Source organism: Syngnathoides biaculeatus, chromosome 1 (genome assembly GCF_019802595.1).
Source record: "Syngnathoides biaculeatus isolate LvHL_M chromosome 1, ASM1980259v1, whole genome shotgun sequence".
Taxonomy (NCBI): domain Eukaryota; kingdom Metazoa; phylum Chordata; class Actinopteri; order Syngnathiformes; family Syngnathidae; genus Syngnathoides; species Syngnathoides biaculeatus.
In genome coordinates, this window is record NC_084640.1 from 13,322,796 (window position 1) to 13,456,638 (window position 133,843).

Below are 133,843 nucleotides of genomic sequence, written 5' to 3' on the forward strand. Positions count from 1 at the left end.
TTGCACATTTGGTGGGAACAAAGGAGGTGTGGTAAGAGGCAGGTCCGTTGCGTTCAGTTCTTGACGGTACACTTCTTGACAATCTGATTTACGGAGACGGAAAGTTGAAGTCACCCATTCATTTGTCAGAGCTTGGACCGGATCCCTTCGTTCTCCCGTAAATCTTCTGTCGTTGTCTTGGTTCAAGACGTTTTTTGGACACTTCCATGCTTCCGACTTCACCGCAGCGATTTGTTTTTAAGTTCTTATGGCGGCAAAGGAGATTTGAGCCGCTGAGAACAAATCAAAACAGGAATGTTTGTCAAGTGTTCATGTGAAGAAATATAGCAATTTATTGTATTGTAATTTACAAAAAGAAAAAAAAAACCATACATACCCTTCATACTTCATATTTGGCCGCTTGGCGTAGTATTATACAGATATGCAAAGATACATGGAAAGCAGAGTACCAACAAAATATGCCTGCGAATAATCTTATATTATCTGTCTCCATGTGTTGCTCCACCATTTGTGCTCAAATATCTGTTGATTAAGTGGTTATAAAACCACAACTCAGGTGCTAATTATATATTTTTTTAAATTGTTGGGAAAATATTATGACGGGAATATTTCTAAAATAGGGTACAAAATAATTGACACAACACCCAATCTTAGATGATAAAACAAAAATAATAGATAATTAAAGAAATATTACTGGGAGACGTAAGTAGTATTGGGGAGGATTAAAATATTGAGAAAAAAATTGTAAGTGGTGTATGAACAATTACAAAATTTTGAAACAAAACCCCTAAAAAAAGTAAAGTTTGGAAGTATGGAAAAAAAAAGGTCGCTACCACATTATAACGTGAAACATGTCACGTTATAATGTGGTTAATTTCACATTATAACATGAATCATTTCATGTTAAAATATAATTCATTTCACATTATAACACGTTTCATGTTATAACATAGATTCCAATATAATTAACCACATTATAACGTCAAACATATCACGTTATAACGTGGTAGCGACCTTTTTTTGGGGGGGTGTGGCAGCAATACGCTTCCGTAGTAAAGTCATCCAAAATGATTTATAATAAAACAATACATCAGGCATCCCACCACCTCCCCAGCGCTCATTTTTTCCTCATCCCCCCTCCATACTGAGGCCCATAAACAGAAGACCCCTGGCAGGGATCTCCACGGCATTTCCATCAGGAACGCAAAACGCCGACACACGTGACGCAGCCATCAAAAGCAGATGGTCCGCATGTTCGGCTTGGCGCGCGCAAACAAGTGACATTCCACAAGCGTTATTGTTTTATTACTCGGAATAGCCCGCGAGGTTTTCATCAAAAGTCCGTTGTTTTGAACTCAAGTTTGCCAACATGTGGCGCCGTGCCCGTAAGACACCCCCCCCCCCCCCATAACTTCAATCATCCCATTTTGCTCATAGTTATTGTCATGTGTTTCAAATCCTGGGACAAAACGGCAGTATCGTACCGCCGATTAAGGAAAAACATAAAACAAATTCTCAAGCCAGAAAAATGCTCTGCACATTTTCTAAAAAAAAAAAAAAAGAAAATGCTCACCTGATTTTCATACATCCCCCCCCCCCACGCCCAATAATATAGACTAAAATTTAAAAAAAAAAGTAAACTCGCCCAGGGACAAGCAATTCAGAATATTCCACGATAAATATGTATGAAGGTGGGTGATCCATTCCAACTTCAAATTTGTCAACGGCACGTTGCCAAATGTGCAACAATTTATTAAATCGCTGTTTGTACAACAAATGGCTTCCATCTGTTAGGACTCGACGTCAGCTGCAGTGTCGTAGAGGTGCTTTGCCGCCCTCTAGCGGTCAACTCACACCACATGCAGGATTTATATGGCTTCCTCTAGTGCCACTGTATAGTTCCAAAATTGTTTCTTAAATTCAAGTAGAAATGATGACAAAAGAACCATTTTTTTCCCCCATTCTGTGTTTACTTCTTATGTTTAAAGGACACTCGCTAATGGTGCAATCAAGCGAGTTAAAAAAAATAACAAAAAACAAAGATAGGCATGTTTTAAAATCATGTTTGTAACATGTTGTTTGCTTGGCGCGCACACGGTGTAAATGGCGCGGGGGCTCATCGGGCGTTTAAATCACAGAACGTACAAACACCAGCGTCGGAAAACTAGCGATTAGCTTGCGCCGGAGGTATCATTGCAGCTTCTAATGACAGTCTAGTGCATCGCCGTTAATTAGCCACATTAAAACAAGAACTTGGCATCGGCGCGCCGTCCTAAACGCCAAAGCTCTACACTTACTCACGAAAAGCACACAAATTCGAGACTTGAGGGTGTGAAATGGTCGGTTAGCTTTCTAAATAAATGCGCGGGCAACAAATGCGCAGTACCGTGCTTGACGCGTCGATCGAAACGGTATAAAAGGGACTAACGTGGCCGCTTCGAACCAAAACTGGCAGACTTCCCGTGTGTTTTTTGAGCATGTCTTGAGAGGCTGTCAACCAAATTTCATGCTCCAAAAGTTGAGTTAGTAGAATTTCTCGCTTGACGGCGGCAGGTCGACGCCCAAGATGGCCGCTTCAAAGCAAAATGGGTTTACTCACGACGGACATGTCCACCCAAATTTCACGTTAGTCAAGTGAAACTGGCGCCCTGGTGGTCCAATACATCTCTTAAGCAGTGTATATAATTCCAGCTGGCGTCAGGTATAGCAAATATGACAAAAAAGCGATGATTTTTGCAAATAAAAACATAAGAAACTTAATTACATTGCATATTTGTTGCCGTAGAAATGCTCTAAACGCAAATCACTTCACATCCTAAGCAGCAATCAGTTGTTGTTTAAATTGGAGCCACCGCGGGGTTGGATGGTCACCCTCCTGACGGGCGTCTGGTCGGCCCCCCGGTTGGCCACCAGCTCCTGGAGCTGCAGGGCCCCCCCTCCGATGAAGCAGAAGGCCGGGCACACGGGGCCCGAGCAGTCCACGTGACCCTCCCACAGGGGGCGCAGGGAGTGGGCGTCGTAGAAGGCCACGCGGCCCTTCTCGAAGTCGAGGCACACGCCCAGCCGGGGGGGAAGCGGGTAGGTCAGGCCCACCGGCGGCGAGGGGCCGTTGCCGTTGGGGTCCGAGCGTTGGCCGTTGTGGTGGTGGTGGTGGTAGCTGTGCTGCGGCAGGTAGAGCTTCCCCATGCCCATGGTGAGGAAGCAGAATGGCGGGGCGGAGTCCACGCCGTCCTCGGCGCCGCTGTCGTGACCGCTGTCCGGGTCGTACCTGCGGGCAAATACCCGTCGGGGTCAGGATCACCCAGACATTATTGTTCCGATCGTTTGGAGGGTTCGCCGTGAAAAGGATCACAACCTCGAGATCGGAATTTCTGATACATCTATCAACGGTTCTGGCTATTTACCGGGGACTGGCCATGTCTTCCGGTAGATGAAACCACTCCTGCAGTTTGGACTCCAGACCAACACCCACCTAAAAATGAAAGACGTCGGAATTAGTCCGTCCATTCAAGCGTCTCCGGAATCTGTGGAATCCCGCGATCGTCGTGCCGTACCTTGACGAGGTACGAGCCGGGCTCCACCGAGCACGCCCAGTAGTGCCTCCCCTGCGTGATGGCAACGTCTCCCACCAGGAGGTCCGAGGTCAGGTGACAGGAAGTGAGCGCGTGGTCGGCGGCCTGCAGCAGGGAGAGGCCCGGGACGCTGCGGGCCGCCCGTTGCTCCTTGCTGACCACCAGCCGGTCGGCGTGGAGACCCCAGCGGGAGTCCAGGTAGAAGTTTAGCACTGGAAGGGGGACGAGGACAGGAAGTCAGGAAGCGAGGGATGGGGGACGGGGGTCAACTAAAGGGAAGGTGGTACTGAAGTCGACGAGAGGTTAGGGCTATTCAGACAGTGGTGCCTTCAAGTTTAAGTTTTATTTTGGTAGGTGTCCACTTCCTTACTTTCAATGGCTCTTGCTTGATCAAATTCTCTATGCCTAAAATTGAAAAGCAAGTCAGACATCTTCATTTGAAGCAGCCATTGTGAGGGAATTCCAGCGTAACTGACCACCAAATTGCTAAAAAAAAAGATGAATTTTTTTGCTTATGCCATCTTTTCATGCGGGTGGTGCATTACGTTGATGTCTGGTGATCATTTGGAGGTATCACTGACTACTAGTACTTTAGTGAACTCCATTCATCCATTATCTGCCGCCATTCCGGGCTGGGTGGCGGAGGAAGTGGCTTCAGCAGGGATACCCAGACTTCCCTTTCCCGACCAACTTCTACCAGCTCTTCCGGAGGGATCCCGAGGCGTTCCCAAAGCAAGTCGAGAGCCGTAGTCTCTCCAGCGTGTCTTGGGTCGTCCTCGGGGTCTCTTTCCGGTGGGAGGCATCCGAACCAGATCCCCCAGCCACCTCATCCGGCTCCTCTCAATGCGGTTAGGAGCAGCGGCTCGACACTGAGCCCCTCCCTGATGACCGAGCTTTTCACCCGTTCTCTAAGGGAGAGCCCGGACACCCTAATTTCGCTCCCTTGTATCCGGGATCTCGTTCTTCCGGTCACGACCCGCAGCTCGTGCCCACAGGTGAGGGTAGGAACGTAGATCGCCTGGTAAATTGAGAGCTTCGCCTTGCGACTTAGCTCCCTCTTTACCACAACGGACTGATACAAAGTCTGAACTGCGGTTTGGTGCACAAGCAAACTCCTACTAGGGAAATAGCCCAAAATGAGCTCCAATCGGAATCGGTAGTCCTTTACTTGAACTTGAAGGGATCACTGAATCGACACTGCAGGGGTGTCCATCTTTACACCGACCACTCGAGGAGAAGAATACTGACGATATCACGTGACATGGTACATTTTTTTTTTCAAAAGCAAAAACACTTGACAGAGGGATCGTCTCAATAGCAGGAAGGGGAAAAACAACAGCCTGCAGGGAGTCACTCAACCGACCCCCCTCTGGTTTTGAAAAGCTCCGGATCGGAATCCGATCTGATTAAGCCTCGGGTCTTAAACAATCCGCAAACCTCATCGCCGGCGAGACGGATCTCGTCAGGGTGCGAAAGATGGGGTGGGGGGAAAGAGGCAGATGCGTGGAATGAACACATGGGGGGCACCGAGATATGAATTCTTACGTTCCTCAGGAGGCGTTTGGGCGGGTCGGCGGCATGGAAGGAGCGCTGAAGAGGATGACAGGCTGTGAAATGGCAATAAAACGTGGCGGAGAGAGATGAGGAAGTACAGGAAGTGAACAGTGGATGGGAAAAAGGATGTGAAAAGCAGAAAAGAGAGAGAGAGAGAAAGAGAATGAATTACAAACTTGAAAAGCGTGATCGTAGACAATACAAGCCACCAGATGGTTTCACGTCGGTGAAAGGACGATAGTCGAATTAAAAAACTTTGAAAAGTAATGATTGGAGACAAATTTTTGAAAAGAAATTAAAAGCCACAACAGAAGTGAACATCGCAATTGTACGTCATGGAGAGGTTGAGGATTTATAGGGTGATTCTTTGGCGTACCACTAGAGGGAGCCCACATACAACTAGTGGTATATCTTTCATATTTTGAAAATCACGCTACTGATATACCCAATAAAAATACAAAATTCCAGTGTAAGATTTCAAAACTATATGAACAAAAAGCCTCGGATTTAAGACCAAAATCGAATGTGTATGATGGCACTTGGCACCCACTTAATGCAAATCATCGCCACCCGCAGGATTGGAGTGGTACTGAACAAAGTGACCTTTCATGATTTTTGTTGGGACATGTTTAGCATTTTTTTGGTCCATTTTAGTTGCCCTACCAAGTTGGTACATTTGCAGTTTCCTAAGATTTGGGTCCAAATGTCACCCTCACCTGGCGCCGGCGGGGTGTGCAGGTAAACCTCCTCGCTGTACTCGCCGTAGCCCGCCTTGTTGCAGCCCCTCACCCGCAGCACGTACACGCTGTCCATCTCCAGCCTGTCGATGACGGCGCTGGTCGCACTCACCTCGTCCAGGCGCTGCCAGCCCCAGCGGGCGGCGGCCAGGCCGCCCCTGTGGCCGCCCCGCGACGCCCCGCCGGGCACCACGCCCCGGCGGCGGTACTCCACCGAGTAGTGCCAGGCGGGCGCCGATTCCGGGGGCAGACGCCAGCTCAGGTAGAGCCGGTCGTAGGCCAGGGAGTGTTGGGTGTCCAGGACGGGGGCTAAAGGAGCTGGGGTCACCCAAAACAAACAACAACAACAACAACAAAAAAAATATATATATATGTATATATATATATACATACATATATGTGTATATATGTGTGTGTGTATATATGTTGGAAAAAAAATGAAATATAGGCCCAAAAAAATCACATTTTGAAGACAAAAAATACAGTACTTTTTTTTTTTAAAACAAATTTGTAATGTTCTGGTATTTAGGAAGAAATTATGTGCATGCTAAAATATAAAATATTAATTTAAAAATATGGTGACAAATACAACATAATTAAATAAAAATAGCTTTTTTTTTTTTTTTTTTTACATTTAGTGTAACTTGGGACCAATTTGTATGTTGACATTTGTGATGGATTTTATTTGCTCCATAATTTAGGATTACATTTATAATAAATAATAACTTAAGCACTGAAAATGCACATTTAAAGCACAAATTTTGAAAAAAAAAGTGGTGTAGTATTTGCAGGACAATTTAATTGAACCCAATTGTTTTTGTTTGTCGGAAAATCAAAACCGAAAGGCAAATATGAAAGGGGGAAAAAAATTAAAGTGACAAATGCACATTCGTCAGAACGCAGTTTGTCAATTTTTTTTTTTTCTCACACTTACCTTGAATAAAATTCAGCTCGGTGAGCAGTTTGAGTTCTTTGGAGACATCCAGCTGGAAATGCCTGAAGGACGGATCAGCGGCCAGAGCAAAGTGCTGAAGGTTCTCAATGGCTTTGCTGAACCTGCAAACCGAAACGGGTCCGATCAGAAAACTTCGCCGCCAAGCTCCGCCCATTTCTAATGGACCCAAAAATGGCCTCTTCAACCTAAAAATGGCAGACTTTTTTTCATTTTTAAAAAAAAAATTGACATTCCTAAGCGAGTCTGGCTTCCCGGGCCAAGATTTTAAAACATTCCACGCCTGTGCTTTTTTTTTCAGGCGTGCATTCTTGAGACGTTTGCGTCTACTCGTGTTGCGAAGTGAAAGTGGCTCCGGGTGGGGGTTGGGGGGGAGGGGGGGGCAAATTCCAGCTCTTAAAATGTCTCCGCCGCCGACGCAAAATAGCAGACTTCCCACGTCGTGTAGCGCGTGCTCACTCGGCTCGGTAATCATGTTTCTTTTGTTGTGGCCCCAGCGTCTAAAACCCGGCCCAAAACCAGGAACAGTTCCCGGACGACAACAACAACCTGTTCCCTTTTTCCCGGGCGACTTTGACGGCGCACCTGTTATGCGTCTGGCGGGCGGCCTGCACGAAGCAGGGCTGGTCGGTCTCCTTGAGCAGCTCCTGCGTGAACGCCACGAGGCCGGCGTGCTCCATCAGGCTCCGGCGCTCCGCCACCTGGGCGGCCAGCGCCTCGCCGCGCTTGTGCCGCGCCGCCTCCAGGGCCTGGGTCAGCGAGGAGTGGCGCTCGGCCAGCGCCGCCGTCAGGTCCCGGATGCTCTGGGCCAGCTGCTCGCGGGCCGACACGCTGTTCACCTGCGCGGTTTCGCAATCACTTTGCCGTGCGTTGGAAGTAGAACGCGGTTATTGCAGCGTGTTCTTTGCTCGCCAGGACTCTGGGACTGACGGCGGTCCAACTGAGCTTAGGTTCTGCTTGTGATTTCTTCCATAGAATCAGTTTTTCCCCTGCCCATGTGGCCAAATTTCACACCCGTGATCCCCCCCCCCCCCCCCCACCCCTTCCCACAATCCCACATTCTGCGTTTGAAATGATTTCCTGTTCTACGTGCTTTCTAATCACCTCGGTCTGCGTGATGGCGCTCTCCAGCTGCGTAATCTGAGCCAGGACCGTGTCCTGGTTGGACAGTATGTAGTTCATCTCCTTTGTAATCTTCTCCTATCGCCCCCCCCACCCGGGGGGAGGAAAAAACAACAACACATCAATCGAGTAAGAAATAAGACAGTTGCAGGGTTTTGTGTCAAATTGTCGATTGAAAAGACGACAAAATTTGAAGGGGTCGCTGTACCTTGAGGGCTTGGTAGGCTTGAGCCACGGGCAGGATTTTGTGCCCCGCGTGCGTGCGGCGCAGCTTGCAGAGCGGACAAAGCAGCCGCTGGCAGGACCTGCAGTAGAACTGCAGCTTCTCCTGCTCGTGCTCCGTGCAAGTCAAAACCTGCGGGGCGAGACGGATTCAGACGCGCGGACCGCAAAAGACGGCCGAGGCGAGATGGCGGCGGGTGGCGGGCTGCCTTGGGTCTGAAGTTGAGCGTGGGCGGGATGTGCTCGTGCTGCGCCCGCGGCGTCCCCCACGGGTGGTAGAGCTTGAAGCACTCGTTACAGAAGTTGGCCCGGCAGTCGCCGCAGCCCTTGCTGGCCTCCAGGGCCTGCGGGGCCTTGCAGAACTGGCACATGATGGCCACGCTGCCCAGGCTCACCGTGTGCCGGTACCTGCCGAAGTACGTCGAGATTACGCAAAAACAAATTGCGTGAAAGTTTGTGGCGTGAAGATGTCGGTGGAGTCGGTCGGTTTGCCGGGGGAATGCCGCGCTTGATGTCTTTGCGGTTTGGCATCTGTACCGTAATTTCCGGCCTATAAGCCTCGACGCTCAGGTCTGGCCCTGTTAGCGCTGCGCTTGCGTGTTACTGTCGTGCCTGTGATTTTTACCAGTATGTTTTTTTTTTTTTTTTGTTATCGCAGTGCTAGCATTAGTGTAGTAGCACTAGCGTGAGTGTTACCTCCCACAGCGATGCTAGCGTTAGCGTTAGCACAGCGGCGCTAGCGTTAAACTCTCAGGTCTGGCCCTGTTAGCGCTGCACTTCCATGTTACTGTCGTGCCTGTGATTTTTACCAGTATGGGGTTTTTTTTTGTTATCGCAGTGCTAGCGTTAGTGCAGTGGCGCTAGCATTAGCTTTAGTGTAGCAGCACTAGCGTGACTCTTACCTCGCGCAGTGGGGCTGGCGTTAAACTCTCAAGTCTGGGCCTCTTAGCGCTGCGCTTGCGTGTTACTGTCGTGCCTGTGATTTTTACCAGTATGGGGTTTTTTTTTGTTATCGCTGTGCTAGCGTTAGTGCAGTGGCGGTAGCGTTAGCTTTAGTGTAGCAGCACTAGCGTGAGTGTTACCTCGCGCAGTGGCGGTAGCGTTAGCTTTAGTGTAGCAGCACTAGCGTGAGTGTTACCTCGCGCAGTGGCGCTAGCGTTAGCGCAACGGCGCTAGCATTAAACTCTCTGTGTCCCGTCTTTCTTTGAGAATATCTCGTATTTCAATGTGGGCACTTGCGGTTTTTACACAGCTGCAGCGTATGCATGTACCAAATGGTATTTCCTTGGGGTGAGGCTTATAAGGAGGTGAGCTCTGTGGGCCGGGAATTACAGTAAATGTCCGTTTTCGGCACGATTGTGCGCATCGCACTGACCTCTCCACGATGCGCTCCAAGGTGAGGTTCCTCAAACAGTCGGTGAGGCCTTTCTCGCCCAGCTCCACGTCGCGGCCGCAAGGAACGCAGGGGAACAGCATTGAAAGGGGCGGGCCCTCCTTGCGACGCCGCCCCGGGTACCCCGGCGAGCGGGGCGTGGACGGAGAAGGCGGGTGGGGACCTCGAAAACCAGAAGCAGATGCAAGGCGTGATACGTTGACGGTTATGCAACGGCGGGTCCGCCTCACGAATGGTCGCCATCCCAAAAATGAAAGGAGCACTCACCCACCCGGAGCACCCTGTCGATGGGCCGCTGCTCGGATTTGGGCGCGGGCCTCCGCAGCTGTCGGGGGGAGCGCGTGGTGGGCGTGGAGGCCGGGGAGTTGGGCTCGGCGGGGAGGTCCGGATGCGGGTAGCCGCTGGCCACCAGGACCTCGCAGGCGCACATGAGGCACACGCTGTGGAGGCACGGCAGCACCACGGGCTGCTTGACGATGTCCTTGCACACGGGGCAGTGCAGCTCCTGTTCCAGGCTCTTCATGTTGGACTGCGCGGGGGGGTGACAAACCAATGTCATCGATTCGAACGAGGAGAACAGTTTTTTCCAATCCAGAGGGAACAAAGGAGCAAAAAGGGAGATTAGCAGTATCCAGATTTATCTTTTGTTATGTTTAGGGAATTCAACTCGGGACCTTCCACCATGTGAACAACACGAGAAAGTAGAGGGCATAGCAGATATGAATTATTGACAGTAATGGCCGGCCCTGCATCGGGAGCAGCGAGCGTGTACTTGCTGCTCGTGGAAATTTTTCTATTTTAGCCCTGCCAGGCAAGTCCCCCTTTTAACACCTGACAGCAGATTTTAAAAAATAATCAAAAAGTATATTTAAAAAAAAAATCATAACAAATCAAACCATTTTTTTTTCTGCTCTCGAACGCTGTTGGCGTGTCCGGTGGAGGTGCCGCGCAGTCACGGCAAACAACGAGGCACTCTAAAGGGAAGATCTCATTTCAGGGCATAGTCATAGCCGGCTAGCTAACTGCACAAGCGCGGATGCCGACGAAAGCGCTCAAGTTATCATTGCACTACATTGGTTTGTGAAATTATCATTTATGGTTAAAATATTTTGACGTGGTGGTGTGCTGTGGGATGTTCCTTCTGTAAAATTTTACTCGCAGGGTTCTGCCGTTTTGGGAAATGCTCAAGGGTCAGAAAATGATGGAAAAGGGGCAAACGGGACCACCAAGGAAGGCCTCGCTTCGCGCTAAAACCTCGGCAAGACGGCGGCGGCTGGTGACGTCGCGGGTTTAAATCACGACCTGACATCCGGGAACGCTTACGCCGGCGCTCCGTTCCGCACAGTCGGCACTTTTCTACCAATAAAACGGCACGCCGGACATCCACCCAAATGTGATCTACGTGTGGCTAATAGATGCAAAGAACCGATCGGCCGCTACGAGTAATCAAAGCAACCTGCATCATCATAACCTCATTTCTCCGTTCACTTCCGTCTTCAATGTCATTCTGTCTTTTTAAAAAATTATTTTTATTCTGATTAATTCCACCAATTCTGCATCACGCGTCGTAGCCCGAAAAAGCCGGTGCCGGTTCTTTGGCGCGTCCTTACCTTCACCTGCAGGAACCTTGGCGCCATGACACTTTTACGGGCACGCGCGCGTGTTCGACGCAACGGCTTCACGGGAGGGAGGGGGGAGGTCGGAGCTAGGGAGGGGGAGGGGCGAGTACTGTCTTGTTCATATTAATATATGTGGTAATAATATCTCAGACCGCACATATCTGATAATGTTATGTTTATCCGAAAAGGCGTGGTGAGATTTATTATGATTTTTACCCCCCCCCCTCCCCTCCCGCCCCCTTCAAACGTGCATTGACGCAGCATCCAGCTCTGCCGTCTCCAAGGCAACGAGCATCCCTTGGAGACGGTACATTCTCGAGCCGTACTGGCTGCAGCCATTTTGCTTTACAAAAAAAAAAAAAAAAGTGATTTATTATCACGTCAGGATTCCTGCCACATATTCAGATGTTAAATCAAAATTTTTAATCCAGAAAAAAATTCATAAATAGTGTTGCTTAGGCAATATGTAGATGTGTGTGTGTGTTGCCATCCTGGCAAATGAGTTACCCTTTAATGTACATATATTTTTTTCATATTTCGATAGAAATTGAACAAAATGGCGTGCATCAGCTAAAAATAGCCCCCAAAAAACAGATATGGGGCGAAAATGTCCATATTTACTCACGCTGATGCGCACCAGAGCGTCCATGTTCGACGCGGCCGCCTTCAAATCCATCACGTCCATATTTCAGCAGCTTGTTGATAACATCTGCAAAAAAAGCCGCGGGTCATCTGCCATATGCTTCCGCTGTTGAAATGACGTTATGGTTCCGTAAAATTGTTAGTTTTACAAACGGACTGTTTTTTTTTTCCCCCCCAACCTTTAAATGGAATCGGGATGGTGGGGGGGGAGGCGATTCGGTCTGGACGTAAAATCTACCTTCCACGGTAAGCCACGCCCACTCCGTGTAGTAACCAATCGTTTTCTAGGCTGATTAATTTCCAGTATTTTATTTTAAAAATTATTATAGATTTTACTACCTCCGCTGGAATTCAAAGCACGCCTTTCGCCAATATATATATATATATATATATATATATATATATATATATATATATATATATTTTTTTTTTTTTTTTTTTAAAATCAAAATCGCCAAATTTGTTCTCAGTTGCTGTTTCGCTTGTTAACCACAAGGTGGCCCCAAACTCCCACATTTCCACCTCCAGCCAAGTCCAGGGAGACAACGTTTTGTTTTTTTACATGATTTTTTTAAGAATGTGTCCGCTATTTTTGCAATTTATGTTCAAAATGAGGTTGTCGTCAGTCTACACGAAACATGGACGATATATATATATATATTTTTTTTTTTTAAATGTACACATTTGAATGGATTTTCCCGAGGATTCGGCGAGTCGGGGAATCGATCTTCCGGCACATTGCCGAATCACCCTGGCCGCACCGCTGAGTCCAGTCCGAGTCACTGCCACTCCCTCGGTGTCAACGTTTTTATTTGCAGCTCCGAAGCGTTCCGCGGTGCGTGGCTTTCCTGGTCGGGGTTCGCTCACTTTGAACGCACGCGCAGCGCCGCAGGGCGGAGCCTGCCTATAAAAGCCCGAGCTGCACTTTGGGCCAACTTCTGAGCACATCGTATCCCGATCTCGGCTGACTCCGAACCCTTCTTACACGGTAAGAACTGTCGCCTTTATCCGTGCGTGCTAATCATCAACCTTCCATTGATTTAGCCTATTGTTTTAAAAAAAAATATTGCTTATTTTATCATTTTTCCACGCGTGTGACGACAATTGTTTCCTTGATTGTGTAGTAGAGTGAGTACATTATGTTCGTTTTTAGTTTATTTAGACCCAACGTGGTCCATAAATATGAAAGGTGGGGCCCGACTAAGCAAAGTCAGTTTTGTTGTTTGAATTCAATATTTTTCAGCATTAAAAGCGGGGGAAAAACAATATTTTCCACGCATAACTACTGTGAGTTCCAGACAGAGTCGTCATCTGTGGGCAGGCTTCTTTTTTTTTTTAACCCTTTACTGGGACACAGCCCCTTTTTTTTTTTTTTTTTTTTTTTAATTCTTTGCATGATGATGATGTGTCACCGCATTCCAGCACGGAAAATTACTGCAAAAACTGTTTAAAAAGCCTCGACGCCCGCATTAAAAAGCAAATTTGTGCATGTGAAAAGCAAATAAAGCGTCAAATAGCCCCGAGTGTTGACATTTAGTCGCAAAATTAATTTTAAAAATATGAAAAGACGAATAGCTTGTGACTACTTTTCCTCTCCCTGTTCATTTCATCAGGCGCGTCCCCCCCCCGAACCCAACCCGAGCAAGCATGCCTTCGGAACTGGAGACCGCCATGGAGTCCCTCATCGTGGTGTTCCACCGCTACGCCTCGCGGGAAGGCAAGACCGGCACCCTCAACCGGCGGGAGCTGCGGGAGCTGATGGAGAACGAGCTGTCCAACTTTTTAAAGGTACGCCATCGACGCGTGGATGGCAAACCCCCCCCCCCTTTCCCCGTCGATCAGATCCCCCTGGGATAGCTGGAAAATCTGCAATATAGAGACAATACTTTAAAAAAAGCAGTTTTATGGATGGAATATTGTTTTCTTGTCTGTCTACAATGGTTGCTGCACCATTTGCGGTCGAATAGCTGTTGTTTAATGGGTTGCAACACCGATGCTAGTTTCATTAGCCGGTCTACGGCGTTTTAAATTGTGCGTTTTCTTTCAGCTAGAGGACTATTTGCTCAAGCAAAGTTATGTGGTCGCTTTAAACGCGTAAAATTATTTTTGTTTGATGTTTACTTTGACAGTAAACTTTTTTTTTTTTTTTTCCTGAAGAATTTTCACTCGCTTCCAAAGTGCGCTCGTATCTCAAATTTTTGCTCTCAAGTTGAAGCAAATAGTTGGGCAAGCGGCTCGTATACCAAATGTTTCATAATTCCGCTCAATTGTTAGTTGAGGTACGACGGTGTGACATATTTGACCAAAACGTATTGTTTTGTCAAACAAAAATCGGCTAGCTTTATGCTAACATACAATGCGAAATGCCATAGACAGCCTAATGGAATTTAGCGTACAGCAATACTGACAAACATATTCTCTCTGTTCTGTGGGAAGAACGAGTTTATTTGGCCAGAATCTTCAAACCTGTCCATGTATGAAAATAATAATAATAGTAACTGTTAGCATGTCCAAAATGTTTGCAAATAGTCCAAAAAAGTCTACGCCAAGGCAGAACGTGTACCTGAGTGGAACGTTTTTGCGTTTTCAGTGCCAGAAGGACCCGGCCGCCGTGGACAAGATCATGAAGGATCTCGACACCAACGGGGACGGCCAGGTGGATTTTGAGGAGTTTGTGTCCCTGGTGGTGGGCCTGTCCATCGCGTGTGAGCAGTGCTATCAGATGCGCATGAAGAACGTGACCCAGAAGAAGTAGAAGAACCGTTTTTCCCGCAAGAGAACAACATTCCGTGAAGCATTTCATTGTCTTTCTTTTGGTTTTGTTTTGTTTTTTTTTCCAAGTTCAATGTCCATTAAAAATGTCCCAAAGGATTTCAAACAGACTACAAATGTTGTTTTATTGATTTTCATCTGTATCACGCGACAATATCGTCACGCCTTGCCGACAATTATGACAAGAATTGATCAATTGTAAGAAATCAACATATGTGAGCGAGGAGAAAACAAGCTTAAGATCGCAAGGTCATCATAAATATCGATTCCGTGTATCGATACCGTATCGTAAGCCCTAACAATAGATTGCAATGTTGATATTTGATGTATCATCTACTGCATACTGACTTGATGTGCTGATATTGCATGTTGGTGTATCGACAGTGTATCATGAGTTATGACATCATACGTCGATAATGCTAGTGTATAGGTACTGTATCGTAATCCTAACGATACAGTACATTGCAATTTTGATATTTTATGTCAACGTATCAACACCGTATCATCTCCTGCATACTGACCTGATATGCTGATATTTGGTGTTGGTGTATCGACAGTGTATCATGAGTGATAATGATATGCTATGTCGACACTTAACTCTAGTGTATTGATACTGTATCATGAGCTGGAATGTTCCGATATATTATGCTGATAGTGTATCATTAGGTGTAGGTCGCAACGCATTGCAATATCAAAATTCAGTGCATTTGATGCGCTTTAGTGATATTTCAATACTTGATGCGGGTGTATTGATACAGCATTGCTTTAATAATACAACGTGCCCTATATCGAACGCAGTAGTATCCACACTGAATTGTGATTATACGAACTGCCACCGAGTTGAAGCTACGTGCGAGTCAAAGTGCAGGCCGGCCACTCCCCGTCTTTGTTGATAAGTTATCGCGACGATGGGGAATCGCCGGAATGTTGTTCCACGCACACTCCCTTTCCATTATCGGACACTTTTAAGTCTCACGGAGGACCCCCTCCAACCCGTGACTGTGAGGATAGACGGCCCGTGACTCAACGGCTGTTTTTGTGCTTCATGTCGTCTGAACGTTTGGTTGTTTAAGGCCATGGTGGGCTTCCAGTCCCACTTGCATATTTGCTCAAATCCACTTTTTAAATGTTGTACTCTGCGATGGCTTTGATCGGAAACGTGTGTGGCGAGAATTTTTGAAGGGGGACAAAAAAGGGCCTGGGAGTCACAAATCGGGGTAAAAAGTCATAAGCAGTCATGCGCTTCACTCACGCCCTTTTGCCTGTTGTTATGGTAACAGTGCAAACATAGGCACGTTGCTAGGTTACGGTGCAAGTGTTGTGTGCGTGTTGCAACCTTTGGTTTTACTTAGAGCGCAGTTCTCTATTTTGACCACTAGATGGCAGTATGTTTTACTTTGGACCACTAGATGGCTGTTTAATGTGTTTTTCCGGGGCCATCGGGGTCATAATTTGGTATTACGCTGCTGATTTCGGTGCGGCTTTGGGATCGATTCCCGCTCAGCGGTGATGTCGATGTGCATCCCGCAACTGACCGGCGACCAGTTCGAGGGTGGATTCCGCCTAGCTGGGATAGGATTCGGTGTGACGGTCTGAGGGCTCTCCCCCCCCCCCCCCGTGCTGAAAAGTCTCCTTGCGATGAATGCGCATGCGTTACGAACAGGGGGAACTCTGGGTACGGGAAGACGCTTACTGGGAAATCTCCCGGTCTCATCGTTCCCCTTCTTCTCCATAGAGGTGGCTAACATACGTTATGTCCTAACGTTGAAGCAAAAATTGATAAAAAGATGAACACACATGAATATGAACACTCGGCGACAAGTTGCCGATTGGCGCATGTCTCAGCGCGGATGGGGATGTTTCAGACTGGCCGGAAGTTTTGCAAAATATAATCACGAGGAGACTTTTCAGCACCGGGAGCGCTCAGACCGTCGCACCGGCACTCCCGCGACCCCGTTTGAAGATAAGCGGCTCGGATAAAATGGACGCTCACGCCCAGTCGTAGAATTTCGTCACTCTGGCGCACCCCAGCGAAAATAATCACACTCGTCGTGCTGAGACGTGCTCAGATGACAGCCTGAAACGTTCTCATACATACTGAAAGAAACGTGCCGAAATTTGTCTTTCAGTCGTGTGTGAGAGCTTGTTGTTGAGGTTGTGCGGAAAATCAAATTGATATCAAATCGATTGATTGGTCGTCTGTTTTTTTTTTTTTTTTTTTACGAAGCCGATCGGAAGGGGTAAAAATAGCTCGAGAGCAAAGCTATAAATGCCCTTAAAAATGTCTCGGATATGTTGGGAAACGCCGCCCGTTTCCTCATTCCGCAAACGCCGTGCGGCGTAACTTGTGACCGATGTCGAAAGTAGGAATGTGTTTCCTTTTTACGACGACGAGTGAAAGTAGTGAGGTGGGACGAATTTGAGTAGGCTTGTTTTGTTCAAATCGATCAGTCTAATGCTTTGTTGCGGAAAGGAAGATTCATTTCTGCACGATACTCGCCTGGAGTCAGCTCATTGTTGTGTTTATTGCGTCACTCGTGGGCGCTTAGTCCTTTGAAAAGGAGTTTGGGAAGATGGCGGACCGCAGGCAAGAAAAGGGGAATTCCAGTGGTCCCCAGCCACTTCTTCCAGTTCTTCCGAAAGGGTCCCGAGGCGTTCCCAAGCCAGCCGAGAGACGAAGTCTCTCCAGCGTGTCCTGGGTCGTCCTCGGGATCTCTTTCCAGTGGGACATACCCGGAACACCTCACCAGGGAGGCGTCCGGAAGGCATCCGGATGCCCCAGCCACCTCATCCGGCTCCTCTCAATGCGGAGGAGCAGCGGCCCGACACTGAGCCCCTCCCTGATGACCGAGCTCCTCACCCGTACTCTAAGGGAGAGCCCGTTAGTATCTTTCGGTCACGACTCACAGCTCATGTTTATTAGGTGGGCGATGGAACATAGATCGAGAGACTGAGAGATTGAAGACTCAGTGACGATATATCAAATATGACTAAATACTTTACACTTCGTAGTATACTTGTGTCTCCATTTCTGTTGGCGGCGTATCGATTTTGGGGCGTTTCCCAGGGCAGTTACTTGTTTACCGAACGAAATGATTGTCGTCCGTGAAACTGTTGGCCCTCTGGATGAGTAGACGTGAATGAAATACATTTTTTGTTAGTCACAAAGCAGGCTGACAAAAATATTGTGTTGCCACAGCAGTGAGTTGCGTGTGTGCGCAGTGAGCTTTGGGGTTAGTGACTGTGAGTCACAGCAGCCCCCACCACGAAAAAATGCTCGCGAGGGGGGGGGGGAACAAATGTACACAGTGACTCGGACCGGATGGTTTGATAAACTTTTCAGAACCTTAGTAAAGTTTAGCAAGACGGGGGAAAGTGAAACAATATGTGGGTGTAATGAAGAAAAAGTTCTTTTTTTCGGGTTACACAACGGAACGCCGTTTGAAAAGCGGAAGTGGCGTCAAAGTGAAAAAGGAACCCGGGAGGAAGGAGGAGTGACGGATGAAAGGAGCATCGGCGAGGGAGGGATGACGGAGGGTGTGGTGGAAGTATAAAGCCGTCCGCGCGGCCGCTTCCTCATCACTCCATCCCTGCAACTCTCGAACTCCGCCGTACGTTCAGACACTCCGACTCAGGTGAGTGGAAAATCCCGCTGACGGGAAAAGTCGCCTGACCCGTCAACGGAGTTTGCAAAAGGGGCGTTTGCCTTTTTTTTTTTTTTTAATGTTATTGTCGGCTTTGCGGGGGGCTTGCCGTGATTACATAACTTGCATCGCCTAGTTTTTGCACAGATGACCACACCCGACGAAAGGCAGCAGGAATGCGAAACACCAAATCGCCCGAGACTCGTTTTTTGTTTTTTTTTTTCCTTCCGCCTTTTTTGTTCTGAGCACATGCAGCTTTTAACCCTGCGTTTGCTCCCCTCCCGATTCCAATTCCATCAGGTCAAGTCTCGACGGCTACGACTGAAACTGAGCGAGGATTCTCCTGCGGACCGCTACAGTCGTCAGGGTCCTACCGGGGGTTAAAAAGCGGGTTCGATCTTGAAAAGTAAAACGAGCACCCCTTCCAAAAGAATAATTAAAAAAAAAAAAAAAAGACCGAGTAGTGTTTTAGACAAAAGCGTTGTTGTTTGACGCTCTTTTTGCCACGCCAAGCCACGCCCCTCAATTTGAGGATATAATAAACAAAAGCTCTTTTTGGTAACGCGCCAACGTGTTTCCGCACCACAAGGCCTCTCTCGTGGTCCCAGCGGGGAGGGAACATGCACAGGCGGCGCTTGGCAAACTAGGCGGAGCCATCGCGTTCAAAGACAGGATTGGACTGTACCAACTTCTTAATCCGGTGCTGCGGCGCCAAAGGGGGAGGAGATTGCGAGCGTCACCGAGGGATAAGCGGCGGCACGTTTGGGGTGCAACGACTTTCACGCTACCTGGAGAGAATCAATATAAGCATTGACATAACCGTGCCAGCAAATTCATTTCTGCAACGGGCAGAAAAAAATAGATAAAATGATGAAGTATATTCTCAAAAATGTGCATTTTTAAACGTTGCGTAGCAACCACCATGGGTGAGGTCCAGGGCGCCATCTTTTTGCTCATCAATGCCTTCGAAAAGTACGCCGGCACGGACGGCGACAAGAGCACGATGAGCAAAGGGGAGGTGAAGGAAATGTTCAAAAAGGAATTCGGGATGGAGCTGGAGGTGAGCGACCGACGCGGCACTCCGGCGAATCGATAACAAACGCGCCCGTTTTAAATCGTTCCCGCTTGTGCGTCGAGCAGAAGGCCAAGGGCCAGGAGGGCATCGACAAAATCTTCAAGGATCTGGACTCCAACAGCGACAACAAGGTGGACTTCCAGGAGTTCGTCTGCCTCGTGGCTTCCATCGCGATGGTCTTGCATGAATGTGTGGCCCATTAATAGAGTTGAGAACTCCAAAACACCAACAAAGACATCCATCGTGTTTTACAATAAACCCCATTAAAGTACTCAACCTGTGTTATGTGTGTTTTATGGAATCGCCGCACAAGCATAATTCATCTTTTACTTGAGTCGTTGATAAAAAAAAAAAAAAAAAATTGGGGTACTTGGCTGAAACTAGCCCGGGCACTCTTGATCCAATCAGTATGCGAGCCAGAGAAGAACAGTGTATCAATACCGTATCGTGAGCTGTTTTGGCTTTTCCGTCTGCGCACTGTGTGTGTTTGTTTAATAACTGTCCCAATTCTCTACATAGACAAAAGTGCAGCATAGATGAAGTGGAAAGGATGAATGGCCTGAAGCCACAACGATGAATGGGAGTAGATACAGTCGATGTCGGCCAGCGCTAACCTTGAGACAAAGCTACACTGTGTCGCCACCCACCCAATTTCAGAGTCGCTTATCCTCACGAGGGTCGCGGGGGGTGCTGGAGGCACCCCGAACCGGTCCGCCAGTGAGTCGCAGGGAACATAGACGCCCTCGCTGAGTGGGAACTGAACACACAGTGTACCGCTCCACTGTCAGTGGCTCACCCTGTGTTGTAAAAAAATATATATTTCTCACAATCTTATAAAAATGTGCATAATAAACATTGATTTTTTTTTTTTTTTTGCACTTAAGGACAGGAGTTGAATCAAATGTTGCGAAAGTAAACTGATACCTTGACTTATGAGTGACCCGATTTAGGCATTTTTGAGACACAAGTAGTCACTTTGCTGATTTTCCAGTATTTTTATTTTTTGGTCTTGAGTGTCGACCAAAAACAGTTTCAGTTTCAGAGGGAAGCAGCGAACCTCACAACAAGAAGTAACGTCCGCAGAGTCCAAGCGGAAGTACGGTTTGCTTCCGCTCCCAGTTGAAGTTTACAGTAAAACCAAACATAAACGAGAGTATTACATGTTGGGTTTTTGCCACATGACTAAAGTCTGCTACCTTAATGCTAACACAAGAAATGCCACAGATAGGATAAGAAGCCAAGCATTACTTCTACACAGGCGTAGTTACGGGCGGCACGGTGGTTTCAGCTGGTAAAGCGTTGGCTTCACAGTTCTGAGGACCCGGGTTGGATCCCGGCCCCGCCTGTGTGGAGTTTGCATGTTCTCCCCGTGCCTGCGTGGGTGTTCTCCGGGTGGGCACTCCGGTTTCCACCCACATCCCAAAAACGTGCAACATGAATTGGACACTCGAAATTGCCCCTAGGTGTGATTGTGAGTGCGGCTGTTTGTCTCTATGCGCCCTGCGATTGGCTGGCGCCAGCACTCCCCGCGACCCTTGTGAGGATAAGTGACAAAGAAAATGGATGAATGCTTGGTTACGAGACCTCAATTACAGATTACATTGGATCATTGTAAAGGCATATAGAGTGGGTTTTTTTTTATTCTTATTAAATAAAACGTTATCCCCTTGAAAAAAAATCATGTTTTTTTCCCCCACTCATTAAATAACGTTACCCCCTAAAAAATCATGTTTTTTTTCATTATTATATAGTACGTTACCCCTAAAAAAAATTATATATTTTTTCATTATTATTAAATAGCATGTTACCCCTAAAAAAAATCATGTTTTTTTCATTATTATATAGTACGTTACCCCTAAAAAAATTATATATTTTTTCATTATTATTAAATAGCATGTTACCCCTAAAAAAAAATCATGTTTTTTTCATTATTATATAGTACGTTACCCCTAAAAAATGTATATATTTTTTCATTATTATTAAATAACACATTACCCCTAAAAAAAAAAAAATCACGTTTTTTCCCCCCATTCTTATTAAATAACACGTTTCCCCCTAAAAAAATATATATATATTTTTTTCATTATTATTAAATACCACGTTACCCCCGAAAAAATATCCCGTTTTTTTTCCATTATTATTAAATAGCACGTTACCCCCCCCCCAAAAAAAATGTGTTTTTCCCCATTCTTATTAAAAACCACGTCACCCCCTAAAAAAAAATCACGTTTTTTCCCTTCTTATTAAATAACACGTTACCCCCTTAAAAAAAGAACGTTTTTTTTTTCATTATTATTAAATAACACGTTCATGTTTTTTTTTTTTTTTTAGGGGGGGGTGTGTAACAATTTCAGTGGGGAACGATGATTTGAGACGGACGAACGTCGCTCCACACTTGCACGAAGAGTCCAAGGACCGCCGGCGACGCCCCCCCAGTGAGGTCACGTCGCGTGGCCGCGTCCCGTGACGTTCCCGATGGGCGGCTCGTCAACAACAGCCGCTCTGTGTGTGCGTGTGGCGGGAGGAACGCCGCAGCGGGGACGGAGCCGGTGCGTGTTGTTTTGGGTTGTAACCCCGCAGACAGCCAGCGCCGACCGGAGGGCAGCAGTCAGCAGGGGCCTGTGGAAAAGATGGCGGACGTAGGGAGCGACGAGACGCGGGCCGCTCTCCCTTCGGCATCCCACCACAACGGCCCGGCGGCGGCGTCCGCACCGACGGCGGGCACCGCGGGCCTCAGCCCGGCTACCGTGACGTCGGGTCCGCGGATGGTGCGGATCGTCAAGTCCGAGTCCGGCTACGGCTTCAACGTCCGCGGGCAGGTCAGCGAAGGCGGCCAGCTGCGGAGCATCAACGGGGAACTGTACGCTCCTCTCCAGCACGTCAGCGCCGTGCTGCCCGGCGGTGCTGCGGACCGGGCGGGCATCGCCAAGGGTGACCGCATTCTGGAAGTGTAAGTCGGCTACGGCACCCCGCTAGCCCAGCGCCGCTAGCTCCGCGGTTAAACTGTTGCTTCCGTCACCCCCGAAGCGTTTTATTAGCCACCCGTCGTGGCGTCCGTCGCCACCTGCGTTTCCCCAAACACCACCCGAGTCTTTAAAAATCACAAATCAAAGCGCGTTTCGGGCCATTTTGAACAACTAGCCGCTTATATAAGTTGCACTACGGGCTGTGCATGTTGATTAGCTCCAGCCGAGATGCTAGCCCAGGTAGCTAACATCTCGTCGAGACACCCCCGGGGCAGCGCGGCGGGGGGTGGAGGGTTCTGCTATTCCTCGGCAAGGGCCGCCCCAACCGACGGGGTCACGCATTTTCCCGACATATTGACAAGTTCGAACCGGCGGTTCGTCTTGCGGACAATGGACCGCAGTGTTGCCGCTCCGATTCGTCATCGCGTCGTGTGTGTCGGTGACATCGCCTTGACAGGCGAGCTAAACGCTCGGCGATTATTTTCCGCTGACCCCATTTTTCGTAATTTAGTCACATTTGCACCCGTATAAACATTGATAAGCACTGCTAATCAAGATAGCGCCGTGTGAGGTTTTACGAGTACCTCCGCCCCCGGTGTGTGCGTTTGGTGGACATCGGTTCCAAACATTATGTAAAAGCTCCCAACGACACCGAAGCGCTTTCAAAGACAGCGATGCTTGGTTTGGGGGCTCATGTTGGAATGAATCAAATTAGCAACAAGAGTTCGTCGTCGGATCACAGCGAAAGCTCTTTGTCATATTTTGTTGATGCAAGACACGCTAAAATATTGCAATCAAACGAGATGAGTGAATGCTGTTATCTTGTGTTTTGTCCTGCGAGTGCAATAATAGCAAAACTGTCAAACAGAGTAATTATCATTACGTATGTTTTAGCACAAACGACTACACCCCTTTTTATGATTTACTCATTGAACACTGCAAAAAAATTATTTTACCGATGATAAATGTAAAAACTTTATTCTGAAAGTTCAAACTGAGAAAATAAAACAATGGATTCTGGTTTGGTCACCAAACTGCCAACCGACGTTTGTCTCAGAGATTTAAGATGAGTTTTAGATTGGTGCGTGGCGCACGCATCAGTTCGACAACGTCGCCGCGCGACATCAAGTCAGTGTAGTCTGGTCGTCCGGTATAAAGTGGAGGATCTTCACCCAGCCTAGCTTCTAAGACATGGACGGAGAAACGGCATTATTGTGTAAATTAGCGCCACAGATTTTCATAAATAGGCCTTTTTTTTTTCCTTACTTGATTGGTGTGCAGGCACTCTGGGGAACCAACTATGTATATACAAGCAATTGAAAAGTCAATTTTCCATAATATGTCCCGTTAAAAGTCTGAAAGTCGAGGGACACGCGTACGAAACCTCGGGGATTTGAAAGGCTAAAATTAGACGGGGGGTTGAAGGGGGGGGGGGAGTGAAACAAGCGTCATCCTTATTTGCCTAGCCATCAAAAACGACATAATTTTGAAGTATTGAAATGTATGTTTTGGTCACAGAACCACTAAAGGAAGTTGACGTCATGTGAGAATCCACCCGCTTTGGAGTGTTGCAAAAGAAAAATTAATAGTTTTTTTCCCCCCTGAATCAGCAGTTTAGTCATCTCGTCATACTTTGAGGGAAATGTGACGCAACAGTCCAGAAGCGGCTCTTGTTTGTTTTGTTATTCGACTTTTTTCGATTAGTTCACGGCAACGTATTGGCTCGAAATGACGGCAAAATTACATTTCGAGCGGCGGATGGTTTAATTCCGTCTCCGGCGGTGGTCTCGTTAAAACCGCACTTAATTCTTTTATAGACGATCGGAAGTCGTGATAACTGCGTACTTTCCATCAACCCTCACGTCTTGCTTTTATCCGTACAAGGCTGCTGTCACGTGTTAGTTGTATGACCCGTTGCCTGTTTAGTTGGAAAAAACAAAAAATACATTCTATATTATTTGGAATTTCAAAACAGAAAAAAAAAAATCATTACAACAACTCGCTTTCCTGTAGAGAACGTAAAATCCCTCGTTTAAGCTGATTTGTCCCGAAGGTCACGTGTCCAAGCGAGGGCGTCTTTGTAAATCGTTAGCCTAATAGCATAATTGCATAAGTCAGACGAGAATAAACAGCAAATTTAACAAAACGAGTCCACTTTTGTGGATTATTGGGACCTGGTTTGTCTGAGAATTTACACGACATAAAAAAAAAATAGATGCATAATCAATTACACTCTTTGGTTAGCATTATTTTTAATGTAGACCTATTGTTTATTATTATAACTGTGATGAAATTTTGTACATGGCTAGAAGCATAATTGCATGAGTTAGTTTTGACTTCCTGCCACCATGCCAATAAAAATACAATTGTTCTTGCAAAAAAATGTTTTTTTTTTGTTTTTGTTCAAATCTTAAACATGACTTTAGAAATTTTGCTATAAAGCTAACAGATAGCATCGTAATATCATAAAAACAATGCAAGGACAAAAATCACAGCAGTAGCAAAAGTTTTATCCCAATTTTCTGTTACATTTATGAAAATATTTGTAAACTTAAAACAGCTGGTATAGCAAATTTATCCTCCCTTTTTGAACTCGTTTTATCCGTTGCATTATCAAATTAATAACGTTTAAAGCGGACCTTTCTCAATCTGTAAAGGGAGACTCGCTGCGTTTCATAGATAGCCAAACAATCGGCACGTCGCTTGCTCGCCGGCCGACCCGCTGTTCCCCGATTTCCCGGGACACCCGGCGACGCTGCCATCTGGCCGGGCAGGCGCGTGCCGGCGATGAGTTTAGGTGTTCAGCGGACGACGGTGATACACAGTCGTCATTGTGGAGCCATTGGAAAAACTGTTTTGCAGTAGAATATTTCGTTTGAAGAAATACACAACAACCAATTGCAGCCGAGTGATGAAGGAAAATATACATTTTGGGGGGGGGGGTCTTCTTATCTAGACAACATAAAGCCTTTATATGAGTTAACATCGTGTCGTCCCCCCAGCAACGGCGTGAGCGTGGAAGGCGCCACCCACAAGCAGGTGGTGGACCTGATCCGCGCCGGCGAGAAAGAGCTGGTCCTGGCCGTGCTGTCGGTCCCGTCGCAGGACGCCGACGGCCTGGAGGGCGCCGACGACGTGCAGCCCAACTACGACTACGGCGACAAGCAGGCCGTGCCCATCTCCATCCCCACCTACAAGCACGTGGAGCAGCACTCCGAGAGGTTTGTGGTGAGTACCCGGTTTTTCCTGGTTTTTCTCCCGCGGAGGCGGCTCACGTAGCGGGTTTTTCATTGCGGTGCTTGCGGGGAAAGCGGTTGATTTTTGAGAAATGTTTCAAATAATTCAGGGCGGCTGAGACCTTCAACCGTTGGGTCGGCATCGAAAATTGGGTCACGGACAGCTTGTTTATACTCCTAATTTTTACGTCAATTAATCGAGCAATCGGATTAAAATTACTCAATAAAATAAAATAGTCCGAGTCATTTTTGTTAACGTTTTTCGAAAACAATTTTCAACAAGCGTCCGGCTGCCTCTGTTCATCAGATATATAAAAAAATAAACCACATTGCTACATTGCTATTTTTAATTGATATTTTGAGTTTCTGACACTAAACTAAAAGATAATATTAATAAATATAGAATATTTTTGCCCAGTTTGGGTCACGATTTTACATCACCTTTTTTTTTTTTTTAATCATTCAAGTTATTCACTTAATTGTTACAGCCTGTCAGATTTTTTTTGTTTCGAATGAATATTTTGAAAGGCAGAGAAAAAGTAAAATATATTTTTAGTATATTAAATACTTTAGATTTTTCCCAATTTATATTTAAAATTTTAGTTTTTTTAATGTCCTTTTATCCCAACCTCCTCATTTCTAAAAAAAAAATAATAATAAAATAAAATGAAAATATATTTGGGTATTTTATATATTCTGGTCCGTAGAAATTTTGGCAAGTTTTTTAAAAAATATATATTTTTAATTGAATTTTAAAACATGCAATTATCCTGTTCCTTATCAGTTAACTAATATATTCGCTGAAATAAATGTGGGATGATTTTTACATTTTTTTTTTAAAGAGGATAATATTCTTGCGTTCAGAGTCTTTTAATAAAAGTGGGTCATGACTTCACGATTTCTGGGAAAGTGCGGGGGTCCCTCTTGAGAACCTGTGGCCAAGCGTGACGGAAATATGGAACGACACGGGTTGGCTATTTTTGGACGCTTGCAGTGAAGTTCTGCATGTGTTCAGCAGACGCGTACCGCTTTGTTGTAACCGAGGGCGGATTGCGCCGTGTTTGACTCCCACGTTCACCTCTTCAGGTATACAACGTGTACATGTCGGGGCGGCAGCTGTGCTCCAAGCGCTACCGGGAGTTCGCCATCCTCCACCAGAACCTCAAGCGCGAGTTCTCCAACTTCAGCTTCCCAAAGCTGCCCGGCAAGTGGCCCTTCTCGCTGTCCGAGCAGCAGCTGGATGCCCGGCGCCGAGGCCTGGAGGAATACCTGGAGCGAGGTACGCAGGGGGGGGGGTTTTAAACAGCCCCCGGATGCTCTTTTGATGACCTTCCGACCTCCTCTTTCCCGCTCTCTCAATACCTCCAGTTTGTTCTGTACGGGTGATCGGGGAGAGCGACATCATGCAGGAGTTCCTCTCGGAATCAGACGAGGTAAACGACCCGTTCCGCTTCTACCGAGTCGCGCGTGACCAAAACGAAATCCCACCTGCGGGGGTCGCTAAATCCCACATAAACACGAAGATTAGCGCTCCCGGTCGGCCTTCTTATGGCGCGTTTGTTTGGATCATCTGTCACGTCTCCTCGATAACCCGCCACGCAAAAAGTCCAAATCTTCGGCATTTGACGGGGGGCTGAAAAAATGGTTGGAATCAAGTACCGCAATTAGATTTTTTTTTTTAATTATTATTTAAATGGTCAGACAGGCCACATCGCTCATAGAAATACTAACTGTGACTGTAGTAAAATATGTAAGAAAAATGGATTTAGTTGAATTGAAAAATATTGAATGCGACAGGTATTGGGCAGGCAGGCCTAATTTAGTCGTAACTGCCTTTTGGCACCGCAGAACTACAACGGCGTGACAGACGTGGAGCTGCGAGTGGCGCTGCCCGACAAGACCGCCATCTCCGTAAGGGTGCGCAAGAACAGCACCACGGACCAAGTCTACCAGGTTTGGCCGCCCTGCCGCCGCCGCCGCCGCTTCCGGCCCAGACGTATTTTTGGGACTGGCGATTTGTGATTATGCGCTAACGCTCCTGTCGCAGGCGTTGGTGGTGAAGGTCGGCATGGACAGCATCATGGCCAGCTACTTTGCCCTCTTTGAAGTCATCAATCACACGTTTGGTAAGAGCTTCGTCGGTGATTGTTTTTAAAAAAAAAAATATATATATATATAGCATAGCAACAACACTGTTTAAAAAAAAAAAAAACAACAGCCGTGGCAGCGACAGAGTAGCACAGCACTAACAGGCCCGGTTAAAAAAAACAACATACCTAAATCACTGAGACACGGCAGTAACACAGCAGAAACGCACTCAAGCTAGCACGGCGCTAACATGGCCGGTTATGAAAAACGTACTGGTAAAAATCACTCAGACACGGCAGTAACGCAGCAGCAACACGCTAGCACAGCGCTAACAGGGCCGGATAAAAAAAAAAAAAAAAAAACATACCGGTAGAAATCACTTAGACGCGGCAGTAACACAGCAGAAGCACGCTAACACTAGCATGGCGCTAAAAGGGACGGTTAAAAAAAACCTACCGGTAAAAATCACTGTGACGAGGCGGTAACACGGCATCAACATGCTAGCTAGCACAGTGCCAACAGGACTGGTTAAAAAAAAAAAAAACATACTGGTAAAAAATCACTGAAACCCGGCAGTAACACAGCATCAACATGCTAGCACAGCGCTAACAGGGCCCTGTGAAAAAACAAAACCCAAAAAAAACATACCTGTAAAAGTCACTTCCTCGGCACATATATTCCACCGGTCTCACTCTGACCTTTTCCGCTCGAGTGCCCCCTCACGGCCGTTGGAAAAAATGCACAAATTAGCCGCATCACCGCGTAAACCGCAAGGTTGAAAGCGTGTGTGTGTGTGTGTGTGTGTGTGTGTGTGTGTGTGGGGGGGGGTGTTCACGTTTTATAGGCCGGGAATTACGGTATATATGATCATTTTTGGGGCAGGGGGTGTGAGTAACGAGCAGGGTTTGCCTGAAGGAAGCCATCATTTCTTTTGTTCTCATATTATGTGTTTTTACACATTTGGCTGATTCCTTCCAGTGCGAAAGCTGGCGCCCAACGAGTTCCCGCACAAGCTTTACGTGCAGAACTACACATCGGCGGTGCCGGGCACTTGCTTGTCGCTGCGCAAGTGGCTCTTCAGCTTCCAGGAGGAGGAGCTGCTCCGGGACAACCCGCTGGCGCTGCACTACTGCTTTCACCAGGTAACGGTCGGAGAGGGCGGGGGTCCACGTCCAGCCGGTTTTCGCCAGCCGAGGCAGGCGGGGAGCCCCTGAAACGATCTTTTATCTCTCCTCTCCGTCGTCGTGTAGGCACTGGATGATGTGAAGAAGGGATTCATAAAAACAGAGGACAAATCCTACCAGCTGCAGAAGCTGGCAGAGCAGCGCAAGATGGCCACGGTCAGTCCCACAAACGGGTCTTTGTCCTGGGGGAGGGGGTGCTAGTATACATACTAGAGCCTTTACTGGAAGTTCTAAAAAGCATTTCGGATAAAACCCCTTTGCGTGTTCGGGATAGCGATGAAACCGGCTCGGGTCAGAGCAGGCGAGTGTTGCACATGATTGGTTCATTTTGATGCGGCGCTTCTCAAACCGCGGTCCGCGGCTCGAGAAGCGGGCCGATTGAAAAAGAAAAAAAAAAACCGGGACTGGTCCCGACCTTTAAAATTGGATCATTCGAAAGCTCTGACCCGGCGTCCTTGGGGGGGGGAGAACGGACGGCTTGACGGCGTTTGCGTGTCGCCCGTCAGTACCTGAGCCAGCTGCGCTCGTGCGAGGGCTACAACGAGGTGGTTTTCCCGCACTGCTCCTGCGACTCCCGGAGGAAGGGCCACGTCGTCACGGCCATTAGCATCCACCACTTCAAGCTGCACGCCTGCACCGAGGACGGCACGCTGGAGGTCAGCGGTCCGATTCGCGGTGCCGCTTTATTTAAAAAAAAAAACAATCAATGTAATCGGATTGGGGGGGGGGGGGGGGGTATTTTAAGGCTTGAACTATAAAACAACTTTTGAATTCCACGATGGCGTATTTTGTCCGTCTCTCTCAGAACCAGGTGATCGCGTTTGAGTGGGCCGAGATGCAGCGCTGGGACACGGACGAGGAGGGCATGGCCTTCTGCTTCGAGTACGCCCGAGGGGAGAAGAAGCCCCGCTGGGTCAAGATCTTCACTCCATACGTGAGCTAAAAGAACCACGCGTGCGATTGATCGTTAATAAGCAAATTTTTTTTTGGTTTTGTTTTGTTTTTTTTAATCAGAACATAAATATTTGTTTTGTTTTTGTGTGCGTCGGGCAGTTCAACTACATGCACGAGTGCTTCGAGCGGGTCTTTTGTGAGCTCAAGTGGAGGAAGCAGGTAGGGGACCACTCCTTTCCTCTTCAGTTCTGGGGAAAGGGAAGCACGTGACTCCCGCGAGTTCAAATATCTAAATATGGCTCATTATTAGGCTTATCTTCGCAAACACGCTCAGCCAGAAAATTATTTTTGAAATAGGGAAAATTTCTTTGCCCTCAGGTCGAGGAAGAGGCTTCCGACAAAGACAACAAAAACTGCAGCAACAACGGTAGGCGCGCTAAACACTAAAGGACGACATTGTCGCTAACTTGCGGGCGGCACCAGTCGTGAATTTGAATGCTCGGCGGAGCGGGTTAAAGCAGGCAGGTACTCGTATGACCCGGGATCCCTTGCTTGGCGCAATGCTTGATATTTGATATTATTTCACATTCTATATTCAAACTCATTCCCTCCACTTTTGTTTAAGGCTTTGGTTACAGATGGGGGGGACGTCGTACGATATGATGCTGCCAGCAAAATTATTGGGGAAAATGCAGCATGGTCCAATTAATCCAAGGTAGAACTTTTTGGCCACAAATCCAAAATACATATTTGGTGCAAAACAACCGCGATTGTCATACGCCGAGTGAAGAACGACGCTGGCGGTGTCTGGTTTTCCTCAGGTTGGAACCAGGACCTCAGACAAGGTGGAAGAGATCAATATTTTTTTACTTCTGCTCTTAAAGGTCAAGTGTCATCCCTATAAACTTTCTAAAATACATATTGTAATGAAAAATACATATGACATTATTCACTTTGTTTACATTTTTCATTCCGAGGTGGCTTATCACAGCGCTGAGCCCGGCCGCTATACGGCAAAATCATGTTTTGTGGTGGGAAAAAATGGATGGGTCCAAACCGGCTGCCGTTTTTTTTCATAATAACATACTAAAAATCATCCATTTCATGACACTTGACCTTTAAATAGATACATTCCTTTTAAAAATCTAGAGATAATAAGTTATAGATCACAATAAAAACACGCTCACTGCCATTGACGGCTTTAGATGTCAAATATGTATCTTAAGTGGGAGGGCTGGCGGTAAATCATTTTCAATGGTGCAAAAAAGATTTTTGTCGGGGCTTCTCATCTAAATTCATCGGAATGCTCCCGTGGGGGGGTGGGGGGGGTTGTCCGGGCCCCGCGGCAAGGATGACATGTTCTGTGGTCCGTGGCTCTGTGTTGCAGAGTTTCTGCCGCCTCTGGAGACGCAGCAGAAGGCCTGGCGCCACCTAGGGGGGGAGATCGCCACGTCCTAAACGAACGGCAAAACCGCCAACCATACCCCCCACCCCACCCACCAACGCCCTCCCCCCGCTCCGCACTGAACTCTCCCACTCGCATCGTCACACTCACCCCTTCCCCGAGAGCGCGCCCATCGATCAGATCACACCAGGACTTGCGGGACGGCCGGGAGGCAGTCGGCACCCCCCGCCCCCCTCCCCTGGAGAAAGATCAAACTGGGATTTTTTTTTTTTTTGCAGGAGGGGGCAGGACTATAGGAACACGTCACACAATTAATCAAGGGATACGTACAAAGACGAGCGATGAAGGGAAGTCCGCTTTCATTTCATTCCATCCGATCTCCATCCCGTGTGTCTGTGAGATGCCCCCCAACCCCCTCCCCCCACACGCCACGAGCCGCCGCACGCGTCGGTCGGCGTGCGACGGACGGGAACGTGAGCCGGAAACGGGACTTTGGGGGGGTGAGGCAGGTGATCCGATACGCTCGGCGCGGAGCGAGCCCGCGGCCGCCTTAGCGAAAAGGGACGGTGTAAAAAAAAAAAAAAAAAATGGCGTGCTATCGCTAGCGAAAGATGCAAAGTCTGATGCTGGATATGAACAAAAATGTTTTCTATTAGTGGGGTCTGTTTTTGTTTTTTTGTTTTTTTTTGCTGTTGTTGTTTGTCGTTTTTGTCCGAAAACGCACATGACAAAAAAAATGTAACTGTTCTAATCGTGTGTACGTTTAACAAGCATATTTTTTCCCCCTGATCAAATATAGATTAATATAAGAGCTATAACAATTGATTTATTGGTTCCGGCATTCATTGTATGGAAAGTCACATGGGCATTTTATTCAATATATTTGGTAGTAATCCTCACGTTCCATGTAGTAGTACCTTATTTGTCCTCACAGTAGATTGACTGTCATACTAGTAGTGGGTTTTTTTTTCCAGTGACAAGTGCCGCCTTTGGTATACTAGTACACATTAAACCTTCATGGTGAACTACTGTCCTGCACTACTGGGCTCAACGGCGGTAAAATGGCTTCCACTTGTAAACTTTAAGGTACTCAAAAGTGCTTTAAACTTAGTTATCTCTCGTGCACTAGTAGCCTCCGGGATTCTACTAGCGCCAAAATGCTCCCTCAATAGTTTTGCCTCAGTTGTAACACACATAGTTACAGTTGCTAGTGTGCAGAAATGCCATACAGTAGTGGGGAAAGCGTCAAGTCACTCGTCGTACTAGTACAGTTGCTCGTCTTACTAGCGAGGACAAATAGCTTACTAGTACATGGTTGTTAAGATGTATATAAAAGCGCGTTAAAGAAATGCTCCATTGGCTTTCCGTGCAATATAATTGGACGGGTCTCCGTTTGTTTTTTTCGGGCAAAATTAAGTAATGTTATGTGATGCAGTTCTCCAAATGGACAATAGAGGGCAACATTTGTGCGTATGTGAGCCATTGCGGCGTGCAGCCCAGCAAAGTGCCCCCCCCCCAACCCCACCCTCCCTCATGCAAATGGTGGCTCCATCAAGCAGGTGTGTGTGTAAACTAACTGACTTGCCGCAGTATTTTTTATTTTGTTCATTTTTTAAGTACATCTTGCACTAACCTGACTAGTCGAGGTTGTCGTTTTTCAGCCAACTTTGCGAGCGCGTCTTTGAGCAATTTGTACATTTGTTGGACGAGTGGAGACAAAAGAGGTGTTGTCATGTTGATTTGCGGGGGGGGGGGGGGAGCATTTGTCTCGGTTTGATGTAGTTTGACAACATTGCCGCGGGTGTGTGGGCGTCGGGATTGTTGGGGTTTTTTTTTTGTTTTTTTTTTTTTTGCAGCCCGCGAGCGAGCACTTGCCACTCGGCGGCCGTCTAATTGTTTGTTTACCGCCGCATTATTTCCACGTCAAAAGCGGCCGTCGCGTACTCAACCGCAGAGGGCGAGGCGTGCGTCGGGGAGGGAGGCAGTTCCATCGCGAATGTCAGCTGTACAGATGCCGTTTCGGCTGTCGCGGGTGGCCGGTGACGACGTCCGCCGGAGGGGGGAATAGGGAAGCGAGTCGGGCGGAGGCCTACGTTGGAAGAAATATGATTCCTTAATCAGTGTTATTTGCGCATGCGGTGACCCGAGATGTACTCGAGTCACGCTGCGAGTGTGAACGTCGGCTTTACAGATGCCGCGTCCACCCTGCAGGCGCGCACGGCTGGGATCGCCGAAGGGCAAACAAGGTGGCGTTCGTTTGCGAGAGAGCGGAGGCCTCTGTTTGAGGATATACGTTCATTTAGAAGATGGATGAACACCCCCCCCCCTTTTTTTTTTTTTTTTTAAATCTCCTGCCGAGAGACCGAGCGCGCTTGCTCGTCTGGGCCCTCCTCATCAGGTTGCGATGCGGTTGCCACGGCAGCACCGTCGCCGACTCCGCACGCCTCCTGTTTTCTCTTTCGGTCCTGGCAAATTGGCTCAATCTACCCCCCCCCCCCCCACCACCACCACCAGCCCCCACCCCCACGTGTGACGGGAACCTGGCTTTGTGTGCGTGCGCATTCTCCGCCATCAGGAGGTGAATGTCGCCGTGTTCGGTCGCTTGGAAGCGGGGGGAGATGACGGGAATGTTAAAGAGCACGCCTGCTGTCGCGTGCCGAGATGGCGAACGAGCATCGCGCAATTCCTTGAGAAAAAACAAACCCCCCCCAAAAAAACAAACAAAAAAAAAGAAGTAGAAACCGCAACTCAATTAGTCGCTTGAGTTCTCCCGTCTGAAAAGTAAATATAGGAAGTCGGAGCGTGGTGGAAATGTGTTTAGCACATCTGCCTCACAGTTTTGAAGCTCGGGGGTCGAATCTCGAAATTTTTATTTTTTTTCTTTGCTTCCTCTTTCCAAAAATACGCTAATGGGTGTTTGTCTCCCTTGTAAACGAGTTCCCGCGTTACCAAAAAAAAAAAAAAAAAAACTTAATTTCAATTTCAATCCCGGGCCGTTAATTTCCGTCATAGATGCAAATTTTACATTTTTGTCGCGCTTGCTCGTCGCTAAGCACTAATATAAGTGTAACGGTGAACAAACTCTGCTGCTAACCAGAACAGCAGCACCCGCCGAGATCAATTCAGTCGTTTGCTGGATTTCCAATGTTGTGAACGTGCGCAGTATTAAAAAAGAATATTAAATATTGTTATGCAGGGGGGGGGGTCAGCGTTTTATCTGTGGCGCCACAATATTGTGGGGGCTTGTTTTTATTTTTTTCCTCCACTTTAGTCGATTTCATTTTGTGTTGGACTCGGCATGGAATGCATATCATATATTATTGACAAAATGGCCTCTCTCCATCCCCCCCACCCCCGGCTCAGTAAACAAACTCAACCGGGGGGGGGGGGGGCGTTTTGCGGCTATTTTTGAGTCTGTATTTGGTCACGGAGCGCGCGGCTTTGTTTGCGTTATGACTCATAATCATTTCGCCGTTTGTTTGTTTGAATTCCCGTGTGCAAACTCAGCAGTTCTGTGTGTATTCTGCCATCAGGCCGTGACTGTAAGAAAGTAAGGAACAAACAAAAAAAAAAAAAAGGAAAAACAGAAAAGAAAATAAATTTTTTTAACGAGGAGAAGGCGACGTGTCCAGCCGTGACGTCATCTGCGAATGTAAGTGCAGGTTTTTTTTTGTGTCTGTGTTATCTTTGTCATCAACCTGTAAATAATCATTTTGGCGGAGAGAAAGAGACAGAGAGAGAGGAAAAAAAAAAACAATGCACTCACACATGTCCGCGGGTTTTATTTATTGACGACAAAATATTGTGAACGATGCTTTTTAGAAGCACACGCCGACGACTAAGGACCTCAGTTCACACCTCGTAGGCTGTAAAATGAAGTTTGTTTTTATCTATGAAAAGAATGAGAAAAAAAATATGGTTTGCCCATCGGCGACGTGTCAGGATGGACTATTGTAGAGTAATAAATTGTAACAGCATTTTAAATAAAATTATATATTGGGGAACGTGCTGATGACGGGTGTGTGGTGTCTTTGCGGGTTTTGGCGGAATATTAATTATTTCACGAGGCAAAATTTGGGATTATGTTCTCTTCAGGCGGCACCACGGGTCAGCTGGTAAAGCGTTGGCCTCACGGTTCTGAGGACCCGGGTTTGATCCCAGCCCCGCCGCCTCTCCCGAATGTTCCATTGAGGCCCTAGCTGCATTTCATATCTCATTGATGGGCCCCGCCTCTTGAAAAGACAAAATCACCGGGCAAAAACAAAGCCAACACAAGAGATGCTAGATAAGGTCAAAACGTTTTTTGATTTTTTTTTGTTAGCTCTTGAATGTAGCAGAAGAGTTTGGAATGTACCATTCGTGAATTAAACCCCCAATGCAAAATATATAGAACATAAATGGAAACGTTTAAGGAATCAAGCAGTGTGGTATTTTCAGTTTGTTTAGCCGTCCGTTTTGCTAGCTAGCAAGCTACTTCCTGGTTGGCAGAGGAAGTTGTAAGACACAGGTGTCAAACTCAATGCCCGGGGGCCAGATATGGCCATATTTTATGTGGCCCGTGAAAGCAAATTCTATGTTTCGACTTCCATGATTTTTGTTCAAATCTGTACCAAAATTTCAAATTGTCATATCATAAATGATAACGTTGAGATATTACAAGCATTTTTGTCCAAAAAAATCAACAATACCGTAATTTCCGGCCTAAACGCCTTGACTTTTTTCACACGGTTTCAACCCCGCGGTTTATGCGGCGATGCGGCTAATTTGTGCTTTTTTTTTTTTTTCCCCCCAACGTCTGCAAGGGGGCACTCAAGCGGGAAAGGTAAGAGTGAAACCACTGGAATATATGTGTCGAGGGAGTGACTTTTACCGGGCCGGCCCTGCTAACGCTCCGCCAGCGTGTTACTGCCGGTTTTTTTTTTTTTTTTTTTTTTTTTTTTTTTACTGGTATGTTTTTTTTTTTTGTTGTTTTTAACCGGCCCTGTTAGCACGGCGCTAGCGTTAGTGTTACACTCTCTTTGTACCGTCTTTGTAAATATCTCTTGTTTCAATGTGGGCACTTGCGGCTTTTACACAGCCACGGCGTACGTTGCTCTAGATTTGTCATTCCAAAACGAGTTCAAAATTTTCACACGTAAATATGTTGAGGCGGTTAAAGATTTTTATGGTTTCACGGTCATTACGGTCCTCCGAGGGGAACCCGTAAGTAAAATGTGGCCTGCGAAAAAACTCATTGGCAGATTTTTCTTTTTTGGGCCGTGGAAGGTGCAAAATTCATCAAAACAAATGCGGAAAGTTTCACAAAAGTCGTGTTTTTGTTCATTTATTAGCTAGGAGGTTACTACCTGGCTTGTAAGAGGACATTTTTATTTTTTTGTATGTTCCGTTGTGACACAAATTCCCCTGACAAAACGTGAAAGACTGGAGCTAGTGAAGCTACTTCCTGTTTCACGTAGAGTAAGATCCAGAATCATTGGACTGTACCATTTGCTAAATTAAATTGCCAATTCAAATATCAAATGGTGGTCGTATAGAAATGATGAGCGTTTTAAGACTCGCATTGAATAAAAGGTGCCGATTGATTGCGGGGACCTTTCCTGCTGGTCTGCGATCAACCATTGAAACCATTTTGGGGAGGCGTTATTAGCCGCGGGGCTAATGCGGCCCTCGGAAAAGTAAAAGGTCCCGGGTCGGCTTTTCAAAGCCGATTAGTCACGCTCAAAAGACGACGGGGGGACTTTTTAATGTGGCGGTCGTTACACGTCGAGGGTTGAAGCGCTACCTTCGTTAAGTGTTTTCTCCGCTGCTCTTCAAAAAAAATAAAATCTGCATGTCCTTCTCTTTGTTCTCCAAGGAGTTTTTCTTATCACCGGAGCTTTTATTTTTCCACAAAGATTGTGAAAAATAGGCGTATTGGCGCTGTAACGGGCCGAGGTTTAGCTGCTTTTGCCTTTCACACAGAACTAACCTGTGTCAGTCTAATGAGCTTGAAACCTCTTTCACGCAGAGACCCTGCCAAGTTGTTGCAGCCGAGTCATCAAAGTAAATTAACGGGGCCTTTTCTACCCCTTTTGCTTTTTCACACAGATCCGAGCAAAGCGTACATATTTCGGTCCGACCGCTGTCGACTTAACCTCATTTCACACAGAGATTCTGCAAAAGAGCCGGGAATCGGCTTTTACACGGAACACAGCAAAGGCAGGTCAGGTTTCTTTTTCCATTCCCCCATTCCACGTCGGTGCTGGTTTTTAGAGAACAGTGACTGAAGGAATAAAGGTGGTGCAGCAGGAGTAGCAGGCTTTACACGGAGCACAGCTAATTCTTTTTTTGTCCCCTCATCCCATGTCAGAGCTGTTTATACAAAAAAAAAAAAAAACTGACCGAAGGATTAGAGGTGGAAAATATCCCCGTGTGTGATCCTTAACAGCTTTCACCCACTTTTTGCACAGAACTCAGCAGCTAAGGCAGGCACGGCTTGCCGCTGTGGCCTTTCACAACCTCATCCTGGTTTCTCGCAGTTCCATTTCACACAGACGGCGTCACGCCTCTGTCGGAGTGTTGATCTTTCATAACAACCCGGAAAGCTTTGTCTCCAAGTTCAGACAGTGTCGGGCAAAGAAATCCACACATTTTCCGGCTGGATACCTTAATTGCCCCTCATCCGCTTCGTTCCCCCGCGCGGCTTTTCAGACAAAGTCCTTCGAGATTGCGTCGGCGAAGTTGGGCGCCGACATGAGGATGGATATGGTGCAGATGATGTTGAAGACGCTGAACGCCACCAGGCACAGGCGATCGATGACGGCGCCCGCGAACTTCCACTGGTCGGCAACGCGCTCCGCCTCGTCCTGCTCGCGGAATCGGTCCGCCACGTAGCGCACCTCCTCCAGGATGGCCTGAAGCAGCGGGTCCCCGTGGGTCGGGCCGGCGCCCCCGCCAGCTCCGAAGCCGCTGGAGATCGCGCTGGGGCAGCCCGCGCCGTCCAGGTTTGGCGGGGAGCCGCAGAGGTGGGGCGGCAGGGGCGGGGGCGGGCTGCGGGACCCCGCGGGGATGTTGTTGCACCTCTGGGTGGCGTCGGACAGCAACGACGGGTCCTCCATCCCCTGCAAGTAGAGCAGGTTCCCGTTGTTGTTGGCGCTGGACTTGGCGTGGAGGTGGGCTTGGTGCAGGGGGGCCAGGTTCTGCGGGTGCAGGGGGTGCAGGGCCGGATCGCCGTGGGTGGGGATGCTCCCGCTGTGGGAGCCTGAGGAGCAGCGGCGCAGGTGGGGGGCGCAGGGGGACCTCCCGGGCTTCTCCGGCTCCCCGGGGCGCTTCATCCGCAGGAACCACGCCACCCACTGGAGGAGGACCAGCTTCACCTGGGCACAGATTGAGAGGTCGGTGATTTATGACCCTCCATTGATGTCTGGCATGGATGTCTAGAATATTAGTACATAATAAAACGTACGTCTCGGTGGTTTGTGATCGTTAAAAACGAGAAAGCCGCTGGGCCGTCGTAAGACTCGCGGATTCCTCAGCTGGGAGGTGTCAAATGTGTGTCGTGGATTTTACGACAAGATGTATAATAACACCTGGGAAACAATAAAATCAACAGCTGGGGTTTGATGACCTCCCGCGGAGGCCGGGCGATCAATCAAACTCCTCGGCGGGAATCGAGACACGTCTGCGTTGCTTCCGCGTGCGCAGGCAAATCGGGAAAACGGCTTTTTTTTTTAAAAAAAAAAAAAAACGAGACAGTTCTGACTTTTTGGTTCTGTTCCAATCCCCCCTCAGCAGCACGAAGACGACGGTGAGCCGGAGTTCCCCCGCGAGGCCGACAACATCCGACGTGGTGGGCGGATGCCCGCATTACTGCGCTGAATCCGTTTCCAGCACAGGTAAGAGACAGTCCAAAGAATTTGGTCAGAGTTGGTCATTTGCTGTTAAGATGACGGACGGAAGGTCGACCTGTGACGCGAACCCGAGGAATGTAAAACCAAGACGGCGGGTACTGAAGTCGAAAAAGGGATCCTAGCGCGGCCAGAAGAAAATGAGGTAGAACCTAAATATGCAGGGGAGGGACTGGGTGCGTGAGTCTCACCCATTTAGGCATGTTCCCTCCGTTGGGGTCATGGTGGTGGTACTGCAGGACCACCACGGTGGCGATGACGGACATTCCCACGATGATCATTATACTAGCAAAGTACTGACCTGGAAGTATACAACACCATTACTTCACATTTCATTCTGTAGGAGTAGCACTTTGGTTTCTGGACCGTTTCAGTCCCCAGATCCGAATGTACGCAGAACCCAAATGTAACTGAACTTCGAGTGGAATGATTAGTTTTAGGTTTTGTCGCATTTTAGGCCCCAGAAACCGAACATAACGTTGAAATTTTGTTGCGTCTGTCTCACTTTGATGCGCACTCCATACAGTCCGGGTCGCAAAAGGCTCGTTAATGAAGTCTCACATTCGTGTTCCGGTGCCCGTAAAAAGTGCGATTAAATGTGAAGCCGTGCCAGCGGCGCTATAAACTGTGATTTTTATGAGACTTCGGACCGGCGGTGTAACACAGTCAATTCGTCAGCTGACAAGCAGGACGCGCTTGCGAGAAGGGGCAGAAAACGCGAGCTAACGGGCGTCGTTAAATCGCAGCGACGAGCTCCAGATAAATGAACAAAGTGCTAAAACGGCAGATGAAAGTTTAACGCACTAGTTAGCGCTGCGGTTGTCTGGCTAGCTGCGGTTCAGCTCAAAACATGCTAGCTCAGAATGATAAGTGTACTGCGCAGTGTAACTTTACTCTGTCTGGTTTGCTAACATTAGCCATTAGTAATAGCTAATAGATACCTAGTACGTTATTACGTGGCATCGAGCAGTATGTCAATTGGTTGAAGCCAGTTGGCCGCCATCTTGCTCCTCCCAAAATGTGTGGAGGACGTGGTTTACAGGTTGCATTATGGTGGTGTTTTTCCCCAAAGTTTGGCACGTAGAATCAAAAGTGGTCGTGTGAGCTTGACATTTTTTTCATTTCTGGTAACACGAAGGATTTTTAATTCAACTTGGTAAGTAAATGGCTCAGTGTAAAGGAAAGACAAAGAACGCCGTGGCTAGCAAGAAACCTTGCATATTACCTAGGCCCCGATTTCCCTAACCCTAACTTTTCCCAAAATAGGCTGTGAACCACTATCATCATAACATAGCAAAAATGTAAGCATAAAAATATTCAGTTTCAAGTCAATCAGTTACATATATTTTGGAAATAAGGACTCGCACTGGGAAAATACATGTCATTTGTTGTCTCTGCGACGTCCTATTTCAGACGGAAAATGTGAACTTGTTTCCTCGCATTTGAAAATCAGATTCAATTTGCAGAGTTCTGTATAATGAAATTAATCAAAAATGTCAAAGAAAATGTGTTTTCTTGCTTATCCACTCATGATGTTTGGGAAAATATGGACATCGATTTTTATTTTTTTGCAAAAAAACGTCTATAAAGGGTTAAGCAGAGAGTGAACAACAACCGGAAACAAAGCTTTGTTCAGGTGAATTAAGCTAAGAAGAACATTTTAAAAATACCTTTACAAACAAACTTTAACAGTGTCAAAGTAAATCTTTTTTTAACTTACCCGTGGAATGTTTTTTCACATCCACGAAACTGGCGATTAACGCACAGGTCGGCACGGTTGTTTTGGGAGTATCAACATGGCGGATGGCGACTTCAGTTTTGGTGGCCACTGAGCCATCCAGGCTTTTTTTTTTTTTTTTTGGTTATTTTTTTTTTATTATTTTTAGATCAGTGGCCGTTCCAAGGACTAAAAGTCTTCTGGAAGCAAAATTAATTGTATCTTTAGCCGCATTGTCACCTAAAGTTATTCAGACCTCTGGTTCGGTGTACTTTCGGTTCAGGGAACCTTCTGCTACCTAGAACCATTTCAAAGTTTGAAACTGTGATACTTTTGGCTGCTGATTTCCACCTTAAATTCTGGGGACCCAAAAGGCTCCAAGAACCAAAAGTTCCTTTTTTCCCACAATGCATCTCCACCGTTAAAAGATACAAATCGAACGTACCTATAAGTGGGACCGAGTCGGACGTAGCCGGCATGATCTCGGCCACCAGCAACATGAACACAGTCAGCGACAGCAAGACGGTAATCCCTTAAAAAAAAAAAAAAAAAAATGAAATCATAACTCAATTTCACGCAGAAAGTCAGCACGGGTTCTCCCGGCTGGGCGAGCAGCCAAAAAAATATTTGACGAACCGCCGCGGGGGCTCATCCGCCAAATTGCTTTTCGACGTAAGCGGAATACTCGGCGGCCATTTCTTTTACGGGCTCCCCGGCGGCCTCTGCGTCCAACAACGGCGCTGTCGTAATTCACCTTCTCTCAACACAAAAACAACGACCCCCCCCCCCCAGCCCCCACAACAAAATGCTTGTCTGGCGCGAATGTCCCGATGTAAAAGTAAAAAAAAAAAAGGAAAGAAAGAAAGAAAGTCCGTAGCATGTTGACGGAGGAGGGGGGCGCTAACGAGTGTGCTAGCCTGAATGATGACAATAACTTTGTTGGTTGTGTACATCCATAACATTTGTCAAATAAATACATATATATATGTATGTGTGTGTGTGTGTGTATATATGTACATGTGTGTATGTATTTATATATGTATATGTGCGTATATATATATATATCTATGTGTGTGTGTATATATGTGTATGTATATATGTGTATATATATATATATATGTGTGTGTGTGTATATATATATATATATATATATATATATATATATATATATATATATATATATGTATGTATGTGTGTGTGTGTGTGTGTGCGTATATGTACGTGTATATATGTATGTGTGTGTGTATATATGTATGTGTGTATATGTATATATATGTACACACTTCCATTTGAAGTACAAAATTGTAAATCATATTGTTGCTTTTTTAATCATTTAAAATGTATACGTAGGATGTATTACTTTTTGGGGGAAATGAAAAAAATGTAAAATAAAAAAATATAGTTATTAATCTAAATAATAGATAAATACATATGGTTTATAGAGATGTTTGGATTTAAAAAAATAAGCTATTTCATTTTAATAATTGAGTTACTAACTTATATTTGGCTAATGTAGATTGTAAATCTATCGGGGGGGAAAAAAAGGGTAAGTCAGAGAAAGCCTACTCGAACATCTGAGCTCAATTAGAGTCGCTGTAAATGCGGCATCTCCATTTTTACACAGGTTGAAATATGATTAGCATTCTGACCGCAGCCGCACATCCAAAATGGAACAAAGTACTGCACGGTAGCTAGCGGCTGGAACGCGGCGGCGCCGCCACCTGCGCCGAAGTCCCTTGGCCGCGTCGTTCAGTGCAGATGAGGATTTGTTAAAACATTTTTTTTTAAAAAAAGTCGTTTGCACTTCAAAAGAATATGGAAATAAATCACTCAAAGATTCATGTAAATACTCGTGCAAATTCGTCTGTAAGTGTGCGAAAAGTCACGCCGGCGTCGTTTTGTAAGCGTTCCACTTTTTCTACCTCGTCCTCCACCTTCTTCCGTCTCCATTTCCTTTCCCTCCTTCATCCTGTAATCTCCTCTCCCGCTTTCATACCCCCCCACCATCCCCCCCCCTTTTTTTTTTGCGCATTCAACGTGAGCACATTAGGATCATCCTCCCCCCCCCCCCCCCGCATATTCACAGCAAAGAGGTGGGTGAAGCGTCCCAGTTGGAAACTTTTACGGCGCACATCAAAAAGATGGATCCCCCTTGCACCCCTCCCACCCCAAAATAATATCTTGCTGACTCTTAAGTTATCCGAATTTATGCGCGTGTATTTGGAGGGAGCTAAAATCGTCTCGCACGAACATGTGCTGCGCTTTTTGCCAGCCAGCTGAAGGTCAAATGCCAGAAATGTAAAAAAAAGTACGTGATCGTTAAAACGCAATTAATCAATATTAATAATTGATCAAAAATATATTAATATCTATTGCTTTTTAAAAGCAATAATAGGGCAGCGCGGTAGCTCAGAGAGACAGCCTTGCCCTCACGGTTCTGAGGATTGATCAAAAATATATTATCTATTGTTTTTTAAAAGTATTATTTAATAATAGGGCGGGACGGTAACTCAGCTAGCCCTGAGGACCCGGGTTCGATCCCGTCCCCACCTGTGTGGAGTTTGCGTGTCCTCCCCCGTGCCTGCGTGGGTTTTCTCCGGGCACTCCGGTTTCCTCCCACATCCCAAAAACACGCAACATGAACAGGACACTCTAAATAGCCCCTAGGTGTGATTGTGCCCTGCGATTGGCCGGCGACCAGTTCAGGGTGTACCCCGCCTCCTGCCCTTTGACAGCTGGGATAGGCTCCGGCACTCCCTGCGACCCTTGTAAGGATAAGCGGATAAGAAAATGGAAGGAATAATGGATATTTAAACTAAACACCAGGGGGCCTTGCATATAGCCCTGTGGGATTCCTTACTTGTTCAATTTTAATTCATATAGACCCGCTCCCCTCCCCTCTCACCCAATGAGATCTTCTCTCCGGAGTCTGCAGGCAGCACGAAGATGAGGAGCGTCATGGAGGACAGGAGCATGCAGGGGATGAGCAGGTTGAGGGCGTAGTAGAGCGTCCGGCGCCGAATGGTCACCACGAAGGTCACGTCCGGGTACGGCTCCTTGCAGCAGTCGTAGAAAACCTCGTTGCGGGCGCCGGGCACGCCTACGAGGGGGCACGCGGCAGGTCAGGCGAAGGGTCGAAGTGGGGTAAAGCGAACGCGTGTTTTTGGGCGCGGGGGGCCGACCGATGAGGTCCCACTCGCCGTTGGGCATGTAGCCCGAGACGTCGGCGTCGGTCATCTGGAGGTCCAGCAGCCAGCCGTCGTGCGTCCACGAGCCGAACTTCAGGAGGCACTTCTGGACGTCGAAAGGGAACCAGCGCACGTCCACGTTGCACGTGCTCATGAAGATGCCTGCGGATGGGGGGGGTCAGTCGCCGCGCTCGCTACTAAAAAAAAAAAAAAAATATGTGATAATAGTGCCGGAGAAACTCAAATTGGAATATCGGAAGGTAATAAAACAAAATGGGGGGGGGGATATATTTGGAAGAAAAATGTAAAATTAAGGGAATAGTTTATTACAAGAAAGAAAGGGGATCAAGGGGAAATCAAAAAGTTGTCGTTTTAGGTTAAAAAAAAAAAAAGCATAATATTACTTGTTCAAAAAAGTTTGAATATTGTAAATTATTGGAAAAAAGATATTGGGAGGAAATAAAAGTCAAATTAGCCTTGCTGCGATTAGCAAAAACCTGTCAATAATTTGCCGCCTCTGCTAAAAAAAAGAAAAAAAAAAACGACAATACTGTACCTGTAATTGCATGTATATGCCACAGGATGGCGGCAAAGGACTACTTTCGTCCAAACGGAGCTCCTCAACTCACTCGAGCGCGGCAGGACGTCAGCACATGGCAGAACACGGAAAACGGGTTCTGGGTTTTGCTGGTGTCGCTACTGTTGCGTCCGACGGGGATTCATATTTTGTGCGCTAGTGCCTTGTTGGCAGCGAGCCTCTTCCTCTCCTCCTCCTCCTCCTCTCTTCTCCTCTCTCCTCCTTTCTTTTCTTTTGTCATCTCTCGCAGATATCCATCTCGTCACCTTCAGGCGACACCCCGCCCCCGCCCCGCCAAAACACGACTCGGGCTTCGGCTCAGACCCAAAAATAAAAGCCTGTCATTTGAAAGCGTTCACGCACGCGACATTTCGAGGCCCGCGCTGGCAAATGTCGCTGCATTTCCATATTTTTTTTTTTTTTATTTCCCTGTCATCATTTGTGAGATCTTTGACTGCTAACTTGCGTAACGCTTATTAACTCGGCTGCAGATTGGGCCCCGGGTCTTATTTGCTTATTTAAAATAACCAAAAATATTGCTATACGTGGTTTATGTATTTTTTTTCTAGAATAATTCTAATTAAAATACATAATTGTGACTCGACTATTGTACGATTCTAATTTTTTTCCCCCTGTTAATCATGCATGGAGAAAAAAATGAGAAGTAATCTGTTTTTGTAAAATTGCAATTAAATCCAAATTAGGTTGATACATTTTTTTTTTTTTTTGCATAATCCAATGATGTTGTCTGAATGCGTGCCGTCAACCGTGGCTAATTTATCGAAGCCGTGCAAATCCAGAGCCCGATTTCCCCCTCCCCGCCCCAAATTGTTCCCGATCCCAATCTCGCCGGTGAGTTATTTACACGCCGCAGCGCGCTATTAATAAACATGGCGGCGTTCGCCGGCTGACTGCCAGCCCGGCTGTCGTCGTGCGCAATGCACTCTGGGATTCGACAGGGAAGCGCAGGCGGTTTCACGCCTGTGAAATATTAACCTTGCCTGGGCGGGCGCGCATGGAATGGCCGACGACGGGGGGGGGGGGGGCTAGTCCTTTCATTGGCTCCCAGTCAGCTTGAGAATGGACTTCAAAGTTCTGCTGCTGGTCTATCGATCACGAAATGGTTTAGGTCCTAAATACGTGATGGAAACGCAAACGTAAACCCAATTCGGATTTGAGGGTCTCGCAGGCTCGGATCAGATGAGAAAGAGTCCGAAGCAAATGTGGCGAAGCAGCATTGAGTTTGTTATTGGGAGTCAATTCCTAATCATCTGTCGTGATATTTTCACGAGAGCGAATTGAGTTTGAGTTGTGTGACGTGCTGCATTTTGTGGTTCTTCTCTCGAAGGTGACCCACCTGGGGGCAAGTATTCCGCAAAGCCGCTGGAGTTGACCAGGACGTTGGTCTTGAAGGTGGAGTCGAAGTCGTCGTCTGCACTGAGGAAGCGCGACGGCGGGCCGGTGAGAATGCGAACGCCAGCGCGTGGCGGCGTGCGTGCGTCCGGCGCTTACCTGTTGTACAGCAGAATGTCGGGCGTCCAGATCTGCTCGGTGGTGAAGCGGAGGTTTCTCACGCCCGGGTGTTCGCTCTGGTTCCACTGGAGGTAGTGGTCGAACCAGCTCTTCGTCACACGCACACACACACACACACACATCCTGCGTTTTGAATTCTGTGTGCTTAACAAAAAAAAATGTTTATGATGTTACTGATAAATAAATGATCATTAGAGATTAAAAAAATCATATTTAAAAATATTTTTGAATTTTAAAATGTATCAAAAATATATTTTTAAAGTGGCATTTTAATCACAAAAACAGATAATTCAAATTCTTTTTTTTTAAATGCATTTTAATTTTTAATGTAAAAATCAAGTGATTATTGTATTATTTTTGTTTTAAATCAAGGATGTGCAGTTGGTATATTATTTTTTTTCTTTTTGTTTTATTCCCCCACAGCGAGACACATGTGGTCAATGTTTAGTTGCAAATAAATAAAGGCATAAATATCAACAATAAATTCTAATTTTAAAAATATTATTACCAGTAAAAGAAATATTTAGAATAAACTAGTAAAAATACATTTTACGATAGTATTTAAAGTATTAAAAAAATCAATTGCATTCATTTTAGATTCAAATCTAATTATAATACAATACATAATAATGAATATAAAATAGCGTAATTAATTGTTTTGAATCCATATAAAACATTTTCTATAAATGTTAAAAAAATCTAAATGCTAAATTAATGAACTATTATTATTTAGTGTATTTGAAGAATCATCTTCAAAGTATGTTCAGTTTTCTTTCAAAGTTAGACAAGCTTGTTCAATTTAAAAAATATGGATTACCATTTAGTGCTCACATAAAAAAAATGAATTAGAATTCAGGAGTTATTGTAAAATTAATCGATTGAATAAAACAAATAAAAATTTAATTATTAAAGTTATTGTGTTAAACTATAAATTGTGATTTAGTACGATTAAATAGTAATACCGGCCACAACATTAGGTACACCATGCATAGAAAATTCCGGAGTCCTGTCCCTAAAGTTGTGTCCGGTGAGTGAACCCATCAAGTCCGTACCATCCGCAGCCACATGTTGGAGGTCAGCACCTGGTTCTTCTCGTCCTAGCCAGCCCAAAAAAAAAAAAAACAAATCCACTTTACATCTATGAGTCCCCCAAAATGGTCCCGGGGGGTGGGGTGGGGGGGCGACACCCACCACGTCCATGATCTGGATCAAACTGAGCGAGAAGGTGACGGTCAGCGGGTGCGAGTCGTTGCCCACGGGGCGCTCCATGCGGTTGTAGTCCTTCAGCAGGTTCTTGAGCAGGTTTCTCTGGTGAGGACCGCCTGAAGACACTGCAAAGGAGATTTGGGTGGTGGGGGGTGTGGGGGGGGGGTCAGGAAAAAAAATCATTTTGGGGGAGTTTGCACGCAACGAGAACGAGGGCGGAAGACTCGCGGGGAACTTGGCAGATGGGTAAACAAAGCCTAATTAGTGGCAGCAGAAAACTTCATCGGGCTTTTATTGACGCTAATGATTAGCCTGTAATGAACTTATTCTCAAATGAGCATCACTCTCAAATAGATTAAAAAAAAAAAAAAGGGGGGGGGGGGGGGGGGGGGTAACAGCACAATGGACTAGTGGATGGCACGTGTGCCTCGCAGTTCCGAGATTCTGGATAGGAATTTCGAGTATGCTTGTTCGACAAGAAAACGAACGGCTTCCGGTGTGCACGGCTCGGCCACCGGGGGCAGCATTGTGCAATAATAAGACAAAAATGACGAGGACATACACGACTAATGTAAGAGAACGCGCTATTAATCAACTATCGATGAGCTTCGTTAGCCAGTCTATGGCATTTTGCATTATGTGTTAGTGTTAAGCTAGCAGAATGCAAAGACACAACCTGTACTTCTGTTTTCTTTTTCTTCTTTCTTTTTTCCGGCTGAACGACGCGGCTCGAAAAACTCAAAAGTCAAAGTAGCGGCGTATTTAGAGCTTAGAAGTCGCACAAACGCTTCGATATTTCATTTTATGTTTGGCGCCAGTTACAGGGGCAACAACAAACGCACAAGTTTGCGCCTCGCGTCCGCCGCCAAACGCGCAAAGAAGAGCGAGGCAGGCAAGATGGAAGCGTGGCCATCCCTACGTGCGATCGCCTTGATCCGTGCCCCCCCCCCCCCACCCCCAAAACCCCTTCTGAGTCACACAAGGAGGCGACACGCATCCCTGCGTCGGTCGGAGTGGCGCAAACAGGTGATACTTTGCCCCCCCCCCTCCCCCACCCTCCTTCCCCCCCGTTCTGCGATTTCTGCAGTCCGAATAGCAAACGCCGCCGAGAGCTCACCTTGGATCAACGCCGAGATTCCCGAGAGGAGCAGCGCGGCCGAACGCCACATCCCGGTCGACGGAGAGCTGGAGGAGGAAGGAGGAGGAGAAGAAGAAGCGTGGCAGCAGACAGACAGGAAGGCAGGAATGAGGAGGAGGAAGCTGCGAGGGAAGGAAGGAGCAGATGCTGGAGGAAAGAGAGAGAGAGAGAGAGGAAGAGGTGGGACTAAAATGAAGAGACGGGAGGGAAAAAAGGCGATCGGCAGCGAGGGCGAAGGGCTTGAAGACGGAGGGAGGGCGATGTTGAACGGCTTCGTCGCCGGGGGGGCTGACCTCATTCATCTCGACGCAGTGCCGACAGAACGAGACTGAAGGTCAGGGTGTACATAAAAAAAAAAAAAAAATACCATAAAATAAAATAAAAACGGGCTGCGACAGAAGCGGGTAAAGTGGAAAGTGGCAGCGGAATAACTAGTACGACGGAGAACAAACTGGAAAAATAGTTGGATACAAATGGACGGTAGTAGTGGCAAGAATGGCCGCTTCAAAACAAATTGGAAGGTCCCGTGTCCAATTTCGAGCACGGGTCCTTGAGACTTTTTAATACAAAATGCCACGATAGACATGTCTGCCAAATTTTAGGCCAATCGGCTGAACTGGTGTCTTTTTCATGACTAAGCCATGTCGAATTCAAACCAAGATGGCTGACTTCCTGTCCAATTTCAAGCATGAGTCCTTGAGACTTTTTAATACAAAATGCCACGATAGACATGTCTGCCAAATTTTAGGCCAATCGGCTGAACTGGTGTCTTTTTCATGACTAAGCCATGTCGAATTCAAACCAAGATGGCTGACTTCCTGTCCAATTTCAAGCATGAGTCCTTGAGACTTATTGATGCAACTTCCCATGATAGACCAGTCCGCCAAATTTCATGCCAATTGGCTGAACTGATGTCTTTTTCATGACTAAGCCATGTCGAATTCAAACCAAGATGGCTGACTTCCTGTCCAATTTCAAGCATGAGTCCTTGAGACTTATTGATGCAACTTCCCATGATAGACCAGTCCGCCAAATTTCATGCCAATTGGCTGAACTGATGTCTTTTTCATGACTAAGCCATGTTGGAGTCGAATCAAGATGGCTGACTTCCTGTGTCCTGAAGACTTTTTCCTACGTTCTGTGACGATGGACATCTCCGACGAATTGCATGTCGACCTACGAAACTGCTCTTTTTCATGACTATGCCTCCAAATGATCATTTTGACGCATACTCTGCCCACTTTTGATTTCATGCGCAAAAACATCTTTAATCTTTCCAATCATAAACATGTCCACCCACTCTCATGTCGTTTTCATGATGAATCCTCCAAAACATTTTTTTTTTTTAAATGGCTACTTTAAAAAAGTAAAATGAACGACTTTCTGTTCGATTCCAGGGATGAATCCTTGAGACTTTTTCTATCCGTCCTGTTATGCGAAATATATCTTGCCCAATTTTTGCGTCTTTTTCATGTGCGAGCCATGCCTCGCTTTCAACCAAAATGGCCGACTTCCTCTTCCGTTTCAAGCGCGGGTCCTTGAGACATTTTTCTTCGTCCTCTTACGAGCCACCTGTCTGCCATATTTCATTTCATTCTGGCAAACTAATTATTTTTTTAATTTCATGACTAAGCCTCCAAACGATCGTCAAAGTTTGACGGCGCGCCGCTAGGCTTCGGTAACCGTCTGCATTTTTAAACCCGATTGCCCTCGTTTGTCCTCCACGGAGTGCTGACGCAAGGGCAGAGCCAGCGAGAAACTGATCGTCTCGGGGGGGGGGGGGGGGGACGACTACCATGGTGAAAGGTACAGTAAGGAAGAGAAAAAGTTGAGGTGTGCAATATTACTTGGGGTCTGCCCTTTTTTTTATGGGGGGGGGGGGTTCCCCCCAGTTTTCGCACAAAACACCGAACCTGGAAGGTGGGGGGCAAAACTGTCCATCAGGGACGTGCCACCCGGGTACAGTTTTTCAAAGTGGGAGGGGGGCGAATGACGGGTTTGCTCATTCCGGAAGACTCCATTCATCTTTCTGCAGGGCACAATTGAAGCGTGAGCGCCGCCCGGTGGTTTGTTTTAGTGACTGCGCGCTGGCCCACTTGCAAACTCCCATTCCCACGTCGTGACAGCTAACAAAATATTTGACTCTCTTGCATGTCTCAAACAAAAACTCATTTAGGACGTGTTCAGAACTGCATTCCCCAAAGTTCCCCATTTTCCCAGTGTTTTTCCATGACTAGCGTAATGACAGGGCGCACCGGATTATGAACCTAACCCGGTACAAAGGAAATACCATTTGGTACGTACATAAGACGCACCTGTGTAAAAGCTGCAAGTGCCCACATTGAAATACGAGATATTTACAAACAAAGACGGTGAACAGAAAGCGTTTTAATGCATTAGTTTAGCTTAACGTAGCAACAACACGGTAGCGCAAACAAGGCTGGTAAGAAAAAAAATAAAAATACAACCGCGGCAGCTACACAGTAGCGACACGGTAGCACACCACGAACAGGGCCGGTTAAAAAAAGATAGCTAAATCACCGAGATGCAGCAGTACCGCTAGCGAGGCGCTAACACAGCTGGTTAAAAAAAAAAAACATACCGGCAAATGTCACTTCCTCGACAAATATATTCCACTGGTCTCACTCTTACATTTTAGCAGTAGCACTAGCGCGGCGCTAACCTTTAGCGCGGCGCTAATAGGGCCGGTGAAAAAGATAGCTAAATCACCGAGATGCAGCAGTACCGCTAGCGAGGCGCTAACACGGCTGGTTAAAAAAAAAAAACATACCGGCAAATGTCACTTCCTCGACAAATATATTCCACTGGTCTCACTCTTACATTTTAGCAGTACACTAGCGCGGCGCTAACCGTTAGCGCGGCGCTAATAGGGCCGGTGAAAAAGATAGCTAAATCACCGAGATGCAGCAGTACCGCTAGCGAGGCGCTAACACGGCTGGTTAAAAAAAAAAAACATACCGGCAAATGTCACTTCCTCGACAAATATATTCCACTGGTCTCACTCTTACATTTTAGCAGTAGCACTAGCGCGGCGCTAACCGTTAGCGCGGCGCTAATAGGGCCGGTGAAAAAGATAGCTAAATCACCTAAATCACCGAGATGCACAGTACCGCTAGCGAGGCGCTAACACGGCTGGTTAAAAAAAAAAAACATACCGGCAAATGTCACTTCCTCGACAAATATATTCCACTGGTCTCACTCTTACATTTTAGCAGTAGCACTAGCGCGGCGCTAACCGTTAGCGCGGCGCTAATAGGGCCGGTAAAAAGATAGCTAAATCACCGAGATGCAGCAGTACCCTAGCGAGGCGCTAACACGGCTGGTTAAAAAAAAAAAACATACCGGCAAATGTCACTTCCTCGACAAATATATTCCACTGGTCTCACTCTTACATTTTAGCAGTAGCACTAGCGCGGCGCTAACCGTTAGCGCGGCGCTAATAGGGCCGGTTAAAAAAAAACATACCGGCAAAAGTCACTTCCTCGACTCATATATTCCACCGGTCTCACTTTTACCTTTTCCGCTCGAGTGCCCACTTGCATCCCCTCCCCCCCCCAAAAAAAAGGCCCAAATTAGCTGATTAGAAGATGAAAATATATATAAAATAATATATAAAGTGTAAAAAAGAAAAGGTTGATGGATGTTGTGAGGGAGGACATGAGGACAGCGGGTGTTCGAGAGAAGGATTCACGAGATAGGCTTAAATGGAAAAAGATGGCACGCTGTGGCGACCCCTAACAGGACAAGCCGAAAGAAAAAGAAGATGATGAAAATATAAAATTAGAAAAATCATAGTTGAAAATGATGGGAAAATACCGTATAGCGTCATCGCCGGCCTACAGACCGCACCTGGTTAGAAGCCTCGGTACACAGAAAGAGTTTAACGCCGCGCTAGCGTTGAACTCTTCCTGTGTACAGTAGCTTATAACCAGGTGCGCTAACGTTAGCGCTGCATTAGGTTCAAACTCTTTAAACTCTTCCTGTGTACCATAGCTTATAACCAGGTGCGGTAACATTAGCGGAGTGTTAGCATTAAACCCTTTCTGTGTACAGTGGCTTATAACCAGGTGTGCTAATGTTTGAGTGGCGCTCGCGTTAAACTCTTTCTGCGTACAGTAGCTAATAACCAGGTGCGCTATCGTTAGCCCGGCGCTAGCCTTAAACTCTTTCTGTGTACCGTGGCTTATAACCAGGTGCGCTAACGCTAGCGCCGCATCACCGCATAAACCGCAGGCTTGAAAGCGTGTGAACAAAGTTGCGGTTTATAGGCCGGAAATTAAGCTAATTTCACAGATAAATGCCAATATTTAGAGCTTTGTCGCCCCGTTCAACTATTCCGCTTGTTCTGCACGCAAGGAACAAATTACCACATTTTCAGGGTGAAATTCAGAACTCAGGAGAGATTTGACACATTTGCCTGCACCGTTTTCGGCTCGGCTTCATTGACGCCGAATCGCATTGCGCGGCTAACGCGATTACGCCGTTTTCGCCGCCCCGCGATAACGGAAAAACGAACTTGGCAATCGGCTTTTTCGCCGCCTCGCTCGGGGGGGGGGCGCGAATCCTCCCCGTTTAGCGGCCGTAGCAATTAGCGAGCTCGCCAGCATCTGGGCTTAATTCCACTTATCGGAGATGCCAACGGGGGGGGGGGGGGGGGGGATGATGTAATGAAAACTAAATGAAGACGACGAGCCGGTCGAGATGCTAAGTCTTTTTTTTTTTTCCCCCTTTTAATTTTGGCACCATTCTTGAATTAATTCACGAGCCGGCAGATGTGAGATGCTTCATTAGATCCCCCCCCCCCCCCATTTGTTACCAAAAAAAAAAAAAAACTAAACTCCAACACGCCGCTCGGTATTAATCATGTCGCCAATGTGTCAATCACGTCGTCGCCCCGGGAGCTTTTTTCCGATTCATATTTTCACCCGCTAATGTCGCGACGCGAGCTAACGAAAGCATTTTTTTTTTTCTTTTCCTTTTTTATTTAATTAGGTCAAACTTCCGACGCGGAAGACGTGGGAATATCCGTTCCGCTCCATTTTTAGTCCTTGTTTTGTTCGGTTCCGCCACCCCAAAGCGGGGGACCCTCGTGTGTGCCCCCCCCCCTCCCCTTCTGATTACAAAATCCGGTTCTTTATCCTGCTACTTGTCGGATCCGGCCCCCCCCCCCTTGCCCCCACTTCCCCCCTATTATCTGTAGATCCATCTGTCAGGCGGATTTGGATAAATCACCTCGCCGCTTGTCATTGTTATGACATTAGCGCTTAATATTCCACCTGTTCGCCCGAGAGGTGACATAGTTGATATTTCATAATCTCGTAAAAGTACTTTATTGCGTCTCGCCTGATTGAAGTGTAATCTGCCCAAATGTCAGGATTCTTCCAATAAAGTTTCCCATTGGGCGGCACGGTGGAGGTGCTGGTAAGGCGTCGGCCTCACAGTTCTCAGGTCCCGGGTTCGATCCCGGACCCGCCTGCGTGGAGTTTGCGTGTTCTCCCCCGTGCCTGCGTGGCTTTTCTCCGGGTGGGCACTCCGGTTTCCTCCCACATCCCAAACAAAACATGCACCATCCATTGGACACTCTAAATTGCCCCTAGGTGTGATTGTGACCAGTTCAGGGTGTACCCCGCCTCCTGCCCGTTGACAGCTGGGATAGGCTCCAGCACTCCCATGACCCTTGTGAGGATGAGCGGCTAAGAAAATGGGTGGATGGATGTCACTCACAATCACACCTAGGGGCAATTTAGAGGAGTGCCCACCCGGAGAAAACCCACACAGGCACGTGGAGAACATGCAAACTCCCCACAGGCGGGTCCGGGATCGAACCCGGGACCTCAGAACTGTGAAGCCGACGTTACACCAGCTGATCCACCCTATTTTCGCCCTATTTTGTTTCCAAATGAGCAAATTTCACATTGCTCAGCAATTTTTTTTTTTTTTTTTCCCACGACGACGAAGAAAACAAATCGCAATCGGGCCTTCGCACCCGCTTCCCCCGGGCCCGAAGTTCTGATGTAATAACGGTCCGACCCAAGATGATTTTTTTTTTTTTTTTTTTTTGGGCAACGCGCACTCGCCCGTTGATTGTTTGCAACATCTGCAAGTCGCGTCTGCGCCGTCGCTAAGCCCCGGCTTTGCCGACGCCGTCCTGATTCCGGGAGAATCGATGCACGGGACATGTAATGGATAGGGGGAGGGGGGGGGAGGGGGAGGGGGGGTCACATGTCATCATCATATGCTAAAAAAAAAAAAAAAAAAAAAGGTTGCTAACCTCTGCCGCAATCGATGGGAGGAGCTCCGGCCACCGCTAACGGGGGCAGGTTCGTTAGGAATTACTGTTAGCGGATCGCTGATGACATCACATCTCTCCTGGAAATTAATTGTTCAATTTTTTTTTTTTTTTTTAACAGTGCACGTACATAGGGTTAATCTTTTCCTTTATTAATTTTTTTTTCCCCATCAGGAGTTGCCGCTTTGCTCCACAGGCAACGGAATCGATTCCAAATCTGAAGCGATCGCGACTGTGTTGCGAAAAGGTAAGCTGGCGAATTGAAAAATGGAATTTGCGTCGCTCGTGAAATATGTCGGCGGTGTCCGATAAAAAACGGAAATACAAATCTTGTTTTTTTTCTTAAATTATTATTATTATTATTAATTGGTTTTCTATCCAAGTAATGGAATTTTTTTTTTTTCAACCCAAGAAGTTTTGAGAAATACATATTTGAGTATCTTCTTTTCCGTGAAATTCAGCAAAAAAAAATGTTATTCTATTTTTGGCAACTGTTCTTGTATTGAGTCTTGTTGGACCTTTCTATATCATTAAAATATTTGTCAAATTTTACTAATACAGAAAAAAATCTCGAAATACTTTTTTGCAGAGTAAATATTTGTCTCTGTTAAATGAAAAAAAACATAGTTGCAAAGTTTTCTTTCTCTGTAAAAAAATACTTTTTTTTTTTTTTTTTTTACATTTTCAAAAAATTGACTTTTTAAAATTTTTAAAAAGGAAGACATAATACGTCTCCAAAATTCTGAAAATAGATGTAATCGTAAATGGAATCCCAGTTGATGCGCTGTATGATATTCCGCTTAGTTGACTTTATTTATTGATTACTGATATATCATGATTTATTTATGATGTATTTCATTTTTTTTCAACGTAGTGACCAAGTCATGAAGCACTGCTCCACCTCCATGGTGAACATTTCCCTGGTGGACGAATGCGAGGTGGAGGACCAGCGTTCCCTGCTGCCCCCCCCCAGGACGCTCTCGCCCCAGAGGCGGCTGGACCGCACCCGGGCCGTGGCCACCACCCCCTTGTACAACGGGCACCCGTGCCCCCGGGCCTCGCCGTGCCCCCCCAGGAGGTCCGACAAAGTCAGGTGCAAGGAGAAGAAGCGCCAGAGCGGTCCGAGGAAGGAGCGCAAAGCCCAGAACTCGGGAGGGAAGCCTTGGGCTTTTACTGACGCGGCCCAGTGCGGCCCCCCCTTCAGCGGCGCCGGGAGGCCTCTGGTTCGCCTCTCCCCGGAGTTGAGCCGCAGCCTCCCGGAGATCGTCGTCACCGGCAGGGACGACGAGCCGTCGGGACCCGGCGGGGACGCGGGCCGGGTTCGGGGCCTCCTCCCGGGGGCCCCCCGCCCCTCCGGCCCCAAACCCGCGGCGGAGCCCAAGGACGACCGCTACTGGAAGACGCACAGCATCGGGTGGCGGCTGCTGCGCCGGCGGGCGCTCTTCCTGCGGAGGCAGCGGCTGAACGACTGCGCCCTCGCCGTGGGGCTCTTCGGCGTGGTCATGATGGTCACGGAGACGGAACTCTCCTGGAGCATCTACAGCAAGGTCTGCCCGGCACTCCGCCATCCCATCGTCCAAAATGGATTTTGCGGGATTGAGACGCCCGCGGTCGCCGTCCTCACTTTCAACACTGGATTATCCGTGACTCTGCGCGTGTGTGGCTTTAAAAGGCTCGCCGGCTAACCGCCGCCTTGCTGTCGCCCGCAGAGTTCCGTCTACTCGCTCACGCTGAAATCCATCATCAGCGCTTCCACCGTCATCCTGCTGGGCCTCATCGTCGCGTACCACTGCTGCGAGGTGCAGGTAACCCGACGCAGCCGGCGTTACCCGGAAGGCGTCCTCCGCCCTCGCGCATTTTAACGACGCCGTCCCAGCTGTACGTCCACGACAGCGGCGCCGAGGACTGGCGCATCGCCGTGACGACCGAGCGCCTGGCCCTGGTGGCGCTGGAGCTGGCGGCGGCGGCCGTGCACCCGTACCCGGTGGGCCTGCTGGCCTACTTCCGGCGGCAGACGGCGGCGCCGGCGGCGCTGTCCGAGACGGAGCTGGAGATCGTGCTGGCGCTGCCCATGTTCCTCAGGCTCTACCTGCTGGGCCGGGCCATGATGCTGCACAGCCGGCTCTTCACCGACACGGCGTCGCGGAGCATCGGGGCGCTCAACAAGGTATCGGGCGGGGCAAAATTGGCCTATGTTTCGGTTTTTCGTACGGCGGTGTCGTCCGGCCGTAACGCATTTGAGATTCTCCACAAGGTGCTGCTGTTTCGGTCGGCAACTGTGAGTCAAAGGCCGAGCGACATCCCGCTAAACGTTCCAAAATAGATATTGTCACTACACGAAAAATGAAATATGAGCGGAGAGGGCGTCGTCCACGCGCAAAGTTGCTCATTCGACATCCAAGTGGCGGCCACATTGGCTGCATCTCCTGCCTGTGACCGGGGCAATATTAGCCTGTCATTTCGAGCCATTTTTAGATGATATGCGGATCGCGGCCAAACCGCCTCCGCGCGGCAGTGACGTTTGGGGAAAGTATGAAGAAGCGTTCGAGCGATATCCGGCGATGCGACGAGCCGACATTTTGGCTAACGCAAAGGAATAACGAGCTAGCTTGCCGCAGCTAAAACTAGCGTAAACAGACGAGATTGCTTGAGTGCGCCACTGCCCTGTACGTCACTTCCTGCTTCTTGTCGAAAACGAATCCCTGGAGAGGATTTTCGTGGCGGGAGTTACAAAAAGCCAAATGTGTCATATTTTGTGCTGGGGGGGGGGTGTGGTAACGGTTGGGTCCATAAATACCGGCTGCCGTTTTTTTCATGAATAACGTACTCAAAATCATGCATTTCATGACAGCGGACCTTTAAAATGAGTTACGAGCTTCCTTGCTTATCCTCATCTGAACCCGCAGATCCACTTCAACGCCCGCTTCGTGGGCAAGACCTTGATGACCACCTACCCGGGCACCGTCCTGATGATCTTCAGCGTCTCCCTGTGGATCGTGGCGGCGTGGGGGCTGCACGTGTGCGAGAGGTCAGCCCTTCAGCGTCCAAGTCCGAACCCGCTCCGACGTCCGATCCGACCGAGCCGCGAATATTTCCAGACATCACAACTACCGAGACCTGAGCAGCAACTACATGGAGGCCCTGTGGATGGTCTCGGTCACCTTCCTGTCCATCGGCTACGGCGACGTGGTGCCTCACACCTACTGCGGTCGCAGCATCTGCCTCCTCACCGGGATCATGGTCAGGGGGGGGGGGTTGCAGTCATTGGGTCGGAGGGGTGTCGATAAAGTTTTGTTTTTTTTTTTTTTTCCCCTGCGTGTGAAGGGGGCCGGCTGCACCGTGCTGGTGGTGGCGGTGGTGGCCAGGAAGTTGGAGCTGACGCGGGCCGAGAAGCACGTGCACAACTTCATGATCGACTCGCACATCTCCAAACGGGTCCCGCTGCCGTCTGACTTTGTCGTCGTTATCCTGTCGCGACTCAATTACTGCCGCGATATCGTAGCGTGCGCGTTTGGTCCCGTTGCAGATGAAGATCGCGGCGGCGAACGTGCTGAGGGAGACCTGGTTCATCTACAAGCACACCAAACTCTCCCGGGAGAAAGACCACACCATGGTCCGCGTGCACCAGCGGAAACTGCTGCTCGCCATCCACCAGTAAGACGCCCGAAAAATGCGGCTCTGATAAATCCTTTCGAAATATTTCTCCCCGAACCAAACTCGCGACACGGCTGGTGTCCGGATTTAACCGCTAACCCGGGGGCGTCAAGCTGGTTTTTTGTCGCGGGCCACGTTGGGAGTTACGATTCTGAATTTCCAGAAAATCTGTGAACTGGTTTTGAATCAGAAATCAAGCGTGATGGGGTTTTTTTTTTTTTTCCCCAGCTATCGTTCATGTTTGGCAGGGAGAACATGCAAACGCCGCACAGGTGGGGCCGGGATCGAACCCGGGTCCTCAGAACTGTGAGGCTGACGCTTTACCTCCTGAGCCCACGGCGCCGCCTTCATTTGTACACAGTAGTGTCTTGGTTCTTGACCGCAATCCATTCTAGAAGGCGGGCCAAAAACAGGAGTGCCCACCAGGAGGAGACCCACACAGGCACGGGGAGAACATGCAAACTCCACACAGGCGGGGCCTGTCCTGGGATCGAACCCGGGACCTTACCGTGCCACCTTGTTTCGGTGTCGTGGGTCAGCTGCTCCGGCCACGCGCATTCCGTTATTTCCAGGTTTTGTTGGGGGCGTTCGAATACCTATTTTTGTTCGAAAACAGATCTGTTCTGCGCATGCTTCGCCTTTGCGGGCCACCAAAATATCACGCGGCGGGCCGGATCCGGCCCCCCGGGCCTTGAGTTTGACACCTGCTCGCTAACCAATCACAAACTTGGGTTAAATAGGCGCCGGCACACACCGGCAATCGTTTCAAGTGTCGCAGATTATCGGTAACCACAAGTTCTAGTACCTCGAGTAGGCTTTTGCTGCCATTTTGGGTGCATGTTTCACTTTAGGTAATAAATTACAATTACATAGTTATTACTAGTTTTTATGCAATCAATCACAGAAATATGATAGACAGTACACTACAATCACAGTAGGGTTTCAAAACAGAGTTGGGTTTTCAAAATAAACTTTGAAAATTGGATTAGGGTTGCAAAGTCGGATTTCAAAATAAGGGTTCGAGTTCCAGGGTCATTTTAATCTCTTCTGGAGGTTTCAGCGTGAGGAAGGTTTTTGCTGGACGCTGTTTTCCAGGCTCCGGCGCGTCAAGATGGACAAGCGGATCCTGGCCGACCAGGGCAGCACGCTGGTGGACCTCTGCAAGGTGAGAGAGGCAAGTGCACACGCGGCGGTTCTGGCGAAACCCGAGCCGTCGCCGTCGTGGTGACCCGTGTCTGCTTTGGGGGTTTTAAAAAAACAACAACAATCCACCTCAGTTGCAAACCACGCTGAGCGACGTGCTGGCGGAGGTGCAGGGCTGCCGGGCCGAGCTGGACGCGCACGTCCGCGGCCTGGAGAAGCACGCGGAGGAGCTGCGCCAGGGCTTCCGCGGCCTCATGCCGCTGCTCACCAGCACCTTGTCCACGCAGAACTCGTCCATCCGCCACCTGCTGCGCGAGAGGGAGAAGAAGGCGGCCGACGGCGACGGCAGGAGCCAGGACAGGTAGTTGGGGGGGGGGCGTATGGCGCCCCCTGGAAGGCGGAGTTGGGTATTGCTAGCGTTAACGAAATCTTTTAACCAAAAATGGGTTCACGTCCAGCTGGTTACATCAATATGAGCAAATGTATGAAATGAAAAATCCGTAATGGGAAAGATTTTTGCCAGCGGGGAAGCAACATGGCCGCTCAAACATGCAACAAAACACCACCCCCCCCCCAAAAAAAAAAAAATGCATGTTTTTGTTTGGGTTTTTCAAAAAGAAGAAAAAAAAATGTTTTACTCGTTTGGAAGGGGGAAAAAAAACCTCTCCATGTTGTAATGTATATCAATATGATGTCATTTCTAATAAACATCAGCACTTGCCTCCAAGAATCAAACTCTTTCCTTTAGCCAAAACATTTTATTGAGACAAGGACCGCGTCCGTCCGTCCGTCTCTCGCGCTCCGTCCCTTCTTCATCTCTCCTTCAGCTCCGGGAAGAACATTTTTAGTGCTGCTTCCTTCTGAACGAGCACCCTGGACGACCAAAGACAAAACAAAAACGGAGTCAGCGGGTTTTCTCCCCCCCACGGAACAATAAAACCGCTCGGAGCTAAAAAGCTTGTTCTCTGGCTTCGAAAGGGGGGGGCCAGTGGTCTAGCGCAACCCTTCTGCAACCAGAGGTTCGTCTGGCACCGGAATGAGACTGAAAGCCCACAGTGAGGGGAAGTCCAGTCACTTAGCGGTGCGGGGGGGAGGGCAAAAATTCATAACCATAACCAAGGCTTCCATTTTGTCTGCTAGCATAACGTTAACAATGAATACAAAACGCTAGCAAAAAATCGCTTTGTCGTCGCATAATAACTAAGGCGCCCAATCTGGCAATAGTAAAACACAATTATAGTTTATCCATTCATCCATTTTCTTTGCCGCTCATCCTCACGAGGGTCGCCAGGAGTGCTGGAGCTTATCCCAGCTGTCAACGGGCAGGAGTCGGGGTTACACCCTGAACTTGTCGCCGGCCAATGGCAGGGCACAATCACACCAAGGGGCAATTTAAAGTGTCCAATTAATGTTGCATGTTTTTGGAATGTGGGAGGCAACCGGAGGACATGCAACCTCCACACAGGCCGGGCCGGGATCAAACCCGGGTCCTCAGAACTGTGAGGCCAACGCTTTTACCAGCTGAGCTACTGTGCCGCAAGTTTATCCTGTGGGTTTCTTTAAATATTAGGGCGCCCCCTGGTGGCAGAGACGCAAATACAGCACCACAAATTGAATTTAAGCATGAACCTATGCGCAAAAAGTTGTACTTACAATTTAATGTGTAATTACTGTAGTGCCAATTAAAAAAAAATCTAAATTATGTTTCAATATTTTGTTGGTCTCGTGGGGGGGTCTAACAAAATTCAATAAATGTTTTCGTTTTAATTGGGAAATATTATTTACAGTACAACTACTTCTCCCATACACTACGCGGTGATCGCTACAAAATTTTGAGCTGAAAAAAGATTGGATCCGATATTCGATATTTTGGGGCAAATTTTGATCCAACAGCCAATCAGAAATCCTTTCAAAATTAGCTAGATTTCAGGGAACTTAAAAAAAAAAAAAAAAGTGCGCTACTGCTAACGCTAGGAGCTGCCCGCTATGTTTTCGTTTTAACTTAATGAAGAAACTATTCACAAATGTATATTAAAATTGTCGAAAAATTATGTACCACATACTTTTGTAATGTAAGCATTTTTTTAGATTTTATGTAACTAAGAATTTTTAAAAAATAAAGATTTTTTTGTACAAGATAAAGACCTGAAAAGCATTTACATTAAAATAAGTGCCAGAGCTTGTATTTAACAATTTTGGTGCTAATACTTTTACCGAAAATGTATATCAGTTCCAAATATTAGTTATTAATTATGACGATGTCCTATTGCGCGACTGGAGTTTCTGCGGCAAAGTGGAATCACAGGCATCATCAAAAGTCGGGCGGGCGATACGGACCCTCTGTGAGACGCGCTTTGCCTCCGGTGGGCTGACATAGGACCGTTGAGCAGCCGACGCACAGCACCACCGTCTGCGCGTGGCTGAACACCGTCGTGATCTTGTAGCATCCTACGGGCGAGACGGGTCACGTTACGATTCCCCCCCCCGGGCGGGATCCGACAACTCAAACGGCGACTGTTCCCTACCTGGACATTTGACGTCCATAAAGTAAGAGTTGGGACTCTGAACGAGGCGCTTCTTCTTGTGCCTCCTCCTCGTCTCTTCTGGAGATGGGTGCAACAAGTCTTTTGCGAGCTAAAGCAGGGGGGAGGGGAATAAAAATAATCATAATTATTAGCAAGGACGATATTATTTGTGTGATTTATCAGTCTGCCAGTTTGAATTTCTCTTGAGCGGTTGTTCCGGTTTACTCAGCTCAGCCAGACTTGGCCTATATTTATGGTTAGGTAACGTACCCGCTATCTCCTGTCGGCACACCACGTAACCACTTAAATTCGCTTATAAGAGCGCAAAATGACACAACCTGACATTTTTATGGAGTATCGAGGTGCCCAGAGGGAGTGTTGGAAGCACAACTAAGCACCATGTCTACCGTGTGCGCGCCGCCATCTTGAGTCACGATGCGCTCGAGAAAAGCGCACATTAATTTGCCTCAAAGTGGGCTTAAAACCTAACAACGGCCGACTAGGCCGGCACTGGCGTCATCGTAAAGGTCTCGGCTATGCACAGAGTCGCGAATGGGAGTTCTAGGACGTTGTTAAACGGGGGAAACCTCGTTGGAACAGGCGGAGCTGATACTCACTGGCATGTTGGCGAGGAAGTAGCCGCTGCCGAAAAGGAGGCATACCGGAAGCGAGGCCCTGATATCCGCGGTTCCTTTGAGAGGGGAGACGGAAGTGACGACTTCGTCGCGACCGCCGCGGCCATCTTGCTGAGGTCTGTATTTTATTTCCCCAAACAAACGGCGTCATTTGTGACAGAGGTAACGGTTGGTTGCTTATTTTATTATAATGTGATTCGTAATTTGTTGTTTACATGGTGGGTAACGTATTTGCAATATTCTACAAATTTACAACGGTTTTTTTTTCCCAATGTATTATATAGAACAGGGAACAAGTTGCTCTATTCAAATTTACTTCCGGAATTAAGGTTATACTTCCGGGAGCAATGTTAAGATGAAAACAAATGTTAAATGTAATTTCTTTAAAGTACTGTACCTCCATTTCATGATTCATACAACAGAAATAATGAAGTTTTCAAATTGATTCTTTTTTATTGTTTTTGTTTGATAGAATATATTAAATTATCTCAACATGCCTGTGAGGAATTATTGTTATTACTAACTCTCAAAGATAGTAAATCTTCTTCTCCTTTTTATTTTTCAATTTTCTACTTCAAACAGCACATAGTAGGGTGTTTGAAAATCAAACACATGAAACACGAATTTTCTTCTAGGATTATATTTGTTACACTGTAGTGTATAAATTTTTTTTTTAAATAAATAAATCAATTAATTAAATTGTTTTTTTCTTAAGTAATTTTTCATTTCCTACTACAAATAACACAAAATCAACAATTTCCCATTTTTTTCTATTGAAGCGTGTTTTTAATGCACTTTTTCACTTTTTTTTTTAAATAAATTGCTATTGAAATAAAAAAGCTTGATGGCATTTTCAAAAGTTCATTTTAATTTATTTTTGTAGTAAAGGATGACTCTCCAAAAGATGTTTTTAATTTGTGTTTTTATGTTTAAAAGAAAAGTACAGGTACATTAAAAAGATGTTTTTTTTCTGGAATTTAAATGATTCTAATAAATGAAGTAGAACTTCAAACTCCAAACAATCAATGTAAATGATGATTTATAATAGTATTTTGCTCCGTGTCTCACTTAACAGCACTTGCAAGTGTGCAAACCTTTGACTAGTACTGCATGTAAGCCCAAAGTGCAGTATTATATTTCACGACGTGAGGTAAAACTGCACAAGCAGGTTCTGCTGCTCCAGGGCTCCGCATGAAAATAAATAAATAAATCGCACTTCATTTACTTCTGATCGAAATGTTTTATTTGACACTTTTCGACGATATACAGTGTGTGTCTTGGAATGCAGATTGACTAGTGATAAAAGATATCGGAAATATATATATATATACAGTATTCAACAATTTAGCACAACTGTGAAGAGCGCTCTATTTATTTTCAATTTTTTTACGTGATGCTTGCAAGCCAAGATAAACATGCCGCATGTGCTCGGTCACGGAGTCAGCAGACGAGTAAATAAACACCACCTTGCCACCACAGCGAAGCCTCGGTTCTCGAACGTCCCCGTTTTCGAACGAAAATTTCGAGATATTTTTTGCTTCTGTTATCGGACGAAAATCGGTACTCGAACGCCCCCGACAAAACCCGGAAATAACATATTGCGCTTTGTTGTGAATTCCCACCGCGCCGGAAAAACACGGAAATGACATAATGCGCGCGGCGCCACCAGCGCACTTTAGTTATTCTGTATAACGCAGCGTCTGTACACGGACGCGTTCCGGTAATGACTGTTGTTTTTCTTCTTATCGAGGACGAGCGTATGATCCCCCAATCATGGCTCCAAAGGAGGCAAGTTGCTTGTTTAAAGTTATTCTGCACCAAAATTTACAAGGCTGGGTCGCTACAAATACAGCAATGCGCTCCCAGGCTAGCATACTCTACTACTAAAGCATACATTTTAAGCAAAAAATAAATATATTTCTTAAATTATTTTACTATATAAAGTACTTAAACTATACATGTGTTTCTACTATGCAGTTTATTATCAGGAAAATCTTTAAAAATGCTTTAAAAAGCCTAATTTTTTAAGGCTTGGAACGCATTATTTCTTTTTCCATTCATTGTAATGGGAAACATCGATTCGGTTTTCGAACAAGTCACTTCTCAAACGAATTGTGGGCGAGAACCGACGCATCGCTGTATTTGCAGAACTGCAGTATTATGTGCATCATTAAGTACTCAATGTGCCTTACATGCACACTGTACGTCATCCATCTTTTTTCCTGTACTACTTATCATATCATACACTATTTCTGCCGACAGACTAATATAGCGACCTGATGTTCAAGTGTATGCGTCACGGTTTTCGCGGGGCTTTGTCGCTCGCGTTCCGCTCGCGTTTGTCATCCGACTCGACTCGAACGAACGGTGCCACGTTGTTCAAAAGCACCAGGTGCGTTTATTTACACAATGGTGTGAGAGAGTGTGTGTGTGTGTGTGTGTGTGAGAGAGAGAGAGAGAGAGAGAGAGAGAGAGAGAGAGAGAAAGAGAGAGAGAAAGAGAGAGAGAGTGTGTGATGGACAATCAAATGGGCTCCACTTGAGGTTCAGTGGGCGGCGTTGTGATGTCTGCCACCAGATCCGAGTCGGCCTCGGTCACAACAACGGCCACCTGCCGGCACACAAAGAAAATTATTCATAATTCATGTGTGCGTGCATGTGTGTGTGTGTGTGTGTGTGTGTGTTGTGCGCCACCTGCGACGCGCCGGGCACGGCCGCCGCCGGGGGAGCCGCCCGGACGGCCTGAACAGCCGGAGAGGGCGGCGGGCGAGTCTGCGGATAGCGAGGTTGCTCACTTGGAGGCTGCATGAATATATTTTAAAAGAATGGAAGAAAAAAAAAAATTTTGCTTCGTCGGAGGGGGTTTTGGACCCAGAAGAACCCGGCTGATCTTGATGGAAAATTATGAACCCCGTCGTTAATAAAACTCAACTCGTTGTTCATAAAAATATGTGAATTTATGCACAAAATTTGTGAACAAATTTTGGTCGGGTAATTGGTTTTTCAACTATTGTTCATGTTTGGTAAAATAAATAAATAAAAAAAAAAAAATAAAAAAACTTTTCATATCTCAACATTATCATTTATGACGCATGACAATTTAAAAATTTGCTACATATTTTCACACGAATGCCTTGGTGGGCCGCATAAAATCACGTGGCGGGCCACGTCTGGCCGCCTGAGCCTTGAGTTTGACACCTGTGCACTAGGTTCTGGGATTTTAGATGAAGAACTGACTACGTAAATACATTTTTTTGCCCCTCCCCCACTGTAAGTGTAGTAGTTTTCGATGCGCAAGAAATCATTGAAGTAATAATTGAAATCAAAATAGAATGGAAACATTATTTTAAAAAATATATTCTCAAAAAAAAATACAAAGATTCAATTGGAGTTTTTAAATGCATTTTCTGTTGCATAAAAAAATGAGAAAAATTAATTTGAAAAATAATTTCATTTAAATTGCAAAAGAACAGTGTTTTAGTGCCTCCCGTATAGCAATCCAAAATATTAAAATGTAAAATTATTTATGAAATGAGAATAATAAAGAGGAGTTTGGTAGAATACTGTGCGCGGGTCCAACTCCCCTCACCTGGGTCCTGCGGGCCGCGAGCACGGTGAGTCCGAAGAGCATGGCGATGATGCAGATCAGCAGCTCCAGGACCAGGAAGACCACCAGCGTTCCCAGGATGCCGTCGATCAGCAGCTGACCGCGGGACAACCGCAAGTCACGTTATTTCATCGCCAATGCAAAAATACGCTACACATGCTGATTGGAGGAACACAAATATAGATATGGAAAAAACAAAAAAGTACAAATAGCTGTCCGCTTACTTTGCACTTTTGCTCGATCAGCTCGGTGCATTTCCTGAAACAATGTAGCTGCAAAAACAAACAGCATTTTTATCCACTTTTAATTTTCAAAATAAAAGAGGTTCGTCGTTCACGTCGCCGCCGTGTCGCAGATTTTTATTTGACTGTTTTACAATTAACAGGGAAAAGTGAATTTTCGAATTTTGCGCCTTCCGTGTAGTACCACGTTGCGCCACAACACGCCAGGCAGCACTGAGCGCTACTGGAAGATGTGCAGCGTGGCTAAGAAGTAACAAAAAAGCTTCATTTGTATGTGTTGCTACTCAGCTTCTAAAAAAATAGCAAATATGTTTTAAAGTTTTTAATTATCTATGCTAATTTATTTATATCGTCAATGGCATTTCACGTTGTAGGGTTAGCATTAAGCTAGCAGACCTTTCCGACCTGTCAATCACTTGTCCAACAATAGCCAATCAGATAGCCACATTGTGCTTGACACGCCCCTCTCGCCGTATTGTCCCACAAGCAATGGCGGTTGTCAGTAGCGTGCGCTTGGAAAAGTTAATGCTACGAAGGAAATGGTCCTCCGATGCGCTCGGGCAGCGTGCAATTCTGATGAAAGCTATGCGGCTAGGTTACGGGGATTCATTCATTTTCCAAAGCATAAAACACAGTTGACGAAGTGTCTACGATGCATTAAGGCTCGCGGAAGATCGCACGTATGTTCGAAGATGAGTGAGGGAGAAGTATCGTCTCTGATTTTGATTGAATTATTAGCGCGACATAGTTGAGACCTCTCTGTAGAACTCACTCGGACATTTGGCAAAAAAAACATATCCCAATATTATCTGGAATACGCGCCAGAGAATCCACTTCAAACTTGTTCTGTTCTGTTCAGTCGCCATTTTGGAAGCTTGTGGGACATGGCAAATGTAGCTGGGGGGGCGGAGTTTAAGATCGCCAGTCGGAAAGGTCCGTTGTGAGGGTCTGTCCCCATGTCCCGAGAGAGCCAAGGGACATTGAGTCCGAGTGGACGATGTTCCGTTTGAAGAGTTTGAAACTAGCAATCTGAATCTCTTGATTGTCTACGTGTTTCTTTCAGTCTTGCAAACACATTGTTTCAGTCTTGCACCGGACAAGACTCGTACTCTCGGGACACTCGATTTAGCCACGGCGGCGCAATCGAACAAGACGCGATCGAAGCGGTCCGGTTGCTTTACCACGGCGTGGAGCTCCAGGCGGCGACAGTGCTCGCAGTGGTACGAGTCCTGCCTGTACGGGAGGTGCTTGGACATCAGGCCCAGGGCGGCGGTGGCGAACGCGGCGCTGATCAGATGAAGGACCAGGGCGCATTTCACCTGCAAAAAGAAAAACAACACAAAAAAGGATTAACAGCTGGGATAGGCTCCAGCACTCCCCCGCGACCCTTGTGAGGATAAGCGGCCAAGAGGAAAGCGACGTATGACCCACTTACCCAAAACAGAGTGGGCCGCCTCCCACTGTGGATGAGCACAGATCCCGACAAGGCGACCTGTTCGAATGAAGACCTGGCGGGTCAGTGAAGGACGCCCGGGGTCGGACACTCGCTCGGAGGTCGGCGCGTCCGCTAACTGCCCCACCTGAACGACCACGATGAGGAAGAGCGCCACGTCGCCCGTGAAATGGATCTCGTGGAGCTGGAGGACCGACCCGCTCAGGCACAGGACCAACGCGGCGATGACCAGCTGGATGGCCTGAAGAAGACGAGCACGCGGCTAAAACTTAGCGCGTGGTGGCATTTAAAAAGCTGTGTCACAAATCAGTGCTTTCAGTACTATATCTTGGCAGATGCTAGCATACCAACCACTAGCATGTTGACCAGCTGGATGGCCTGGAGAAGACGAGCAAGCGGCTAGCATGTAGCGCACTGTTAGCATGGTGCTTGTTAAGACTCTTAAAAACTTATCTTACTACTAGGACTACTGATAGTCAAATCAGTGCTTTCAGTACTCTTGTCGATATTTTGGCATATGCTAGCATACCAACTACTAGCATGTCAGCATTTTGCCTCATCTTGTTAGCATTTTGAAATACTTCCATGACAGGGCACATCACAAATATACTTTTCTGCATCCTGTCCTCAGGTCGCTACCTCTTAGGTCAAACGTTAGCATTTTTTTTTCTTTAAAATCATATAACTAGTAGTCCTTGTGGGTATGCGACTTGCTATCTTTATACATTTTGGTATATCGACTGTTAGCGATTTTATCTTGTCGTTTACGTAGCCTTTTGAAACGGTGCATGACTACAGTAAAATCTTGCGTATTGTTGTTCTTCATTCTTTCTAGCTAGCTTTTAGCTAGCTAGTGCTAGCCTTTACCAGACTGCAAGCACGTTAAGACTTTAAACAGTCCGAATAGTACCTGATACAGCGCATACCTTAAAGTTCTTATCTTTGTTCCCTTTTGTTAGCGCACTGATAGCATGCTAGCATTTTAGCTAGTCACATTTGGATATTTGACACGGGTTACGCTACTGCTCGCCCACCCCCAAAGTCTTGGGCTCCATCTTGAAGTGGGACTGCAGCTGGCCCGGGCTCAGCGACCCCGGCGGGGGCGTCGGGTCTTTCGGGTCGTTCGGCGCCATCTCGCTACCTTTGACGTTGGGTGGACACAAACACAAAAGTTTGTCCCGCGTGTACTTGAACCACAAGAGAATTCATATAAAATCAAGGGAATAGATTGTCGGGAGGAAATGAATACATTTTTTTAATGAGGTAAATACATAATTTAAGGTGTGAATATGGCCAGAATGTCCATCAATATGTCCTCTATCTGACTCAGCCCAGAAACGGAAGGTCTCTTAAAGGTACAGGAGCCATGGCAAATTATTAGGCACACCATTCAGCCTCTCCTTTGTTGTGCATAAGCAGCACTCCATATGATGCGAGGCCAATGGAGATTACATTCATAAAATAAAAAAAGAAGAAAATGACAGAACGTGAGACTTATTTGCATCACTGTTGATTATGAAATCAAACATTTATGACTGCAGTGGAGTGCAGCCGCAGTAAGATTTGGCTCCGATCCATATTTAGAAGACGTCAAGACGCCACCCATCTCGTTAGGAATCCAGACACAAAAATAATAATAATAACATAAAAATGATGTTCTTACCTGCGCTGAGTCACGGAAGAACCTCCAGTCGGTTCCGATGCTGTCGATGCGCAGGCACAACACCGGTGTGTGTGTGTGTGTGGTGTGTGTGTGTGTGTGTGTGATTGCACTGCAGCAAACGGGCCGCTGCAGACTTTTTGCAGACTTGCAGTCCAGGATGGAGGGAGGGAGGGAGGGAGGGAGGGAGGGAGGGAAGGGAAGGGAAGGGAGGAAGCGAGACAACTCCCGGGATGCCATCACACGGCGACGCTGCAAATAATTTGATTATGAAGAGAAAAATGTGATGATCAAATGTATTATTTTTTTATTACTCCATGAGGGGACAATTGCTGCGCTGAGGCGGCGTAAATGAGAGTAAATTAAAATATGCTCATTAAAAACACGGAATTTATGTTATTTATTTCTAGATAAATGTCTTTGTGAAATATAAATTTGGATTGTTATTCTGAATATAAATTCAATCCATTTATTGTGGAGTTCATGGCCAAAATGTCGTGTTTTTACTTGGTGAATTTTAATCTTAAAATGTCTTAAAAATACTAATTTGTTTCCATGAATCATAAATAATATATATTTTATAATAGATATCAAAATAATATAAATATAAAATATGACATGCATAGCATGTTATTTATTTCTAGATTAATATATTTGTGAAATATAAATTTGGATTGTTATTCTGAATACAAATTCAATCCCATTTTTGTGGAGTTCATGGTTAAAATTTTCAGTTTTTACTTGATGAATTTTAAAATGTCTGAAAAATACAAATTTGTTTCCATGAGTTATAAATAATATATAAAATATATTATATAATGCATATAAAAATAATATAAATATAACAATAAAAATGTAATAAATCTTATTTTCACTTAAATTATGCTCATTTATCCCTCCAAAATTGCTTTATTTATTTTGAACTTAGCTAAATTTAATTTAGATTTTACGAAAAAAAAAATGTTCAAAATGAAAAAAACCAACATTTATCACACACTCCATGTATTGTGGTTCATCCATTAAATGGGTATTATTTTTCAAAAATGTGAATTTTGCATCTCTTTTGCAAGTTTTTCCCAAGGTGCATCATTATGTTCTCGTCACCTGGTGGCGCTAAAAGCGATTACTGTACTGTAATACGCGTGGAAACGGCATATTACTCTGTAGTACACATTATGTACACTTTGGACAAAGATAAGGCGGAGTTATGAGTATAGAAAGACATTCATTTAACAATATTTATTATGATAGTGGTTGGATTTCATCATCACATTTTTGTATTCTCAGCTGAAACCTTCCTTGTAGCCGCAGCTGTGTTCACCCCCCCCGCCCCGCCCCCCGATTGGCACCACGTGGGAAAATAGGACATACCACCCCACAAAAAAATATTAAAAAATGAAAATAAAGAACAGCATAAATTGGTCCTGCTTTTTTTCCCCACAAGTGGAGAATAAAACAAGTGGTCACAAAGCACATTTAGTACCATGTTCACATTTAACATTCAAAAAAGCCCCCCCCCACCCGCCTTAAACACACGACACAATTTCATATCTATATCTATACTCACATTATGACAGGGTCCAAGTGTTGGAGTGAAGACAAGGCACGTTCAGGAGCGGCAACGGCATCCGTAACACGCCACAGTTTAGTAGAAAAATCGTACAAAAAAACAAGTTCCAGAAAGTTCACCGTGCTGTGACAAAAGTGTGCAAACATCAATTTTCTACTTTTCTACATTTTTTGCGTGCGTATGAAATCTAATAAATGATCGTACTGTACACGCCACAGTCACGTGGCAGTGAAACGCTAACTGGTAGCATTCAGTTAAATTAAAAACACGTACAAAATATGAATTGACCTTAGGAGTTGCGAGGGCCACATTGGAAAAAAATTAATCCAAAAGTTTAAAAAAAATTAACGTTTGGCTGTAAAATTTTGGTTATCCTTCCACAACTTTTGCCAAGATGTGATAACTTTTTAAATCTTTTTTTAAAATTAGTTTAAAAATTTTTTTTTTACTTAAATTGGTTTGTAACATTAAAAAAAAAAAAGCTGTAGTTTATTCTTGGAATGTGATTTTTTTTTTTTTCATAATGCAAATTATCGTTCCATTTTGAAACGATGGCTCCAATTTTGGATTATTCGGTCCTCCCACCATTCCTACCATATGAATTATGACTCTTGTGCCCCCCCCCCACCCCCACTAATTTTCAGCGTGGCTCAAACACCGACATCAAAATTATCAAATGATTTAATAAAGCGCAGTAACGTCGGGAGTTGCTCAGATGGGCGTGTTGGGCAAGTGTCCGTTGGAGAGCGCGCCCTGGACGTGTCCGTTGCGCTCGCCCTGCGCCGGCCCCCCGCGGAGGGCCTCGCGCTCGACGGGGGTCCGCCTGTCCGATTCCGCCGCCACCTGCTGCGGGGCGGTGCGGCTCCGCCACCGCTGTTTGAGCACGTAGAGGAGGAGGAGGGTGAGCGCGCCGAGGCAAAGCGCCAAGAGGACCGACACGGTCACGAGCTCCTTCAGGTAGGAGGGGGTCCGAGCCGACGTCTGGGGGTCCCCGTCGCGGAAGGCGGCCTCTCCGGGTGCCGCTTTCACCATCCACAAAGTCAAGTCGGGCCCCGGCTGCCCGGCGGCGGCCGACGCGGACTCGGGTCCGTCGGGTCGGGCGGGCGGGGGTCCGCTCTTCTGCTTGACGTGGTAGACGGCCACGGCCTGCCGGAAGCCGTTCTCGGCCGACAGGCACAGGTAGTGGCCCAGGGTGGCGGGCGTGGCCACGAAGCTCAGGCTGCCGTCGTCCAGGTGCAGGTAGAGCTCCGGGGACAGGCGGCTGTTGGGGCGCTCCCACGACTGGCGGGAGAGGCGCGACGCCGCCGGGCACGGGAGACGCACCACCTCGTGCAGCGACACCGGCACCGGCTCGCCTGCCGGACAGGGAGCTGATAAACAGATGACAGCTCGAGAGCCTCCTGCCCAAACTGATGCTCATCCTCCACTGACTCGATCATTCAATATTATACGTTCGTATATCAATTGAACACTCTAAATTGCCACGAGGTGTGATTGTGAGTTGCGGCTATTTGTCTCGATGTGATCTGCAACCAGTTCAGGGGGGACGGCCCACCTCCTCCACTCCGGCACTCCCGTTGTGAGGATAAGGGGCAAAGAGAATGAATGCGATACACACACACACACACACATATATACGTGTGTGTGTCTATACACACAATAGGCACCAGGACTCCTCACTTGTGAGGATAAGTGGCAAAAGAAAAAGGATGGATGGATATATATATATAATAAATATAATTGGAAATTTAAAAAACTCTTTTTTGATGGGGGGAATATAAATATATATATATATATCTTCACCATCAAATGTGATTTACAGTATTACTCTTTTACAAAGTAACTTTTTGGTATTAATATTTTTCACATTTATTATAAGAATATATAAGAATGATAATAATAATAATAATTAAATTATTTAAAAAAACGTTTTTTGTTTCATTGTTCATCCACACTTTATCTAATAAGTGGATATCTAAAAAGAAAATTGAAAATAAAAACTACATTATTAATATATAGTAGTTATATTGTATAAAAATAAATAATTAATTATATAAACAATTACAAACATTTTGAAACGCTCTGGACTCTATCTTCCATATTTACTGTGAAAAGTCATATTCCTTTACGCAAACACATGCACGTATGTACGCACAAAAAGTTAAGCAAAAATATTGAAGTTTATTATTTAAAGGAAAACAAAATTCTTAAAAAAGAAACGTCACTTATGTAAAACATTTGAACAATGAAATAGTTTGATACTCAACCGTCCTTCTTGCATCTAAATTTATGATAAAAGCAGAGCATAAAAATGTCTTATAATTAATTACTTTTTTTTTCAATAACAAATGTGAACATTTGTGGTAATGAATAACTTTCGCTTACCCGCAGGCAGGTTGTTTGTCCCGAAGCGGGCCGTGTGCATCAGCGCCACGTTCTGGCACGCCTTCTCCACGTTGCCGCCCGCCACGTCCTGGCCCAGGGGGGCGGCGGAGACGCCCACACACGCCCGGCGGGCGGCGTCCCAGCCGCAGAAGGGGTCCCGGGCGAGGACGCAGTGAGCGCAGGTCCAGTAAAAAGAGCAGTTGGCCACCGGGACCCTCACCACGCCCTCGGACGTGCCCACGTAGATCAAGCCCTGTTGATTTGACGTCAAGGGGCTTAGCGCAAAGATTGGTAACGTTATCTATAATATTTTCAAGACTAATGTGAACTAGAATGAATTAATTTGAAGATGAAAATATAAAATCTAGAAAAATCATAGTTGAAAATGATGAAAAAAAAAAAAAAAATACCGTAATTCCCGGCCTAAAGTGCGCACCTAGCGCCGTGCTAACGCTAGCGCCGCACTAACGCTAGCACACCTGGTTATAAGCCACGGTACACGGAAAGCTGCGCTAGCGTTAAACTCTTTCTGTGTACCGTGGCTTATAGCCAGGTGCGCCAAAGTTAGCGCGGCGCTAGCGTTGGCATGCCGCTAGCGATAAACTCTTTCTATGTACCGTGGCTTACAACCAGGTGCGCTAACGCTAGCGCCGCATCACCTCATAAACTCCAGGGTTGAAATTTGGGGGGTGAAAAATTGAAGCAAAGGAGAAGTTGCCGTGCCTTGGCAGCAGATAGCTTGAGGCTCTTGACGCGCTGCGGCTGGCGGAAGACCTGCACCTCCTCCACCACGTGCGCCCCGCTCTGCAGCAGCACCGCTTTGTGAAGGTACCCCGACTCTGAAAGGTTTGACACGCAAGTGTTAGCAAAATAATAATAACACTGACACAAACTGGCATTCGCCTCACCCGTGAGGAGAAAGAGGACCGCGTACTCCGCGCCGTCGGCCGCCCGCACCCTCTGCACGGCCAGGTGGGTGTAGCGGTGCTCGGCGGAGACCAACGTGAGACCCCCGCCCGCCGGTCGCACGCTGTCGTCCGCCAGAAAGTTCTCCTTGACGTAGCGCAGGGCGTTGTCCGACGCGTTGTGCAGGCCGCACTAAACGCGCCACAGAAAAAGGGGACAACCTCGCCAATCAGACCAAAAGGTGATACGTCATGATATTGCAATTATTAATATGACTTCCGACGTTTACCTCCCCCGGGTTGGCCACCCTCTCTTGCACCCGCGTGCTCCACTGCAGCGTGTCGCGGTTCAGCACCTTGTAGCCGCCCGAGAAGGCCGACTTGATGGCCGACAAGCTGAACGCGCACACGGCCGACAGTCCCGAGTTGACCGACCTGCGCCAAAAGCGGAAACTAAACGAGCGGCGCCTGACTCGACCCGACGACCCGACGGCGATAAAGACGCCATTGTGGAGGAGAAGCCGTCGGGGCGTCTGATGACCAGTCACATGTCCCCGCAATATGCCGTGGAGAACCTTTATTGCCGTTTTGTGAAATATGTATATTGCACTCAGCTTTATTCCTACAGCGTTTTTAAAAGCTGGAAAATAGTGCAAACATTAAAACATCACCAGTAATTAAATGATACATAATTGTACTTAAAAAAAAATCCAGCAGTTCCTCCTCGTGTCATAGAATTAAATATACTGGACTATGTGTTGTGTTCAAGTACCCTGGGATAATAAAGGGCTGAATCATTTTTATAGAGGAATAAATATTAAATGTAAACCTGTGCTGCTTCTTTTTTGTTCACATTTTTTTATTTTTACAAATTTCAAAACTACTTTTGTTGATTTGGTTAAATTCGCAAGCCTTTCTGCATTAGCAAAATGTGTTTTATTTAATTATCTTTTTTTTGTTTCTATTCATATAATCAAATAAGATTTCTTTTAGATAACATTTTTTTATTATATTGATTTGTAGATTATATACAATATTTATATAAGTACTTCAGTGCTCGGCCACCCCTACACCAGAATAAACGCCATTGAAAATTGTTGATTTTTTAATTTTTTTATAACAATACTTATCTAATCATAATCATAAAATATACTGTTTTGCAAGTTCATTTAAATAACAAATCTAAACAGTTAATAATTAAAAAATATATATAATAATATATTTATATTTTTTTGGGGGGAACGAATATTTTGGGGCAATATTATTTTACTATATTCACAGGGTAATTTATATTAACTCTCAAATAACATGTAGATCAATAGATCAACTAATCATGTACTTTTAAATAATGTAGCTAGTTCCCAATAAATTTGGAAACAATAAATCAACTAATCAATAACCAATTACATAAAAAATGTTTAAAAATAAAAAAAAAGAAGAAAAAAATCTCTTGAATGAACACTTGTGGAGTTTTGATCTCTGTGACGTGCGACTGACCACTGAGAGGTGAAGATGCCGTAGAAAAGCGTGTCGTCGGCCGGCGCGCCCTCGGCCGGCGGCAGACTGTCGATGTCCTGGACGACGTTGTAGGGCAGCTCGCCGGGCGCCTGGCACAGCAGCTGCGCTTTGGCGAAGGTGGTCCAACGCCGCTGGAGCGTCCGCTGCCCTCCGACGTCGCTCTGGGAGAGAACGCATCCGGTAGAAACCCAATAAAGTAATCGTCCTATTCCATATTTCCGCTACTCGACGCCGTGCTGCAACTTCTATATACCGTAATTCCCGGCCTACAGAGCGCACCTGGTTATGAGCCTCACCTCATACATTTATCAAGGAAATATTATTTGGTACATACATACGCCGCAGGCGCCCACATTGAAACGTGAGATATTTACAAAGAAAGACGGCAAAGAAAAAGAGTTTAATGCTAGCACGACGCTAACGCTAGCGTGGCGCTGACAGGGCCGGTTAAAAAAAACAATTTACCGGTAAAAAAAAAAAAAAAAAAAAAAATCACTGAGACACGCCAGTAACAAAGTAGCAACACGCTAGCACAGCGCTAACGCTAGCGCAGCACTAGTATGGCCGGTAAAAGTCCCTTCCTCGGCAGATATATTCCGGTCTCACTCTTACCTTTTCCGCTGGAGTGCCTCCTTGCGGTCGTTAGAAAAAAAAAAATGCACAAATTATCCACATCACCGCATAAACCGCAGGGTTGAAAGCGTGTGGGGGGAAAAAAAAGTGGCGGCTTGTAGACCGGAAATTACGGTAGTACTCGTGAAAATGCACTTCAGCTTGCACCACTTGCCCCCCCCCCCGCACCCCAGCCCCAATATATGGCCCCAAGCTGCAGTCAAATAAAAATAAAAAGATTTCTTGTTACCGTGCAGACTTGGGAAACCCGCGAGACGATGAACTTGTCGATGAAGTCGTACTCTCGACCCACTTCGCTGAAGAAGAAGTAGATTTTGCCCTCGTCGGGGATGAAGGAGGAGCTGATGAAGGTCGGATCTGCACACGAAGGCAGGCGACGGTCCAGTGCGTGCGAAAGAGGCAAACTACGCCGTGGCTTCCGACGTGTCCTCACCCTCCAGCCATCCTAGCGTGTCGTCCAGCTTGAGGTCCACGCGCGACCCTTCGCTGAGGTGGCGGGAAATGAGCGGCCAGTTGCCCCGGTAGTCGGCCACCGTGCCCGTGTACAGCTCGCCGTCTGGGGACACGTCACCACAGGACAGTCGTGCGTTTGCTTTGGTTTTAACCTATCCTGTTCCGCAGCTAAGTAGTACGGTGGCTCTGTCAAGCCGGGACAGTTAGTGGGACGAGTGGCGGATTGGACAGGATTAGTGAGACACAGCGAGTTGTAAATAACAGGACAAGGCGGCACAGGACAGGAACAGTGAGCAAGGCAAAGACAGGACAGGATCGTTCAGTTGCGACAAGTAGTAAAAAGGCCTGGACAGGAACAGTAAGCTAGGCAGTGCTACACCCTGCAACGAAGGGATGCAACGAGTAAAACAGGACAGGACAGGACAAGACAGGACAAGACAAGACAGGACCAGTGAGCAAGGCAAGACAGAACATGATCGTTCCGTTGCGACAAGTAGTAAAAAGGACTGGACAGGAACAGTAAGCTAGGCAGTGCTACACCCTGCAACGAAGGGATGCAACGAGTAAAACAGGACAGGACAGAAGCATTACATCTTGTACGCTACACATCTTGAGATCACATACCAACAACGATAGCGGTGTTACGTTGGTAGGGATCGTAGGGGCAGCGACCCCGTCCCTCGTCGGGCTTGAGGCTCACCGTTAACGTCTCAGAGTTCTAGGAAACACGTCGAGGCGCAAGTAACTGCAAACAACTGCACTCGTATATCTACGTAGAGTACATGTACAGAAGGCTCACTTACAATGTAGATACAACGTGGACTGAAGGCAAAAGTCCCACAAGCGTAGATATGAGTGGCGTTGAGGAACAGCAGCACGCGGATAAAATTGGGACAGTCCGTCTGGGGGGGGGGGGGGGGGCGGGGGGGAGGATAATAATATTTATTATTTCCCTTTCTAAATCCAAATGCAATAGAAAACGCCGGAACCTCGAATGCGGACTTGTTGAAAGTGTGTTAAATGTGCGCCAACAAGCTACTTGCCATCTTCTTGCCCTTCATGGAACACTGCTCCAGGTCTTTCTCCGACGGCCTCCAGTCCAGCTGCGAGAGATTGCACAGTGTCCAGCGGAAAACCACCCACCGTGCGGCGCGTTTTCGACCAGGCGCACCTTGTTCCTCAGCACCATGGCGTCCTGGTGGCCGACGTCCAGCGCCAGCACGGCGTCGCGGGCTCCCACGTAGAGCGTGTCGCCGCCGTCGCCCAGCAGCAGCGTGGTGGCGTTGCCCACGTCGGCGCCGCCGAAGCGGGTGAGGCGTCTCCCGGGACTACCTGCAGTCGCGGACGGGGGGGGTGGAATCGCGTGTTAGCGATGAAATTGAACAGCGCTTGTCAAACTTCCACCTTCACTTTCGCTAATTCACCCATCGGGAAGGACACCCTGGGGGTCAGCCCGATCGCGGAAGGGCCCAGAAAGCCCAGCAGAGTCACGGTGAGGGACAGCAGACGGTCCCCGGTCGGCATCATGGCAGGAAGTTGAGGTGAGGTGGGGTGGGGTGGGGTGGGCGGGGCCGACGGTCGTCGTGGGAGCAGGGAGAAGGGGGGGGGGGTCAAGGAGACGCCATTCGGAGGGCCGGCGACCCTTGCCGAGACCACATCCTCCGGTTGGTGCAGCCCAACATCACCTGGGGGGGGTGGGGGGGGGGGCAAGCAGATATTACGTTGGTAGGCAGGAAAATTGATCACAGATCACAGGTGTCAAACGCAAGGCCCGGGGGCCAGATCCGGCCCGCCACATGATTTTATGTGGCCGGCGAAGGCAAATCATATGCATCGACTTTTTTTTGGGTGAAAATCTGGACCAAAATTTCAAATGGTCATACCATAAATGATAACGTTGAGATATTACAAGCATTTTTTGTGTTACCAAACAACAATAGTTAAAATAAAAACAACATTACTCTTGATTTCTGATTCCAAAACGAGTTCATAAATTTCATGCGTAAAATTGACGAGGCGGTTAAAGATTATGATTTCACAGTCAAGACGACCCTCCGAGGGGAACCGCAAGGAAAATGTAGGCCGTGACGAAAAATGTTTGACACACCTAGATTAGGATAGATAGATAGATAGATAGATAGATAGATAGATAGATAGATAGATAGATAGATAGATAGATATCTCCCCTCATTCATGAGATGCCACTAGCGTAATCTAACGACACTGTTCCTTAGCAACAAGTTCCAAATGTTTCGGTTTTTTTTAAAGCATTATTCAGTCTGAACTTTTATCCAAATCACGATTCTTTTTTTTTTTTTTTTTTTTTTTTTTAAATTATTGGAGAATGTATTTGACGACCTTTTCCGAGGGGAAGGAGCAATTTTTTTTTTTTTTTTTAACGACTAAAACGCCACACTCCCACGTTAGCTAGCATGCTAACAGCTAGCTCGCCTCCGAGCCGGTTAACTATTAAACTTCGTTTCTCGCACCGAGCCTATCACCGACAGACGCGGCGAAACGATGTTGACACGGGACGCCAAACGTTAGCCGTACCCTCCACAAAGCAAACATTTGATGCAAACTAGCCCTCCTTCCTCGTCACGTCGCAGGAAGACTCTTTTGTTCGCGCAACAGCCATGAACAGAAACTCGACGTGCGTACGGCGGCGTTTCAAGCCGTCAACAATTTCAATGTCCTTACGTGCTCGTTCGGTTGGATCCTCCCCGGCCGAGAGAGAGCTTGAAGCGAACGCGCGTCGGTGTGGAGAAAACGCCGAGGGTGAGAGGGGGTCTCTATGTCAACAAACAGCCTCCTCCTCCTCCTCCTCCTCGCACCACACAGGGGGAAAAAAAAAAAAAAAAAAGACTCTTGTTGTGTTTTTTCCCTTCAACGACACTTTAGTGCAACCTGCAAAATGACATTTCCTCGTTGACATCGGCATAAGTGATGTCGCATCTTCCTGTTGACGTCACAGAGAATCGAGTAAATTTCGTAGTCGGTCTCCGAACGGTCCTGTCTTGAATCTTGAGGACACAAAACAAGGAAACAAAAACACCTGCATCGCCAGACATTGTACAGAAAGGAGAGACAGAAAAGAAAGTCAAACTAGACAAACAGATAGATAGATAGATAGATAGATAGATAGATAGATAGATAGATAGATAGATAGATAGATAGATAGAATAGATAGATAGATAGATAGATAGATAGATAGATAGATAGATAGATAGATAGATAGATAGATAGATAGATAGATAGATAGATGATAGATAGATAGATGTGTTTTCAGACTGTCCCCGAAGACATACTGCCACATAGATTGATAGCTTGGACGGATGGACAGACAAATGGATGGATGGGCAGATAGATAAACAGAGTGACAGACAGAGAGAGAGAGAGAGAGAGAGGGATTGACATTGTACAGAAAGGAGAGACAGAAAAGAAAGTAAAACTAAAATCTCGCATCTTACGATGAGCAAACGGGACTACGTAAATTGTTCGTACTTACAGTAAATCCATCCATCCATTGTCTCTGCCGCGTATCCTCACGAGGGTCGCAAGGAGTGCCGGAGCCTATCCCAGCTGTCAACGGGCAGGAGGCGGGGTTACACCCTGAACTGGTCGCCGGCCGAACTCACAATCGCACCTACGGGCAATTTAGGGTGTCCGATTAATGTTGCGTGCTTTTTGGATGAGGGAGGAAACCGGAGGGCCCACCCGGAGGAAACCCGCGCTGGCACGGGGAGAACAAGCAAACTCCACACAGACGGGGCCGGGATCGAACCCGCGACCCCAGAACTGTGAATTTACCAGCTCCTCCCAACGTCCAACCCATAATTAAACAAGTAAATAATACATCCCTGTGAATATTTTGATATTGTCAGGTTTCCATCAACTACAGCAGTAATGCTAGGCTTCTTACCCCACCTATGGCATTTCTTGCGTGTTAGCATTATGTGGTGTGGCTAAAACCCAACATGTAATATTCTAGTACATACACTATATACTTATACTATATATAAAATTGACTGTAATTAGTCCTGCAATGAATATTGCGTTCATTTGTACAGGTACTTGGTTTTCACTCATGGCGCAGTATCACTTGCTGATTGCGTCGAGGGGAACAGCGGCAGCGACCCCGAAAAAGATTTTGCGGCCCCTTTTCAAAGCCGCTTTTTACAGCTGCTACAGTATTGTTTGGGCGTTTCCCGATGGCAGTTGCACCCAAATGGGGGGGGGGGGGGGCCAAAGTCCAACCCTGCGCTCATCGTCGACAATAATAAACAACTGCGATCTCGACGCCATTCGCTTCACGACGCGGAATCGACGACTTTTGACCAACGTTGACCTCGAGGCGAGATGGCGGAATCCAACATTTGTGATGTCTACGTACATTCAATATAATAGCACGATATCAACTATGTATTTTATAAACGTCACCTATTTCCCACCTTCAGAGGTAGTATTTGAGCCTGTTGTGTCAAATTTGGAGTCAACGTACCTCGCCGGTTTTTTCATTCTGCAACCTGCCATGCCGCAAAGGCGTGAATAGTCGAAAATCTCCGGCGTGAGTACAGACTGTTCAATCCCTACAAGTTTATTTAACGGCTACCAAGTCATTAATCCCGATCTGGCTCGTTGCTGGGAGTCCCCCCCAACCGCGGTGTGTCATTTTGTTTCCCCCAGAAGTACCTGTCAAGTCTTTCGATCGCCGTCTTCTACGAGTAGACCTCCCCCCCCCCCCCAAGAAAGCGGACCGGTTAAAGCTCGCCGGCGGCCTTTAGTCGCCCAGTTTCGAGTCTACGAGTCAGATTCAAACTACGGCAAGCTAACCGGAGAGAGAGAGAGAGAGAGAGAGAGAGAGAGAGAGAGTAAAACGGCTAATCAGAAGTAAAGGAGATTAGAAAGGATTAGTGGGGTGACCTTAAAACAGCCACGTGGTGGGAAGAAAACCGCCCCCCCCCCCCGCCCCAACCTCAAGACCTACTCGTCAAACAAACATGGCCGACATGACCGAAGAACAGGTCTGTGCCGCGAAGGAGATCCAGTACCACGTCCAAGGGGAAGCCTTCGACTTACAAGTCCTCGGATCGCAAATCACTCGTAGACTAGCAAAAAAATCGAAATGCCACAAAATCCATCGCGACCCACCCGAAAAAAACTGGAACTTGGATCCGGATGCGGTTCCGTAGGCGAGGATGACCCGTTGTGCGGTTCTTTTTCCCGCGCCGGTTTTCGCTTCTCGACCAACATTCGACGCGTTTTCCGGACGGCGTTTTGAGCGGACTTCAGACCATCGGTTGTGCACAGGGAGTGAATTTATTCAAACAATATTTCACAGACTGGTTCTCGTCGACGCCGATCTCATCCGACCGCCCGTAAAAAATACATTTCATAAGTAAACATATTTACTATACATGAAAAGGAAAATACAAAGGATGCGAGTTAATGATTAGCGCGGGTTTGGCCTTTTGTACCCATTCAATTTAATATATCTATTTTTTTTTATTATACTTTGGTTACTTTCGTCGGCAATCCCACCTTGCCGACGAAAGAAGGTGAGTTCATATTTCATGAATGAAAAAAAAAAAAAAAAAACAGGAAGATGAAAAAACTTTTCTTGCGGTCAGAAAGAAAACTCGCCTGCTTTGGATGGTTTATTTTTATTACACAAGTATGATGGAAATGTTAAAACCTGTCGTATAGAGATGATTTGCGTATAAAAAAAAAATGGAATGCCTTGCACTTGGGTCGTATTTTTTTTTTTGGTATTCTGCCCAACAACCGGTGATGATGGGTTTCTACATTTCCGTGGGAGGGGGCGGGTTTTTTTTTTTTTTTTGGAGGGTCTTCACAGGAGGGCGCAGCTGCACGAGGTGCCCTTGTTGCCGCCGAGGATGCCGTGCTGCGAGGTGGCCAAGTTCTGGATCAGGTTCCAGAAGTGGGAGAAGGAGATGCCCTCGCCGTCGCCCACGCCCATCTTCCGCAGAATCTCGCTCAGGCCCTGTTCTGTCATGAAGCCCTGCGGAAAACCGGAAAAACTTTTAAAAAAATGCTTCTAGATCTGGAAAGTCTACTGGGATTCAGGTCTTCGGGCCACCGTTTTAAAGACTTTGCCGTTCATCCTAGCGGAGACTCTACTGTCACATAAAACACCAGACACCTTCCGCCAACTGTTCCAACCCCGCTTCTTCGCTTCCTTACCACACTCGCCATTGCTCCGCCCTCAAGTATTTGAAGTCATCCACCCTCGCCATCTGCCCCCCCCCCCATTCACCCACATATACTCTGTTTTACTTCATCACGGTCCAAGGGGGATTCCAGTCCGACCCCATTCCGTCAGCCTATCCATTACTACCGCAAACATGAAGGGGCTCAGCGCGGAACCCTGATGCACTCCCCACCTCCACCTTAAATTCTTCTTTTTCTTCTGGACAAAAAACTTGATGCTCAGCAGTGAAAAAAATTGCTACGTGGAAAAAGCAAGGCCGGCACGGTGGCATAAATCAAACGCGTTTCCCTTGATTGTCAAACGGGGTCATTTTGACCCGCAACATCGAAATCGCGAGTTCTTTTGCTGCAGGGGGAGGGAAACAAAACTGCTTTCATTTAAGGAGTACTTTAAAAGGTATCAATCATGGTGTTTACACACCAGAAGGCAGCGGAAAAGACGCTTGGACAATATGTGATTTGCTCCCGAGGCTGCGAGTGCGGTCGGCCACGGTTTCCTGGTTCCACCCCCCCCCCCCCCCATCCAAAACCTCCACTCGCTGAATCTTTTAGAAACGTCCCTCGAGTCCGAAGAGGCTGGACTCACACGTTGTCTGGGCGCACCCGAGCCGCTATAAATCCGCAATCTATGCGGGTTTGTCTGCGGGGACTCTACCCCCCCCCCCAGCACCACGGTCTCACCTTGGCCAGGTTGGGCAGCTGCGAGGACAGGAGCCCTTTGAACTCGTCCATCTTTAGCGTGGGGGCGTTGTCGGCCGACGCCGAGTGGAACTGGGTGACCAGTGTGTTGATGGCGCCCTCCAAGTCCGAGTACTGGACAAATACAAGACCACAAGTCTTACACCACTTACTGGAACTCGAGGCAGTTTTTTTTTCCCCTTCCAGTTAGCTTGTCTATGGCGTTTCGCAGTATTTGTTAGCATTCAGCGACAAAATTGCACAGTGCAGTTGTACGTTTGTGTTTAAATATTATAATATTGAATTATTTTTTATGTGTCAGTTTTACAGTAAAGAACATATAAACAACTTAAAGCAAGCACACTTTGCGTCTTATTTTAACAAATGGAAAAAAAATGTTTGTACATGATTGGCCTGTGTTGCAAATTTTCACCGACGCAATAAATTGGGTGCGTTCGATATTTTTTTTTGCTATTGTTGGAGTAAATGTCGGAGCAAATTGAGGCGCTTCGGCGCTTTGCTGCCATCTTGTATCATTCTGGTACCAAGGAACTATGTTGGAGCAAATTGAGGAGCTTCGGAGCTTTCCAAATCACGTCAACATAGTTCCTTGGCAACATGATGGCACCAGTGCAGTACTTTTGTGTAAATTAACCTACCCAACTCACTTCAACATAGCACCAAGAGGCTTGTGTAAATAAAACTATTCAACTCACTGTAGGGTAGTTCATTGGCACCAGGGTGCCAGCAAAGCACTATATTTGTATAAATGAAGCTCCTCAATTTGCTCCAACATAGTTCTTTGGTATCAGGATGATACAAGATGGCAGCATAGCACTATAGTTGTATAAATGAAGTTCCTCAATTTTCTCCAACATAGTTCCGTGGAACCAAAATGATACAAGACGGCAGCAAAGCACTGAGAACCCTCAATTTACTCCAACATAGTTCCTTGGTACCAGGATGATACAAGATGCCAGCATAGCACTCAAATCCTATCCTGAAACATTAAAACTGTCACCCCCCCAAAAAAATTATTTTAAATAAACATTAATTGGACACTCTAAATTGCCCCTAGGTGTGACTGTGGCTGTTTGTCTCTATGTGCCCTGCGATTGGCTGGCAACCGGTTCAGGGCGTAACCCCCCCTCCTGCCCGTCGACAGCCGGGATAGGCTGCGGCACTCTCCGCGACCCTCGTGAGGATAAGCGGCAAAGAAAACGGACGGATGAAAAACACATTACGAGGCATAAAATGTACATGGCATACTGTATTATTGTGCGTTCAGGACGCAGGTGTCAAACTCAAGGAATGGGGGGCCAAATGTGGCCCGCCGTGTGATTTTATGTGGCCCGCAAAGGCAAATTATGAGTATCAACTTCTATGATTTAAAAATAAAAAAAAAAAATCTGTCATATCGAGCAATATCCTCCACCCAAACAACAGCAATATTAAAAAAAAAACAAAAAACAAAATAACAAACATTACCCTTGATTCGTGATACCAAAACTAACTCACGCATTTCATTTTTTGAATATTAACCCCCCCCCCCCCCACGGAGAGGGGGAACCGTAACGACAAGCACAACGCGGCCCCGGCGACGGAAAACGAGTTCGACGCCCCCGGTTGAGGAGTTTTAAAAAAAATGTACAAATGGCGCCACGGGTTCCACCCGCCCTTGCAACATATCAAGTCACATGAGACGCACACACACGTTAAGTGTGTCCCCCCCCAAAAAAAAAAAAAAAAATATGAGTAATTCCATGCATGTAGGCCGCTTTGTCACACACGCAGACACGCAAAAAAAAAAAAAAAAAAAAAAACCCACCACACCCTTTTAAGAATGACGAGCTGGTGCAAGCCCTTCACCTCTGCACTTGTTTTTTTTTTTTTAAGGCTACGACGGTTTAGCTGTGATAGCATAAAGTGGAATTTGCGTGTGTCGCCCACTTCAAAGAGTACATTGATTGTTTTGAAGTACAGATACATATTTTTGCGTGACACAAAATGTCTGCGGTGAGGTTTAAAATACAGCAGATTTGTGAGCATGTGTGTGTGTGCGTGTGGAGGGGGGGCATGATCGACTAGCACAATCGAGGCCTTTCATATTAAGGGGAGAAAAAAATAGATTTTTAAGTAAATTATATTAATATAATTTTCTTTGGGAAGTAATTAAGATCCTGGCATTAATAAAGAGGGTGGGGGGGGGGAGTTTATACATCCTCGCATGAATAATATGCAATCTGCATGGAGTTGGATTCCATCCCGTTTTTATTTAGATAATTATTTCATTTTTTTAATAAAAAACAAAACAAAACGCCATCTTGTTTTAATTAAATAGAGTTAATGGTGCGCGTGCGCAGTCCGGCCACTGGAAAAACTTCTTCATACGCTTTGGGAGGGGCCGCTCGCAAGTTTCGGATCGCACTCGCAATAAAGTCCGCGGTTCGGGACGGAGAAGGGGAAAAAATAAAAAATAAAAAGCGGGCGAGGAAAGTCGCATGCGATCCATAAAAAAAAAATAAAATAAAAATAAGAAAATAGTTAAAAGTTGCTTTTTAGAACGCGGGTCCGCGAGTGATCGTTTTTAGCCGTGACCAAAACCCAGTTTAAAAAAATAAAAAAAGGTTGTAAAACACTAACAAGGCAGGCGCGAGTTCACAACGGAACCGAAACGCTGACGCGGATTCGGTTTCCTACCTGCGGCATGTCGACGGTCGGGTTCGAATGTGGCAACTTTTCTTTTTTTTTTTTTTTTTTTCCTGGTCCTGCGTGTCTATCCGCTCCTCTCGCTGTGCGTGTGCGTGGATCTGCGTTGTTGTCAGCAGCTGGCAGAACTCCCGGATCCTCCCTCCTTCCCCTCGCTGCAAAAGACAAGAGGAGAGAGAGGGAGGGGGTGCGGGGGGGGGGAGCATTTATTAAAAAAAAAAAAAAGGGGGGGGGGGAACTAAATGCGCCATAACGTGACATCATGACAACGCGTGTGTGCGTGTGCATGTTTATGTGTTGCAAAAAAAAAAACTTCCTCAAAACGCCTTCCAGTCCACATCTGGAAACTTTTAGCACGGATTTAGACAGTATTGTTGCTGTTTTATTATATCATTTAAAAAAAAATTGCATTGAAGTGCAAGATGGTTCGAAGCACTTTTGAAATCATAGTAATTAAAAAGATTTTTAAAAAAAGAGGAGGACGCGGAAACAGGCACAACCGCATTCCTTCGATCTGGTTTTATGAGCGAGGGCCGTCACTGGGGTGTGTGTGGAAGTGTGTGTGCGTGAAGGAGGGAGGGGGGAAGGCTGGGGGGGGGGCTGCGCCATATTTTGGTTCACATTAACCACAGGAATTTAGTTTTTGAAAAAAAAAAAAAAAAAAAACGCAGATGGTGAGCGTTTATTCGATGATGATGTCCTTGAGGGGGTGTCGTGTTGAATATGATTTAAACGTTGTGTTGGAAATGGGATATGGGTGTGTGTGGGGTGTGCGGGGGGGGGGGGGGTCATCCAAAACAAGCCCCCGCCCACTCGAAGCTGCTCAAACATAGGAAGAAGGGGTCGCCCGCCACGCCCGATCAGCAAATTGTTTCGGGGTGATCGCATAAACTGGAGTGCGTTGCCGATCAATAAAAATAAAATACAAATAAAATACTCCGTTCCCGTAAGATTATTACTGGCGTGCTCTCTCTCCCAAAAAAAAAAAAAAAAAAAAAAAAAGTCAATGTTTGCTTTGGAGGGCGGCACGGTGGAATCAGCGGGTAAAGCCTTGACCTCGCAGTTCTGAGGACCCGAGTTTGATCCCGGCCCCGCCTGTATGGAGTTCGCGTGTGCCCCCCCCCCCCTTGTGCCTGTGTGGGTTTTCTCTTGCCGCATCCCAAAAACATGCCACATCTAAATTGCCCCTTGGTGTGATTGTGAGCGCGGCTGTTTGCGATTGGCTGGCGACCAGTTCGGGGTGCAACCTTGTGAGGATAAGCGGCGGAGAAAATGGACGGATGGAAAAGTTGAATTACTCGTGGTGTTCTTTGTGCACCGAAACTCGAACCGTAATTTGTATGAAACTAACGTGGGCGGGAAGCGCTGTTGTTGGAAACTTTTGGGAGGGGGCGGTTCGAAAAAAAAAATGATTAAGACGTAGCAAAATTCAAACAAAAGTGACATATTTATGGCGGGAAGATGGACGACTGGGAGTCGGTTCCATAAACTTGTTCGGGGTGCGGCTCTAAAAAAAAAAAAAACAAAAAAAAAAAACGAAAGATTGCGCAGGAATAATGTATTGCAATCAGGAGTAAAATGAAGATTTGTCATGTCATTATCCAAGCCGCTTATCCTCACGTGAGTGCGAATCGAGTTATTCCGGAACGTGATTCGGGGCGTGGTCCTTGAAAAGTTATTTGTACACAACGGGTATATTCTGATGCAAATTGGAAATTTTATTCTGTGAATGGATTCCTTGAGATGTTTCGAGGCGTGGTTCTGAAAAATCCAAAAGCAACCTTGACCGCCGGTTGGACCCAAAACCGCCGCGGTGAGTCTTGGAATGACATTTTTTTTTTCAGTTTTTCAGCCGGCGAACTCGCTGCTGAGCTGCAGGTGAAACCCCTCCAGGTGCTCTTTCAGTTTCTCCCTCACGTCTTCGCCCGTCGCCGTTCCGTCCTCAGGGTCCGCCCGGGACCCCGGCGAGGCCCGGCCGGCGGCGTCGAAATAATTCCGGAGCTGGCTTTCGTCGGGGACGGGGACCAGGATGAACTGCTCCTCGCCTTCGCCTTGTATCCACAGCAGCGGCGGCGGCGGTCGCGGGTCCCGGTGAGGACACTCGCACAGCTCACGACGGCAGTCGGGCCGGTTCTGCGGACTTTGGACTGTGTGTGGGGAACTTGGAGAATTTGCCCCCTTGGACTTGGCTTCTTTCTCCATTTCCGACTTCCTGTGCCCTCTCCCGCAGTGACCGCAGTACTTCCCCGCGTTCTCGCCGCCGTCTCTGCTGCCTTGCATCTTCTGCTGCCTGTCGCGCAGCCTCAGCAGGGAGCCGCGCAGTCGGTTTTCCCGCCGGCGGGCGGCGTGCAGCTGCCGCAGGGTCTTCTCCAGGTAGTCCACGGCCTTGTCGTAGCGCTTCCGCCACACCAGGGGGCAGAGCTGGGCGTAGCTGTGCTCCTTGGGGAGGTAGAAGCCCGGGCGCGGGGGGAGGCGGCGCATGTAGCGCGACGGAGAGACCGGCCGAGGGGGCGACGCCGGCGGAGGCGAAGGCGTCTCGTCTCGGAGCGGTCGCTGCCCCTCGTTTTCTGGCGTCTCTTGAGGGGCTCCTGGTTCCTCCTGGTTGGTTTCCTCGGCGGATTCATTTGGAGTTTGACGCTTGTCGGGGTTTTGCACCCCCGAAACACGCCCGTTTCTACACAGTAAAATGCACACAGCGACGACGGGGAGGTCAGCGTAATTAGCTAAAACAGCGCTAGCCCAACGGTGCAGCGGCACCTTGACTCAAGAGCGACCCGACCCAATCAAAACGTCACCCTGTCCCACCTGTCCTCCAGTTTCAGGAGCTTCCCCGGGTTTTTGGATTTGGTCACCGATGTGGAATCAAACACGGTTGGGAACGCATCTTCCCTCAGCCTCCTGATGCCGCTACAACCACACACAAAAAAAAAACCCACATACATTTAGCGGGATTGTCCTCGTTTGACAGCAAACCGCTTAGCGCATTTGAAACTCTGACGCTAACCAAAACAGGTGCACGTTTTTAACTGTCTCTCAAAAACATGATAGCACAGCAACTTCGCGCATGTTACAGATCAGGGGTGCCCAGACTTTTTAATTTTTTTTTTTTTACCCCGAGATCTACTTTTCAAGCAGCCAGCTTTGCAGCAGTCAGATTTGAACCCGAGGCTGTAAATAATGTTGAATATTCGGATTGTTCTTCGGGCGGAATGACTCGGAGTTTGGCGAGCGTTAGCCGACCTTCGGCGGCCGTTAGACAGGCTGCGGCGGGTGTTAGCCGAGCTTCGGCGTCCGGGGAGGCCGTTAGCCGAGCTTCGGCGGCCGTGGAGGCCGTTAGCCGAGCTTCGGCGGCCGTGGAGGCCATTAGCCAGGCTGCGGCGGGTGTTAGCCGAGCTTCGGCGTCCGTGGAGGCCACTAGCCATAAATGGCGCCCCCCGTGGTAATCGAGCGTTTGGAACGGCACGTTACACGTCACATCCGCGCACGTAGTTCGTGCGACTCGCGAAAATGGCAGCGCTCCTCAAAATTCCTAATTGTCGAAAAAAATCTCATAACATTATTAAATGAGAGAGGAATTAACATCATATTGTCAAAATAAAGTACATATTACATGAGCTATTGGATACATTATTAGTGCAGTGTGTGTGTAAGGTAAACTCGAAAAAAATAGCGTAGCGGAGCAGCGGTGGTTGTTAGCTAAGGTTCCGTGTGCTGCCTAAAAGAAACCAGTGGATTTTTCTTTTCATATTTTATATGTGAATTGCGCCATTGGCTGTAACAACCCGCGATCGACCGCTACCGATAATATCATCGATCGCGGCAGGAGAGTCGGACACGCGGTTGCCGACCTGCAGCTGGCCAGCTCGAAGCTCTCCGGCGTGAAATGTTTGGAGCAAAAGTAGACAAAGTTGGACCGGGGGTCCCAGGAGTCCGGACGGCGGGAGTTGCAGATCCAGAGGCTCCGACGGGAGGCTTCTTTGGGCAACCTGGGCCGATCCGATATTCAACAAACATCAATCTTTAGTTTAGCTGTGCGACAAAAAATGAATCAATGCATAATTGCTAGTAAACAATGCCGGATTATTACTTGTGGAATGTGATGCCGGCATTACGAGCCTCACGGTTGTCATGGGATTTGCAGCCGCCAGCGGAGCAATGTCGAGGCATCTGAAAAAGATGCCAATGTAACATTTTTTCTTTTTTTTTACATCATCACACCATCGGCCAACATGTGATTTCATGAAAAAGACAACTTGAATACATTCATATTTTAAAACATTTTGAAGAGTGAAACACATTCCAGCGCAATGAGTGGACTTCAAAACAACGCCGATCTTACGATGCAATAACGTCCTGAGAATTATTGTTTTGTATGAAAGCGTATTACTGCCACACCAAAAAAAAAAAGTCACGTTTTACATAATTATGTGAAACATATCACATAATTATAATAATCATTTTCACTCAATCAATTATCATAGTTATGTGATATGATTCACGCATAATTCTGTGAAACATATCACAAAATTATGTGTAACGTTTCACATAATTAAAAAAAAAGTCGCGTTTCACAGAATTCTGTGAATCATTTCACAGAATTCTGTGAAACATATCACATAATTATGTGAAACGCGACCTTTTTTTATGTGAAACGTTTCACAGATCTATGTGAATATTATGTTACATATCACATAATTATAATAATAATATTCATTCAATCAATTATCATAATTATGTGATATGTTTCACACAAAATTCTGTGAAACATATCACATAATTATGTGGAACCTTTCACAGAATTCTGTGAAATGATTCACATAATTATGTGAAATGCGACCTTTTTTTATGTGAAACGTTACACAATTATTTTTTTGGGTGTGGCAGTAATACGCTTCCGTTGTTTTGCCTTCCAAAATAACTTGACATAGATATCCAATTATTAAAATGAACTGATCCAATTCATTGAAGTCCACAAAAGCAACATTAACTCCGAAAACTCTCAAGTTAAATACTATGAATTAACTCCATGCGATCATAATTGGTTTGATTCTTTAAAACTAAAATGTGAGGTGAACTTAAAAAAAAAAAAAATCACACAGCCGGCATTTGAAAAGTTGCACTGTAATTATTATTAAAAACCCGACAATGCACATTCGAGATAATTATAGCCTATAATTATGTATTCTACGTAAATAAAAAAAAAATGACCCGGAAATAAAACAAAGTGCCGCTCTTCAACGCATGCGCACTGCTCGTGTAGCAACCACATGCTACCAACCTTGACGTCAGTGTTTGAACAAGCTACAATAACAAAACTTGTGTCACATTTTGACTTTTCACCATGCAGATTTCGTCAAATCGTCGCCAAGTCGACACCCGGCTAACTTTGTAATGTTAACTTCTTCGAGCGCAAAACAATGTTACGCGCTAACGCGGAAAGAGGCGTCGGGCGAACTGCGCGCGAACGCGACAGAATATCACGCGTCATTTTTTCACGTTCTGCCTGGAAAAAAATGATAATTACCCTCCAATTTCGGTGTTTATTGTAAAAGAATTACAACCCTGCGCTGAGTTGACCTCAGGAAGATGGCTGCGGTGTCTTTCCGTCTCCTTTTTCCGGCTTTGGCGACGTCATAGTTTTTTTTTGTAAAAACTTTATTTAACCGACCAACACAATTTGAGCGACAATTGAACACCGTTTGCGGACAAATATTTACGTAGGTGGCGCAGAAAATGAAAAAAATGCGATTAATATTTAAATATATAACACTGAACTACTGTAATGTGAAAATACTAACTAGATTATCCTGACTGAAAAAAGAGAGGGCAATGGAAGGAAGGATGGAAGAGAAGATAAGGCAGAAAAGAGAAGGAAAGAATGATGGGGGAAAAGAGAGGGCAAATGCAGCAATGGAAGAAAAGGCGAAGGGATGAACTAAAGAAAAGATGGAAGAAATGAAGGATGGAAGAGAAGATAAGGGATGAGAAAGAAGGAAAGGATGATGGGGGGAAGAGAGGGCAAATACAGCAATGGAAGAAAAGATGAAGGGATGAACTAAAGAAAAGATGGAAGAAATGAAGGATGGAAGAGAAGATAAGGGATGAGAAAGAAGGAAAGGATGATGGGGGGAAGAGAGGGCAAATACAGCAATGGAAGAAAAGATGAAGGGATGAACTAAAGAAAAGATGGAAGAAATGAAGGATGGAAGAGAAGATAAGGGATGAGAAAGAAGGAAAGGATGATGGGGGAAAAGAGAGGGCAAATGCAGCAATGGAAGAAAAGGCAAAGGGATGAACTAAAGAAAAGATGGAAGAAATGAAGGATGGAAGGGAAGATAAGGGATGAGAAAGAAGGAAAGGATGATGGGGGGAAAAGAGAGGGCAAATGCAGCAATGGAAGAAAAGGCGAAGGGATGAACTAAAGGAAAGATGGAGGAAATGAAGGATGGAAGAGAAGATAAGGCGTAAAAAAGAAGGAAAGGATGGGGGGAAGAGAGGGCAAATACAGCAATGGAAGAAAAGATGAAGGGATGAACTAAAGAAAAGATGGAAGAAATGAAGGATGGAAGGGAAGATAAGGGATGAGAAAGAAGGAAAGGATGGGGGGAAAAAGAGGGCAAATGCAGCAATGGAAGAAAAGGCGAAGGATGAACTAAAGAAAAGATGGAGGAAATGAAGGATGGAAGAGAAGATAAGGCGTAAAAAGAAGGAAAGGATGGGGGGAAGAGAGGGCAAATACAGCAATGGAAGAAAAGATGAAGGGATGAACTAAAGAAAAGATGGAAGAAATGAAGGATGGAAGGGAAGATAAGGCATGAGAAAGAAGGAAAGGATGATGGGGGAAAAGAGAGGGCAAATGCAGCAATGGAAGAAAAGACAAAAGGGTGCAAGGCAGGAAGAAAGGATGAATGGTGCTCAAAAGTTCAGAAAGGGAAGGATGAACTAAAGGAAATATGGGTGGATGGGAAGGAAGGAAAGATGGATGGAAAAGAAGGAAAGGATGATGAGAAAAAAGTATGAAATCAAGAAAAGAGAGGGCGAATACACCAATGGAAGAAAAGAAAAGGGTGCAAGGCAGGAAGAAAGGATGAATGGCAGGAATGGTGTTCAGAAAGGGAGGGATGAAGTAAAGGAAAGATGGGTGGATGGACGAGAAGATAAGGAAAGGAAATAAAGGAAGAAAGTTGCAAAAAAAGAGTACAAGTACGGGAGGAATGAAGGTAGAAAAGGGGTCCATGAAGGGAAAGCATGAAAAGGGATGAATGGCTGGAAGTCTGAACTAGAAGAAAAAGATGGAAAGAATGAAAAAAAGGAGGCTGACTAAATGGAAGGAAAGGGGTGTGAGCATGGAAGGAATAAAAACAGGATGGAAGAGAAGATAAGGCGTGAAAAAGAAGGAAAGGATGATGAGAAAAAAGTATGAAATCAAGAAAAGAGAGGGCGAATACAGCAATGGAAGAAAAGAGAAAAGTTGTCATAATTGTCATATTCACAGAAACTTTATTAACCGACCAAAACAAATTGAGCGACAATTTAACACCGTTTGCGTACAAATATTTACGTAGGTGATGCGGAAAATTGGGGGTTAATGCCATAAATATTTCAATATATCATACTGAACTACTGTCGTCGTTGTTTTGACTTTTTAAATGACTGCAAAAGTCACATAAGAAGCAATGACATTGCCGGTGTGCCTAATATTGCGTATTAAATGTAGTAAAATGTGCCAAAAATATGTTGTTTATTGTTTGCGGGGATGGGGGGGGGGGTTATTTTATTTCTAGATATTAAACGCAGAGGCTGTCTGGAGGATGACGTGTCTGGGTCTGGTTTTCTGGTCTGGCTGCACCCCCGCCCCCGTCCCCGTCCTCTCATCCATTCCTCCCCCACCGAGTCGAGGGAGGAGGAGGGCGGTCCGTAAATCACAACGGCCTGGCGGCAGCCAGACGCGGATACACAGCACCGGAGACGACATCTTTTCTCTGGCTGGAATGAGGATCGGAGCTCCTCCGGGGGCCGCGGCCATGTAGCCGGGGACTGCATGCGGAGGCTCCGGCGGCAGTGGCTGCGGCGGCGGCTCGTCCTCGCTCCACCCCCCCGGCTTCCCCGGCGTCCCATTTGCGAACCCCCCCACAGTCCAATGGTTATTGCTCCTGCGCCGGATCCCAGCCACGGGGCATGGATATATGTAAGTCACCTGCTAAACTACATATTTGGCATCTTCAGCACAGGATTTAGAACGCATTTATGTCTGTTACAATGTAATAAACATCCCGCACGGTGCGCTGAGGTTACCTGCAGGTGCGACCCAGCTGCAGCGCAACTCTTGCAGCACTTTTTTTTTTTTTTTTCATCTGATGGCATCATAATCATCATTTTGTGACTTATTATGTGGCGGGGCCATGCGTGGATTGTGCAGTGCTGTATTTTTGCCGCTGCTCCCTTAGCCCGGATGGTGCAGCCACCAGATGAGCCGAACTCCCAAATTCTAAGAAGATTTTGCTGCGACATTTGGTACTCCTCTATGAATATTATTAAAGAAAAAACAAAAAACCACAATCATGGTTGTTATGGAACCACACTTGTTGTGTTGCCAATCAATATACAGTATTTTTTTTACTTACCACTAGCATTTTTTACTTGTATAAATAGGATATTTCCCCATATATCTCCTGTACGGATGTACCCAAGAAAGTATCTGGCAACAGTTACGATGTCATACGTTGAAAAATATCACGTAATAAACGTCGCGGCAGGCGTTTGCGGCGCTTTGGAATCTCTGTTTCCGTATGCATTTCAAGTGTGACATGTCCCCTATGGCCGCGTTTACATTCTATGAACACATGAGACACCCCCCCCCCTTTACCCCCACCAAAAATACAGAATTAAAAAATAATACAGAAGATGAATCATACAAATGGTACAATGAGTTAACCTGGACCGATTCTTCCCCACCGCTGAGCTAAACGAGGGGAACCCCGACATCACGCCACCGTCCGTCATTATCCGACACATCCTTCGGGTCACAATTTTTACATCATATTTAATAATTTCAATGTTCGCTGTCATTTACATATCCGGCGATCCCTCTTTCATTTCAATCATCTGAGTCTTTATATCATTAACAGATTCATAGTTTGTTTTTACCTGGCTCGATCAATTCAGATAGGCCGAGTAGTCTTACTTTATTTTAGTTTTACTGTATTTAGCGTAGGCTCCAGCACTCACCGCGACCCTTGTGAGGATAAGCGGCGAAGAAAATGGATGTTTTTCCCGTTATAGGTTGGCTCGGTAGGTTGATAGATGCACATACGCACGGGATTGGTACTCTAGCTAGCTAGCTCGCTAGACAGATCAAATGTTTATTATTGTTTCTTTTTTTCATCTATGAAATGCGATTTTATTTTATTTTTTCTCTCCATCGGTGGTGGGAACAAGGCCGGATGAGGTTGGTGGTGGGGGGTTGGGGGGGGGGGGTCGACACAAAAAGCACAGATTGATTTGCGATGCAGCAGACTCCTCATTAAAGCCGGCTGTCTGTCTGGGGGTCGCTCGCTCCCCCTCAGGGCTGGGGGAGTAGCGAGGCGGGGGGGTCAAGGGTGAAAGGTGAAGGTCTGTCAGCCAGGATCTGCGTCTGGGTCTTTGTATTCTTCCCTTTCGCTCTTTGTCCGCCCGGCGCGAGACATTTTGCGTTTTCACCTCGGGGGGGGGCAAATTTAATAGTCGCACATCTGATCCGTGGTTTGGCGCACACGCCATTTTTTTTCTTCATATTTTGTCGTTTGGAGGCCGACGAGGAATCAGTCAAGTGGGTTTCGGGAGGCTTTGATTGGACTGGACGTGCTTTGGGATCAATACTGCACTCAAAACATATCACAAAAGTATCTGGATTATATTCTGATTTGTATCACGTGAATCGCTTCATTTTAGCTTTATTTTGGCAGTGTTATGGATTAATAAATGGTAAAGTAGCTTATTTATTTATTTATTTTGGTGTGCAATAAGGACAGAATGCTGGAAAACTACTTTAAAAAAGTTGAAAAATGGCACAATTGATTCAAGCCAAAAATATTTGAAAAAAAATTTCAGAAATTATATTAAAATGTAATAAAAAAAAAATCACACATGTAACTCAACTTTTTAAAAAAATATTTTCTCCTTTTCCATGTTTGCGGAAAAAGAAACTGTCAAAAATATGTACAAAACAGTCAGTTAAAATTGGAGTGACAAAAAAAAACCGAGCAATAAAAAAAGAAAAGAAATTTGAATTGATTTAAATATAGTAGTAAAATTATAAAGATTTCATTAAATTTTTTTTCATCATGATTTGGACAAAACTTATCTTAAAAAAAAAAGTTGGATGCTATATGGGTAAATTATGTACCGGGAGTACTGTAATAACTATGTATCAAGCATACATTCAACTGTTGGTAGACAAACACAAGATGTAGCCATTTCGCTAATGCTAGCATAACAACGCTTCTATTTTGCGCCGGAATTATCTACGTCACGTCTCCCCAAAAGCTCGCCGGGCGCGCAGCATTATTTCAGTTTCTTCAAATCAAGGTCAGGGAAGCGGCGTTCCATTTGCATGCACCACTTTTTGAATATTAGATTGGGATTAGAGACATAGCTAATGAGCCAGATGGCGTCTGATCCGCGGCGCCCTGCCTTCCTTCTCGTCGGCCGCCCCCCCCCCCCCCGATGAAACACTGCGAGTGCGTGTGTATTGTGTCTAGACACGTCTGGGTAATAAATGGTCCAATAAATGATCCCTGCAACCCAGACCACATGGCTCATCCAGCTCGTATCACACCCCCCCCCCTTCAGTTTTACAACGCAATCATTCCCCTGTTTTAAATGAAGCAAAATGCATCAAAAGAGGCCCGCTAGCTAGCATTATCGGCGGCAGATCAAATTGATTTAAAGCCGAGACTCGAGCTGGTTCTGTTCTGGCCCGGGAGAGTTCTGTGGATATGCGTGTCAGTCAAAGCGAGTTTTTTTTTTTTTTGGTCAAGACATCATTTTTGATACAATTAAGGTCAAATGTTAAGAGGATCTGCGACCAAAAAAAAAAAAAAAAAAAAAAACAGCGCGATGGCCGCTCGGATGGGCTGCCCCGCGAGCAAAATGGCAGACTTCCTGTGTGCCGTTGGGCAACGGACTTTTGCCGTGCGTCCGCTCGTGATCGGGGTGCCGACCGGATTTCTTTTGGCTGAGTGAAATATGCATCAAGGGATGATTTAAGAAAAAAAATTGATTCAATTTGATGCCTTTTTAAGTGTGCTATAAAAATGCCAGCGGCACGTTGGAGCAGCTGGTAAAGCGTTGGCCTCACAGTTCTGAGGACCCAGATTCGATACCAGACCCGCCTGTGTAGAGTTTGCATGTTCTCCACGTGCCTGCGTGGGTTTTCTCCGGATAGGCTCTCCGGTTTCATTCCACATCCCAAAAACTTGAGACATTAACTGGACACTCCAAATTGCCTGTAGGTGAGATTGAGAGTGCGACTATTTGTCTTGTTTACCTTCATGTGCCCTGCGATTGGCTGGCAACCAGTTCAGGGTGTAACTCCGCCTCCTGCCCTGTTGACAGCTGGGATAGGCTCCAGCACTCCCCGCAACCCTCGTGAGGATAAGCAACTTAGAAAATTGATGGATTTTGATTAAATCTGGTGACTTTTTAAGTGTGCTATAAAAAAAATGCCAGCGGCACGGTGGAGCAGCTGGTAAAGTGTCGGCCTCACAGTTCTGAGGACCCGGGTTGGATCCCGGCCCCGCCTGTGTGGAGTTTTGCAAGTTCTCCCCGCGCCTGCGTGGCTTTTCTCCGGGTGGGCACCCCGATTTCTTCCCACATCCCAAAATCACGCAACATGAATTGGACACTGAATTACCCCTTGGTGTGATTGTGAGTGCAGTCATTTGTCTCAACGTGCCCTGCGATTGACTGGCTCCAGCACTCCCCGCAACCCTTGTGAGGATAAGCAGCTAAGAAAATGGATGGATGTATTTTCCTACAGGTCCCACCCCGCCCCCCCAGCCCTTATCTCGTCGTTAGGCATTGACAATAACTTTCTGCGTCGCGATTTCGGACGCCCCTGCTTTTATTTCTTTATTCGTGTATCGATTTTCCCGGGAGAAAGCTGTGGCCCAGTTACCATGACGACCAGAGCACCGGCGTGGCCGCCTCACCTCACTCTCGGTCTCCCTTCCCTCGCAGCTGAACTGGAGCTGGTTCAGATAGTTCTTATCCTGCTGGCGATGAGCGCGACGGTGCTGGTGGTCGTGTGCCTTCTCCTCCACTACCGCCTCGTCGCCCTGACCCTCCTCGGCAGGCTCGGCCACGTGCGGCCGGACCCGGCGGCGCCGCGGGTAAGCGGGCGCGGGGCCGACTGTTTGCGCGCCCGTTTGATGCTTGAACTTGTCGTAACCGGCCTCTGCTCGGTTTTTTTTTTTGTTTGTTTTTTTTTGCCAGAATGCGAGTGGGAGGCCGAACGGCGTGCTGACTCAACAGGCACAAGGCCGGGTGAGTCACGCTTCTTTTTTTTAAAAAATTGATTTGATTTTTTGTTTGCCTTTTTCTGCGCTCTGACGCGATGGAGTTTCACTTCTCTTTTCTCTTTTTGTCTTTCAGCCGATTCGTGGCCTCCACAGCCGCGCCCCGCCGGTCTTGGTGCAGTGTCGCCTGCAGCCCACCTACCCCTACTTGCCGCAGGAGACCCTCAACCTGCCCCCGACGGTCTGGTTCCCCAACGGGGAGGGCAAGGCGCCCCGCACGGGCCCCCGCCGCTGCTCCCCGCGACACCCCGAGCTAAAGCGCGCCTGCGTCCGCGCCCCTCCCAACCGCACGCTCGCGGCGGACAATTACACCCACGGCGCCGGCCGGAGGTCCGAGAGCCCCCCGCCCTCCTACAGCGTGACTATTGAGGACACGGGCTGTAAAAGTGCCCCCCCTGCTCCCAAAAGGTTACAAACGTGCTGGAGTCCGGCGGAGAACAGAACCTCCACCGAAGCCGTCCCTCATAACTCGTCGGTCACTTGAAAGGCTCAACCAAACCTTTTTCCACGTCATATTTAAATATTATCAAATATTTTCAATGCGGTGCTGAGAAGAAAAAAAAATCTCGTGGTGTTTTTGTCTATTTTTGTAAGATTTTTTTCCCCCCTCCTTCTGCTCTCCACTTCACAGAATGTTCCGGGCTTTGTGATGCAAAAATCCAGCTGAAGTTGCACAGAGAATCCTTCTTAATATGCTTTTTAAAAATGATTATTTTTTTTCTTTCTGAGCTGCTAAAGCTTTTCGCTTGAGTCCGAGGGGGCGTCTATATATGGATATGCTTTTTTTTTTAATTTAATCACGGTATTAATCAAGAGGCAATGATCCGTTTTTGTTTTGTTTACCACAAACGGCGGCGTTCACGTCACCGTCTCGAGCACTTTTTGCCTCCGGAATCGACAAAACGCGGGAAGGAGGAGGTCGGTTCCTCCCGATAAGCCATGCACAGCCATGTTCTCTCGTTTTTAAGCTGCAACTGTAGAAATTTTGAGAGGGAATAATAATAATAATAATAATAATAATAAAAAAAAAAAAGAATGACCCCTGTCGTTTACATTTTCACGTTATTTAACAAAGATTTTGTATTTATAAGGTGTAGCAGTTTACATTAAAAGGCTGAAATTGATGGAAAGCGTCATTTGGTTTTTTTTTCTACAGATGTAGGTCTGCAAGTTGTCGAGATATGAGATACATAAATAGATGAGGTGACAATAAAAGCCCCAGTAAAAGAAAGCATCAGTGAAAAGAGAGAAGAAATGTCCAATATTCAGAAATTTTTCCCCCCCAAAAAATCACAATTAAGATGCTGCATGTTGGTATGTGGTCAGTAATAAACCTATTTTAATTATGCCACAGAAATATCTATACAATCAAAGCTCCGTCCATCAATCCATTTTTCGGAGACGCTTATCCTCACAAGGGTCGCGGGCAAGAAGAAGTAACAGTCATCGTCGTAACAGTCGTAATTTTGCTTTTGAATTTACCTTGGGGATTAATAAATTATCTACCAATATCTGAACATATTGAGCGATTATTTTATTTATAAATATATAATTTATATATTATTATAATTATTTTATAATATTTTATTGTTCTATTTTTACGGTTTTTTGATTATTACAAAACTATAGGTAAATCTATACAAGAGGAAACCATATCACCTCCAATGCGTCAGAGGGCGCTGTGGACTTGACGACCCCCGTGTAGTGCCTGCCGGTCACGTCACTGATCTTAAAAAAAAAAAAAAAGCTCATACATATCGAGGGGTGTGTCGATTGGTTAAAGACAGTTGGACGCCATCTTGGCACTCCCAAAACGCGTGGCTAGGTTGTATTATGGTGGGGCTTTTCTCAAGAAAGTTTGGCATGTAGAATTAAAAGTGGTCGTGTGAGCTTGGTATGTTTTCCATTTCTGGTAACATGAAGGATTTTTAATTCGACTTGCTAAGCCAAAAAAGGCTATAAGTGCAAAGGAAAGACGTATAACACCATGACTAGCAAGAAACCTCGCATATTACCTAGGGCCCGATTTCCGTGACGTTAACTTTTCTCAAAATACGCTGTGCTCCACTATGTGAAATATAAGCATTCCATTTAAGAGTGCGGGCCAAATTTCTGACAGATATATTTTTATTAAGCCAGGGAGGCCCGAGGAACTGAATAAGGTAGACCAAATTAACGCTAGGGCTAATGCTAACAGGGCCGGTTAAAATAAAACTTACCGGTAAATATCACTGAGACACGCCTGTAACGCAGCAGCAACACGCTATCACAGCGCTAACGCGAGCGCAGCGCTCCGCGGGCGTTCACGTTCACTCTGGACGTCTCGGAAAGCGAACGTACATTTATACGTATATCTTTTTATCAACTTTTGTTTTAAGGTTAGGGTTAGGATATAACGTATATTAGTTACCTCTATGTAGAAGAACTCGATCGCCCCCTACTGTCTTCATCACAGGAGCCAAATAATCTTACAACAGCAAATAAACGTGATCAAATAATCATATCGCAGCAGCTCGATACGTCTTACCTTTTTCATTCGGTGGTCCGGAAACTGAAATAACTGCAAACGTTCGCAGGCGCGTTATCTGCCCAGTTTTGTCACGTTTAGAATCCATTTCCTCTTCAAGTGCTTATTTTGAGGGAACCTACCATGAAAAAATATATACATGTATACATTCATCACAAAATACAGTAGACAAATTCATCTTTACCAGTTGAACACTCAGACAGCATGAAGTTTGGGAAAATATTGACGTCGCTTTTTTCGCAGAGTGAACCATGAACCACTACAACAACCGTAAACAAAACTTTGTCCACGTGAATTAAACTTATCAGAAAATAAAAATAAAAAAACCTTTGCAAACAAACTTGAACAGTGTCAAAGTAAATCTTTCAAATTTACCTGTGGAATGTTTTTCTCACAGCCACGAAACTGGTCGGCATGTTTGTTTTGGGAGGATCAAGATGGCGGATATCTGCTTCCAGCGACTTCCGCTACGGTGGCCAATGAGCGATCCCGTCATTTTTTTTTTTCCGATCTGTTGTACACGTCGTGTCAACGGCAGTCTCCGATTTGCGCGCATGCGCGTCTTGACCTCCTTCGCTCCCGTGCTGCAAAAAAAGAAGCTACACACGGTAACCATCTCCCCTAATTTCCTCCTTTCTTCGTCAAAAACGCGCGTTTATTTCCACGTTCAAACTTCAGACGCAGCCGCTTGAGCGCGACGCAAAGGGCAGCGTGACATTTCATAGCGCCGTTTGTGTAATTGTTTTCAATTTCTTTTTTTGAATGGAAATGCTCTCGTGCCGTCTGGTCCACGTAAGCGTCTTTGACAAGCTACTGGACGCTAGCGAGCTGAACTTTGAGCGGACAGTGAAATAAATGCTTAAAAACAACAATTGAAGCATACTATAAGCTTATTTTTCTTCAGCCGCGTTGTTACAAAACTCCACTTCCTGTTTTTTTTTTTTTTTAAACTAACTCCTTTATTTTTCCACATAACATTGATCATGTAGCAAGGCTGTTTTTATGCTACATTTATCTACACACAACACTTTTTAAATATTACTACGTATGCACATCCGGTTAGATGCTAACGGCACTACGCTACCGAGCGAAATGATTTATTGTGTTAAATGTTACTTGTAAGCGCACTTTTTTTGCCTTGCAGATGATGAAGACGCTGCACGTCTTTTTGGTCTTGGCGCTGCTGGCCCTCGGTTCCGGAGAGGAGGGCGCCCGTCTGCTGGCGTCCAAGTCCCTGCTCAACCGCTACGCCGTGGAAGGCCGAGACCTGACCCTGCAGTACAACCTGTACAACGTGGGCTCCAGGTGGGAACACGTCCGCTGCGTCTGCACTGTTTGATCAAATTATTCCAGTTAGTCACTTCAGCACCGTTACGGTATACATTCCCCAAAAAACGAAAAGGTTGCGTTTTCTTCCAGCGCCGCTCTGGAGGTGGAGCTGTCCGACGATTCCTTCCCTCCCGAGGACTTTGGAATCGTTTCGGGCATGCTGAACGTGAAATGGGACCGCATTGCGCCGTATCCTTGAAAGTCTATTTCGGGGTTCCCGCTCAAGTGGAAAAATCTGGGTTGACGGCTCACCAATCGCACGACCATGTTCCCGCTTGGCCTTGGATCCACACTGATCCACAACTGTCAGCTTTGTTTTTGTGGACCCGCTGGATGCGTTTGTGCACCACGCGGGACAAACAAAACATTCACGTCGAAAGACAAATTAGCCTTCACTGAAGCTCACGTGCGAAAAAAAAAAAGGTTTGGGGGGCACTATTTGCAGAACTTTTCCTGTCAAAATAATACACATCCACCCAATTTGAGTAAAATTACAGGGGGCGCTGTGGAGTTGGCTTCTTTTCATATTGTGAACCTTAACTTTAGGGGGGGGGGGGCTTTCAGAGCCAGCAACGTGTCCCACACCGTGGTCCTGCGCCCCTTGAAAGCCGGCTACTTTAACTTCACCTCGGCGTCCGTCAGCTACCTGGCTCAGGAGGGCGGACAAGTTGTGGTAGGATTGTATTATTATTATTATTTTTTTCAAGATGGCCGACAGCGAAGTGACAGGCGCTTTCTACGCTTCGTAGGTGGGCTACACCAGCGCCCCTGGCCAGGGCGGCATCCTTGCTCAGAGGGAGTTCGACCGCCGCTTTTCCCCGCATTATGTGAGAAGCACACACACACAAACAAACCTGTTGACCCCACACTCACCCCCCCCCCCCAATCCTTTGCTCTCTAGCTGGACTGGGCCGCCTTCGGGGTGATGACCCTCCCCTCCATCGGCATCCCGTTCATGCTCTGGTTCTCCAGCAAGAGGAAGTACGACTCGCCCAAGGCTAAGAAGAACTGATGTTCGGGGGGGGGGGGGGGGATACACCTTTTTTTTATGGTTTCAGACTGGAGGGTCGGGGGGGGGGGGGGGTCTGCAAAGGGTTAAGTGGGCGCAAGAGGTCGGAGAAGCTTAATAACCCATATTGGGGGGGGGTCGAAGGTGTGCCAGTGATCAAACGTCAACAAAGCGGTTCCTAATGGGAGAACAATTGCAGTGACAGTTGCTAACTGTATATTGAACTCAGTTTTGAAGTTGTTACACTTCATTATCAATAAAAAAAAAACCTTTTTTTTTTTTTTAAACTGGCTTCTGATTATTTTGTTTACCTTCTTTATGTTAAGATCTTTTACTGGATGTATAAATTAGCAAAATATGTAACGTAATTTCCGGCCTACAAGCCGTGACTTTTTTTCCACACGCTTACAACTCTGCGGTTTATGCGGCGCTAGCGTTAGCGCACCTGGTTATAAGCCTCGGTACACAGAGTTTAACGCTAGCGTGAAATTCTCTGTGTACCGAGGCTTATAACCAGGTGAGCTCTGTAGGCCAGGAATGTTGTTGGATGTTTTTAAACCATAAACTACACTTGATCGCGTGAAATATCACCAGTTCTTTTCCATTTTCGGAATGCTTTTTGGTCTTTCAAAACTACATAACAGTTCACGAAGATTTTATTTTATTTTTTTAAATCAGTCTATTGGGCAAAAAGGATGACATTACTTTGCTAAAACTGGTTTCCAGTCTGTTTGGATACACCTTCGTCGGGTGCATCTACCGAATGCAATTTAGCACTTTAAAATCCATCCATTTTCTTAGCCGCTGATCCTCACAAGGGTCGCAGGAGTGCTGAAGCTTATCCCAGCTGTCAACTGGCAGGGAGCGACGTACACCCTGAACTGGTTGCCGGCCAATCGCAGGGCACATTGAGACAAACAGCCGAATTTACAATTACACCTACGGGCAATTTGGAGTGTCCAATTAAAGTTGCATGTTTTTGGGATGTACCCGGAGAAAACCCACGCAGGCACGGGAGAACATGCAAACTCTACTTAGTCGGGTCTGGGATTGAACCCGGGACCTCAGAACTGTGAGGCCGACGCTTTCCAGCTGAGCCGCCGTGCCGCCACATTAAAATCATAATTGTATATTTTTACATCATTTGTTCACGTTCTCTTGAAAAATGACTATTTTGAAATCCTTTAGATTTTATTGTGAAATGTCGACGGCATCCCGGAAGTGCGCTTCATTCATCACGCGCTCCTGACAATGTAAAAAAAAAAAAGAACAATAATAATAATAAAAACCACGATCCGTTCCGTGTTAAGTCAAATATGACGAAAACTGGGGCGGGGTTCGCCGGGACCCGAAATCTGGCGTCTCGGTTGACGGGTTGATTCGGACATGACGACAGCGCTTCTCGCGAGACGTTTCCGCATTCCCGAGCCCCGAACGGCGAGCGTTCACACGGGAACCCATCCGAGACCAACGCACCTCCCGCCGGGTGAGTACGACCCGCGGCCCCGATTGGCCGCTCACAGCACCACCCGCTGCCCTTCTCTAACTGCGCGTTTCCTCATCCACTTCATTATTATTATTATTATTATTTCATTTTTTTTGCATTATTAATTTTGTACAGCGCCCGTTTTTCTCCGACATGTCACAACAGGTTGACACGTCCGAGATGAACACGTTCAGACAGCGCGGACGCAAATATTCGAATATCTTGCAATTTTCAACATATCTTTCCCGTTTTAAACATAAATCGTGCAGAATTTACGTTTCAGTCCATTAGTCACGATGGCTGCATAGAGTCCAAAATTTAAAAAAAAAAAAATGCAAATTTGTCAGTAGATGGCAATCAAAGTACATCTCGGGTTAACTTTAAAAAAAAAAAAGTGCAATAATATTAAAACTGCAGGTGGTGGCAGGCCGTGATCTCACGCCTGCTTTTTTCCCCGCAGCATATCATAGAAAACTTCAAATCATAACTAACTTCCGGTTCGATTTGAAGGGCTCGAGTCACGCCTGGCCCGGATAGTTTGACGGGTTGCCAGATGCCAACTGGTTGCCATTATTCTGCTTATCATAGAATCAGCAGTTAATCAACAACCGATTCCCTGACACGTGACCAAAAATCATATTGCCCTCCATTTTTTTTTTTTTACATGTTTGTAGCGTGTCGTAGCACCTGGGTTGGAAAAATTCCGGATTTTCCGGAACGAGCCGCCGCTCACTTGATGCAATAAAAGTCGAGCAATTACGAGACGAATACAGCAGAGCGTGCGTCATTCTCTGGAGATTGGCCGCTCCTTAATTCACTGGAATTCAGATGCAGGAAAAATATTTTTTTTTAAAAAATGCTTATGGCATTACACAATATCACAAATCTTAAAGAGACAGTAACGGTCATTTAAAAGCACAGTAATATTGTCTGCGTGCTGTGATTCGGAGTAAAATAAACATCCTGTCTGTTTTGTTTTGTTTTTTGGAGGGGGGGGGGGCGGGGTCTGTGGGGGTCCTGTGCAAATACACGCCGGCCTCGTACGGGACAGCTTAGATGGTTTAACCGCAGATGCATGTGCAACCAGGGAAGTGTGACACAAAAAGTGGAAGTTGAGCACAGGCGATGTCCTCATAGTTTTTCAGGTGGGTTCGACTAAATATGATATTTTCGTATACCGACATCTTTTTTTGGTGAAAGAAACGCTAAAAAAAAAAAAAAAACTAACACCGGGACAAGGGCTGGCGTTTGAAGCCATACACATTCAAAGTCACAGATACTACATAGAGTACAGTAAAGACGGGTCGGATCGGCGGGAAGCAATTTCGATTTCGGTGAAGACTCAAAATTGTTCCGGTACCTGTACAAGCTCTGAATGGAATGTTCTGCAATCTAAATGTATTGGAAACTTATATCGAAAACAATAATAATTTGGCGTTACTATTTTTTGGGAAGCTTTAAAAAAAAACATGGTTAATCATATTTTAGCTTTAAAAATATTCTGGTAATGACCAGTTCTTTATTTAGAGTAGTTGTGTCTTATCAGGTGCAGACGCGGTGGATGATCATGCGCCACTTGTGGTTAAATATAAACTGACCGTCCGCCGACAAAGAAGAAGCAAGAAAGAACCCGCGTGAAGTGAGTCAGCATGGCCGTGTTCAAGCCCGAGAACGTGGAGGACTTCTACGAGATTGGGGAGGTACTGGGAAGGTAGGGACGAGGAGACTTGATTTCATTTCAAAGTTAATGTTTAAACTTGGCGGCACGGTGGAGCAGCTGGAAAGCGTTGGCCTCAAAGTTCCGAGGTACCGGGTTCAATCCCGGACCCGCCTGTGTGGAGTTTGCATGTTCTCCCCGTGCCTGTGTGGGTTTCCTCCGGGCACTCCGGTTTCCTCCCGCATCCCAAAAACATGCGACACTCTAAATTGGCCCTAGGTGTGATTGTGATTGCGGTTGTTTATCTTCATGTGCCCTGCGATTGGCTGGCAACCAGTTCAGGGTGTACCCCGCCTCCTGCTGGGATAGGCTCCGGCACTCCCCGCGACCCTCGTGAGGATAAGCGGCTAAGAAAACGGATGGATGGATGGATGGATGTTTAAACCAAACACCGGGGGCCCTTGAATACAGCCCTGCGGGATTCCTCAAGCACGTTTCTCCAGCTGAAGCTCCTCCCCACCCCCGGAACGTTTTTTTCTACTACGCAGCGGCCACTTCGGCGAAGTCCGGCGGGTCCGCGAGTTGGCAACGGGTACGTACTGGGCGGGCAAGTTCGTGAAGCTGCGCAAGAACCCGTGCAGCCTGCTGGGCCTGGAGCGGAGCCGCGTGGAGCAGGAGGTGGAGGTGATCCAGGCCCTGCAGCACCCCAACATCGTCGCCCTCAAAGACGTCTTCGAGAGCCGCTCGGAGGTGGTGCTTATCCTGGAACTGTGAGTTGAGCGGACGCTTCGAAAGAAATCCAAATAAAAAAAACTAACGTGCGTATTTCGCTCACCATTTTTGTCGGCGGGATCCCAGCGTGAGCGGCGGCGAGCTGTTCGACTTCATCGCCGAGAAGGAGATGCTGACGGAGGACGAGGCCATCCGGTTCATGGAGCAGATCCTGGCCGGGTTGGGCTTCATGCACGGCAAGAACGTGGCCCACTTCGACCTCAAGGTGAGCGCGGCCGGGGCGGCGAGCGGCGAGCGGCGTTCCGTCGACCTCATTCGCGTCTCGTTCAGCCAGAAAACATCATGCTGTCGGAAAAGGACTCGCCGCACCCCAGCATCAAACTCATCGACTTTGGCCTCGCGCACCGTTTTGGGCCCGGCGAGGAGTACCAGAGCACGAGCGGTACCCCGCAGTACATCGGTGAGGTCTCGCCTTTTTAGCCTTGTGCGAATTCCTCAGTCCGGATGTCAGAACTGACTTCAGAAACTTCTCTGATCCATTTTTAATGCCGTTGCAAATTCCACTCGTGATTGAAATGCTTGAAAAAAATAAAGCGAAAAAAATCACCAAGGCTTGGAAAGCACATGGATTTTGAATAAATCGTAACTTCACGCCTTCAAAATATGTATATACAGCTAATAATAATATATGCTGTGGGTCATGTGATCTGGTGCAACCTGAGTCTTTAAAATAGTGACATACTCTAAGGTTTATTACATATTTTGACATTTGGAAAAAAAAAAAATTAAAAAAGGAATTTGAACAAAAAAAATTATTTTTATCTGTAAAATATTGCTTCATTTATTGTATTATTACTTCTGTAATTGTTTAATTTTAAAAGCTGGACTGAAATGCTTCAGTTGGAAGGTGTTGCACAAAAGCTCGACGTAAATTGTTATGAAATAGATGTTTGAGAAAACTTCTAAAATAGTAAATAATAATAATAAATCCAAAAATCACAACTTCATTCCTTAAAAATATGTATATAATCATATATGCTGTGTGGGTCTTGTGATCTGGTGTAACTTTAATCTTTAGAATAGTGAATTACTCTTAATGTTTATAACATATTTTGACATTTGAAAAAAAAAAGTTAAAAAAAATGCATTTTAACAAAAAATTGTTAATCTTAATTTTTCAAAATATTATTACTTTGGTAATTATTTAATTTTAAAAGCTGTACTAAAATGGTTCAGTTGAAAAGTGTTGCCAAAAAGTTCTACATAAACTATTAAATCGATGTTTGATAACACTTCTAAAATATTAAATATGCTCATTTCCTGCCCTGAAAATTGAGGTGCAACTGAATTGTAACAGATTATAAAGTTTTAATAAAACCAGCGCAACGTTACACCGTTTGAAGAATTATTCATCACTTACCACTAGAGGGAGCGCGCGTGTCGCATTTTCTCTGAATGTTTTCCTTGTTCTCGAAACATAAAATACATTTTGACATGATTTCTTTTTTTTTTTGGGGGGGGGGGGGTGCTGTCTTTTTTGCACAGCCCCCGAAGTGGTCAACGGCGAAGCCCTGAGCACGGCGGCAGACATGTGGTGATTATGCCGCGCACGTCCCCGAGTGTCTCGCTCTTTTTGACCCCCGACCCCCCGACCCCCCCGCCTTGACGCTCGCATTCTCTCCAAACCCTTCAGGAGCATCGGCGTCATCACGTACATACTGTGAGTCGGAGACGTGGCTCGCGGTTTGGCATTATTATTATTATTATTATTTATTTTTTTTAACACCCCCCCCCCCCCCCCACACACCCCATCCCGCCCGCCCCCTCAGCTTGAGCGGCATGTCGCCGTTCCAGGGCGACACGGACGAAGACACGCTGAGGAACGTCCTGGCCGTGGACTACGAGTTTGACCCGCATTGCTTCGGCACCACCAGCTGCACGGCCAAAGACTTCATCCAGAACCTCCTGGTCAAGAATCCCAGGTCTGTCGAATCCGCTATCACGGCTTTCAACTCTCTACTTATGTCACGCCATTTTTATATGACTATATTCCCGGCCACCAGCGCACCTGGTTATGAGTTTAACGCTAACGCTAGCATTAAACTCTGTCTGCCGAGGCTTATAACCAGGTGCGCTAACGCTAGCGCCGCGCTAACGCTGGCGCCGCACCACCGCAGGGTTGAAAGCGTGTGAAAAAAGTCGCGGCTTTTAGGCCGGAAATTACGGTACATATTTCAAATGTGTGTGTGTTGCAGAGACAGACTGACGGCCGAGCAGTGTCTGCTCCACCCGTGGATCAAGGTTAGCAGCGTCGTCCGTGTTGCATTTTTCTCTTGTCAGAATGTTATTCCCCTGCCCGTTGACAGCTGGGATAGGCGCCACCCTCGTGAGGATAAGCGGCTAAGAAAATGGACGGATGGGTGTATATTTTCTCAACCGTTTTCGTTGCAGCCACTGACGCGCAAACAGAAGGCCAACAGGAATCGCTCATCCATCAATATGAAGAACTTCAAGAAGTTCAACGCCAGACGCAAGTGGAAGGTACTCAACTTTTTGTGTTGAGTTCAATATAGTATTTTACATCTATAGATATAGATATATATTTTTTCCCCCTCCAGATGTCCTACAACATGGTCTGGGTGTGCAACCGTCTGGTCCGCTTAAAACTGTTGTGTAAAGGCAGCTCTGATGCACCGGAGGTAAATTAACGCACTACGTACTCACTTTATTAGATGCAAACAATGTTATATATATATATATATTTAAAAAACCAAAAAAAAAACCTTAATTTTTCATTTACACATTTTTAGCCAATTACCGTAATTCCTGGCCTACAGAACGCACCTGGTTATAAGCCTCACCCAGTACATTTGTAAAGGAAATACCATTTGGTACCGCAAGTACCCACATTGAAACATAAGATATTGGAGAGTTTAACGCTAGCGCCGCTGCGCTAACGCAAGCGCCACACTAACGCTAGAACTGCACTAACACTAACGCCGCGCTAACAGGGCCGGTTTAAAAAAAAAAAAAAAACACTGGTAAAAATCACTGAGACACGGCAGTAACACGCTAGCGCAGCGCTAACAGGGCAGCACCGGTAAAAGTCACTTCCTCGGCACATATATTCCATCAGTCTCAACTCTTAGATTTTCCGCTTGACTGCCCCCTCGCGGCCGTTAGGGGAAAAAACACACAAATTAGCCGCATAAACCGCAAAAAGTGGCGATTTATAGGCGGGAAATTACGGTATTTTTTTTTTTTATTATAATTCATATAAAACGTTCCTCCACTGTGTTCTGGTTTATTTTTCCGCTATTTTTAATCCTCATTCCGGAAGTTTACCTTACAAATATAACGGAAATATGAACACATCTGTGTCGTTTATAAAAAAAAAAAAAAAAGTTGAAATTCAGAGTTGCGTGCCTACAGTGTAGTACCCCGTTGTGCCACAGCAGGGGCAGCACCGAGCGATAAAGGAAGATTGAGCGTCGGAATTTACGGCAAGAAAAGGTGGAGAAGTTCCCCCGACGGTGATGAAATAATATTTGCTTCTGCTTCATTTTTTGCAGAGACAATGTGAAAGCGACACGGAGGACACGGACAGCAAACCCGCGTCGCTGCTGAGGAGACGACTCAGCAGCAGTTCATAGAGTCGGCCACAGGTGGGCAGCGGCGAGCGGCGAAAGGAAAGCCGGGGACGGTTTTTCCTCGGAATCCGCTTAACTGTCGCTGCGGTTCTAGAATGAACTTGTGGAAGGTTTGTTGGTAAAGAAAAGTTTCGAGCGTTTAAGTCCATGGGTGTCAAAGTCATTTTTGGTCGCGGGGCATATTGTCGTTCCAGTTTCCCTCAGAGGACTAAAAATATTGAATAGTATCATCATATTACACATGAAATTTATGAGCTAGCGTAAGATTCAGAAATTGAGTGTAATGCAATTTTCAACTATTCAAAGTTTGGTCACGCAAAGTTGCTTGTAATATCTCAACGTTATCATTTATGATATATGACAAATTGAAATTTGACGTGCAGATTTTCAGAAGTTGACACTAGAATTGCCTCCGCGGACCACGTAAAATAATGTGGCGGGCCGGATCTGGCCCCCGCGCCTTGAGTTTGACACCCGTGGTTTAGTCCATATTTTTGATATCCACGTGATGGTACAAGTGCGTGCTTTATGCTCACAAGTAAGAAAATTCAGTGCACGAGCAAAACCACTTTGGGTTTTAAGGATAAGGAATAAAAGAAAATACTAGTGTGGAAAAAAAGCACAGAAGGAAAAGCTTTTATTAATTTTTCCATGCATTATATATCCCCCCCCCCCCCCCAAAAAAGCTCAATGTTGTAAAATTCCACTTCGAAAACGTTCCTACCTCAACTCACCTGTCTTTCTCGTAGCACGGCCCACCACCGCGGCAGCCATTTTGTGCAGAATATTCGGTCATGTAAACGTAATCTCGAATTTTAAAAATCATATTATTGTACTGTATAATTGCATTTTTTTTTTAATGGTTTTAAAAATGTGGTTATGACCTAATTTTCTTTCCATGGAATGCAACCCATTTAAAAAGCATGTTGGAAGCTAAAATACTTGTACTGTATTTTGTATGTATTTTTAAAATCACTACAGAGTATGGTTTTTTTTTTTTATGTATTTGTGTTTCCCCAATGGACATTCCCCCCCCCCCCTTAAGAAATAATAAGGGACTGAATCTTTGTTTTGTTAACTGCACAGGCTCAGCTTTCAATCACTTTTTGCCTTTTAGCTACATGCTAATTTTGTGTTAGCATTTTAAACTTAATGAAATGCTAACCTAAAGCTTGACGTTGCAAAAAAAAAAAATGTTAGCATGTAGCGACGCCCGTCATGGATACTTGCAGTTTTTTTGACGTCTGATGAATTTTGCATGTAAAATGAAACAAATACAGTAAAAACTCCTGATGCTACGCTCCCAGCTACATGCTACATTTACATTTACTTTTAATTTGTTTAGAATTCATAATTTATAAAACGTACTACTCATATTGCACTGAGTAGCTAGCCCTCTGTTCAAAATTGCAACGCAGTACAGTTTTATTTGAAGTTTATGTGCTATATTTTTGGACTAAACCATTTTGAAGTTATATTTTTTTCCTCCTATATTTTAGCACAGTGTTAATGTTCTAACGGTGCGTAACGTTATATTGGCTGACAAGAATATTAAAAATACTTTTCAGCACTAAAATCCTTTGAGCAATTTTTTTTTTCATCAAGTCGTACTTGGTGTAAAAACATTCATTCCTGTTAAAGTAAAGCCTCGGTTCTCGAATGTCCCCGTTTTCAAACGAAAATTTCGAGATGTTTTACTTCTGTTTTCAAACAAAAATCGGTACTCGAACGCCCCAGACTAAACCCGGAAATAACGGCCAGACGAGCTCACCCACGACACGCTTTGCATGGGTCCAAAGAAGGCAAGTTGCTAGCGTACTCTACTACTAAAGCATACATTTAAAGCAAAAATAAATACATTTCTAAAATTATTTTACTATGTAGAGTATTTAAACAATACATGTATTTCTACTATGCAGTTTGTCAGGAAAAGGGAAAAAAAAGTTTTAAAAAGCCCAATTTTTTAGGATTGGAACACATTATTTCTTTTTCCATTCATTGTAAAGGGAAACATCGATTTGGTTTTCGAACAAATCACTTCTCGAACCGTTTTCTGGAACGGACTGTGGTCGGGAACCAAGGCATCACTGTATTTTCCCTTATTTTTTTGTTTTTAATAATAAATAAAGATAAATAGTACAAGCATGAAAATCAAGACCTTCCTCATGTTTTTAATATCGTTACAAATAATTACAAAGAAAAGGTTTGACCGGCACCGAAACGACACTGTCGGGTAGGATTTTGCAAAAAGTTGTAAAAGTGCTAGAAACGACATGGTGGAGGAAGAGGAGGAGGATGGGGAGGGGGTCGGAGGGCCTTCTTTGGTGTTTAGCTAGGAAAAAAAAAAAAAAAAAAAAGTACGTGAAAAGTCCCATTTTGACCATATAATGCGCAACCGGAAAAAAAAAAAAACGGTCCACCGTGACGTTTGACTTACATGGAGGTCATGTCGTTGAGCGCGTGGTCCAGTTCCTCGCTGATGGCCTTGTACTTGAGCTTCTGGGCGTACAACTCGTCTGCAACGCAACGTTAGCCACAGACATCAGCAATGGGGTTTCATGTCCATTCATGTTTGAAAATCATGCAAGTGTAGGGATGGGGGTAAGAAAGAGAGAAGTTAATCCTAATAAGACTAAAAACTATATAAAGACTGCTCATTTAGCTAAATTTTTTATACATAAAAAAAAATCAATGTGACAAATATTTTACATAAAAAAAACAATGTTAACAATTAATTTATATTTATTTCATTACTTTTACATTTTAATATATACAATCTGAAAAAAGAACATTTCATGTAATGCAGTTTGACAAAGATTTACAATTGTTTTTAAATTTGCAAATAAATTAACATATTTTTCTACAAAAGTAAGGCATCGAAATAAATATTTACATATTTAGATTTTTAAAACAATTACTTCATACATTTAAGAAATAATGGTTGTGTTAAATACAATGTAACATATAATAAAATGTAAAAAAAAAAGTTCTATTTTCTGTATTTTAAAATAAAGCATTTTTTTGATTAAACATTTTGATATAATTTAATGTTAAATTCCCAAAATAAAATACAGCTAATAATAACTTTGGAAAATATATGCTGTACAACATAATTAAACGCAATTCCGTTTTCCGGCCTATAAGCCGCGACTTTTTTCACACGCTTTCAACGGTGATGCGGCGAATTTGTGCATTTTTTTTCGAACAGCCGCGAGGGGGCACTCGAGCGGAAAAGGTCAGAGTGAGACCGGTGCCGAGGAAGTGACTTTTGCCGGTCCGGCCCTGTTAGCGCTGCACTAGCGTGTGTCTGTGATTTTTTTACCAGTATGTTTTTTTTTTTTTTTGTTGTTGTTTTTTTTTTTTTTTTTTTTTAAACCGGCGCTGTTAGCGCGGGGCTAGCGTCAACATTAGCGCTAGCATTACACTCTGTGTACCGGTTTTCTTTGTAAACATCTCGCGTTTCAATGTGGGCACTTGCAGCTTTTACACACCTTTGTATGTACCAAATAGTATTTCCTTGCCAAATGTACTGGGTGAGACTTATAACCCGTTGCGCTCTGTAGGCCCGGAATTACGGTACTTTTTAAAAATATATATATTTTTTTTTTTTCACCTTCCAGATCATCAATGGTCTTCTCCAACTTGGCCACAGACCTCTCAGCAAACTCAGCTCTGGTCTCAGCCTAAATGGTCCAAAAACAAAACATTACATATTTATATTTCCATATATCAAAGCCATTTAAACTACATATGAATTCCAAAATAAAAATAACAATTAAAAAGATCCTTTCTCGCCTCTTTCAGCTTGTCTGTCAGGATCTTGATCTCCTCCTCGTATTTGTCCTCCTTCTGGGAGTACTGTGCGGACAAATTCACTCAAATTGAGCGCGCCACTTTTCCTGAAACGACGCGCAGACTGTTGACGTTTTCAGGGGTTTTTTTTGGATTACCTTCTCCGCCTGAGCCTCCAGGGACTTCAGGTTGTTGGTGACGTTCTTCAGTTCCTCTTCCAGCTCGGCACATTTACTGGAGAGCAGGAGAAAAACAACAATTCTAGTAGCGAGGTAGTTAGCAAGCTAATTACCTACTTTGCTAGCTCGCTAATCAAATACAAGCTAACTAACTAAGTAGGTTGGCAGTGAACAAATGAATTAAGAGTGGAGGTAGGAGACTAACGTGGTAGGTTAGCCGCTAACTTGCTAAGTAGGAAGCTAACCAGATATCTAGCTAGCTAACTGACTTGATACCTAGCTCAATAGTAAAGTCAAGGTGTGACAAGACACTCACGCCTCAGCCAGCTCCGCTCGCTCCTCCGTACGCTCCAGCTCGCCTTCCACGATCACCAGCTTACGAGCCACCTGCGCCGCGGCGACGTCGGCAACGTTAGCGCCGTTCACGGCCGGCATCGCCGCGGGAAGCCCGCCTGACGGCGGCCGACTCACCTCCTCGTACTTGCGGTCGGAGTCCTCCGCGATGTGCTTGGCCTCCTTCAGCTGGATCTCCTGGAGCTCCATCTTCTCCTCGTCCTTCAGGGCCCTGTTCTCGATCACCTTCATGCCTCTGGGGAAACGCGGGTCGCGAGTTTGATACCTCAGTCCCGTTCGTGTTTGCGCGACTGTCACCATTATGCTTGCATACACCGAACGTTTATGTTGGCTAATTGAACTAGCGACCGCGGCTGGACCATGACGCTAACCTCTCGCTCTCGTCGGCAGCCTTCTCGGCCTCCTCCAGCTTCTGCAGCGCGGTGGCCAGCCTCTCCTGAGCTCGGTCCAGTTCTTCCTCCACCAGCTGGATGCGCCTGTTCAGGGAGGCCACCTCCGCCTCAGCCTGCGCCCACGCACAAATTGCACGGGATGAGGCGCACGTTACGCCGCGATGCTCACACATTTTTCATGCAAAATCATTTGCTTCATATCATTTCTATATTGAAATCGAAGCTATATAAAAAATTTTCCAGCAATAAAATACTGTACATTTTTTTAAATATACCCAATTTAAATCTTTCAAAAATACATTAAATTGTATACATTTCCTTTATTACCATAATACTAACTAGAGCAAAAAAATAAAAATGTATACAAAATATAATGACAGTGTAATTATCATGAAATGCAGATTTGCTAGATATTTGTTTTACAAAAATATATAGTTTATATGATCTCATACTTTTTTATTTTTAGGAAAATATATTTGATACACACCTATTAATCATTTTATTTTACAACTATAATCACTACATTAAATATATAAGTGATCTTTTGATTCTAGTATACTAAAATACTATAGTGTAAAAGTCTAGACACCCCTGCTGAAATGCCTGGTTTTTGCTTTTACCAGTTTTCTTTGTTTTTTGGTTAATTCTTTATTTACTAGCATAATTTATAGTTACGGTTGTCTAGTTAGGATTAACGCGAGGTATTGCGTTTTAGCTAGTTACGGTTGCTTGGCTGCAAACTTGGGCTGCATTCACAATTAACCAATCACATTCAATCAAGCACACTCAAATGGCCTCTGATGAATCCCAAATAAAGTTCCGCTGTTCGAGTTCGCTTTTGAACAGTTTAGCTTGGTCTTGTCTCTTCAATTTCAGTCCAGTTTTGGGTCTGACCCCGGGACAGGGGTGTGTAGACTTTTGATAACTGTACTCGAACATGGATGGAGGCGCATTGTTGGCTCATTTAGCATTTGACGCTATCAGGTAGCGCTAGCACGGGCTTGTGGGGGGTGGTGCGCCTAAAAAGGAGCGAGGCCATTGTTAAGCTACGAGTCGAGGTTTAGCGGCTGACATCATGGCCCAGGCAGGGGCTCTGAATCCCCTCGACAGCTGTTTGCGTGTATGTGTGTGTCTGCTGGGGGCAGAGTTGGGTTTGGGGGGGGGGGGGGGGGGAGTCCTCCATCCAGAGCATGAGGAGAATGGAATGCACAGTGTGGCTTGATTTACACTGGCAGCTTTTATCGGGCGATATGACCATATTAGCAAAAAAAAAAAAAGCTCGGCTTTCATTGGGCGAAAAGCGAAATTGCGTCCGGGCGCGTCACTCACGTCAGCGGCCTTCTTGTCGGCCACCTCCAGCTTCTCTTGAGCATCCTTCAGCGCCTCAGAGTATTTGTCCAGCTCGTCCTCTGTCCCCTTCAGCTTCTTCTGCATCTGCAGGAGCTCGTCCTCGTGCTGCGGGGAAGAAAAGATCGATTGTAGTTATTTGCGCAAGGGGCGGCGGCGGCGTTTTCAAACATTTTCAGGGCCCCGGGAAGCGCGTCGGCGGCCCACCTGTTTGCTTCTGTCCTCGGCGGCTTTCTTGTCGGCTTCCGCCTGCTCGGCCTGGTCAAGAGCGTTCTCCTTGTCCAGCTTGAGCATGAGCATCTTCTTCTTGATGGCCTCCATTTTGGACTACTTTTTTTCGGGACCGCGACGAGATGAGAAAGGACGGACGGGCCGGCAAAGAGGACAGGACGACGGACGCCCAAGCTCGGCGACGGGGATGAGACACCAAACTCTGACCGAGATGGAGGGTGGGCCTTTATACGGCGGGACGATGAGGGTGGGGTGGGGATTGGGGGCGCTCCCACTCCGGGATCGTCCCAGTGGCCGCACCCTGACTTACAGCATCCTGGTCTTCTCGTGTCACTTTTTTGTTTTCTTTATTTCATTTTGTCCTCACGCTTCCAGCAATTTGTCATTCTCATTTAAGTTAAAATGTGATTTAATTCTATTTTAATTTGATTTGAATTTTTTTTTTTTGTTTACAAATTTGATGTAATTTTTTTCTCTATCACAAATTTTCCGCACTCTTCCTTTTCATTTTGAAATGTGAAAATATTTATAAATTACTACTATTACTTTCAAGTTAAATTACTCCTTACCCGTAATTTAATTTTACTTTGAGCTGAATGTTTTTAACACTTGTAGGATATTCAGCTCTTCAACTACATTTTTAAAATGCATTGATACACTTCTATATATATCATAAATAACAAATTAGACTTAATATATTTGTCTGCAGTTTTTTTTTATTTCTAATTAATTTAGTGTATATATTTTTTATTTAATTCAAATATAATTTCATATATTAAATAATTTAGTGGAACATTTGAAATTAATTCCACCTGTCAAACTTTTACAGCATCCTGCAATTGACTTCATGATCTTGAAAAATCTATTTTAAATTGGCCACTTTTGCACAACTCTTTATTTTAATTTGAATGTCAATTTATTCATTTACTGTATTATATATATTCAGTATATACATTTGTACTTATTTAAATCTATTTAAATACAATACTTTTTTTTAAATGAAATTTTATTTAAAAATGTCTCTTTTCCGTTTCAGTTCAATTAATTCAATTTGAAAAAATGAATTCATATATTAGATACTTTAGTGTAACATTTCAAATTAATTCCATCTTTGTCACACTTTTCCAGCATCCTGCAAGTGACTTGATGTCCTTGACAACATTTATTTATTTATTTTAAATTGGCCACTTTTACAGAAATGTTCCTTATAATTTATTTTAATTTGAGTATCAATGTATTGGTTTACTGTATTATATTATATTATATTTTATATATATATTTAAATACTTTATTTTTTTTAAAATCAAATATAATTTACAAATTTGTCTTTCCCATTCCAGTTTAATTCATTGAATTTTTTATTTTTTTTTATTTTTTTATTTAATTCCTTATTTTTCAATTTGTGAACTTTCCCGCATGCACCCTGTTCTCCTTTCCTTTTGATCGGAACTGAAATGCGCCCACGCGTGAACGATGTTATTTTCCTCCTGCGGGCTTTGAGCCACCATCCGCGCTTCCGCCGTGTTCTCGGAGGAAAAAGAAAAGGTTAGCGTGCGCGCACGTAATCCTGAGTAATGCTACTAGTTTAGCACGTTGACTCACAGCAGTTGGCGCCGCCGAGTGCCCGCAACGCAAGTCTGTTCTAATCTCGTGTGGCACTCGCGGAGTTTTGCGCCGCTGCCACGCAAACGTCAAAGCCCGCTTCTCGCCCAGCGGCAAAGACGTCGTGTCCGACATCAGTCGACAAACTTCACTTAGAGTGCGTGTCCGCGTGTGTCCTGACGTGACTTTACTTCCTGCTTGTCTATGATGATAAACATTTAACCATCATTCAAATTACACGTACATGTTTTTACATGTTAAACCAACACTAGGAGCTTAGGAGCTGGTACACTGCGGTGTGATTCCATCATATCAAAGGAACTTTTTGATACAATTAATTTTTTTTTTTGTTTAATTGATCTTTTTGCACACAGTGGATATAAAGTCTACACACCCCTGTTCAAATGGCAGGTTTTTGTAATATACAGTTAAAAAAAACACACAAAAAAAAAGACTAAGATACAGCAAATAATTGAGTGACCTATACCTTTTACAAATTATTTGAATTAAAAAAAAAAAGTAGTTGCACACCCCCACATAATTCATGGATGCGGCTGTGTTCGGAATGAGCCCGTCAGAAACTCACATTGAAGGCAGCACAAACCTGCCACCATATAACGCGCCTCTTATCAACCCCAAATAAAGTTTACGTTCTAGGAGGCTTTTCCTGACGTTTATTTGCTTTCTAGCAAAGCAAAGATTGACTGCTATTTAGAATTTATTATTATTTGTTTTTACTTATGTTAGACATACTCATTTTTTGTCCCATTTACATTTTTAAATGAATTAATCATCAACCCAATGTTCCAGCATAACTTCATAATTATTTCAATCTCATGTAATCATTGAAATGTATTATTTACTTGTAAATATGCTATTTGATGTCATCCAATATATGATTTTTTTAAGAACTACTTTCAATTATATTAGACAAGTTACCAAATGTAGTGCATTCATAATCGTTATAAATCACAATAAAGTTTCCTTTGGGTTTCTCTACCGTAACGTCTGTTTAGCAGAGAAAAGTGCCGGGGGAATTTGCATATAAAAAAAAAAAAATATGGCGCACCTGGTAAGATATGAAAAGAAAAAAGTAATTCAAATGTATTTCGAACGAGGTGGCCGCCATCTCTTCGAGGCGGCGAGAGGAAACGGGAGATGTGCAAAGCGACGCCGCACACAAAAGCGACGCGGGCTGGACATTCCTGCCTTGTAACTGTAGTCCATCACCTGGCCTGCGCCGACTATAATTGGGGGTCTCCTGGGAGAAGGGGGGTACGGCGGCAACGACAAGCGTATATATGGACTGACGGGGGGGTTTGGAGGGGTAACAAGGGGTTGAGATGGGGGGGGGGGTGTGACTATGTCAGTTATTCCCCTCTGTGGGCCCCATCTGAGTTATTAATAAACATCTTTTGGCTGACATTGTCTGCAGGATTAGGATGAGGTACTCTGCATGTGCGTGCGTGTTTCTGTTTCTGTTTCTGTGGCGTGCACTTTGACATCCCACTTTGGTTGTCGGGTCATTTTTCCGCGGGGCCATTTTGGATGTTTGTGCAGGTTTTGTGGCAATAAAAATAAGCACTTTTCATATAAGACTCTCCGACATGAAAGTAAGCCCCAAGTGTTCACCAAAAGGGAGGTTTTAGTGCAAAAAAATAAAGGTTATTTTAACTTTATCGTCGGCCACGGTTACAAATATATATACAAAATTATGCTGAATACTTTCTTTAAAGTATGAAAAGCATAGCTATAAAGTTTGTTGATTTTAGGGGGTGACTTTATTTTCAAAACCAATAGGAAGTAATTGGAAATGTATACAAAAAGGGAAAAAAAATTACCCCGCATTAAATGAATCAATGTTTAAATGTACAAAATGTACTCTACATGTGTAAACTTAAAATTGTTATATTGGCATTTGTTCAATGAATCGTTTATAAATTCAAAAATATGGAAATGGAATAATGCATGTGAAAACTTTATTGAAGAGGAAACAACACATTCCATATGAATATGGCAATATATAAATTATCATACGCCGCGTTGGTTTCTGAGTATTTCATTCTTCCGTGTTTACTCGTCATCCGACAAAAAAAAAAAAAGCTAGCATAGTCTTTCGGGTTAAACAGTATCAGTTTAACATCATAATATCACAATCATGAATCGTTTTGTATCCAGAAACGTGGCTTTGCAGCTATGTACAGTAAGCACTGGAATATTAATGGCGGGAAAAGTGTAGCAGCAGAGAAGGAAACACGTTGGGAAAGCGCTTTTTAGTCCCAAGATTGTCAAAAGTCTTTTGAAAAGAAATGCTAAAGATTATTGCACTGAACGGCAACGTGTAGAATCATGCAGAACAACCACACACACACACATCTGAATTGATGCCCTTTTAAGTACATTATATTACAATCGTATCTATGGATGTATCTTGTTTACGTCTTCACATAAAAATAAGCACAGTGGTGCCTTGACTTACGCCAAACATAACGATAAATTCAAATGTGAAGAATTAAAACAGATCGTGCGTCAGAATTTCATGCAGTCATTGTGTGGCTCCTTCTGATGTGCGCACCTTGGCCACCAGAGGGCAGAATAACATGCATAAGAACTTATATGAAAAAGACGGTCACAACTGCCTAGTAATCTGCAGCAAAATGAGTAATTTTTAATAGAAGATAAAGCCTATACGCCTGAGAATATTGTTATGCGATTGAAAACTCTTGCCACAACACTGACCCAAGTTTCGTTAGCCCGTCTACGGCCCTTTGTATTGTGTGTTAGCATGAAGCTAGCGGACGCTCACAAGACATTTATGTGATTCAGTTAAAAAAAAAAAAAAAAAACGGCCATGTGATGCCTTGTCATGAAAAACTTTTAAGTCCAGTTACGTGTAAGTCGAGGTACCACTGTACTAAATATAATAAAATTCCCCTGACGGTGGATTCTACGCAAATGATAACAGAAAAAGATCACAATTATTGTTAAACAGAAGCAAAACCGTGTAGTAGTCATTTGAATATTTCATTCCCCCCCCCCCCCCCCCATGGAAGTATATTGTGCAAATGACACATACACACAAACCCTTCAAGAGGTAAACTAACGCAAATCAGCTAAATAAATTAAGTAATTCATTCAAAGTTGACATTAGGGCATGGCGGCTTTTCTACTGGAGTGTGCGAGGGTCACTTAGCTTGTTAGCGGTAGAAGCTCAGACCTCTTCGGGAATCCTTTGGAAATCTGCGGTGGAGGGAAAAGTGAAATTATTCAGCAACAGGGCTCCTGTTTTGTGGCGAGTCATCAAACGTTGTCGCACAAGCAATGAAAAAAAAAAACAAATCAACTTCTTAGTCATTTAGTTTATGATTGGCCTAATGTAGGGAGCAAGTAGACAAAAATCTTTAGTTATTGTTTTGACTTCCTGGTAGAAATGATCAAAATGAGCTTAAATCGGCCACTTGACTTCCTGTGTCTTTTTTTCCGGAATGGCTTCTTGAGAACTTTTGGTGTGTCTTCTCGTGATTGACATCAGGGTGGGAATTGCTCCCTTCTATCATATGTATCATGAAAACGTTAAAAAATAAAACTAACAAATACACGCACTGCTCCCAAAACTAATTAGTGGGATCTCTGACCTCTGGAGCTTTCCGATGCCTCTTCTTCTTCTTCGTTATCGTCGTCGTCGGACGTCATGTTCACCTCCTCATCGCTGCGTCCTTGACAAGCGTTTGATTGGTCGATCTGGTTGTTCCACTGTGAAGCTGCCTTTGGGCCTTCTCTTCCAGACTGTATAAATTCAAGTATTTCCCTTACAACATTTGAACTTTTTCGTGTTCCCCCCTCATTTCCTATCGGCCCAAAACGTAAGGTGATCGTCTCACCTGAGCGGACGGCTCGGCGGGCTCCTGCGACCCTTCGCCGCAGACCTTCATGTGTCGGACTTGCTTCTCCAGCTTGGCCCGGGCCTTCTCGCTGTCCTTGAAGCGGGTCTCGGCGTCGCGCAGCCTGAGCAGCTCCTCCTGCAGCAGGCTGTGCTGGCGCTGCAGCAGGGCCAGCTCGCCGATGGTGGACCCGCCGGCCGCCTCGCGGTTCTGCCGCCAGGAACCGGCCGACGCCGGCGACGCCGCGTCCTCCTGCTGCAGCAGGAGCTCCAGGATGGAGTCTTGCTTGATGACAGCAGCCTGAAGTTAGGAGCGTAATCAAAAATCTCAAATCCAGATACCGTAATTCCCGGCCTACAGCTAATGCTAACGTTAGCGCCGCACTAACAGGGCTGGTTAAAAAAACAACATACTATTAAAAATCACTGAGACACGGCAGTAACATGCTAGCGCAGCGCTAACAGGGCCGGACCGGTGAAGGTCTCACTCTTACCTTTTCCGCTTGAGTGCCACCTTGCGGCCGTTATAAAAAAAATGCACAAATTAGACGCATCAACGCATAAACCGCAGGGTTGAAAGTGTGTGATAAAAGTCGCAGCTTATAGGATGGAAATTACAGTACTGTAAATATCCTCATTAGGCTGTTTTAACGGAAAATAATCACTGAGGACTTGTGAAATTACAATTAATTTCATTTAAATAAAAATATTTATGGTGAGAAAGTGTTAGCTTTTATTGTGAAAAGCACTACAGGAGGAGGTGGCTGCTTTTAAGTGGTCTCTCTTATTGTAAAAGGACAACGTGGAAGTGGTTGCGATATTGTGCAACTCACTTGGAGGGCGTGGAGGTAAACGCTAAGATTCATCAGCCTCTGACAGACCTCCTGTCAAAACACATACAAAAAACATATTTAGCATGTACCTAAGATTGTTGCGTGATAAATGGATATTCAACTAAAGCTGACCTTTGCCGCTGGCAGCTCATGAGCTCCGTTGATGAGAAAATCCTGATCAACTGCAGAGATGAAAAAAAATAAATAAATTGCATGAACAGATAAATAGTAAAAATGTAATCAAATCAAATGTAATTACTGGCGTCCGTCATGTCCATGTGGTTGTGATGGCACAGGAGCGGGACGTCCACGCTGGAGCCCAGCAGGAGTTCGCTCAGTCGGTCCACTGTGGAGAAACATTACTAATCGCACTAGCGCCACCACTGGGCATAATGTGATTTTTTTTTTTTTTTTAAACCTTCGGCCGTGGCATCCAGCAGGAACTTCTCCGCTCGCGGCGCTTGCGGGGTGTCGGCCCTGAAGAGGTAGCGCGTGACGGGCGGCTCCAGTTCCTCCTGGCAGCTGGTCACCTGGGCCAGCTCGCAGAACAGCGTCACCCGCTCCTGAAGGAGCTCCAGCATTTCCCGGTCCTTCTGCTGGAGGTCCGCTGCGAGCGCGGGAACAATCGACCGAGCCATGAATGCGCCGGCTTGATTGATTGGTGGGCTTATTTATGTCATAACTGACCTTTGAGTCTCCTCAGATGAGCTTTGTGCTCCGTCTCTATAAGGGGAAACTCCTCACGTGACGGACACCTGAGCACAAACAAATTCCAATCAACAAACATCTTATTTGGTTCACCAATGCACGGTGGCGAATGTACAAATCGATGCCCGCACTTGCTGACGGTGCGCTGGATTTGCCGTATCCACGCGTTCTTGTCCTCCCTGGAGGCGGCGTGCACCTCGTACATTTCCGGCGGCGAGCTGTCGCTGATGAGGAACATGCCTCGCTCCTGGTTGGCGATGTCTCTCAGGATGAGGTTCTGCAGGGACAGCACGGGGGGCTTGTCCTGGAGACGCGCAGGTTAGCGTTATACTTTTGCGTACCGTTATCGACCCTGGTCACGTCTTTGTGGCTCTTACCAGGCATGGGAAGATGTACCTCTGGTCCTTCTCTTGAAGAAACACCAGGATGTCCGTCATCAGCAAGACCTGCACATCTACAAAAAACAAAGCTATGTTGACGGAATGCCTAATTTTGTGATTCTCAGTGTGCTGTGAGGCGACTTTGAATGCCCATGCATCGCTTTATTGTAGTTATGTTTACTAACAATCTAACTGTTCAAGTTACTTTGCGTTATTTCCAACAGAGACAAAAAAACGCTTCAACGTGAGAACAACTTCGACGTCAACAGCGCCTCCCTAGATTGTTTTTCAAGAGAGCAAAAGGCTAAAAAAACAGACGCCGGTACCAAGATGGTTGTTGAGGGTACAAATGATCCCCTCAAAGCCCACAAGCAACGGGTTGTAAGGGAGGGCGCCTGGTTTTTGAGGGTGCGCTCAGGAGGGTGAGAAGATGTGAGACTTTGCAAAGACTTGTATCCAACTGTGCACGCGTGTAAATATAGATCAAGCTAATGGGTGAGTGCCAGGGAAGTGCAAGTGTCTTGTTTTTAAAGCTGCAGTGTCATCATAACAATTAGAGCAGCGAATGGAAGCTAACATGAAACGTGAATATAGTAAAACTGTGCACCCTTGGAAGACGGGAAGAGCAATATTGTGAAATCGTGGTGTTTTATAGCATCAAATAGTTCGTACAACAGAGCGAGAATTTATTGACTGGTCAGAAATGTAACATACTGTACTTTAACATACTGTTTCCACTGAGGTCTAAAATCCATTTTTTTGGTACCTTTGAGTCGGGATCCGGGGGTTTTCCAAAGCAGCGTTCCCTCGTAAACCAGCTTGCGGCGGAGCAGCTCGGCAGGCCGGAAGAGTCCGCCGTCCCTCACCCGGGTCTCGGCGCGCTGGTCCAGCTTGGAATGGATCTCCTGCATTCGCTGCGTCTTCTCCAGCTCCTCCATCTGCCACCCGGGGAGATGAAATCACTGACGTCACGATGAAAAAAAAAAAAAAAAAAAAAAAAACCTCGTGCGACTCTCTCAGAAGTTGGGGTTTAAAAAAAAAAAAAAAAAAAAAAAGAGGAGAATACCTGTTGCTCGATTGAATTGAGAAGATCTCTGACCATGGACAGAGCCTGGGCGATGGAGGATGCTTCTTCCTCGTCTTCTGTGAGACAAAAAATTAATAATAATAATGCGGTAACGGCGCAGAGTGTAATGGCAATGCGTGGCCGCTCACCAATGGTGTTGTCCAGGATACGCTGAATGAGGACGGGATACTTGGATATGCGCTGAGTCACCAACAAAATACATTCCTGGACGCCATGGCAACGCAGCCAGGGTCCTCGACTCACACGCTGCACACAAACACACACACAAACACATTACCCAATCGGATTTAGTGGATTTTCTCTTCTTTATTTATTTATTTTTTTTGGGTGCCGTTTATCGCTTCTCACCCGAATGAAGCACTGGAACCGCTTGTCTCGGGCCAGCAGCGACTTGTACAACTTGACCGCCTTCATGTGGCGACTGCAGAACTCGGCGTAGGTCTTCTGCATGTCGTCCGCGCTCTGGCCGGAGAACTGGGAACGCACATCGAGACATGAAGGAAAGATTTGGGGGAGCGGAAATGTAACCAAAAACTCCACGATGCTTTTTTTTTTTTCCTCTTGGAGTGCTGGTTCGAGGTCGTTAAGGGTTAAACCATCCATCCATTTTCTTTGCCGCTTATCCTCACGAGGATCACGGGGAGTGCTGGATTCTATCCCAGCTGTCAATGGGCTGGAGGCAGGATACACCATGAAGTGGTCGCCAGCCAATCGCAGGGCACGTGGAGACAAACAGCCGAACTCACAATCACACCTAGGGTCAATTTAGTGTCCAATTCATGTTGCATGTTTTTGGGAAGTGGGAGGAAACCGGAGTGCCAGGAGGAAACCCACGCAGGCACGGGGAGAACATGCAAACTCCACACAGGCGGGTCCGGCATTGAACCCGGGACCTCAGAACTGTGAGAAACACTTTAACAGCTACACCTTAAAATTTTAAAGCAATTTTAAGGTGTGGACAGAGATCCATAACGACGGAGAAGCTATGGATATACAGTGACGAACAGTATATTCTTGCAAATGAGATGTGGAGGTTTCATAAAAGTAGAGGCTTTCAGTTTCAGAACTGCAGGTTCTGTTGTGCAGACACAGACGCTTCGTGCTGCACCCTGCGAGCACACGGGGGCGGTGGCAGAGCGAGTGAAGGAGCGATTGAGACAGACAGCACATTTCAAGGCACAACACGCCAATGTACGACAGTGATCACACTTCATGAAGCCAGTTAATATCCCAATATTCACTTTCATGATGCTTTTATGACTACGATATAGTGCTGTGTTTATTTATTAAAATCAGCTTTATAAATTGTGTGGGTTTTTTTTTTGTGCGGGTGGCCATAACGGATTAATTGCTCTTGCATTCATTTTAATGGGGAATGATTGTTTGAGATAAGAACACGGTCATGGAACAAATGAACTCACGATCACTACGACTACTGGTTGGTATTACGGCTTGGTCCACGCGTGCGTCACCCACCTGCTCCAGCAGTATGTCGCCAAGGCGGTGTATGGTGAAGTTGCAGCTGGACTCGGGCTGCAGGCTGGCGTTGCGGCGCAGCAGCAGCTGCACCAGGAAGTGCGAGTGGATGCAGATCAGCTGGTCCAGGCAGGGGAACAAGGCGTGTAGGGTGCTCGGGTCCAGCTGGAGCTCCTCCAGCAGGCCCTGCCGAAACACCCGCTCCATGATGCGCAGCGTGCGCATGTGGTGCACCTCGGTCTGGATCAACTCTGCGCGGGGACATGAAAGAGTTGCTTTGCGGTCTATTTACTTAACCGCAGATGGGGAGCGATGGGCGGAGGAGGTGTCAGCAGTCTTCACCATAAATGACATCCTGCCTCTTGATGACGTTTTTGCTATGCGCGTGCAGGTAGTCCGTGTCCACGGCCATGCTCCAGGAGTCCGCCTTGAAATCCTCGCCCTCCAGCTCCATCTCCTCCAGGATCGAAGCGTAATAGTAGTCCCCTTTAACGAGACGCCAAACTTAAAAAAAAAAAAAAAAAAAAAAAAAAGGGCTCACGGGTGATCCTCACAAATCAAAGTTGATCGTGCGTACCGTCGTCGTTGAGCGACTCCACCGACATGGCCCTGTTCCTGAAGCTGAGGGAGTCCGTGGACTGGGACAGGATCCGGCGCAGCCCCAGAGGGGAGTCGTCGTTCAGGTTCCTGCCGCAGAAATTGTTTGCCAAGTATTATTTTTTTTGAGCTAGTAGTGCAAAAAGGTAAGGTGGTGCAAAAAAGTAATTGATTTAATACATTTTCTTCATACACATTTTTTTTTTTGTAGTTCATCTACAAATAACTGTCACCAGGTTTAAAATATCACATATACGCGCGACAACTTGATCACCCTGCGATGTTGTTGGTGGAGACGCTTTTAGACAGCGTGAGGCCCGAGCGTCCTCGCCGAGATCCGAGAAGGGAATGGCGGAGGCTCTCGGAAGGGTAGATGGCCGACGTGGGACGCTCGCGCATTACCGGATCTGCGGGGGGGAAGCCAAAACACATTTTTTTTCAAAGTAATAGAAACTCAAAAGTGAGGATTGAGAAGAGAAAAAAAAAAAAAATCTCACTTCTTGTGCGCAGCGTGACGTTTTGCAAAGACGAGTTATTGCGCATGAGGGCCGTCTTCTGCTGCTGTGGATGGCAAATGTGGCGATCTCGGTCATTCACGTTCAGGGCAAAAGGGAACATTTTCAAATCGTTTCAAGGTGTGGTAAGGCAAAATGGCGTCTCACCCGCTGTTTGACTTTGGCGCAGTTTGGCAAAGAGTCTCTGCAGCGGTTGTGTATGGTCACATTGCATGCTGGGAAAAAAAAAATGTCAATAACATATAAGCCAGTTTGGACTCATTTTCTGTTTTAGTAATTATCTTTCCCTTTGCTGGTGAGATGTGCTTGGACCCGATAGTTCTGCAAGTACCACCATAACATCCACCCATCCGTTTTCCAAGCCGCTTATCCTCACAAGGGTCGCAGGAGTGCTAGGGACTAACCCAGCTAAATTCGGGCCTGAACTGGTCGCAGAGCACATATTGACACCCCAACTGAGCGGGAATCGATCCCACGCTGCCTGCGTCAAAGTCAGGCGTGTGTACCACTACACCATCAGCGACTACTCGCACAGTAAAGTGTAGTAGCCTTCAAAGTTGATCAAAAGTATTAATTATTATAATATTACTATTTACATTAGCACTGGGTAGCATGGTGGATCAACTGGTAAAGTGTTAGCCTCACAGTTCTGAGGTCACGGGTTCAATGCCGGACCCGCCTGTGTGGAGTTTGCATGTTCTCCCCGTGCCTGCGTGGGTTTCCTCCGGGTGGGCACTCCGGTTTCCTCCCACATCCCAAAAACATAAAACATCAATGGGACACTCTAAATTGCCCATAGGTGTGATTGTGAGTGTAATTGGTTGTTTGTCTCCATGTGCCCTGCGGTTGGCTGGCGACCAGTTCAGGGTGTACCCCGCCTCCGGCCCGTTGACAGCTTGGATCGGCTCCAGCGCTCCCCGTGACCCTCGTGAGGATAAGCGGTGAAGAAAATAGATGGATGGACATTAGCAGTGCGCTTACAGGCTGTACTTGTATAATGATCCCCACACAAAAAAAATATTGCACGTAAAAATGAAATAAAATCATAGCTAACTACTGATTATTTTTGAAGAAAAATGGAGGGCATCTATTTCGGACACATTGCGACTCACTGGGACAGCAGAGCGCCTCCTTGGCCGTGATGCTCTTGTTGCATGCCGAGCACAGCGTCGTGCCCGACACGGTGAGGGAGGTGAAAAGGTGGCCGTTGTTGTAGCGAGCCTCCCTCTCCCGGGCCGCCTTCTCTCGCTCCCTCATGCGCTCTCGCTCTTTATTCTTGGGGAAAGGATTAAAAAAATTCTAATTAAGGGGGAATTATGTGAACCCAAATGCATCATGACCATTACCGTGTTTGCGCAGTGAATATATTGGTTCATAATCTGTTTACTCTGGGGGGGGGCTTTCCTATGATTATGAATGCGTTTCTATTAGTTTGTTTCCTGAGTTCAGATTGCGGGTGGGGGGGGGTGGGGGGGTGGTAGCTGTTTAGATCTCATGATGGTCACACTGCAAAAAGCAGAAGTCATAATTAAGTTTGGTTCAGTTTGCATTCATGTGCTGCTGCGGTCGACCGGTTGGTTTGATTCCACAGGGACGTTTTGAAAATGCAGAGCTAGCCACTTATAAAATGGTTCTCAAGTTCCAATTTGAGGTCTTGTAGGCTGAAATGTCGACATTTTAGGAAGATACAGGGGCGGATGTGCTAACCAAAAAAAAACACCGTGCTTTCCTCTTCGCCATTCTTGGCATCCTTTTGTGGCGGAGTCGTTCACAAAATACATTTATGGAGTTAATTTTCGTGTGGTTTTTACCATAATTCCTTCAAATTCCCACAGAAAGTTTTGCATTTTTTTCAAACAACAGGGAATTAAAAATGTACGTGTGCGAAGGTGTAATGATAAACAATATTAGCATCCCTACCTCGATGGTTGGATGCAAAACAATGTACAAAAAAAAAAAAATCTAAATAAAGTGAACAAATTCCAAACATGAATTTCTCACCATGGCAATCCAAAATCCTCACACCTGCACCGACACATTTCGACAACCTTTTTTTTTTTTGAAGCTCTGGAGAATTTCACGCACAGCGGCGATATCACGCGCGCACGGCCATTTCTATGGCAACGGCTATCCGGCAAGAGCGTGCACACTTTGTGCAAGCAAACACACACACACACACACCTACACCCACAGAGTACTCAGAGCAGTTCGACTCCGGAGCCGTGATCGTTGCAGGCCTACACGAGCGGGCCCTCGCATGCGTGTGTCACAATCAGGAAACCGCGGTTGCACCCAAGAAAAAAAGGGGAAGTAACCCAAACGCAGAAAAACACACACACTTGGCATTCATATATGATAAATTTGACTTTAAAAAAAAAAAAAGTGTGTTCGTGATTATAACTCACCCTCAGATTTATCTCCCGCATCCTCTCCTGCCGCAGTTTGGACAAGCTGGCCACTCGGGACATGTTCTATCTTCACCCGAAAACTGAAATTAAAAAAAAATATATATACATCCGCTGTTAAATGTTTTGTTGTTTTCCTTTTAACTCGACAGGTGCTGAATTAAAAAAAAAAAAAAAAAAAAAAAAAAAAAAAAAAAGTGAAATATTCCTTCGGTCCTGCCCAACTGCGATGTGCCTCTGCTTCCAGTGAAGTGTCTGTTCCTGTGAGAAATCGGACTTGAATCATCATCACTGCCGCCCCCGCACTCACGCGCACACACGGCCGAGCGAGCGCGCTCAGCTATCTCGATGCCTCATGGACTATTATTTGCGCCATCCTACATATTTTCAGAGAATAATCATCTTATCAAATCTTATCGCAGCCCGCCCCCCCCCTCCCTCCCTCCCTCCACAAACACACACATTAGACATCCATGTTTTCCAGTGCCCGCTACATCTACAGCAAACACGCTCCATCTCCAAGTTGCCCCTCAACTCCTACACAGGGTCACCTCGGGGGTTATTTATACAGTACGGATAAATAAAACAAGGCTGATGTGAGGAGCTTGTAGCAGCATTCCCTAAAATCAACATTATTATTATTATTGGTTTAACAAACACTTAAGCTGGTGCGGTTTTGACAGCAGATGTGTGGAAGGAAGACGTGGGGACGGGGGGGGACTAAATATGTATGAGGGAACCTTTTGGACACAAGCAAGCTCAGCAAAGTTTATGAACGGTTTGCAACAAAAAAAAAAAAATTGGGGGGGAAAACTCATGTAAAATGATGACCGAACTTGTACCGTTAATATGATTATTAAGAAACAGCCGCGACATTTTTTGTTTGGTGGTATATCATCATCCATACATCAATTTTCTTTACCGCTTATCCTCACGAGGGAGTGCTGGAGCCTATCCCAGCTGTCAATGGGCAAGAGGCGGGGCACTGAACTGGTTGCCTGCCAAATCGCAGGGCACGTGGAGACAAACAGCTGCACTCACAATCGCACCTGGGGGCAATTTAGGGTGTCCGATTAATGTTGCATGTTTTTGGGATGCAGGAGGAAACCCACACAGGCACAGGGAGGACATACAAACTCCAGACAGGTGGGTCCGGGAGTGAACCCAGGACCTCGGACTCTGAGGTAAACGCTTTCCAGCTGATCCACCGTGCTGCCTTCTTAAAATCCATGTCTACAAAAAATATAATGCGGGCATATGTACTTTATCCTCTGCAAAAATCTAGTAATAGAACTCCAGTTTTCCGAGACGTTGAAAAAGTGGGATTCAATTCCTGTATGTATGTTTTTATGTACCGGCTGCTGGTAGCTGAGGTACCTTGAAAATGGTCATTCAATGGGCATTAAAGCATGAAATCATGATCCACAAACGGTTACATTCTTTTCATGCTACTTATTGTATTGCTACATGTCGGCGTGGAGTTTTTGTTTTGCGAGGCGTGGTAAGAAGTGTTATGATTTGCATATTTTTGTAATGTGGGAGGAAACTGGAGCACCCGGAGAAAAACCACGCAGGCACGAGGAGAGAACGCAAACTCCACACAGGCGGGTTGAACCAGGATTGAACCCGGAACGTCAGAACAGAACCCTAGTCAGTGAGTTTCTTTCAGCTTGTCCCGTTTGGGGCCGTCACAGCGTGACATCTCAGATGAAACGCTCATATTTGTTTGGCACAGTTTTTAACACCGGATGCCCTTCCTGACGCAACCCCTCAGGGGGAATGGAGGTGTAATTAAAAAAAAAAAAATATATATATATATATATATATATTTGCCTTGACTATATGAAACACTTCTATAGACAGCTGGTTGATGCTACATTTTGAGAAATGCTTTTGTATTTGCGTGTGGGCAGCAAATAATTTTTTGGAAAGGGAAGCTATTTGGATCTCACTGCAGGACTGAGCTGTACCTATTTACGTTACAAAAAAATTCAGCTACGCAACGATTGCCGGCTGCAGCGAAAGGTTCGTTTTGCACAGCGAGTCCATCAAAGGATGAAGTAATTGTACTTTGTGGTTATTGGTTTACAGGCACTTTTCCTCGTGCATTTTTACAAGCTATCACTTCCATCTAGTGGTCAAAGTACTTAGCAACAGCAGCATTGAAAAAAAAAAAATACGTACAATCGCTCTAGCTTTTGATTGCTTTAATATTCTTACCATTTTCATACAAACACAGCACGACATGCTTCTCCTTCAAAACGCAAACCGGGTGGGGGAATGTTCACCGCATCTTTATGACTATTGCTTTGCAGGTTCCAATGCGGGTATAAACGGGACATATTTTTCAACGTACGACTTGCCTACCGAGCTTTTCTGGCGCTCGGTGGCTTAGTGCAATTTGGCCAAACGGACAAGAAAACGTCGTCGTCTTACAAGTAAACATGACCAAGGTGCATATCTACACTATATTCATAGATGCAAAC

General features: G+C 45.9%; 17 protein-coding genes and 1 non-coding gene across 46 annotated transcripts in view; 7 read left to right on the top strand and 11 right to left on the bottom strand.

The window, feature by feature from the left end:
• Nucleotides 1–1,659: 1,659 nt before the first annotated feature.
• trim46b (tripartite motif containing 46b) lies at nt 1,660–12,599 on the bottom strand. 5 transcript variants are annotated; one of them, XM_061817249.1, is made up of 13 exons: nt 12,575–12,599; nt 11,797–11,880; nt 9,820–10,081; nt 9,535–9,715; nt 8,369–8,567; nt 8,146–8,292; nt 7,920–8,015; nt 7,401–7,654; nt 6,798–6,919; nt 5,843–6,181; nt 3,555–3,784; nt 3,405–3,472; nt 1,660–3,268 (listed from the first exon to the last, which is right to left on the bottom strand). In XM_061817249.1, exons 2-13 carry the CDS (start codon nt 11,854–11,856, stop codon nt 2,827–2,829), a joined length of 2,400 nt encoding a protein of 799 aa, XP_061673233.1. In that variant the 5' UTR covers nt 11,857–11,880; nt 12,575–12,599; the 3' UTR covers nt 1,660–2,826. The 5 variants fall into 5 exon arrangements, with proteins under 5 accessions (XP_061673233.1, XP_061673226.1, XP_061673248.1 ...); XM_061817242.1 differs by lacking the exon at nt 12,575–12,599 and having other exon boundaries at nt 11,797–12,165; XM_061817264.1 differs by lacking the exons at nt 11,797–11,880; nt 12,575–12,599 and adding an exon at nt 11,024–11,233 and having other exon boundaries at nt 1,661–3,268.
• Nucleotides 12,600–12,641: 42 nt separating this feature from the next.
• Nucleotides 12,642–14,695, top strand: s100a10a (S100 calcium binding protein A10a). Its single transcript, XM_061818200.1, has 3 exons — nt 12,642–12,801; nt 13,427–13,601; nt 14,404–14,695. Exons 2-3 carry the CDS (start codon nt 13,461–13,463, stop codon nt 14,566–14,568), a joined length of 306 nt encoding a protein of 101 aa, XP_061674184.1. The 5' UTR covers nt 12,642–12,801; nt 13,427–13,460; the 3' UTR covers nt 14,569–14,695.
• A 3,366-nt stretch (nt 14,696–18,061) lies between these two features.
• Nucleotides 18,062–19,585, top strand: LOC133499841 (ictacalcin-like). Its single transcript, XM_061818219.1, has 3 exons — nt 18,062–18,220; nt 19,144–19,289; nt 19,370–19,585. Exons 2-3 carry the CDS (start codon nt 19,152–19,154, stop codon nt 19,505–19,507), a joined length of 276 nt encoding a protein of 91 aa, XP_061674203.1. The 5' UTR covers nt 18,062–18,220; nt 19,144–19,151; the 3' UTR covers nt 19,508–19,585.
• Nucleotides 19,586–21,517: 1,932 nt separating this feature from the next.
• snx27a (sorting nexin 27a) lies at nt 21,518–45,825 on the top strand. Of its 4 annotated transcripts, none has more exons than XR_009794674.1 (14): nt 21,519–22,254; nt 25,273–25,498; nt 26,593–26,785; nt 26,875–26,939; nt 27,355–27,459; nt 27,554–27,632; nt 28,573–28,736; nt 28,845–28,934; nt 29,285–29,434; nt 29,584–29,712; nt 29,832–29,891; nt 30,051–30,099; nt 38,848–38,951; nt 45,794–45,825. XR_009794674.1 is itself a non-coding variant. In XM_061817587.1 (13 exons), the coding sequence occupies exons 1-13, from the start codon at nt 21,935–21,937 to the stop codon at nt 38,865–38,867; spliced, it is 1,650 nt and encodes a 549-aa protein (XP_061673571.1). In that variant the 5' UTR covers nt 21,518–21,934; the 3' UTR covers nt 38,868–38,935. The 4 variants fall into 4 exon arrangements, 2 of the variants coding, with proteins under 2 accessions (XP_061673571.1, XP_061673559.1); XR_009794676.1 differs by having other exon boundaries at nt 38,851–38,951; nt 45,794–45,822; XM_061817587.1 differs by lacking the exon at nt 45,794–45,825 and having other exon boundaries at nt 21,518–22,254; nt 38,848–38,935.
• chrna11 (cholinergic receptor, nicotinic, alpha 11) lies at nt 35,226–48,406 on the bottom strand. The gene is made up of 10 exons (XM_061817606.1): nt 48,302–48,406; nt 47,170–47,309; nt 47,031–47,075; nt 45,958–46,067; nt 45,803–45,882; nt 43,863–44,030; nt 43,586–43,780; nt 41,126–41,212; nt 39,155–39,264; nt 35,226–38,432 (listed from the first exon to the last, which is right to left on the bottom strand). The coding sequence occupies exons 1-10, from the start codon at nt 48,351–48,353 to the stop codon at nt 37,764–37,766; spliced, it is 1,656 nt and encodes a 551-aa protein (XP_061673590.1). The 5' UTR covers nt 48,354–48,406; the 3' UTR covers nt 35,226–37,763.
• Nucleotides 45,840–60,019, top strand: LOC133499404 (small conductance calcium-activated potassium channel protein 1-like). 5 transcript variants are annotated; one of them, XM_061817433.1, is made up of 11 exons: nt 48,440–48,502; nt 54,807–54,879; nt 55,507–56,179; nt 56,342–56,437; nt 56,509–56,799; nt 57,539–57,660; nt 57,731–57,872; nt 57,957–58,067; nt 58,159–58,286; nt 59,382–59,460; nt 59,564–60,019. In XM_061817433.1, the coding sequence occupies exons 3-11, from the start codon at nt 55,517–55,519 to the stop codon at nt 59,792–59,794; spliced, it is 1,863 nt and encodes a 620-aa protein (XP_061673417.1). In that variant the 5' UTR covers nt 48,440–48,502; nt 54,807–54,879; nt 55,507–55,516; the 3' UTR covers nt 59,795–60,019. The 5 variants fall into 5 exon arrangements, with proteins under 5 accessions (XP_061673389.1, XP_061673417.1, XP_061673426.1 ...); XM_061817442.1 differs by having other exon boundaries at nt 59,382–59,451; XM_061817405.1 differs by lacking the exon at nt 48,440–48,502 and adding an exon at nt 45,840–45,906 and having other exon boundaries at nt 57,957–58,286.
• Nucleotides 60,020–60,167: 148 nt separating this feature from the next.
• On the bottom strand, nt 60,168–62,727 carry LOC133499868 (small ribosomal subunit protein eS27-like; the record flags this gene model as incomplete). The annotated part of the gene is made up of 4 exons (XM_061818274.1): nt 60,168–60,302; nt 61,767–61,877; nt 61,955–62,063; nt 62,572–62,727. Coding segments are annotated over 4 exons (405 nt in total), but the record flags the coding sequence as incomplete, so codon positions are not given.
• LOC133504417 (small nucleolar RNA SNORA35) lies at nt 60,386–60,516 on the bottom strand. The gene has a single exon (XR_009795954.1). It is a non-coding gene; the product is annotated as a small nucleolar RNA SNORA35 (small nucleolar RNA).
• Nucleotides 62,728–63,851: 1,124 nt separating the features above from the next.
• Nucleotides 63,852–71,763, bottom strand: si:dkey-81h8.1 (uncharacterized protein LOC100034657 homolog). 4 transcript variants are annotated; one of them, XM_061817937.1, is made up of 10 exons: nt 71,118–71,763; nt 69,554–69,802; nt 68,925–69,031; nt 68,018–68,131; nt 67,873–67,929; nt 67,619–67,756; nt 66,420–66,467; nt 66,178–66,291; nt 65,283–65,390; nt 63,852–65,199 (listed from the first exon to the last, which is right to left on the bottom strand). In XM_061817937.1, exons 3-10 carry the CDS (start codon nt 69,021–69,023, stop codon nt 65,113–65,115), a joined length of 765 nt encoding a protein of 254 aa, XP_061673921.1. In that variant the 5' UTR covers nt 69,024–69,031; nt 69,554–69,802; nt 71,118–71,763; the 3' UTR covers nt 63,852–65,112. The 4 variants fall into 4 exon arrangements, with proteins under 4 accessions (XP_061673921.1, XP_061673928.1, XP_061673931.1 ...); XM_061817944.1 differs by lacking the exons at nt 69,554–69,802; nt 71,118–71,763 and having other exon boundaries at nt 65,283–65,360; nt 68,925–69,518; XM_061817947.1 differs by lacking the exons at nt 66,420–66,467; nt 69,554–69,802; nt 71,118–71,763 and having other exon boundaries at nt 65,283–65,360; nt 68,925–69,516.
• A 20-nt stretch (nt 71,764–71,783) lies between these two features.
• On the bottom strand, nt 71,784–80,059 carry sema4ab (sema domain, immunoglobulin domain (Ig), transmembrane domain (TM) and short cytoplasmic domain, (semaphorin) 4Ab). Of its 3 annotated transcripts, none has more exons than XM_061817285.1 (14): nt 79,715–80,059; nt 78,439–78,699; nt 78,186–78,346; nt 78,058–78,117; nt 77,818–77,916; nt 77,639–77,732; nt 76,995–77,117; nt 76,791–76,918; nt 75,908–76,089; nt 74,701–74,845; nt 74,414–74,603; nt 74,229–74,344; nt 73,506–73,758; nt 71,784–72,490 (listed from the first exon to the last, which is right to left on the bottom strand). In XM_061817285.1, exons 2-14 carry the CDS (start codon nt 78,539–78,541, stop codon nt 71,832–71,834), a joined length of 2,313 nt encoding a protein of 770 aa, XP_061673269.1. In that variant the 5' UTR covers nt 78,542–78,699; nt 79,715–80,059; the 3' UTR covers nt 71,784–71,831. The 3 variants fall into 3 exon arrangements, with proteins under 3 accessions (XP_061673269.1, XP_061673286.1, XP_061673277.1); XM_061817302.1 differs by having other exon boundaries at nt 71,784–72,475; nt 79,715–80,057; XM_061817293.1 differs by lacking the exon at nt 79,715–80,059 and adding an exon at nt 79,568–79,704.
• Nucleotides 80,060–82,312: 2,253 nt separating this feature from the next.
• s100v2 (S100 calcium binding protein V2) lies at nt 82,313–86,801 on the bottom strand. The gene is made up of 3 exons (XM_061818086.1): nt 86,624–86,801; nt 83,927–84,058; nt 82,313–83,036 (listed from the first exon to the last, which is right to left on the bottom strand). Exons 1-3 carry the CDS (start codon nt 86,630–86,632, stop codon nt 82,866–82,868), a joined length of 312 nt encoding a protein of 103 aa, XP_061674070.1. The 5' UTR covers nt 86,633–86,801; the 3' UTR covers nt 82,313–82,865.
• A 522-nt stretch (nt 86,802–87,323) lies between these two features.
• On the bottom strand, nt 87,324–102,229 carry thap7 (THAP domain containing 7). Of its 7 annotated transcripts, XM_061817720.1 has the most exons (7): nt 102,092–102,229; nt 101,717–101,834; nt 100,849–100,917; nt 90,720–90,799; nt 90,481–90,618; nt 89,438–89,539; nt 87,324–89,306 (listed from the first exon to the last, which is right to left on the bottom strand). In XM_061817720.1, exons 2-7 carry the CDS (start codon nt 101,723–101,725, stop codon nt 88,481–88,483), a joined length of 1,224 nt encoding a protein of 407 aa, XP_061673704.1. In that variant the 5' UTR covers nt 101,726–101,834; nt 102,092–102,229; the 3' UTR covers nt 87,324–88,480. The 7 variants fall into 7 exon arrangements, with proteins under 7 accessions (XP_061673704.1, XP_061673708.1, XP_061673725.1 ...); XM_061817724.1 differs by lacking the exon at nt 100,849–100,917 and having other exon boundaries at nt 87,325–89,306; XM_061817741.1 differs by lacking the exons at nt 100,849–100,917; nt 101,717–101,834; nt 102,092–102,229 and adding an exon at nt 101,600–101,633 and having other exon boundaries at nt 87,325–89,306.
• LOC133499657 (protein TMEPAI-like) lies at nt 91,893–100,793 on the top strand. 2 transcript variants are annotated; one of them, XM_061817926.1, is made up of 5 exons: nt 91,893–92,020; nt 94,417–94,820; nt 98,852–99,003; nt 99,107–99,157; nt 99,266–100,793. In XM_061817926.1, exons 2-5 carry the CDS (start codon nt 94,811–94,813, stop codon nt 99,671–99,673), a joined length of 621 nt encoding a protein of 206 aa, XP_061673910.1. In that variant the 5' UTR covers nt 91,893–92,020; nt 94,417–94,810; the 3' UTR covers nt 99,674–100,793. The 2 variants fall into 2 exon arrangements, with proteins under 2 accessions (XP_061673910.1, XP_061673902.1); XM_061817918.1 differs by lacking the exons at nt 91,893–92,020; nt 94,417–94,820 and having other exon boundaries at nt 97,066–99,003.
• Nucleotides 102,196–104,112, top strand: ssr2 (signal sequence receptor, beta). 2 transcript variants are annotated; one of them, XM_061817980.1, is made up of 6 exons: nt 102,196–102,324; nt 102,861–103,021; nt 103,136–103,234; nt 103,610–103,718; nt 103,795–103,872; nt 103,947–104,112. In XM_061817980.1, exons 1-6 carry the CDS (start codon nt 102,196–102,198, stop codon nt 104,055–104,057), a joined length of 687 nt encoding a protein of 228 aa, XP_061673964.1. In that variant the 3' UTR covers nt 104,058–104,112. The 2 variants fall into 2 exon arrangements, with proteins under 2 accessions (XP_061673964.1, XP_061673973.1); XM_061817989.1 differs by lacking the exon at nt 102,196–102,324 and adding an exon at nt 102,330–102,451.
• A 1,229-nt stretch (nt 104,113–105,341) lies between these two features.
• si:dkey-240h12.4 (death-associated protein kinase 2) lies at nt 105,342–116,432 on the top strand. 3 transcript variants are annotated; one of them, XM_061818365.1, is made up of 13 exons: nt 105,342–105,540; nt 107,073–107,251; nt 107,746–107,967; nt 108,056–108,194; nt 108,260–108,389; nt 109,475–109,523; nt 109,623–109,649; nt 109,759–109,911; nt 110,185–110,230; nt 110,381–110,470; nt 110,548–110,628; nt 111,502–111,594; nt 116,295–116,432. In XM_061818365.1, exons 2-12 carry the CDS (start codon nt 107,190–107,192, stop codon nt 111,580–111,582), a joined length of 1,080 nt encoding a protein of 359 aa, XP_061674349.1. In that variant the 5' UTR covers nt 105,342–105,540; nt 107,073–107,189; the 3' UTR covers nt 111,583–111,594; nt 116,295–116,432. The 3 variants fall into 3 exon arrangements, with proteins under 3 accessions (XP_061674349.1, XP_061674339.1, XP_061674357.1); XM_061818355.1 differs by having other exon boundaries at nt 107,087–107,251; XM_061818373.1 differs by lacking the exon at nt 105,342–105,540 and adding an exon at nt 106,576–106,685 and having other exon boundaries at nt 107,087–107,251.
• LOC133499943 (tropomyosin alpha-3 chain) lies at nt 113,725–118,596 on the bottom strand. Its single transcript, XM_061818398.1, has 10 exons — nt 117,851–118,596; nt 117,626–117,751; nt 116,276–116,409; nt 116,022–116,139; nt 115,867–115,937; nt 115,530–115,605; nt 115,375–115,437; nt 115,193–115,262; nt 114,017–114,095; nt 113,725–113,911 (listed from the first exon to the last, which is right to left on the bottom strand). Exons 1-10 carry the CDS (start codon nt 117,962–117,964, stop codon nt 113,908–113,910), a joined length of 855 nt encoding a protein of 284 aa, XP_061674382.1. The 5' UTR covers nt 117,965–118,596; the 3' UTR covers nt 113,725–113,907.
• Nucleotides 118,597–122,297: 3,701 nt separating this feature from the next.
• The window catches only part of arhgef1a (Rho guanine nucleotide exchange factor (GEF) 1a), an 11,796-nt gene continuing 250 nt past the window's right edge, over nt 122,298–133,843 (bottom strand). Inside the window, exons 2-23 of the mRNA XM_061818318.1 lie at nt 131,358–131,440; nt 130,065–130,227; nt 129,100–129,167; nt 128,935–128,998; nt 128,712–128,844; nt 128,418–128,527; nt 128,183–128,326; nt 127,841–128,091; nt 126,713–126,838; nt 126,493–126,610; nt 126,344–126,420; nt 126,044–126,215; nt 125,275–125,351; nt 125,029–125,201; nt 124,877–124,944; nt 124,608–124,796; nt 124,449–124,535; nt 124,322–124,371; nt 124,190–124,240; nt 123,358–123,657; nt 123,112–123,262; nt 122,298–122,716 (exon numbers count right to left, since the gene is read on the bottom strand). Coding sequence (XP_061674302.1) covers nt 122,688–122,716; nt 123,112–123,262; nt 123,358–123,657; nt 124,190–124,240; nt 124,322–124,371; nt 124,449–124,535; nt 124,608–124,796; nt 124,877–124,944; nt 125,029–125,201; nt 125,275–125,351; nt 126,044–126,215; nt 126,344–126,420; nt 126,493–126,610; nt 126,713–126,838; nt 127,841–128,091; nt 128,183–128,326; nt 128,418–128,527; nt 128,712–128,844; nt 128,935–128,998; nt 129,100–129,167; nt 130,065–130,227; nt 131,358–131,420 — 2,664 coding nt within the window. The 5' untranslated portion in view covers nt 131,421–131,440 and the 3' untranslated portion in view covers nt 122,298–122,687. The remainder of the gene's footprint in view (nt 122,717–123,111; nt 123,263–123,357; nt 123,658–124,189; nt 124,241–124,321; nt 124,372–124,448; nt 124,536–124,607; nt 124,797–124,876; nt 124,945–125,028; nt 125,202–125,274; nt 125,352–126,043; nt 126,216–126,343; nt 126,421–126,492; nt 126,611–126,712; nt 126,839–127,840; nt 128,092–128,182; nt 128,327–128,417; nt 128,528–128,711; nt 128,845–128,934; nt 128,999–129,099; nt 129,168–130,064; nt 130,228–131,357; nt 131,441–133,843) is intronic.
• LOC133499909 (palmitoyltransferase ZDHHC18-B-like) overlaps nt 131,393–133,843 on the bottom strand; it is a 7,224-nt gene continuing 4,773 nt past the window's right edge. For 2 of the 3 annotated variants that reach the window (XM_061818340.1, XM_061818331.1), the window contains one exon: nt 133,548–133,843. This exon is cut by the window's right edge. The gene's annotated coding sequence lies outside the window, so the exon portion shown is untranslated. Of the gene's footprint in view, nt 131,441–133,547 lie in introns of those variants that run through there. The other variant, XR_009794777.1, reaches the window with a different exon arrangement.

Bases quoted from the DNA above. Each gene is read 5' to 3' on its own strand.
- trim46b (XM_061817249.1), bottom strand. From the start codon at position 11,856: ATGGACGTGATGGATTTGAAGGCGGCCGCGTCGAACATGGACGCTCTG. The intron at 6,920-7,400 runs GTGCGCCGTCAA...TTCGGTTTGCAG, and splicing joins GCCCGCCAGACGCATAACAG to GTTCAGCAAAGCCATTGAGA. The intron at 3,785-5,842 runs GTGAGGGTGACA...TCCCCCTTCCAG, and splicing joins GCACACCCCGCCGGCGCCAG to TGCTAAACTTCTACCTGGAC.
- s100a10a (XM_061818200.1), top strand. From the start codon at position 13,461: ATGCCTTCGGAACTGGAGACCGCCATGGAGTCCCTCATCGTGGTGTTC. The intron at 13,602-14,403 runs GTACGCCATCGA...TTGCGTTTTCAG, and splicing joins AGCTGTCCAACTTTTTAAAG to TGCCAGAAGGACCCGGCCGC.
- LOC133499841 (XM_061818219.1), top strand. From the start codon at position 19,152: ATGGGTGAGGTCCAGGGCGCCATCTTTTTGCTCATCAATGCCTTCGAA. The intron at 19,290-19,369 runs GTGAGCGACCGA...TGCGTCGAGCAG, and splicing joins AATTCGGGATGGAGCTGGAG to AAGGCCAAGGGCCAGGAGGG.
- snx27a (XM_061817575.1), top strand. From the start codon at position 21,935: ATGGCGGACGTAGGGAGCGACGAGACGCGGGCCGCTCTCCCTTCGGCA. The intron at 27,460-27,553 runs GTTTGGCCGCCC...CTCCTGTCGCAG, and splicing joins CCACGGACCAAGTCTACCAG to GCGTTGGTGGTGAAGGTCGG. The intron at 27,633-28,572 runs GTAAGAGCTTCG...GATTCCTTCCAG, and splicing joins AGTCATCAATCACACGTTTG to TGCGAAAGCTGGCGCCCAAC.
- chrna11 (XM_061817606.1), bottom strand. From the start codon at position 48,353: ATGTGGCGTTCGGCCGCGCTGCTCCTCTCGGGAATCTCGGCGTTGATC. The intron at 46,068-47,030 runs GTACGGACTTGA...CGTGTGACGAAG, and splicing joins CCAACATGTGGCTGCGGATG to AGCTGGTTCGACCACTACCT. The intron at 38,433-39,154 runs GTGAGACTCACG...ATCTGTGCCCAG, and splicing joins GAGGGAACATGCCTAAATGG to GTGAAGCTGGTCCTCCTCCA.
- LOC133499404 (XM_061817405.1), top strand. From the start codon at position 55,517: ATGAAGCACTGCTCCACCTCCATGGTGAACATTTCCCTGGTGGACGAA. The intron at 56,800-57,538 runs GTATCGGGCGGG...CTGAACCCGCAG, and splicing joins GCATCGGGGCGCTCAACAAG to ATCCACTTCAACGCCCGCTT. The intron at 58,287-59,381 runs GTAAGACGCCCG...GCTGTTTTCCAG, and splicing joins CTGCTGCTCGCCATCCACCA to GCTCCGGCGCGTCAAGATGG.
- si:dkey-81h8.1 (XM_061817937.1), bottom strand. From the start codon at position 69,023: ATGGCGCCGAACGACCCGAAAGACCCGACGCCCCCGCCGGGGTCGCTG. The intron at 67,930-68,017 runs GTGGGGCAGTTA...TCATTCGAACAG, and splicing joins TCCTCATCGTGGTCGTTCAG to GTCGCCTTGTCGGGATCTGT. The intron at 65,200-65,282 runs GTGGCGCACAAC...GTGTGCCGGCAG, and splicing joins CCGTGCCCGGCGCGTCGCAG to GTGGCCGTTGTTGTGACCGA.
- sema4ab (XM_061817285.1), bottom strand. From the start codon at position 78,541: ATGATGCCGACCGGGGACCGTCTGCTGTCCCTCACCGTGACTCTGCTG. The intron at 78,118-78,185 runs GTGCGCCTGGTC...AATCTCTCGCAG, and splicing joins CCATGGTGCTGAGGAACAAG to CTGGACTGGAGGCCGTCGGA. The intron at 76,919-76,994 runs GTGAGGACACGT...CTTCGTGTGCAG, and splicing joins CACGCTAGGATGGCTGGAGG to ATCCGACCTTCATCAGCTCC.
- s100v2 (XM_061818086.1), bottom strand. The intron at 83,037-83,926 runs GTGAGACCGTGG...GGTTTTCCGCAG, and splicing joins AGCTGCCCAACCTGGCCAAG to GGCTTCATGACAGAACAGGG.
- LOC133499657 (XM_061817918.1), top strand. From the start codon at position 98,632: ATGGATGTATTTTCCTACAGGTCCCACCCCGCCCCCCCAGCCCTTATC. The intron at 99,004-99,106 runs GTAAGCGGGCGC...TTTTTTTGCCAG, and splicing joins CGGACCCGGCGGCGCCGCGG to AATGCGAGTGGGAGGCCGAA. The intron at 99,158-99,265 runs GTGAGTCACGCT...TTTGTCTTTCAG, and splicing joins CTCAACAGGCACAAGGCCGG to CCGATTCGTGGCCTCCACAG.
- thap7 (XM_061817720.1), bottom strand. The intron at 90,619-90,719 runs GTAATAATCCGG...GGATCGGCCCAG, and splicing joins GCCGGCATCACATTCCACAA to GTTGCCCAAAGAAGCCTCCC. The intron at 89,307-89,437 runs GTGGGACAGGGT...TTTACTGTGTAG, and splicing joins CTCCTGAAACTGGAGGACAG to AAACGGGCGTGTTTCGGGGG.
- ssr2 (XM_061817980.1), top strand. From the start codon at position 102,196: ATGAGCGATCCCGTCATTTTTTTTTTTCCGATCTGTTGTACACGTCGT. The intron at 103,022-103,135 runs GTGGGAACACGT...GTTTTCTTCCAG, and splicing joins CTGTACAACGTGGGCTCCAG to CGCCGCTCTGGAGGTGGAGC. The intron at 103,873-103,946 runs GTGAGAAGCACA...TTTGCTCTCTAG, and splicing joins GCCGCTTTTCCCCGCATTAT to CTGGACTGGGCCGCCTTCGG.
- si:dkey-240h12.4 (XM_061818365.1), top strand. From the start codon at position 107,190: ATGGCCGTGTTCAAGCCCGAGAACGTGGAGGACTTCTACGAGATTGGG. The intron at 108,390-109,474 runs GTGAGGTCTCGC...TTTTTTGCACAG, and splicing joins CGGTACCCCGCAGTACATCG to CCCCCGAAGTGGTCAACGGC. The intron at 110,231-110,380 runs GTTAGCAGCGTC...TTTTCGTTGCAG, and splicing joins TGCTCCACCCGTGGATCAAG to CCACTGACGCGCAAACAGAA.
- LOC133499943 (XM_061818398.1), bottom strand. From the start codon at position 117,964: ATGGAGGCCATCAAGAAGAAGATGCTCATGCTCAAGCTGGACAAGGAG. The intron at 115,938-116,021 runs GTGAGTCGGCCG...GCCGCGGCGCAG, and splicing joins CCGACCGCAAGTACGAGGAG to GTGGCTCGTAAGCTGGTGAT. The intron at 115,263-115,374 runs GCGAGAAAGGAT...TGGACCATTTAG, and splicing joins TGACAGACAAGCTGAAAGAG to GCTGAGACCAGAGCTGAGTT.